Genomic DNA, 111748 nt, shown 5'->3' with positions numbered 1-111748 from the left:
CGCAACAAAAGCACTCATAAAAAACTATCTGTCGCAAAAGATGGATTGTAACAAAAGATTAGACCTTTATTATTCCATGTTATTTTTCCCAGTATACTATTTCCACATTTACTCAGAATGACATGTTTCTGCATATCATACGCTTTCATTGCTGGTTGATTTTACGCTCATTCCTCTTTTTGTTGTCAGAAAACTGTGACATGCATTTTACCTTCCATCAGGCTTATAAATAAGATTTTTATTGTATGGAATTGTAATCCAAGCGGTCTAGCACAGTGGAATGTAAGGCAGGCTGTTTTAGCGGCCATGGCCTAAAACTCTAACCCCATAAATGTTTAGTCATTTCATATCAGCAGTAACAAGAGCACAGAGCCAATTCATGCTGCTGTCCAAACACTTATTAAGCCCACTGTACTTGATACGGCTCTCAACAAGAAATCTTTCAGCGGCGGCCAGCCTCGGTGTTGACGGACACAACGCATGCCGCCCTGCAATGAAACACTTCAGCCACCAGGAGGAACTGCTGCGTGAGCGAGCTACAGCAGCAGGTGATGCTCGTCAAGAGTAACAGACTTGCAGGAGGCCAAAGGAGGTGTAACGGCTGATAAAAGAGTGAACCGTGGGAGTCCTAGTAAACAGGTGGCAGATGCAGCGGAGAGCAGCAGACGAAAGAGGAGAACAGCATAATTCGATACGAGCCTGCGGAGGGAGGGAGAGGGGAGGAGAGTAGCCAGCGACCAAGGAGAAATGGAGCAGATGCCGCATGTAGGAGGAGGGAGAGCAACCGGGTCCCTCGGTGCTGCTTCCTGGTCACTTTCCCATTCTGCCCTCTCTGCAAATGACTTATGGTGAGAGTCCAGATTACAGTACGGCATGTCCAAATAACTGTTCCCAAAGAAGCAGGAACCCCACAGAGGTCGACATAATTCACGACTTTACAGGATCACAGAGGAAGAAACTCACCAAAATTAGATTTTATTTGAAAACTGGTGCAGAAAAACCACCAAAAACACGATCTTGACACTGACTGGCAGAGAATACTTTGACCCAAGTACAGACAAAAATGGATTTGACTGAATTAAAAAAAAAACTGCATAAATAATTGAATACATTCAGGAATAAAATACATTATTTAAAATTTAAATACAATAATAAAGCACAGACAATGGTGTAAATTAAATACTGGCACTGAAGGCGCTAAACGTCTCTTAAGGGTGCAGTGATTTGCATTTCCTTCCTTATACAATAAACCATGTACGTACGCAGCAGCTTCTAATTACTGTATATATGAGCAACAGCGTAATTCAGTTTGTGGCTTTCTTTCAACATGCTGGTGCAGACTGGGGGCGTCCCGGTCTCCTCGTTCATCTGTATCGGCATTATTTAATAGCGTCGTAACAAGCAGGAGCCACAGAGCGGAATAAATTGCATGCGCTAATTAACGTTTCATTAGCCAAGCTTGGAGACGTTACTGTTATTCTCTCTCGCAATACAATCGCTGCTTCGTGCAACACGTCTACTAATGAGCTGATCCAACCGCTGCTGCCTGCGAGTGTGTGCGTGTCTTCTTCCCTGCAGAGCATATGGCTTAAGGAGGCCAGCTTAGCCTTTTACTAGTTTGTAGTCTATGCTTATATACTGTACAGCATCTCATAACACGATATTTACAGTTTATGTGCTAAAGGTGGCTTCGACTTTCTCCTTGGGATGCGGTGCAAGATGCGGTGTGGAATTGAACCGTCTGTTTATCGGACCGTTAATCATGTCGGTGCGGGTGTGGCGTAGTAGCTAAGTGGCACTTTATCCCTCCCGGCGATGGTATGCGCGTAACACGGCCCGTGCTGCCGTGTCAGCGTTCCTCACATGGCCGTGGCAAACAGAAAGACCTGGATGAGCGGCATGACCTTCAGAGTTGAAAGGTCAGCGAGGACAGCCTGCAGTGAGTTTGTCAAAGAAAACACAAATAAGAATTCTGACCTCATTCCCCATCTCACCTGTGTGAAGCACACCCTCTCCCCCGCCCCACTTCTCAACAGACAAAAAAATGCAACCATACAGGTCCGACACGCATAATAATGATGACGCAGGATCCTTGGGAACCGACAATCCTTGCTTAAGAGTACACCGTTCCCCACCCTGTCCTTTTGAGAGTCAGTGAGAGATTAAATTTAGGGAGCATATCATGTTTAGAGAGAAGGTTTACCATTTCAATGCAGGCCCCAAGGTTCTAAATATATAATATAAGGAGCAGTGTGTTATGATATCTTGTCTCTACTGGGGCAGGTGGTAAATGAGCAAGCAAATAGTGCCGGTCTCATGCATCATATTATAGTTTAACCCCAGCCTCACCCCTTGGAGGGAGGGTGGATGGAGGGAGGGGAGTCACTGTATGGTCTGCTCCTGGTTTCGGGAGCGGACGGAGCGTACAGTACAAACATGCTAAAGACCTGCATTTAGTGTAACACGAGCGACAGTGCAGGAGTCACCGCAGGCTGCACTAATTCAAAGCTGTGATGATGATTCTGCAGCTGATCTTTTGTTACAAGACCTCCAGCAATAATTGAAATTAATGACAAAATCTCCTTTTAAGTGCTGCTGGGATTTGGATGAAGAAGTTGGTGTGCTGTGCACAGGGCGGGGTAAGAGGGTTCTTAAGTGTCGGGGTTTTTACAGACATCTGCATTCAGATGACTGGGTTACTGGTACTGAATGATCATCAGAGGCTATTTACAGCCTTCCAGGAGTATGTGAGGAGGACAGGGAGAGGGACTGAAGTCAAAAGTTTCAAATGCACACACACAAGTACAAGTCAAATATAACAGACACATGTACCTCGGCTGAAGCCAGCGACGTCACTTCCATCAGGTTCTCGGCTCGGAAGGCAAACACAGCAGCTGCTAGAACTGGAATAGAAGGATGGGAGTTGGATAGGAAGAGCTAATCAGACTCAAGCATGGAGGGCATTACAATTAAAAAAAAAAAAAAAAAGACGAGACAAGCATGTTACTGTTGTTTACCTGCAACTACCTCCAGTGAATCATATCCAAGGATTCGATCCCAAAGAAGAAGCAGCTGATCGGTGGAAAGGTAGCCAGAAAAGGCCCGTACCATCCACTTAAAGGCTAGACGCAACCTAGAGACAAAAACATCTGTTTGTAAACTGATTTTATGGCTACAGTTGTGCAAATGTGTCATATTAGCAAGCAACTCGGGGTAAAATACCAGCATCTTGTACTATACTAATCGTAAGTGATTTTTAAAGGATCCCTGAATCAGTACTAAGACTGTAGTTCCAGTAATTCAACACTAGATGGGAGCAGCTGATAACTATAAGTCTTTATACCATACGAATAGGCAAACATCGAATGTTGATGGCCTAAACAGGAACAGACAAGAATACTAGACCAAAAAAAAACAACAACCAAAAAACCGGTGGCCGCCAGAGCTACCACTCAGCCTCCTGGCAGTACAATCTGTAAATGGCACAAATCTCATGGAAGTACAAGCTCTAGAAGACAATTACCAGGTCTCTGTAGAGGTTAATGAGGTGCATATGAGCCTTAGTGACTTTATTTACTATATCAATTCAAAGGAAAATGTCTACGTAAGAACCAGGAATAATAAATACTAAAATCATAATAAATAAAAACCACTAAAAACACTGTCACTTTTTGTAATGGTAAGAATTATAGGTTTTTTTGTTATATTGCCATGGAAATAACACTGAAACCCAAGTGCCTGGAGTGACTAATCAGAATAGTTATTACATATACTGTTAAAACCCCTTTCCAACTTCCCCACACCAGTATACATCATATCCTGTCAATCTGTTGGAAATACCCAGGAGTCTTTATGACTCCACCCTTTTGGCCTAGTAGGCTTTTACCTCCTCACCACCAGGCTGAGAACAAAGACTCTTTACATTAAGAAGACTGTTTAACCTTATATGTAATTACCATGAGGTCTAAATAGATATTTCATCACTCACATGTATGGTTGTGTTACACCAGAGCCATGTGTTAACGTTTCAGTAGCACTGTGATTTGGTTTCGTCCTTAATTGCAACTGTTTGTCCTTATCTGAATGTATAGAGAAAATCATCCATCCACCCATTCACCCTCCATTTGTTAAATCTACTAAACCAACATTGTCATAATAAACCTTAAAAAGCTTTTTAGATCCTGTGTTTAAATTTGCACGGATTAGATATTCTGTGGGCCAGCACAGCCAAATCTCAGACTCCTTTTTTCCATCCTAAAGTGCTGGGTTGTTTGTAAATGAAACCCTTTTTTGAAGCCATTTTTGCTGGGTGGTCATAAAATGAAAAGACGCATTACTAGTATTTTAGCTGCATACCTTAACCAATGCAAGATTTTCATTCAACTTGACCTCTGACCTTGATCTCAAGATCAATGTCATAGACATTTGAACTTACCTGAGATTTTTAGTAGATCCACTTCATTTGAAAATCCTATGTTGTTTCAGTCTTATGCTATCATGTTCACATCGCCCAGTGCCGACCCAACCAGCCGGCATGGTGACAACAATACCTCGAGCTTTTCAGGCTAAGTGGGGAAAATTAAATGTGATGCTCCATCTTTTAATGCCAGTTGTCATACTTCATAAAGCAACTATGACTGAATGCATGAAGTTTAAATACAATGATTGTGAGCGTGAATGTCATGTTAATTTGGGGATTTTAAGGATTTCTTTGCATTTATCCTTTTCCAAGGTGATTGTACAGTATATATCTTTAACGACTTAAAAAAACAAGAACTGGATGCACTCCAATTCTCACAGGGTCAATAGTACAGATATTGGCTTAAATATATACTTCATACACTCACTTAACTTTTCATAAGTGGTGCTTAAGGTTCAAGAGTATCTTAACTTGACAAGGTCTGTTAACTTCTCATGAGTAATCTTGACTGACTACAACTGGTAGTTTCTCTTTGCAATATCAAAAGGATTTATTGGACAGCACTCATTGGATTGACCAATACTCAGAACATTGGGTAAGTGCAATAACTCTATGGAGATCCAAGAAAGACAATGGTAGATTTACACAATTTGCGAAAGTCTGTTGGATTTCTAAACAACTGCGGATTCCAAGATCATCAGTTCAAACAGGTTTTTCTGAGTTCAAGTACAAGTTTTTCTGATGTGGGTCTGGAAGAAGACCAAAAGTGTAATCCTCAGATGAAGAAATTGGTGAGGATGTTCAGGAACAACCCAGGAACCACCAAAGGTCAAGCCTGCCATGAACTGGAAAATGCTGGCACACCAGCATTCCTGTCCACAGTGTGACCAGTTTTATCTCCTCGAGGACTCAGAGGGTACCCACCAAAAAAGTATGGCAAATACTGCAAATATGTGATGTCTTGTTAAACGAGCAGATATTTGAAGTTTACACAGCACCATTCTCGCATGAAAATATCTTTAAAGTTTATTTTGTGACCCAGAGTAATATTTCAAACTCTGCCACTCTGTGTTCCTCCGCCACTGCCTCGTTTGAGTTTTTTTGGACGAAATGCATTCTGGGATATTGCATTTTGTAATTTCGAGCTGATTGGAGACCAAAACAGGCAATCGGATTTTTTTGCATCCAAGTCTGTGATTGGCTGGTTTTGTGGCACAAATATAACGGTGTACAGAAAGAGTTGAACGCACACGGGCAGAAATGCTGAAAGTGCAAGCAACACATTGCGAGCAAGCGCAAATGCAAAAACTGAGCGAGAGGGGCTGCTGTTGTGTGTGTGTGTGTGTGTGTGTGTGTGTGTGTGTGGATAATAGCAAACACTGAAATACATTTTTTGCAAGCAGCAATGAATTTTGTTCACTCAAATGTAGCTTTTCTTTGCTCAAAATAAATTTCTCCTCAAAATGCAACACTTGCCCCTGCAAATTATGTTTTTACGTGCGCTCAATTGTTTTTTACGTGCGCTCAATTGTTTTTTACGTGTGCTCAGAATAGTGGCACAAAAATAACGCCATAAAAAAGAAGCTTCAAACTTGATTGAAATTTGCAGCTGGACAAGTCAGTTGCCTTCTGGAGGAAAATGTTATGCTCAGACAAGACAAAGATTGAGCTATTTAGTAAACGGACTGCTTCTCTTTCTCAAAGCACTTTAAAAAACTTGCCTTATTCACCCATTCACACAAGCACTTTTTTCAACGCTTTTTCTACATAAGTGCATCTAACATTCACACTCCGATGGATGATTTGTGGATATTGCCCAAGGATATTTGGCATGCAGACACTAGCAGCCAGGGATCAAACCACCGACATTCCAACTAGCAGATGATCTGCTCTACCCCCTGAGCTACACAAACAATTAGCCACAACAAGATGTATGTTTGACAAGAAGTATGTTTGAAAGAGTAAAGGTGAGAAGACTGCAGCAACTGTCAAGCATGGTGGTGGTAACACAATGCTTTGGGGCTGTTCTGCTGCTAGCGGTACTGGTATATTGCAAAAAGTGGATGGCATAATGAAAGAAGAGGACAGGCAACCACTAGATCGTTAAAACTAACCAATGGGACAATGATCCCAAGCACACTTTTAAACTGGTTTTGGACTGGATACAGCGGGGATTGATTGGACAGGAAGTTATTCTAAGCTAATTATTCAATAGCATTGCTAGCCGCATGTTCCTGGTGAGATACACTGGACCACAGTGTGGAGTGTGCTACTCACGGCTGCACCCCAATCTGTCGCAGGTGGTAGAAGAGCTGCGGCAGGTGGGTCTGAAGCAGCCGCTCGAACTGCAGGCACAAAGACAGTATACCCTGCAGGAGCACACGAGAAACCACATCAAGTACACACATGAAGACAGAAGAAGAGAACGTTTGGATGTTGACTTTTAGCAAACACAAAATCTTACCGAGGGGTGGGAGGAAATGGAGTGCAGTCTGAAGAAGTATCGGATGTACATTTCCCTGAATACGTTGTACAGTTTGGAAGGCTCATTGTACAAGAAACACAAAGGCGCAACTGTGGGAGAAATTCAAATACACACTCCCTGTCACATCCTGCTTATACTGTCTCACTTCTGGAAAAAGCAGCAAGAGTGCCGCTCATAATCACAAACATACTCACCATACATTGAAAAGCCATGAAAAGGAATCACACCTGTTCAAAAAAGATATGCAAGTCAGTAAATTTCTTACACATAAACATCAGTTAGGTTTTCAGCGTGACAAGCCATATTGACTTTAGACTCCAGGTAAACTTTTTTTGTCTGAATGTGTGAATAATTGTGTAAATGCTGTGCTTCTGCCCCCATACCGCCTGTGATGATATAAGATTTTCAATCTAATGTGAAGAAAAGCATTCGGTGATGATAATATTAAACTATATAGAGATGGTTTGATAAACAAATGGCGCCAATCGTCTTTATTTTCATGGATTTATAGGTTAGAGATCAGGGCAATGTGAGCCTAGCTGCCATACTAAATAAGAGTACACACCGTTGCCAGAATGTAGAACACTGACAAAGTATATAAGGAAGTTTAAACATCCAAAAGTACTTTGTATTTCACTTCAATTCCTAATAACACAAACAGTAAAAAAACACAAAAACTGATGAACACATCACTGGTAAACTCCTAAACACACTACAGTGGTCTCTCTCTATAACGCGGTTCACCATTCGCGGTCTCGCTGTTTCGCAGATTTGTTTTGATGCTTTTTTTTGTAGTACAGCGCATTGTGTTCTGTGTCCTGATTGGCTGTAGACCATTGTGACTCAATCTCATGCCGTGTCTCCTGTCCAGTACAGAATGCGTTCAGCTTGTCAAATTTAAATAAATCTTCGATCTCTAGCAGTGTGACTCTGAAGTGCTGCACTGTATGTTTGTAAGTTTTCTCCCCAACAAACACATGTCGATGAAACATTTTGCACCATCAAAGGCAGCCGCAGGTGTGTTTAGTTTCATTCTTTGTAAGACAGAAGGTTTGAACTTTGAGTGTTTAAACAAGTGAGAAAAGTGTGAACATGTTCATGCCTGTTTGAGGAAAAGTGTATAAAGTGTGTAGTGAGGGGTTTTACAGCCTTAAAACATCTATAATAACTGTAAAAAATAAAGTTGGCTACTTCGCAGATTTCACCTATCGCGGGTTATTTTTGGAACATAACTCCCACGATAAACGAGGGACCACTGTACTCAGTTTGTACAAAATATCATGGAGGAATACGCTGGAAATAGCAGATCCATGTTGCAGTGCTTAACATAATCGGCTTAGGTCTCAATCACAGGGAGGCCAAGAGACCAGTTGGCAACCATGTGGCAACTACTGGACACTAGGGAAAAATGTGTGTATTCAATAGCTATTTGTGAGTGGCTGCTGGCAGCGAAAACAATTTCATTGGCTGAATGCAGGCCTAGAGACCGGTCATGACCCATGACAACCACTGGTTGTTATGTGAAACTGTGTATTCTGCAACCAGTTGCAGAGTGGTAGCTATAGGAAAGTTAATCTCATTAGCGAAGCCATCTTACTTTTCTCTAATTTAACATGTAGATGAGCTGAGTCTGCAGTGAGGTAGTGACTTAAAGGAAGAAGTGTAATAAAATACATTTAGGCATGGCTGGGTTGTTTAGCATATTATTACATGTACATTTTGTAACATTATATCATATTTTCACTTGTAATTCTTGCTGTTATCTTTACTACAGGTATATGTTGAATTCCCGTCTTCAGTTATTACTTTTTTATTCTTCTAGTTAATCACTCCCTCAATAGATATTTGGCCCGTTACATAAAATATTGCTGAACAGAGAAATAACACTACCAGAACATGTGAAATAATATTAAAGCTCACCGTTGGGAGGATAAACAACAGCACACTCCTCATCTCCCACTTTCCCTGTGAGACAGACAAGCAATGACATTAGCTTCTAATCTTTTAGTCATTTTAACCACATGCAAGGCTTATCATGGAAATAAAAAATTGTAGCAGCTACCAAAGAGATTTTGACTTTCTTGAAAATAAAATCACCAGGATTTTAGTGAAAATACATTTAACAGTGTTTTGATTTGTTTTTCCAATAATGGCATTTATTCAAATGACCTGGAAAATACAGACTCCTGACCATACAGACATGCTCACCCCTCTGCATCCCACACTCGTCTTAGGTCAGGTTCAAAGAAATAAACACAGCTAACATGCAAAGTCATCGGTGTATGAGAACCCATGTTATACGTGTGAAGGGGCATTCCTCTGGCCTCGTGCCATGAAGAGATGCGTAACTGTGTATATTTGTCCTTAGCTAATAATCTCACCTTGGATGTATGACTTGGGAGGTGTGGCACTGTTGTATTTGAAGTGCTCCAGGACGGCCGTGTCACGGGAGAAACACAACAACACCTGGGAGGACAAACACACGGAGTCAGACACATTTTCATGAACTGACTAAAAATGATGGTATCAGATAGTGGATTTAAGGTTTGCGATGCTTAAATTTCATGAGGGATGTATATAGGATATGTTCCTAATATGTAACAGTATCCCCCGCCTGACAACCGGGGATAAAACAGACAGCAGTTAATACTCTTATCTGCTCTGTGCTGGTGATGGCCTTGAGTGGCCCTGATTCCTCTTGGGTAAGAAATCTATTAAAGCAGAACATCTGGGGTCAGGGTTTCAGGATGTGCTGAAGCAGGCAGTTACCGAGCCTTAAGTGGCTGCTTGTTTCACAAAAGGACCGTATGAGTTAGAGATCTTTCCATTACAGTCCAACTTCTGTATATTTCTGCGAACAAATTTCATTTCCTCTAGCCACTTAAGCTGAATTACATCAGCGCGGAAAAATAATCTCTAGAGAAAAGATGAAACCAGAAATTCGTACAGTTAACTTAAGACTGAAGGCGGATGAGGACTGCAGCAAATCGTGAGTTTGCTTGACCTTTGAGATTATTTGATGGGATGTCACTGTGGGACTACTTCTCAGGTCTAATTCAAATGCATTTTAGCCATCTTTAACCCTCTAATGCCAAGTCTATCACATTAGATGATATGAGTTTTGTGAGTTTTTGAGACTTCTATATAATCAACTTTCATACCCTCACCATTTCTACACACAGACAATAAAGCAGTCTTATCAATGCAGTCACATTGTATGACTAGAACAGTGCTGTGGTGGAAAGTCTTTGACTGAAGCATAAAAAAAGATCCAAACTCAAATCAAGACAGTTACATTTTTGTATTAAATGACGATTTAATGACTTTAACAATGTCACGTGAATATATGTTTATCCAAAAGACCTGATCTGGATTTTTCCAGACATATAAAGTTCTGTACAAATGTCTCGAGACAACACTCACTTCTTTATATCTTACAATGGAAAAGGGAAATAGTTGCACTGATTTACTGAACCTCCAAATATATATGGAAATACAGTATATGAAGGAAAAACAGAGTTTGGTATGACTTTATTCTTCAACACAGCCTGAACTCTGAGCTTTCTTGTTGTTTAAGTATGTCAAGTTTCTGGGGCTGTGGACCCAGCGTTTTAAGTTTTAGTTTATTTTGATGTTTATGTTTAAGTTCATTAGGTTAGCTAAGTTCATTTGTTTATTAGATTCCTTGTGTTTTCTACCCCTGTATCTAAGTTTCCCTCACCATTTATGTTTCATGCCATGTGTTGTATGTTACCAAGTTTGTGTTGCAATGTCTGAGTTCCATGCTGTTTCCTGTTTTATTGTGAAGGTCCCTGTCCTATGTGCAGTGCATCTAGTTTTGCTTCCCCTTGTCTCATTAGGTTTGATTTGTCCCATCTGTGTTCCCACCTGTTCCCCATCCCTTTGTTATCTCTCTGTGTACTTAAGTCCTCCTTTGTTTGGGGTCAGGTTGTCTGTTGTTCACGTCATGGTTCCATGTTTCAGGTATTGTTGCATCCAGGCCAAGTTTCATGTTGAGGGTTTTTTCATGCTTATTTTTAGTTCACCAAGTTTAGGTTAATGTTGGTTTTGCTTCAGTTTGCCCTTTGTTTGTACCTTTGTTACCTGCCTCATTAAACGACTGTGACAAAGTAGACTACAGGAATAGTTCTCGAGTTCTTCTTTGGAAGTTTCTGCCTTTCGTTCTGTTCTCTGTCGAGATGATGCCACACTGCTTCAATAATGTTCAGTTCCAGTCTCTGGGCAGACTAATCCAAGACTGACAGTGTTTCAATGTGTGGCTTTTTTATAATATGGCATAACATTTCTGGAAAACTCTAAACTTCTGCTTACGTAGCTGCTCAAGAGCAACAATACGTGGATTATTTCAGTGCCTAGTGAGTTTAACATTAGTCAACATTGACAGGAATACTGTAGCTTTGTTCATGTACGTATGTGTTCGTCGGTTTAGCATTAGGGAGCATGATGGGCAAACAGTCGCTGAATAAACCGGTTGCCCAGTACATGCAAGTGTTTATCAGCTGAGCACTAAAGGGAAACCGAGCAGTGAGTGCCAGTGAAGCTATTAATACAAGGTCGTATCCGCATCTGGGCTGAACAAGTAAGGCAGATAAAGATGAGCGTTGCTATTAAGTGACAATTAGCTAAAACGAGTTTTAATGTTTGGGGCAATCGGTTTCTGGGTGACGTAGAAGCTCTTATCTCACAGGAATATGGAAGACACAACAGTGACTTTGTTTAATCTGCAACAGTGTAAACAACTGAACTGTACAACAAAATAAGTGTAACAAATTGATAAGGGAGGCCACGGACAGGTTTCAAGCCTTTAACTCTGTTGATAGAAGTTAGAAACATGTCAACAGATACAAAGTTTTAACTATGCTGAAATGCTAAACAGTAACAAGTTCCAAGCAAGCACTTCATTAATATTTGAGCTCAGGTCACAACATTTTTTGAAACACAACTCCTGGTGTGGTAAGTAAACTGAGAAGAGAGCCTACCTGATAGAGGAAATCTTCAAACACAAAGTAGTAGTCGTCATTACTGGCGGTGAGCTTCACATCCTGTCGGAGAGGACGTTTTGAAATTACAGTGATCTCAGAATGACGTAACGTTACAGATTATTGATGAGCACAGTGACAATGTAACTTACCTTATAGATAAGGTTGTCCACCAGCAGGTTATGCTGTATGACTCCTGCCTTTAACTGTTCATAATGCATCACATCCTGAAACAGCAGAGAGCCAACAGGTTTAATGTCAACTTTCAGGCGGTTTCACATTCAGAATCCATAAATCGCATCGCAAATGTAACAGGAATATTCCCCCCCATTTATTATTTAAAATATACCTCACTCTCTTTAACAGATCCATCTAAGTCAAATTTATGCACCTTCTCTGTCTGTGACTACAGCAGGTTTGAACGAGGCTTCACGCAGAGGTGACGTGTTTCCGACCGCATGGTTAAAATCAAGCGCGCCTCCGGTTTGAGACAGGTTATCATAAATGAACCAAAGAAAGAGCATCTACACGATGATCGGCAGTGAACTGAGAGCAAAAACAGACGTTTCTGTGATTCTGACAGCTGAGCGAGGACACAGAAAGCACTGTGGTAATATGGACAGCGTCAGCAAAAGATAGCTCCGACAACTTCTGCTAAAATACTTCAAGTTTATATCTCCTGCTGGTATGGAGTGGAAACATGGGTCACAGCAGTTCACTTTACAGGTTAGATTCGTGGATAGTGAAATAGATCTGAATTGGACACCACTCTACAAAACTTTAAAAATAAAAGATAAAAAAATAAGAAATATCCCACTGTGTTAAATCAGGTGTAAAATGGCAAACTGTGTGATACAATAGGATCACAAAAAGAGTGCATGTTTATGACCAGCACTCAGGAAGCTGAGGATCCCTATTCAGAAGTAGGGATGCAGCCTGGCTCTTACTACAAAGTCCTGCTGTTTATAGAGTCTGTATTTACGCTGCTGAATCAAAGTGTGTTGTGTATACCGGTTTGTTTTGTTGTAAATAAATAATAAACTTTGATGTTTTATGGTGATGTCAGCCTGCTGTGGCGTCACCTCATAGAGCGTCATATTGAAAAAATAAGCTCTCTCTGTGCCCCATCATATGATATATTAATCAATAGTGTTGAGTAGTGTTAGCGCTCAAGATCAATTTTGACCTTGGTCAAATGTTTAGCCCACCTAGGTACTCATGTCCGCCAAGGCCCAATATATTGTTGTGAAGATGATCCAAAAAACACTGTGGGTAATACAAAGTTTTTACTCTGACCTTTAGGGTCGAGCTGTTATTGGCATCTACTAGGGATGCACCGATACCGGTATCGGGTATCGGCCTCGATACCACATTTTCTAAAGTACTCGTTAAAAGTCCCCCAATACCAAGGACCGATACCACGGTCTGAGACCTGCCTATGTTTGAGCGGCATGTAAGGGGTTAATCAAAGGCCCCGAGTGCCCGCCCCCAGGCCCCGGCTGCAGCTCAGAGCGGGGAGAAAGCGAGGCGAGACATATCAGCTGTGTGGAACTAAGGCGGACTGCAAATTGTGCTCAGCGAAATTGTCCAGAGGAGGCTCTAAAGGTAGCGCATTTAACACAAGTAATTTAATCAAGCACCTAAAATCCCAACACAACAACGAGTACAAAGAGTTTACCCACGCTTATTAGCACAGAGGAGCATAGCTGATGCTATAGCAGTGGGACGGAAAATAGTTGGGCATTTTAAACATTCCGCTTTAGCCTACTCCCGCCTCGAGGACATTCAGGGACAGCTCAACCAGCCAATAAAGAGACTGCAGCAGGACGTACAGACGCACTGGAACAGCACGTATTACATGCTCCAGTCCCTCATTGAGCAAAAGCAAGTGCTGGGCGTGTATGTGTCCGAGCACGAACTCCCTGACTATCTCACCGCTCACCAATGGGCTCTTATGGAGACGACTGTTGCCATCCTCGCCCCCTTTGAGGAACTAACTAAAAAAGTGAGCAGCTACGACGCACTAGCCTCTGATGTCATCCCAGCTGTGACTGTGCTAGTGAGACTTCTAAACAGAGAAACAGACGAACAAATGTAAAATTAAATTTTGTTTTTTTATAATTATTTATTCTGTAATATGTTGCATACAACATGCTTTTCATTTTAAATAAATGTTCTTAATTCCAAACTAGTCCCTTGTTTGTTTGTTTTTTGTTAAATTGTAGGACTAAAGCTGTTACCTGCAAATTTAAATCATGTTTTTATTAAGTACTCGGTATCGGTATCGACGAGTACTGAAATGCAAGTACTCGTACTCGTACTCGTTTCCAAAAAAGTAGTATCGGTGCATCCCTAGCATCTACCCTCACACAAAATTTGAAAATTATACCTTGAAAACTTTGAACGTTAGACTGCTAACAAACAGACAAAACAAACAAACTGATTGCACACTTCCTCCCTTCAGGGGAAGAACAAGGTGCTGGAAACATTGCCCAGAGATTTAAGTCCAAAGTAACATGACAGCATCACGCAGCTCACCAGCACATCCCAAAGGTGCTCTATTAAACTGAGATCTGGTGACTGTAGAGTTGCTTTTGTCTTCCTGTCAGCTCAAAGCAGTCTGTCCATTCTCCGCTGACATCCAAAGGCAGAGAACTGCCACTCACTTGATATTTTCTCTTTTTCAGACAAATTCTTCCACATCCTAGCGATGATTGTGTGGGGAAACTCCTAGAAAATCATCAGTTTCTGAAATAATCAGACCAGCTCATCATCAGGCACCAACAACCATGCAACATTTAAAATGACAGCCTTCTCCCTCATTCTGAGCCTTGGTCTGACATCAGTTCATCTCGACCACATCTGCTGCCTAAATGCATTGAGCTGTTGCCGTGTGATTGGCAGAAATTAAAGAGATTCGAGATTTACACAAGTTGAACAGGTGTGCCTATTAAAATGGCCTGTAAATGTCTATATTTCAGCATCAATGACACCTCCACAGTTGTGCATGTGTGCCATTTGCGCTAAATGCGCCGCCACACCATCGCAGATCTTGTTAACAACTGTTTACAATGCCAATGTGTACTCTTCTTCAGTTACATATAAGATTTAAATGATTTGCACTTTGCATTATTTAGTTTAATTACACCGCGTCCCAAACTTGTTTTCGAAATTAGATTGAGACTATTTAACATTTATCAAAGCAACACCCAAGTCATTTGACTGAAGAGATTACAGTCTTCATATTAGATCTACTGAAAGATAATTCTAATTCATAATATACACAATGCAGACAATTTTGCACCAGCCACATTTATCCTGTCTGTAACTAACCAACTGTGACTGTTTAATGTGTTTGCCCTTGTGGTATCCAAAGCCGTGCTAACGCTCTCCAGACCTCAGCCGGTTTGCCCACATAGCTCTCTCTAACGAATCAATCTCTTAATCACAAGCATTGTTTTTGCAACTTGCCACCAACATGAGACTCTGGATTGCAGCGTTTACACAGACCTCTGCCACACACACAGGGAGCCACACTGTTTGTGCTAACTGTGCTACACCCCCCAGCATCTGATTATGTTAACGTTTCTACAAACAGTCGCAGCGAGCCGATAAGCAGCACACCAGCGAATGCACGGATTGTCTAGTGTAGAAATTGCAGTTCAGTTGGTGTTATACATCATGTGTTGGTTTTTAGTGCACGGTATAAATGCAAGGATGCAAAGTGTTTAATCCTGGTGCCGTTCTCCAGGGAAACGAATACACCTGAGGTCCAATGGCCCCTCAGCTCCAAACCGTTAAGCGTGAATATGGATGCAGCTGAAAATTTCCCCTTGTAGTAAACATGCCCTCTGGGAATCACTGCAGCTGTGTGTGCACGGCTGCTCTACAGCAAACACAGCCAGCTGACGGTGGCCACCAGAGTGCAACTCGGCCATGTGTGTGTGCACAGTGTACTATACCTGTGGCTGGTTCGTGGCGTTAAGGATGAGGGCCCACAGGTCTGCCCGGAGCCCGGTGGGGCAGCCCTGCCTGCTGTACTGCTGTGCTGCTGCGCTATCCTCCTCCATAACCACTACACAAGAGACATGAAGACAAAACAGAGAATGGGTGCATAGCACAGCTGTTATTCACCTTAGGACCAGGCTTCCTTCACCTGGCAATTCCCCACGTAACATTCAGAAAGAGGGTTTAAAAAAAAGTTCCCAAAATGTTAAACTTCTCTCAGTAATTCATGAAGTGAAAAAAAAATATCACAAAAATCTGCTTCTGAACCCTGATGATAAAACATTTGATTATTAAGAAGTCAGTGTTTTTGTCTGGTTAACTGTGACAAATTTCTGACATTTGACAGACTAAATGACAGATGAATTCAAGAAATAATAATGGATTACATAAAAAAATTAGTCATATTCCAGAAGCGAGAATTTCAAATGATGTATTCTTCTTCTACACAGGAGTTGGATTTGTGTCGGTATTTGTAATTGCTGTAAGAGTACGTCTTAACGTTCAATGTAAATACACGAATGTTATTTGTGGCCAAGCCCAAACCATCACAACTCCACCATCGTGCTGACAGATGTTATGAGGCGTTTGTGCCGATATGCTGTCTAAATATCTGCAAGTTGGTCTCGTCTGTCCAAAGCACATTGTTCCATAAGTTTGTTTAGATGCACCTTTACAAACCTAAGCCGTGCTGATATGTTCTTTTTATAGAGAAGAGGATTTCTCCAGTTATTTGCAGCCTTGGGGCGTCCACTCCTGGGAAGCTCTCCTGCTGTCACGAATGTTTTCCACTTGTGAATAATCTTTCTCACTGCTGAATGATGGACTTCAGATTGTTTGGAAATGACTTAGTTACTGTTAAATAATGACACAGTGTAATATGTGCTGTTGTGCTGTATTTAAATTCATTCAAGTCCTCCTAAGGACCAGAAGATACGTTCTAGTCCTCATACCTAAAACCTTAGAATTAAAAGAGGGTCTACTTTCTTTTTCAATTGGCTATATAAAGGTAAAACAGTAGACTGGAGGAAGAACACATGTATGTATATGAACAACTGGAGGAGAAAAGAGTGGCAGGCCTAAAAAAACAAAACAACTAAAGCAGATGAAAAGTATCTGAAAGTCATGTCCTTAAAGAGCTTGAAGAAATCTTGAATAAAGCAAAGACCTGACATAGGACGTTCCTATTGTCCTAGCAAAAACAAATAAATGAAGGGTGGCTCACGACTGTATACAAGATATTCAAAATATTCAACATTTATTGAGAATTCTGCAAGAATCCTCGACAAGTAGCACAAAAATGAAAAGACTGAGTGTGGAGGATGTTTTTCTCCTCAAAAAAATGTATAAACATCAAAAATATTAACAAAGACATTCCCATAAATTCTGCGTAGCTTTCCAAGAAATCACTCAGGCGCATGCTGGAAACAAACTCTTGAACTTCCCCATTCTGCCCTAAATCTCTGTTGTGACAGGAGCCAAAAACACACAGCTCTTGACTTAAGGTGCTGGTCAGTCATAACATAAACGAACACGCTCCTCGTTTCCTACATTTCGTATTCGAGTGCACTTACTGCTTCGTCTGGACCACGAGGCGCAGCTTAGGCACAGAGGCGAACGGTAGATCGAGGGTCGTGGTTGTGTAAATAAACTACTGCCTGTGTTTGTAAGACTCTTGTTGGCTGATATCTGATTTGGCCGTCATACAGGTGGCGTTGTTACAGAGCAACGAGCTAACAGTTAAAGTGTTACCAATCTGAATGCTCGTGCTTCCACTCAGAGGCGGCAGTCATTCACTGACTCACACAAATACTTCCCGTTAGAGGTGGGCGCATCGATCCAATTATCGATATTGTTGATGCAACGCTGGCATTGGTACTGGATCAGTACTACTGAGATAGGATGGATACATGGTTTCCTTTAGAGACAGACGCAGGTTGTAGGCTAAAAGTATCAATATTAGTAGTGGCAGTACTAGCCCTGTATTTTCTCTTGGTATTGGATCAGTACCAAAACATACAATATCTCACAGCACTACTTCTCAGTACTCTTTCTGCATCACACTTTCTGCTTGTAACACTTGTGCCTATTTTGGGGCTTCCATAAATGGGTCACAGTTGATATAATTAGATTAGTTTTGAAAAGATCTCCATAAAAAGGCTCTTAAATACAAAAATTAGAAACAAGACTGTCTGCTCATCAAGTTTCTGTCTTATTTGGAGTTATCCTTTAGAAGTCTTAAAAAATGACGAGGTAATGACATTCCTGGTTGCCTCTGTTAGGACACTTAAGCTGCTACATATTTGTACTTAGCATAGAGGAATGTATGGGCAAAAATGGCATTCAAAGCAAATATCCTTGTTTTTTGTTGTTTTCTTAAGAGAAATTTCATGTTATATTCATTGAAAGGACATGTATTTCCTTCCTTGCCTTCCCAAAAGACAAACAAACTGGTACATTCTTGACCAATAGGATGTGGATTTACACTACATTGCCAAAAGTATTCGCTTGTCTGCCTTCACGCGCATAAATGAACTTTGAGGGTCATCCCATTCTTAGTCGATGTGGTTTAATATGATGCCGGTCCACCCATTGCAGCTTCAACTCTTCTGGGAAAACCTTTCGAAGGTTTAGGAGTGTTTATGGAAATTTTTCACCATTCTTCCAGAAGCACATTTGGAGGTCAGACACGCCTTCACTCTAATTCATCCAAAAAGGTGTTCTATTGGGTTGAGGTCAGGACTTTGTGCAGGCCGGTCAAGTTGTTCCACACCAAACTCACTTATCCATGTCTTTATGGACCTTGCTTTGTGCACTGGTGTGCAGTCATGTTGGAACAGGAAGGGACCATCCCCGACTGTTCACACAAAGTTGGGAGCGTGAACTTGTCTAAAATGACCCCTCCACCAATCGTCCATCCGATTGCCAGACAAATAAGGTTCAGTCACACCACATTGACGTTACACCACTTCATCTGACTCTTTGCATTGCACTTAGTGACGTCAGGCTTGGATGCAGCTGCTGAGCCATAGAAACCCATTCCACGAAGCTCTCTACGCAAAGTTCTTGAGCTAATCAAAGGCCGCATGAAGTTTGTTGGTCCGTCACTATTGATTCTGCAAAAGTGGGCGACCTCAGCGCACTATACACCTCAACCTAGGTGAGGTGTATAGTGCGCCTAGGTGCTTGATTTTATACACATGTGGTCATGGAAGTGTTCATTAGAACACCTGAATGCAGTCATTTTGGATGGGTGAGTAAATACTTTTGGTAATTTAGTGTACAATGAACAAAATCTCATGAAGAAAATAGAGCTCAACAAAGCATTTCCACAAAAAAAAAAAAAAGGAATAAAAACAAGAACCAAACACTGACCTTTTTTTCCGATTTGCACATACTCGTTTTCAAACAAGTCTGTACAGGAACGAGAAAGAAAGCACAGATCCATCAGTGGTGCTATCTGCTCGATTTACAAACAGACATGCTGGATTCTATTTCAAGCCTGAACACCAAAGTGTAACAATGTCGATATGTGGCCTTCACCGAGATGTTGTTTGAGAAATCCCAGACGGCCCTTGTGGCACAAGAAAGGAACAAGGACTGATATGAAGTCCCTGTGGTATATACACCATTAAAGCCCTCTGTTCATTAGGTAAACACATTTATTCTAGAGTATTCTTTCTTAATCACAACCAGAAATGTGTTTAGGTCTGGTATTAAAATGCTGCTGAGTGATAATTAAAATTGTTATGATCTAAGCTTGCCTACAAATTATGTATTTTATAGGACAAAAAGTCCTCTGAAAGTTTTTAAAACTAATGAGCCTCTGATTCTGCCAAACGGCTGACACAGCGCTGTAACAGGGAGCTTCTTTTCTTGATGGTTAGATGAAAACAATGATGGCACTCTCACATATGTATGCCATAAACTTACAAAACTCTACAACCACCAGCATGTTATCGTTACAGTTTGAACATGTCTTTTAGGGCATGATAACTACCAAGCTAAGTATCTGCTATCAGCCTTCTCATCCTTCTCCTTCCAAGAAAGGAGTAATACCTGGATGGATGAGTGCGTGGTCATCAATCCCCATCTGTCCACTGGTCAGGTTCAGCTCTGAGTAGGCCTCTCTCTGAGAGTTTAACACAACAGACACAAAACGCATGAATAAATGTACAATCTATTCTTCTTTCAGTTCAAAGAATACACTTCTACCTCAACACAATGCAAGACGTTTTTATTAATAAACACAAAACGTTAAAGAAAAAGAAATATATTAAGAGACATTATTAAGACACCCATGACTTCTTCATATTTTGCTTATAAGGCATGAGTGACGAGTTATGAAAATAAGTGATAAACAACACAGCTATTAGTCAGGATTTAATAGCTTGAACAGCAGCCAGGGAGTTTCACTGCTGCATAATGACAAAAAGCTATTTCCCCTTGTTCAGAGTTTGCTCTGGGCACCACTACCACTGAGCTACGAGGCCTCTCTGGGCGATACTGCTGTAGAATATCAGGGATATTCAGGTTGAGAAACAGCTAATAAGCCTTTAAACTGGCAGCCAGAGACTTAGGAATTGGAGTGATGTTAGCTATCCTTTGAATAAGCTGCTGGTGTCTGATCCCACTCACAAGGACAAGTTTTTCCAAATCCCTATGACCCACAAACATGTGAAGTGAAGTGGGGAGGAACACAGATCCCTACCAGGTGTGGGATGTCCCTGACATTGAGAGGAACCTGGATGAGTCCCCAGTGACTCCTGACGCTGATGTCCTCGCTGCTATCGTGGTTGGGGTTCCGCAAACCGATTAGGACCTGTTTAGACAGCATTTATGTAACATAATGGAGTTCAATCCTGATAATAGCAGTAAAAAAACAAGGCGAGGAATGTGCTTACTTCCAGAAAGTCTTTCGGAGCATAGACAGGCCTGAAGCGACTCAAATCTGCAGCGATATAAACACGTAAACAATCTTTACAATGTGTTATGTAACAGCAGTCAAAAAAGCCATTTCTTTGCGAACTTAATTTATCAACTTCAACTTAAACACACATCTATGCAAATTAAAGGCCAGCTCTAAGTGGAACTTCTGTCCACCGTCTTCATAGCACGGCAGTAAGTTCCAGTCCCGTGTCATCCTCAGAACAAGGCCACATTAAGGCTTTCGACGAGAGGAAGGGGTGCTGCTGGTTATCTCCCTACCAGGAGTCTGGACAGCTTCTAGATTCACGATCCAAAATGTTTACAGCCGAAGGACGGCACATCCTAAATGTTATTATACACCACTGAGCACTGATAGCACTGTTAGGACACGAGATTAGGGTGTTCTTTGTAAACGCGGTGGCCTGAAGTCAAAGTGGTACGTATCTTCTGACAACAATAAAAACTCTTTTTAAACAACAAAAATGAATTCATAGCACAGGCTCAGTCATCTATGGGGAGGCTTGGCAGCACAATTCCAGCGTGTGCTCTGCAAAAAGCTACATTGTGCGCTATGCAGATGTTACAGAGCCCGAGTGCCTTAGAAAGCCTTGGCTGCATTAGCGCGGCTTAGGAAGCAAACACGGAAGTAGCAGATCTGGTTTTGAGATGTGCTAAGCTGGCGATAAATACAGCAGCGCCTGAACGCATCAACACTAATCTATCATAAAAGGCAGATTGCTCGAGGCCAAATCTCCTGGGTAGTGTCTTGAGACCTGGTTCATCTGTGCCCATCTCGTTCCATTTGTTGGTGAGCTCCTTCTGCTCCGCCGCGTGCCTCTGTGGAGCAGGCGGAAAGACAAGATTTCAACAAACAAATGCCGCACATCCCGTCTTAAAAATGTCACATCAGTATTGCGTTCGAAATAATAAGTCATAAATACAATCGTGCCTGTGCAGAAGCAAGCAGTAAAACTGATAAACAGACTCCAAACAACACAGTCTGGATATCGTCAGTTAAAAAAGCTGCTCGGGTTTAGCCGCAGCTCATAGCTCAGTTGGCTCAGGGTTAAAATGATGCAGGGTTTTTAATTTGTTCTATTTGCAACATCTCTAGAGAAGATGTTGCAAAATAAAAACAAAAAACCCTACAAACTAAAATCTATAAACTTGGCTGTGATTGTCAATGTTTTAGTTACCATGTGAGCCAGAGGCACTCCAAGCTCTGTGCTCATGCTGTTCAGGCTTTTGAGGACACGCTTCTCCCAGCTGGCCTGTGTAAGAGACACACACATGCGCACACCTTAGTGATTTAAAAGTGAATTTGGCAGACAAAAATGATAGGAGTCAGGGAGAAGCAGAGAAAGTGAGGAAATAAAAGCAGACGGGCCGACCTGGGCCTTGCGCATGTAGACCAGCGGCTCTTTGAGATGCTCCGGGGGAGCCGGGGGATGCCTCGGGGGCAGCTGGCTGGAATGAGCAAATGCAAGTAAGACAACGTTGCCGACTGACACACAAATAACACCACTGTGTTTTTTCACAAAACACTTACAGCTTTGGGGAAAATGAAGCCGGTCGTGGCACAAAGAGCATCTTATTTTGAAAAGAAACACAGCTGAAAGGAGGAAACTGTCAAACAAAAGGGAAATCTTACTTTTTTTCCCCTTTACAAAAAGCAGGCAGTCAGTCTCCATTAGAGCCCACAAATGGACACCAGATGAGTCAGAAGACATCTCCAAATGCACAACCCCCCCCCCCAGCTAAGCCTGCTTAGGGCATGCCGAATGATTCAAGGTCTCAGAGCGTTAAACAACGTTCACCCCAATCTAAACACCTATAAGAGCACATAGCGCCAGAAGAAGGAGCCATTAGTCACTGTTATATGTCACCCTCTCAAAGCAACGTATTAAGTCCTTGTTTCAGACTGAGCCTAAGGAGAGACAGTCCGGTGCTCTTCGAGATAAGTGAGTGCAGCACACGTTTCCAAGCTTTTTACGGAAGAGACAAAAAGGCCTCCAGCCAAACGGAGATTTCAGATAAAAAGAGTGCATAAATGTGGATAACAGTGGAGGGATTGTTAGTCTTTAACGTTCAGGGAACAATGGCTTTTTAGCTACAATTTCAGTGTTTAAAACCAAACATTTTTTTAAAGGTAAACCAATAACACTAAGAGGGAAAGGCAGAGGAGCCAAACTTGTGCAGGAGAGAGCAACATTTCTACCAAATTTAAAAAAAAACCCTGCATTAATCACCTTTAAATAGATAGTAGTGTACCAGCTTTTATATATTGTGTTATTATATTGTGCGTGTTGGATTTATGTGTAAACAAGGTGTAGAATGAGATGAATCTATAACATTAACGCAGTCTGATGTTGGGTTACGTAACCAGTCTCTTCCATGAAGCCGTGCCCGTGTTGTTGTGCACGCTCTGAGTCACTGCACGCTCCTGACCCCGTTCTCCCTCTGCTTCTGCAAGTAAACCTGGCTCCACTCACTCACACGTCTTCATTATTTCCAACTTATTTGGAAACTTTCTTTAAAAAAAGAAAAGAAAAAAGCAGCGACTTTCTGCACAAACCTTTGTCATGGTGCTGGACTTTATTGAGTTTCCTACTTGTTTCGATTTTGATCATTTCCCCACTGTCTCTTGGATTCTCTTTTTTCTTCACGACTTCTCTCATCTTTCGTGTAACTGCTTCCTGTTGTGTTTTGGTAATTGTTTGTCCTTGTGCGTCTTTCTCTGCCTTGACTTCTTGAGTTTGTCTTCCCTCTGACTCCCCGATGGTGTTTTGTCTTCATCTGCCTGACATCCTTCCTTTGTGACTGTCAGCCTCACCTTAATTTGATCCAACCTTGTCTCCTTCTATAATCAGCTCTCTGTTTACATTAAGTCTTATATAGATCATCTCTATCCCCCTAATGTGTTTCAAAGACTTCAAAGACTTTACCCGACTATTCTCGAAAACATTTGCTACTCTTCACAAAAGAAGGTTGCCATCAATTTGCACCTTGACCAGATGCGTTTTGTAGTCATCAACAAGCTTCAGGTATAATTCTGGCGGATATTTGATCGCTCTTCTTGGCACAACTGGTAGATTTCCTTTAAATTTCTTGGTTTCTTGGCTTTTAAGCGTAGTCCACAGATTTTCAGCAGTGTTGAGGTCAGATTTTTGGGAAGGCCATTCCAGCTATTTAACATTAGCTTGCTTTGTCCGCTCCAAAGCCATGTGTTCTTAGGATCTTGCCCTGTTGGAAGACCCAGTTGTGTCCAGGTTTCAACCACGTTGTTGATTTCAGGTGAAGTTGGAGAATTTGGAGGTAGTCCTACTTTCTCATTATTCCATCCACTCTGTGATGGCAAAAACTTTTCCCCAGAAAGTATGTGGCCTGTCCACGCATGTAGCTGCTAATTTCAGTTGAACTTGAAGGTGAGCTCTAAGAGACTTTCCCAGCTTGTCTAAATCTACAATTCTCCTCCTCAAATCTTCACTGAGTTCCTTGGACTTTCCCAGTGTTCTGCGTATTGTTCAATCCATCGAATGGTGTCAAATAAATCCTTTTTGTGCTAGAAAGAGAAGTGACCGGTTGTAGTCGATCACAATCACTGGTTGACTACAATGATCAACCAGTGATCATTCGTTAATAGGCCTTGGGTTTGTCAAGTTAAAAGACACTGTAGAACCTTTAAGAGCACTTTTTAAAAGATTAAGTGAGTGTATGTATATATTTGTATATATTTGAGCCTGCAGGTATACTTTGACCCTGTGTGGATTTATGGAAGCCCGTTTCCACCAGTAAAAAAAACAAAAAAAATATTCATAACTCGAAATTTTGACATATTAACTCGAAATTGCGATTTATTAACTCAAAATCTGGAGTTAGCGCTGCCAATCAGTAATCTACATCATTTTCTTGTTACCTGGAAGGATCTAGCGTAGAGGAATGCGCACTCAAAACCAGATCGAACATATTGGCACTTTCAAGAGTACGTTTGCTGATAGTAACGCCATGTGATGTAGTTAATAACACAAGGATTTCATCATTTGTGAAGCCACGCTGAAAATAATCAGCAATTTGTGCATACATGACTGGCTGTAATACTGGTGACTTAGCTGCAGCATTTGTAGCTGAGGGCTTCAGCTTCCGGGTAACAAAGAAATTACGTTATTCACGTAGATTACTGATTGGCAGCGCAAACTCGAAATTTTGACTTATTAACTCAAAATTTTGAGAAAATTAAGTCAAAATTTTGATAAAGATAACTCGAAATTTTGAGTTATGGATACTTTTTTGTGCCAGAAACGGGCTTCCATAGTAGATTAGATCAAATTAAAAATTAATTCAAACTTGTACACCCACTTTTTGTTTTAAAGTGTTCTAAGATGTATGCTGTACAATCATACCAACCTGGAAAAGAACAGTTCAAAGAACAGTCATTGAAACCCAAAATTTCCATGAGATTAATTCCCATGATTAGTGGATGTTAACTTCTAACCACCACTGTACTTTCCATTAGAAGTTAGCAACACCTTTACAAGATATTGGGATATTCGGTGTACTACATTTTTAAACAGGGAGATCGTTTTTGGCGCCATCAAGCCAAAAGATACAAAGACAGGATTTCTGGTCTAGGTTGCCCAGCTCTTCTGAAGCAGTTTCCCAGTGCTAGCATCTCCTTCACTGGAGGTACACGTAATCAATCATATAATCAAGAATAAAGAAACATGCCCTACTGCATTGTGGGGTGTTTGTCAAGCAGCCATATACACAGATATCACAAGAAATTTTACCCAAAGATGCCAATAAATCAAATTTAGCAATCATGATGAATAAAATGATTTGTATTTGATGGCTTTTCACTCTGTAGATATACAGAGTGATTGTGTCCTGACTCCTGACTACATTCATGTGTCTTTACAGCATCCTCTGTGTGCCTGATAATGATGATGATGAAGACAGACTTTCATATGTCGCATATTTGCTGTCATATGCAGATACCAAAGTTTAACTATAGAATCTGGGGAAACTTTATTTTTGTTTGTTCCTACTTTTCTGTCAAGGAAAATGAATCTTCCATAGAAAAAGCAATAACCCCTTTGAAGTCTACCAGCAACCATCAGTAGGCTGATATTAGCCAGCAATACACAGCAGTGACTCAGCAGATCGAGCTGTGCATCTTTAGTTTGCTAGGAGACAAAACAAATTAAAATTTCCACTATATCTAATAAGCTAATCATGAGCAGAGGTTTACAAATTTTCCATCCCTAATGTGTAAGCATTCAGTTTCCATCTAAACTGAAATGCACAGAGATCCTCACAGAGGCTATTAGTACATGTAAATGTTTATTTTGACAGCCTAACATTATTTAATTTATGAATGCAGAGATTTTTCCTGGCTCACAACGAGCCTTTGACAGGTGACTACACACATAAGCATGACTGGCCCGCATGGAGGACGCTCTATCTGATATTTACACTTACACATCTGCTCTTTTCTGGAGGCATTTTGTTTGTTTGTTTGTTTGAAATCCCCAATTTAGAAAAAAACCCGATAAAATAGTTCTGGTTTTTTTTTTTATTATATACAAGAAAAAACTGTTTACTTTAATGCATTTTTCTCTGTTTTGCCTATTTGATTTTTTTTAACAGTTTTATGCTCGAGCAAATTAAACACATTTCAAAATATCTATTTTAAAATGTATTATGGGCATCAGTTTAGCTCACTGGTTGAGTAGGTGACCATTTTACTATCATCCTGGGAAAATTCATCTCGGGAAAAAGCTCAAATTTGATACAAAAAAATTTCGAAATAAATGCGAATGTTAGACATGGATGAATGCTTGAAGCCATGATGAGTTTTTATAGAGTGATACCAAACGCAAGCATGGCACAAAACTAGCTTTGAATCATTTTGAGGCTGAGAAACCCCAAACACAATGACTGTCATGCTTGAGTAAATTCAACCCCACTGTGTGTGTGTGTGTGTGTGTGTGTGTGTGTGCAGTGCTTCGTCATACATGGACAGCTTTACACCAAATGTCACTTACATGTGCAGCTCTCTGTACACTGCATTCTGCAGCTTTCTTTCCCAGCCTGGAAAACATTGGAATTTGTTATTATATGTTATAATATTATTATCACTAAACAGACAAGAGACAACAGCTTAATTATGACTTTGTGAGAAGAGATTTCTTGCAGCTTGCTACCTGATGTTTTGAGAAAACTGCGGACGTCCTCTTTTAGAGACTCCAGTTTTACGTCAGGCTGGTGTAAACACTCCTGAAAACAATGGGGACATGGGGAAATCAATGCTTCACATTCTTAGACATGATGTGGCCTGGATGCTGTGGTTTTAGCTAAAGGTGAGCTAGAAGCAGAAGCACCGTGTCGTTAGCCACATGCTAGCTCACTCACTTTGGCTTGCCTCTCTATCTGAGAGTGTAAATGGCTTCCTCTGAGCCGCTGGATGATCTGAGCGATGGTCAGAGACAGCTCGATGCCCTCGTCCATCCTCCTTCTGGTCAAAGCCCGTTCAGTTATGCGTCTGAAGCCGAGCGGCTCGCTTCACTGCGGCTAAACTGTCAGCATCCAGCAGCCGCCCCCTGCAGAGGTTACTTAGCAACTGAGGACGGGCTGCGTGTCCGCAGGGGAAACAAGAACCACACACTTTAGTTCCGACCTCCTTTTTTCCCATCCAAATGTCAAAATTTCTAGTTAATATCTCCATATTTTGGCTTGATAACTCGAAACTAATGTTTTTATTGTACTATCAAAAATATAGATTTAAGTACAGAGAGAGAAATGTAAGATATTATCCAGATATCGAGCTTCTAAACACAAACAAACCTTAGAAGAGCGCCACCTCTAATGATTAAATGTAATAATAATAATAATAATAATAATAATAATAGTAGTAGTAGTGAGGCAGAATATTTTTTGCCACGTAGATATAAACATGTCCAGTTTGTCCAGTCACCTCCTCTTCCTCTTCACTACTGCTTCAAAAGTATCTGGTTTGCAGCCAATCAGAGCCATCCTTCCTGATCACTTTATTCAATCAGCTCGTGTCACCAACTCTAATGCTGTTCCCTCAGCAGACCACAGCAAAGTACACTGCACTCACCACAACCGAGTGATAGAAAATCTCTGCGGCTGACCTTTGTGCATCTTTGTCATGGATGCCATTGACCTGTGGTATACCAGGTACTTGTATCATAAATACACAGTCATCATAACTGAGTAAGTCTAAGGTGTTTATCAAGTGTGAAGCACTATTTTGCATGGATACTTGTTATAGCCTTACTGAGAAGTGGTAAAGCTAATATAAGTGAAAACTAGTTCTTCTTGATTGTGGTTATTTAATTGTCTGGAAAACAAAACAAAACAAAAAGAAACATTAAAAATTCATGGGTTTAAAATGTAGTCTTATTCAGGTTGGGACTTGTCAAGCTGACTTTGACTGAATCACGTCAGCAGTTCTTCACAGGAACACACCCCAATAAAACCCCCTGAGGCCCAAACAGGAATTCACACAAACTATGCCTTGTGTGTGAGCAAAGTGTTTACACTGCGTGAGGTTCTGAAATCTCACTGATGACAAAAGATTTCTAAAATATATTTTTTTTAAATTAAAAGACAAACACTTTTTAAAATAATGAGAATAAAACTGAAACTGAAAACAAAAAAAAACAAACAAAAGTAAAATAAAATAAAATAAAACTTTGCAGGTTAGGATTTCTATACATTACCAAACATGAAATAAAGCCATTATAAAGCTTCTCACACAGTGATACGTCATGTATTACCATCACACTACAGATGATTTACACGTGTTTGAGTTTGTAATAAACGAGCATCTCTGTCCAGACTAAGCAAACCTGCTCAGCATGAGATGTTTTTGAATGCGCTCCATTAATAAACTGCCGAGGCTCATGATTCTGGAGGATAACTGGAAATGACCCAAATGATATAACTGCATCTGTTTAACTGGAGGTGAAATAGAAAAAAAAAATCTTCATGTTATTTGCTGTGGTCTCACATCTGGCCAGATGCACCTGAGATAGCCTATTAGTTCTCTGCTCTTCACTTCCTTTGTTTGTTTGTTTTTTTTTTGCAGGTGCTGCTGTAACCAGACTAAACGGGGTTTGTGTCGAAGCGGCTTTAAATAATAACAGATTACAGCAGAAACCCACCCAAAACACCACCAACTGCTTCTGAGAACCGTGAACAGCTTTCTCTCTCTCTCTCTCTCTCTCTCTCTCTCTCTCTCTCTCTCTCGCTATTAAGAATTTCATCAAACAACTCCCAAGACTATAATTATGACTTGTCTCTTCTTGTGTGAGGGAGTGAAACAATAGTCAGTGTGACTGACTTCTAAATATTGGAGCTGGCGATAACGACAGCCTGCTCCTCCACCCGTCAGAACAACTCAAACTAGAGTAAAAGGTAAAAGAGCTCCTCCAGTCCTGCAGTTCCACGGTGAAATTCGGGCGGGGGGGGCGTGGGATATATGGATAGCCGACGGCAGGTGAAGGACTGCAATTCGGTACATTTGAATTTTTGACGTTTTGGCTTCAACCTTCCTCCAAATGAGCCGGACTATAATCTATCAGCCCTTCTTATCTCTCCCTCTCTCTCTATCAGTGCCATGGTTTGACACGTGGTGATTTAAAGAAAAGGAGGAGGAGGGGGGGGGGGGGTCCAAAGAGGCGGGCTGAGCTTTCAAGAGCGAGACCCTTCCACATGCTGTCAGGAGTTGGAAATGTGGAGCACCAGAGGAGCCCAGCACGCTACGCCGAGAGCGCACGGGAACTTGTAGAGAGCAGTCCTGCTCTTATTATTGTCATCCCCTCTACTTTTTATTTCTCGTTAAATAAGGTAATAATAATAATAAAATCACTATGGATGCTTAGTATTTCTCCGTGCAAATACCCTGGAGCATTTTTCTTTTCTCGAAGGAACATTCCGGTTGATGTTCATATGACTGATTTCTACTCGAGGCTATAGGAGAAACTGCGAAATGGAGACGTTTACAATCCACGACATGCTGATAAACTCAACGGACCTCAACAGGATTTTGTGCAGTTTTGGGATCAAGAATATTTCCGAGTGCGAGAGCGAGCAAGACATCTTACCAGAACCCAAAGGTACAGCGACTTTATCCGCCAGCAAAATGCCGAGGGACATCTTGTGCAATTTTAGACCACTCCATTCAAAAGTCCGATGTTCCTTTTTTTTTTTTTAAATGTATTTATTTAGTTGCTCAAACCGCGTTTATTCTACTCGGGCTTGTACCGTAAGAGCGACTGCTTTGGGCATTTTTCGTGCGTCAGTGCGCATTACGCATATGGCTCAGGTCCTTCTCAAAGCTAATGTAGTCCGCTGTATGTGAGTAGTGACACATAATGCTGTCACTGCTCACTGAGTCCGCATATGTCAAATGAACTGAACTATCTTTGTGCACTTTGAGGACTTAAATAGAGACCAAAGACGCATCAGTGGCGACGTTGTTGAGGCTAAAACCCCCAAAATGAATACAAATCCTGAAGATATTCCAGGTCTCTCTGTGGTTACAGCCTAAATGCATATGAGTGGCTATTTTATAAACATTATGGGGGGTTTTAGCATACGGGCTGTGCATTCATTTAAATAAATATAGAAACTGGTATCTGTGTGCGTGTAAACTCGTACTGTGCCCCACTTCCACAGACATCAACCAGACAGTGCGGATCGCCCTCTACAGCCTCATCTTCCTCCTCAGCGTGCTGGGGAACAGCCTCATCATCGCCGTCCTGGTCAGGAACCGGCGCATGAGGACCGTCACCAACCTGTTCCTACTGTCTCTGGCCGTCAGCGACCTGATGGTGTCCCTAGTCTGCATCCCCTTCACCCTTATCCCCAACCTCATGAGGGACTTCATCTTCGGCAACGGCACATGCAAGCTGGTGATGTATTTCATGGGTACGTGTCCTCCGCGATTCTTCATATTAATCGACAGCCCAAGTTGTTTATTGTTGTGATTGTTAAAACATGACTATTTTAGTTGATTTAATCAGTTAAAATATGTCCAAATGCGTCTGAATGAACTAAATAAAGTTTCACACCAGTGCACATCTGTCCTCCAGTTCAAGGCTTCCTAACATGCCACACAAACATGACCCAGTTCCCCAGCTCTGTGAGTTATTATCGTGTTTTGAATTGTGTTGGTAATGGAATCATACAGATGCTAATTAAAGTAATCTGAGGGCATGTCCAGAGCCCGGTTCATTTCCCTGTATTTTCAAATCCTCCCGGAGCTTTAATGAGAGTCAGCTAAAAACAGCGTGGCTCAGAGATGTTCAGACACGCTGAACACGAGAGTGGAGCTTTTTTTATGAGTTTGTCAGTATAAATATAAAAATAGATAAAATCAGGGTGTATTATAAGATGAATTCAGAAAAGGCGGAATTTGCGTTCATGCATGCACCACACCAGCAGGTTTCTGGGATATCATCGATAGTTAAAGCTGTGCAATAACGAGCAGTAATTTTGGTATCGGTCAGATATCAAGTAAATGCAATTAAATGCAAGGGCACGATACCAACACCGATACTGAAACTTTTACACTAGGAAGGCAGCTCAGATTACAAATTTTTGTAGACGTTTTAATGGCCATTAAAAAAACTTTCATTTCTACCTTCCACAATAATCAGTTAACACAACAAAACACTCATTTCAGCTTTTCATGGATTTTGAAACTGGATTTTTTTGAGACCTGAAATTGAAATCTACCCAACAGCTTCTATTGTTTAAATGTGCTATAGGCTATAAATAAAATACACATGACAGTCAACAAAAAAGGTTCAGACATTTTCCACAGTGCATGTTTGAGGTGTAATTTTATTCAACACAGCTCAGAGTAAAGATGCAAAGTATCGATCCGATAGCGGTGGTATCGATACTATCGATATTTGGATCGTTCCACACACATCTATTGCAAGTTCTTAAACCAATCATGGTGAGGTGCAAAAAATAATTGCAACTTTGCATAATCACATGGCTTCTTTTTTTTTTCAATGAGGGGGAGAAAAATAAATAAATCGTTTCTAATTAAACGCATCCAACCGGCCAACACGAGTCTGAAAGGATCAGTGACATCAAATGTAACATTCATCCAGCCCCTCTGGACTGCACAGCCTCAATTTATACCACTGAGGCTGCACAGCTGAAGACCATGATGCATCTGCTTCCAGTAATTTAGCTCATCACCATCACCAGACATTAGGTCTCTGTTATGGAGACTTGAGGTCTCTGTTATGGAGGATGGATTTCCAAACCGGAAACAAGGGTCTAAAGATAGAGAGGGCTGCGCGTTGCACAGAGTACGAAGCCCCACAGGTAGATCTGTGGTTTGTGGTGCCGAATGGCGTCAGTGAGTGTTTGGGGGTTTCCTGTTTCTTGTTTGTTTGTTTTACAGTCAAAAAGTTTTATCATTTCCATGCAGTTAGCAGCAGATGCCACAATCTATGGAAGATTTAAACATTTTTCAAAAGTCACAATCAAAATATTTTCAAGTACTTTCAACAAAAAGCAACATAAATCTTTTTTCTTTGGAGTTTTTTGCTTTTTAAGACTCGCTGCCTCAGTTTGTCCTTCTGTGTCACTTCCTTTCAGAGTTTCATTTATCTTTATTCGGGCATTTGAAAACTTCCATACTGACAGCTTCAAAGGAGATGGGAGTCAGTCCCATCAGACATGTGAATCACATTTTCTCGCTGCGAGCTCTGTAATAAGGTGCATTCATTACCGATGTTGTATCTACTGCTAATATTTCATTTTCATTAAATTACACGTCCGCAAGGAAATGTGAGTTTCATTTTTCATTTAGCTCATTCCTCAAAATCACAAAGCTCTCCCGGGATTGTTGCATCATCTGTCTGTTTGTGTGTCCTCTCGGATTGCACAAAGCAGCTATTTCAAGTGAGTTTGTGCATCCTGTTGTTGTTTCTGAGCGCGCCACTGCTGCCGCGCTGACAGGCAGCGCAGGATGTGCTCTGTCGCAGCTCAGCAGTTAAATTTAATGTGGTGGAGCATTAACGTGTGCAGCGACATTACTGTAAAGTCAGTGACATGTTGTGAGGATGATTTGTGGGAGATGCAGCACACAGGGGGAGGAGAGAAAGATGACGATTAACACTTATTAATAGACGATTAGTGTTGCGGTGGCATCTTTCTAAAAAAATGCAAAGCAGGTCTGTGGATGAAGTGAGAATTGGTAGTCAAAGGATTACAGATGCCTAAACTTCAGTTCTTACTTCACACGTATTTGTTTCATTTCGACAGAACTGGGTTCAACCAGAGGAGTCGCCCCCTGCTGGCTAAAAAGAGAGCAGGTTTAAGACCCTTGGGAGCCACACTCCTCTGCTCTCTGTTTCACTATCTGGTCTTTCTCTGCTCACCTCTGTGTGTCCTGGCAAAGCAGACACAAGGCAGAGGAGACAAGCAAAGAGAAGAGAGACGTAAACATAATAAGACCAAAGTGTAAATTATCATACGAGTCATTTTGAGGCCATTTTTTAAATGTACAATTTTCTAAATTTGCAGATTTAATAAATATAGATGAATGTGGGGTAAAGCTGTCCTTTTTTATTAAGTTTACTTTTTTTATGCTAAGCTAGGTCTTTTGGTTGTAATTTCGTTGTAAAGAGTGAATGCACTTGTTGTGGTTTTATATGTGGTGGTAAAGCCAAACAAGTTCCGATGACTATTCTGTAAAACACACAAACACAGAGTTGCTTTAATTCTTCACGGCACAGATTAATCAAGCTGCTGATATGACAGCGTCACGCAGCTGCTGCTGGTTTGTCTGATATTCCTTTTAAAACAAATGTAACACATTAGAAAAAAATGCAGTGTTCTACATTAGTCTGTAATGATGATGTAATGAATGAAGTTTCAGCCAATCAGAACTGTGTGGATTTTCTGACCTCTGCAGGTGTCTCTGTGAGCGTCTCCACCTTTAACCTGGTGGCCATCTCCCTGGAGCGCTACAGTGCCATTTGCAACCCCCTCACCTCCAGGGTGTGGCAGACAAAATCCCACGCTGCCAAGGTCATCACTGCCACCTGGTTGGGGTCTTTTATACTGATGCTGCCCTACCCCATTTTTAGCACCCTCAAGCCCTTCACCCGCCTCAACAACAGCACTGGGCACATGTGCCGCCTGGTGTGGCCCAACGACATCATCCAGCAGTCCTGGTGAGCTGAAACTCCCCCCCCCAAAAAAAGTGCTAAACTGTCCTTCTGAGGCATCTTCACGCTTGGATGTACTCGGCCTGAGAGGTAGCAAAAAATATCTCTTTGCTAATTTCAGATGGGCACTTTATTGATTTTCTCAGCTTGGTGCTGCTGGCGAGAGACATCTTTTTGGGAAGATGTTTATGCGAGACACAGATTTGACTCTTCAAAGTAAAAGTTTTCATTTTTCAGTTGCTGCTAATGTTGTTAATCAGTCAAGACAAATGCTGCACGGGAAGATTTAAAATTTAAATGCTCAACAATTAAGCAATTAAATGTATAAAATAGTGTAGAAGTGACTGATGAGGGGGTTCTGGTATTCACTAAGTACAAACAGTAAGAGAAACCACACATTTGAGGTATGTGTGAAGCTCATGGATTCTCTCACCCCACCCGAAATATCTTTCTTTCCAGGTATGTGTCCCTATTGTTGCTGCTCTTCCTTATCCCTGGGATCGTAATGATGACAGCCTATGGACTCATCTCAATAGAGCTCTACCGGGGCATCAAGTTTGAGATGTCCAACAGGAAAGTTGGCAGAGGTATGGTACCTGAGCACAGAAAGTAACAAAAGTTTTTAAAATGTGGTTATTTTGAATGTTAACAGTTAAAAGCAAAGATCGATTAATATGAATTGTATCTTCTCTACTTTAACATTGGGGCACTCTAGCTAAAGTTTCTGAAAACATGGGCTATTTGGGGGGGACTGCTTCACTTGCTCACTGATGGAATTGGCGGCTTTGAACTTCTTTTTTATGGTAGCGATAAATCCGTTTATTATTATCTTCCCTTGCAGACAGACAGTCCAGCACTAGCAGCATTAAGCCAGGTGACAGCGATGGCTGTTACCTGCAGCCATCCAAAAAGAAGAGTTTGACGATGAACACCGGTAGCTCCATGATGGGCCGCGTGTGTGGCAGCGGCAGCTCCACGTCCAACCTGATGGCTAAGAAACGCGTTATCCGAATGCTGCTGGTCATTGTGTTTCTTTTCTTCCTGTGCTGGACCCCGGTCTTCGTGGTCAATGCATGGCAAGCTTTCGACCGGCGTTCGGCCTACCGTCTCACCGGCGCGCCGATCTCCTTCATCCACCTGCTCTCCTACACTTCGGCCTGCGTCAATCCCATCATTTACTGTTTCATGAACAAGCGCTTCCGCCAGGGTATGCTGGCTACCTTCTCCTGCTGCAGCTGTTTCAGGAGGGGTGGTGGAGGCAGTAGCGGCTTGACGAGGTCAGCTGGAAGCAGACTAACCCAAGGGGAAGCGGGCAGACCGCGAGAAGGGCCCAAGAGCCCTGAGCAGAATGGTCACACGTCGCCAAGTGGAAGCAGCACACGCTTCACCTACACAGGCATCCGTGCATCAGCCTGGAGTGAGCTGACTTAAGTCGGATTGATCCGTCTGTGCACCAAGTGTACTGGCCCAAGTGCAAGCATAAGATGGAGAGCTGTGGTTTGTTGTTTTTGCGAAAAGCTGTCACAGTGCTTTCGAGACTAAGCAAACATGTTGCTTTAGCGCCACTATTTTAATGTGACAAGTAGGCAGAGACTGTGGAGCAGATGTGGTGTGCCGTCCGTAAAGTCACAGCTGTGACTTTATCATAAATGTTTCCATAAAGCTTGCAGAGTGGCCAAGTGATGCCTGTTCATACTTGCTTTTAGGGCCCACAAGCTTGTCGGAAAAGTGCAAAGTTCTGATGAAGCAGAGAATCAGTTTTCATTTTACTTGCTTTTGTTTTATACACGCTAGAAACTGCTTCTGAACTGTACAGTAACCAAACAGTATTTACACATGCTTCATTTGATCCACGTGCATTACGTGGGCAGCTTTTCACATAACACGCAGTGCCAAAGAGAGGTCAATTTTTATCATTTTAAATGGGTTAATTGATGCACTGAAAGTTCAATAAAGTTTTACTTTTATTTTTTTAATAGCTGATCTAAAGATTTGATGACGTTAATCCCAATAAATTACAATGGTGAAAAATGACCTTTTAAGCCAACATGACCTTTAAGCATAAATAAATAAATAAAAACCCAACTATCTTTTATAAAATGACAAATGAGAAACTAAACAAATGCGCTTTAGCTTTCATTTATAAATGACAACCACTGATTTCCAGTTATTTTGTAATGTATCCAAATGTGCTTTCTAAAGCTTTTAATATGTGTTATTCTTTGTATTATTAGAATCATTAAAGTTGTTGCGTAACAGCAAGTTTTTAAACATAAGTAAAGGCCGACTTAAAGAAAACATTTAACCTGGATATCAAGTGGCTAGCTTAGCAATTAGCAATGTTATTAATGGAAAGAAAAGTAAAGTAAAGCTATTAATGGCGGGAAACCTAGAAAACACTATTGGTGGGAAATGTAAATGGCAAGAAAAACTGAAATAAAGCTCTTAATGGTGGGAAGAGCATTAAAAAGGCTATTTAGGGCGGGAAAGTGGAATAAAGCTTTGAAGGAAAAGGCGGGAAAATGCTTTTAATGGCAGATAAAAGATACTCTATAAATACTCGTGAAGAATCCTACTATTACTGGCTCTAAAGGTCACTAATATTTTGCTGCTTTTATATGTAATTCACATGTACAAATACAAATGCAATATTTGTTTTGCAATTATGCTATTTGTGTTAAGCTATTTCAATGCAAACTAGTGCGATGATTTCTGCATAGCTAGCCTGTTACGGGAAATGACATAACAATTTAACATGCAATTCCAGATTTTATATATACATAAAAAAAAGTTCAAGCTACAAGTATAGTTTGAAGATTAGAGGGTTGTATAACGAGTTAGCAAGATGCTTTTTGTTTTTTTGTTTAGTCTGACTATATTTCCATGACAACTTATAACCTTGTCTGGGACAGGTTATGTTCAGAGCTTTAATTTAAAACTGGCTGGGAGCGTCATGTTCTTTTTTTTTTTTACAGTCCATTAGTGTGACAGATTCTCTGCTGAAGGAATGTATTTTATTTATGTAACCTTTAAAGCTTATTGTCACTAAAGTCCAACTGTACTGTTACAGCTGCACAAATTGTACCTTCCCACTGGAATTTACAAGTATTCATATTCAAATGATGTGAAAAATGTATAATTTTTTACTTGTTCCTAATTTGCTACCAAAATTCCCTCTATTAGTGAGACTTTAGCAATTACACCACAGATTGAAATTCAAACTTATCTAATCAGTTTTACAAAGCCAAGAATACCTAATCAATCAATAAAATTAAATTTACTTTGAGCTGGTGATTACCATGTCGGCTTTATTAGGCAGAATCTGAGCCAAAGACACTGAGTAACCTTTAATGTTTAAGTGTTGCCAGTTTAAAATTTCTGAGCGCTAAATGAGCTAACGCAAAGATGCTTAGCTCATTTAGCTTGATGTTTAGCTCGATGCTTGTGACAAGCACCTCTAGAAATATTGAGAAAAAACAAACCCCTTATTTGCATTTGGTTATAAGATGCATTTCAATGAATCAAACAAGTGGATAGCGGAGACACGTTGCTGTTAACACCTATTATGCATCTTCGAGGTGTTCAGCTAACCACTTCAGTTCATTTTCTTACTAGCTCCACAAGTCCCACTAGAGCAGGGGTGGACAATTCATTTTCCCAAGGGGCCACATAACAAACTGGGCCCTCCACAACAGTCCCAGTTTGTTATGTAGCCCCTTGGGAAAATGAATTGCCCATCCTTGCTCAAGAAGGTCAAAGCACTAGACAAGCGCCAGTCTGGATGAAATTGAAATGTTTTTCAATGAACAATATGCTTGTATGGGGTTTTCCGGCAATTGATATCAGCCAGGACAAGGTCAGTTGCTACCACCACATCCTGCATCAATGACGTCCTCGCTGGGCACAGACCAGGAAACATTAACTATTACACCACAAAAAGCACGTTGCCTAATGTGTCCCGGACCACCAAGGCAATGGGTCTGAGTGATCACATCTCTGTGGTTGTTTACGCGTGTATATAACGCTGTCCGCTTGTGACCCGATTGCCCAAGATGCATTTCAAACCAAGTGTAAACAGGCTCGAAATGAGCTATAATATCGATATTTAGGAATTTTAAGCACCTAGCTGTGTAAACTTGTGCTTGAAAACAACATTTTATGTGTCGTCTGATCCCCACGCTGCAGATCAGCCATAACTCAATCGCTCGCTGCACAAACTGCTCTGCTGCTGTCCTTGACCCACCTCGTGGGCACGCAGGGGCCTTATCTTTTTCTGGGACTCAAAACACCTGCAACTCCTCTTCAAAGGGCCAATTCCTGGTATTATCCATCCAATTTCCAGTTAAATGTTAAATATAGCAGCACTGATGTAGCAACTTTTTCACTGTAAATATAGCCCTAATGTTCCACTGTAAATTATTACTTTAAAGTGCAATGGCTGCGTGTTTCGTTCAATATCGAGGTAATGGGTTCAGACCTGAATGTACAAAAGTGAGTCAAGTGATTTTTATTGCTTTGTAATATACACCTGAGTTTGGCTTTGGTGGAAGATGTTGTGATCTCCTGCAAATCTGCGATCCATCGACCATATAAAGTCAGTGCGTGCGCACACTTCAGCAGAGCGATTCAGAGCTTTTAACAGCTTTAAAGACAGAGGACTTAAAGGAAAGACGATCCACTGGGAGTTCGTCAGATAAGAGCTCCATTTGGGCTTGGTAAATGCCCAAACCTCCCCACCTGCAGTCACCTTGCAGCCACCAGATGTTGAAGCGTCATTGGACGCTGTTGTTTACACACCAAATAAATAAATAAATAAATGTCAATAATGGGTTATTTCTTCTCTTCAGCTACAATCATGATTCAAGCTAAAAATAATCAAAGAATCATCATAAAAACACACAAAGTGAGATTTTACATCACTTTTTTTTTTATTTCTCATTTTTATGCCAATATTGCAAGTTTTTTTCTCATTTTTTTTTCTTCTTTTAATGACATACAGATTTGAGCAATGATCTGGAGCTGCAATATGTACAAAAAACAAACTAACGTTATGTTATAAAAAACAAAAAAAAAAGAACCGTCCCCTTTGTTTTTGACGTTATTGCTAAATGTTACAAACGGCACAGGTTTCTACCATCAGCAACCCTTTGAGCACTGAGTATACTACCACAATGACACCTCTGCTTACCATTTTTACTAGAATAATACACAGATACAGTGAGAGAAGTGGAAGATAGTGGAGGGGTGTGAGGAAGAAGAGGAGGAGGAAATGATAAATAAAAGGTGATCTGCAAGCTAAGCGCAACAGGCTGCGTGTTAAAAAGGTGGGAAAAGAAGAAAATAAAGGCGAGGAAAATGTGAGTGAGGATGAAACGTGTGAGAGAAATAGAAAAGTTAGCGCTCTGTAGTGCAAACAGCCGAATAAGTCTTGAGGAGAAGTAAGGCTGAGTGCGACAGAGAAAGGGCTCCACACTCCTTTTTTTTTTTAAACTTTTTTTTTTTTTTAAACACACAAACAAAAGTCTGTTTAAAGCTGCCTCTCACTCTGCCCTGTTTTTGTTTAGCAGTGCATGAAAACTACATTATAAAAGACATTTGGCATATTAGAGGATACATACATTGTTCAGAGCTCATTATTTAAAAAAAACAAAAAAACAAAAAACAGCTGCTTTTGGAGGTGTAAAAAAAAAGAAAAAAAAAAGACCAGACACATGCACACAATGTGAAAAAGATCTGCAAAACAGACAATGAGATGGTGGTTTGTTGCTTTTTTTCCTCGTGAAAAAGCTTTATCGAAAGTTAAAGAAGGCATGTAACATTTTTCTTTTTTTTTAAAAATCACCCCTCTAATCTGGTTACGCGTATCCTCCCTTTGTCCCTTAAAACTCCAGATGTTTTAAGAGAGAGAAAAAAAACAAAACAAAACTGTAAACCAGCTCGGATTGTCAAGGCGACACATTTTCAGAGAAAAGCGTGCATCACCCCCTTATTTGTGTGTGTTAGTTTACAACAAAAGTGGCGAAGCTGCTCTGTAGCCAAAGGGGAGGAAGGAGGAGGATGGGTGGTCAGCCTAAAGCGGCGGAGGCGATGCAGACGCTGAATTTAGAGCTCGAAGACAAAGAAGTTAAAAATCTACAGTTCAGATTTCGTGACCTCCATCCTGCAGAATAAAGGGCTTTGGGGCGGGGAGGGCTGGACCTGCAGCTCGACATGCTGCAGAAGAAGAAGCGCCAAATGTTGGGTTTTTGATGCTACGCGGCGGCAGCTGCAGCACCTTCTACGACTTCCTCCACGTTTCCAGGACAAACAGGAAGCGGCCAGACTCAGGCAGCACGGCCAATAATGCACTTTTCTAGGTTTTTTTTCCCGTTTTTAATTCTTTTTTTGTGTGTGGACATAAGACAAGGGGAAACTTTGTACCAATAATTTAAAAAATATCAATATTACAATATAAAACATTTAACATTAACGACACACAGGTGGGCAAGAACGGCAAAATGGGGGAAGAAGGGGGAGGGGCATAATTTAAACTTTTCTCTTATTAATATTTTTATTTTTTTATTTTATTTTATTTTTTACATGGAAGCGTGTGTGGGGGGGGGGCAAATGAGTCTGTGTGTTCCTGTTTCGAGGGCGCGAATAAGAAAAACTGAAATACTTCATTAAGCACGCATTCAAGTCACAGTATTGTTCTTTGTATACAGTTGTACTGTAATACTGCGATCACAAGTATTGCCTTTGAATGTTTTATCCACATTTATCAGACGTTTAGATCCCGGTGGAAGACATTTAAAAAAAAAAAAAAAAAAACACCAATAAAAGTTGTTTTTTCCTTTTTCTCGGAGAGGACGCGGAGCGAGTCTGACTCAATACACCGATTACAGCGACTGTATATGAAACACGCACGCACACATACACATATATATTTGCTGGCTGGTGAACTAGTGCTCAGGCGGACAAAACCCGAAACGAAAACAAAAACTGATGAGATGACCTGTACAATATTGCTGTTATGTTTTGGAAATGCACATTTTCAGTAATACACTTTTAGAAGGCCTTTATAACTCCTACAGGTCTCGCCATCGAACATGAATGAGTGCAACTACTCGGACAGTGAGTTCACAATGTACACACGCTTGCTCGGCCAACATATTAAACCACAGGACTTTTTTTCTTTAAAGAAAAATAACATTGAGAAAAACCAAAGAAGAAGAAGGCTGAAAAAGAGCTTACAGTGCTCGTGAGACGTTGTACCAAAAAGTGAGAAGGTGCCGGGCACCAGTGTGAGAGTTTAAAAAAAAAAAGTGGGTTATTGTACTTGTACACTGGGAATGAAGGCTCCCTTCAGAAGGCTGCTCTGCACGGGGAAGGTGGTTGGAGAGCCGCGGCGATGAGCTCCAAACAGCAGAGAAGCGAGGCGTCGGCTTGCTTTTGTGCTATGCACAGGTTCTCCCAAGGTGAGTAAACAGCATATAAGAAAACTGAAGTGTTTTTCCTTCTTCTATTTGAAGTTTTCAGTAAGGCCACATCAAATTGAAAGTGTCTTTTCCCCCCCCCTCTGTTGTTTTTTGTGTTTTTGGAGATAAATGCCACCAGAACTACAGCACAGACTGGAAGACACCTTTGCTAGGTGCAAGTTTCGAGACACTACATTATTGGATACGTTAGCAGTGACAGATAAAGGATATTATCAGATATGTGACTGGCTTACCTGTATACACAGTAAGAATATACAGTACTAAGGCTATCCTTTGAAGTCGAAGACTACGCTCGGTACATTAGTTTGAAAGCGGCAGACGGATTTGCTCTCGCAGAAGACCGCTTTCGTGTTCTGCAGATGTTGCTATGGCTCCGTGTGACATGTACTGATGTGTATACTTTCCAGGAGACACAGCGCACACAGAGTATTGCAGGCAAGGCAGAGGCGTTGCTTAAAGCTTTTCTTTTTTTTTTTTTTTTTTCTTAAAGACTTCATTAAAAACCAATGATAAAAATAGGCCCTCTGAGGTTTGTCCCCTTTCAAAAGCAAAAAAACAGAACAAAACAAACAAAAAGATCTTTGCTTATGTAAAATCTTAAAAAAAAAATAAAATAAAATAAAAACCCAACCCAAGACTTCAGACTTTTCCCCAAAAAGAAGAAGCAAGTATATCAAAATGAAACCCAAAAAAAGGCGTTTGAAGTAAGGTCACAATAACATACAGGTTGGGATTTTGGACCTCGAAGGGGAGAAAAAATAAAAAATAAAAATAAAAACAAAGCCCAAGCTCAGAGGAAGAATAGAAACTATTTGGTAACAAAAGTGTACTATATGTTTAATACAAAAAAAGGTATGGAGAAAAATGTACCTTTACTAAAGCTTATACAAGATCCTTGGTCCATAAAAACTATGTTATCGTCACGTTTTATGTGTGTCCCTCTGCATCCTTGCACTCCCTCCAACAACAACACATCCAAACCACCCCCGCCCCCACCCCTGGTAAGGGTTTCAGACGTGAATGTGAGAAACAAAAAGGAATAATTACAAAAAAATTAAAACGGAGCGGGGAGGATAAAGGGGAGGTGGGATGCACACGGTGGATGTACTGTTGTTGTGGTTTCCGTCCTCACAGCTGTAGAAAGGTGCTGGTGCTCTGAGCCTGCAGGAATTCACTCATTCCCAACACCAGAACTGGACAGGCAGGTCCCTAAAGTAACCACAGGAGAAGAGAGTGGGGGGGCTGGGGTGGGGAGGCGTGTCAAGGAGCACTTTATATACGTTTATTCCCATCAGCTGACAACGTTGTGATGTCACTCCTTCAGATTTCCCTCTGCGTAGGGCTCCTCTGTCCCACCGATTCTTTTGTTTTGTTTTCCTTTGCAGCTTCTTTGTATCCAAAATGAACGCAGCACTTTTAGAGTCAGTTTTGTTTATTTCCTATAGTCTTCATATACCTCAGGGTATATTTGCTCTCAAGGCATGTATGAGTGCCCCCCCCATGTGTGCGTTAGGAGACCACGGCTGCGGCGGTGGAGGAAGAAGACGTGACTCCTGCGTTGGAAGTGCTGTTGGAGCCGTAGACGCTGGAGCCGGCCTCCTGGCTGCTGTTGCTGAGCAGGCCCGAGTTGCTGGCCCGCAGGATGGCGCCGGCGGCGCTGCAGTGTGGCCTCGGTCCCGGCTCTGGCGTGTAGGTGAAGGTCAGTGTGGTGGAGTAGATGATGCCGTCGTTCCTCACCAAAGTGACGGGCACCTGGACGGGCTGCCGCACCCAGCGCCAGCCCTCGCGGAAGGCGGAGATGTCGGGCACCACGCACAGCATGCTCTCGGCACACCTGCAGGGAGACACGATGATGGAGTCACACTGCAGGAAAGACTCCGTCTGGAGTTAGGGTGGAGCTTCTATTCGTTTTTACTTTGACTTTATAAGGATTAGACCAAATCAGTGAGTCACAAGGAGCTCACGCTTCAGTAAATCAGCTCTCTGTGGATTTTGGAAAATTGGGTTTTTACATATAAGAAACATAACACTGAAAATCAACTCGTAAAACCATTTTGGGATTCCTGGTTAATTCAGCAAACATGACCGAACCATAACAAACCCATTACTGCCATAAAGCAGTGCTGTTTACAGATTCTCCAGCTCACACATGGCATAATGTACAGTGAGTAATATATCAGCTGACAAATTCCCTGCTGCCCAACGTTATCGCCTATAAGTCTAAATATATACCCAAGCAGTGCGGGGACCTCGGTATATGTTTAGACACATCCACAGAGTGCATGGGTTGGAGGCTCGGTAGACCTGCACTGACTTAGGTAGGTGGTCACTTTGATGTTCCTGTACTGCGTGTGTGGCAACGATAAACACATGTAGATCAGTCGCTCGGAGAAACTCAACATGACAGGATAAGTTAAGAAAGGGGGATTTTACAAGGTATGTGTGGTATATTGTCTAATAAATACATACAGCTAACACAAAATGGGCAAATTATATTAACTAATCTGAAGTTGCCACTAATAAGTATTAAGAGCAAGAGAGTAAACACTTTGTTCTTTAACTGAATACGTCATTTATGCTCATATTAAACATTGGTCATGTTTAATATGAGCCTTACTCTCAAAACATGAAGACAGTGTATTTACAAGAAATTCCTTGTTCCCACAGCTCTGAGTTAAATAAGCAGAGGAAAAGAGATGGATGGCTCTTTCTCTCTGATGATCAGACTGCTCTAAAACCTCAGCTGTTTTTTTCCTACTATAGGGGCTTTGTATGACATCAGTGAAATGGGATACTCCTAATGTGTCCATCTCAGGTACACAGCTAAAAGGTAAATGGTAAAAGGATTGGTTCATTTCTACTCCGAGCACTCAAATGGCTTTACACTTTTACACTTGCCTCATTCACCCTCACACACTTTCTATGTAAGTGCTTTCTTCTGAGAAGAACTTGGAGATAGTATCTCGCGGAAGGCTCCTTGAAGCATAGAGGAGCAGACGGGGATTGAACCACCAATGATTAGTACGCGACCTGCTCCACCACCTGAGCCACAACTCTGTCTATGAGCACAAAAGTCCCGCCCACCTGCTGTGGTTTACAGGGGGCAGCCAATCAAAAGACAACTGGCTTAAAGGGAAGGACAGTGGCTTGTTTTACAATGAGCGGCTGCACCAAGGTCAGGAAAAGAACAGGTGAGGATTATTTCAAACTTTGAATCATGCAAAGCAACTCTAGTGAAGTCCATAAATAAAGGTGGAAATTAGCAAACCAAAACTATCAGTAACTACAGTGCATATTACCTCTTCAGATTACTCATAATGGACAACAATCTTGGGATAAAAAAGAAAAAAGCTAGCCACGGTGGTTTCTTTTCCCCCCTTCACTTAACCTGGTAACCTAGAACATGTTCAAAAAGCAGCAGAAAGCTGAGACACAAAGCACATCCCAGTGAATCCCAACAAAGCCCCACCTGTACATGGTCTCAGCCTCAACGTCTCCGAACCAGACCCGCAGATTTGGAGTGAAGTTCTGTCCCGTCAGCTCCAGCATGGCGACATCCCCGCCGCCGTTTAGCTGCAGACAAACAAGATAAACAAACCTGGGATGTAGTGCAGGTGAAATGTCCTGTTAAAGGGGGGAATTTAAAAAAATCTAAACTGTCTCTTTTGTATACCTGTAAGCTCTCCACCACAGGCACCGGGGTGACAGGCGAGTGGACGGGGCCCATGCCCTCGTAGAAGGTGTATTCGGCCTTGTCTGTGCTGATGATTGTCCAGGAGGCGCCGTCGTTGATCATCTCCTTGTTTGGTTCCTTTGGGCATGGAGTGGCCTGGGGGGGGGAGACCCAAGACAACTTGACCAAAACATCTACCCACAGGAAAATAAGCCAGGCACAGAAGAAGAAATGAACTCAAATTCAATGTCAAGTCAGGCTGCCTGGAGCCTTTTTCAGAACGCTACAGCAATCATCCTCAGTCATCGGTGAATAGTATGATTGACTTAATCTGAGGGTGACACGACCGCGACCCTGAAATGATGCGTAGAGATGTAAGAGTGACACTGACTTGAAACTGGATGATCCTTTCTTGGGAAAGGCACAGGTACATGCGCTCTGTGTCCTTCAGGTAGAAGGCACACTTGTGGAGCTGGGAGACGGGGTCATCGGCGTCCAGCAGCGCCGTCTGCTTGTCCACCTTCCGGATGATCTGAAAGGACATGAGAGGGGAACAGATTAGCCAACTGCACGATGGGAAAAAGGAATCGGGCAGGCTGAGCGTTGCAGAAAATTAAGTGCAAAAAACCAGAAAGAAACTGAATTACGGAAAAAATGACAGTGATCTGGAAGCAAGGGGGAATGAAATGCAGGACTGCATGAGCAGGGAGATTAAGGAGGAGGGGGACAGGACACACAAGCAGAAAAGACAGAAGAAAAGAAAACAATGTCACGAGAAGTTCAGTCAAAACATGAGTAATACGGTACAAACATCAGGCTGCTGCTTTCAGAAAAACTCAGTATTAAAAAGGCTTTCTGCTATTTCACGGTCAGCATTTGCCAAGTTTTACCATGGATACGTCACAAAGGTAGGTTTAAATTTTATTAACTTAAACGGAAAAGAGGGGTCACTGCGTTTGGTGCCGCTAACCTCTATGACCGCGGCCCTTTTAAGGAGTTATAAAACTCTCGGGAGTGATCTTTGACATCAATCTAACTTTTGATAAACAAATTAATGATGTTGTTGGAACGAGCTTCTTTCATCTCCAGTCACCTGCAAAGGGGAAGCTTTTCCTCTGGTTCAGAGACTTTGAGACTGAGCTATCCATGCCTCGATTTCATCTCGATTCGATCAAAGTAACGCTCTGTATTTGGACGTCAGTCTGTCACCGCTTTAGCCAACAGCAGCTGGTCCAAAACGCTGCAGCACGGTCATTAGTTGGCACGTGCTAGTGATACCACGTATTGGCTGTCAGTCAGTTTTAAGATTTCATTAGTAGCTTTTAAGGTCCCTCTAGAGCAGGGAAATCTGCTGAACAAATGCTCCTGTCTCGAGGTCCAGATTAAAACACAGAGGTGACCCTTAATTTGTCATATTTTAATAATAATCGAACATCTTTTGTAGTAGTCAGTTTATTCTAAGTGTGTTTGGAGCATAACGTGCCATCTTCAATATGCACGATGCGACGTGCCGCAGTGTTGCATGACTCATCACTGAAGAATGTGATTAATGGTTTCAAATACTGTTGTTTGGACAGTTTTTGATATGGTCTATTAAACAGCTCTCACATTTATTCGATATCAACGTGTTTCTCTTAGTCTTAGACTAGTTGGTTGGTCCAGTTCACGTTCATCTGACTCAATACCTTAAGTATGTTAACCGGGAAAGGCTGGATTCGTCCATCCTTGCATTACAGTTTCATATTGTGTCATTGTTGTGAAACAGTGATTGTTACCAGTCTGGGCAGGGCCATGCCGGTGACGGAGCAGACCAGCTTGACCGTCTGGCCGTAGTGGATATAACCGTCTCTCACAGTGAACTCCTCTCCTTCTGACTCCTCATCGTCCACTGCAAACACCAAGCACAGGAACAGGCAGTCAATGCTGCAACCAGCTGCCCACACGCACACGCTTTGGTTTATACACTAAAGCCAACATTCAATCTATCAATCAGCCCGTCACGTTCTTTGTCTGCGATGAATCACGTGTGTAATTACTACAACAAAGAACAAAGCTACGACTACAATGAACAGTGAGAGGGTGACATGTAGACAAGGCTGTCAAACTGCATCGCTGTTCTCGTCAATGATCAGAAGCTTGTGTAACAGATATGAAACCTGATGGAGACTCACACAGGTGGATGTAGAAAGCGCCCCACTGTTGGGAGCTGGCGTGAAAGTTGCCACCCTCCACGTGTAGATACCGCGTGCTGACTGTTTGGGAGCGCAGTCGGTTGAACAGTGCCACCTTGGTCCCCGATGCAATGCACACTGTGGGCGGAGACGAAAGCGTGGAGACACGGCCGGTTACATAACGCACCAAAAACAAGTTGCTTTCAGGTCGGCGCGATAACAGAGAGATAAGACGTCTGCCAGCTGGCAGGACGTGTCCTGTGTGTAGCACAGGTGTGCCACATGTGACATAACTGGGTTACTGGACACTCCATTTTCACTACACTGCCCTCTGGTGGTTAGAAATAGTATTGATCGACTAACCGATTAGCTCAAAACACTTTGTTTTTAAAAAAATTACATTAAATCATAAAATTCTGAGCATATTTTAAAAAGTAATGAACAAACTAAGGCTATAAAATATGCAAGAATAAAACAAGTAGAAAAATGAAGTTAGAAGACAAATTCAAATATCATTTACATTTCAGAATATTCAGTGCAAGATGGAAACAATGCAAATTAGCAGTTTAATTTAGGCTTTGATCAAGGTTTTAAGCTTTTTCTCAATATCCTCACAATGGCTGTAAGAAAACCCCCACATGTGCCTTCTTATTGGCTCCCTAAAGAAGAAAAGAAATCAAACCTTATTCACTGTTAAATGTTTTGGTGCAGGAATTGGGGAGACACCCATTGGTGCTTAAATACTATGTCTTCTACGTGCCGCCTCCTCCTGTTTAACGTTCATCCAAGGTTTTAACCTCTGTTCTTGCCTTCACTTCTAGTCTTTTGTATCAAAGCAGTCTTTCTGCTTGGACTCTGGTTGGATTGTGGTTTCATTTACGCTCTTACTTCGTCTAAACACCCCCCCTACACACGCGTGTTAGTAAAGGCATCTTCACTCCAGCTGATCCATACTTTTACAGGGTAAGCGAATCTTAGAAGAGATACAACCAATCCAATGTTTTCCAGCTGCAGTGAGAATCAAAGTACTTTTCCCTGAGCTGCTAATGAAGCTCTGCTGACTCTGTGGTAAATCCAATCAAGTCTTCACAATAAAAGCATCCTGCCCTGAGTGTGAAGCAGCAACAGCGGGACGTTTTCAGTTTACATCGGCAGTAACTTACAACACCGACAGGCCTGAAAACGAACCATAAAATAAACCGCAAAAGTGCCGAGAGCCTCACAGAGAGAGCCACTTTACAAACAGACGTCAGGGTACGAGGCCGGCACGTCCGGGCCGTGGTCTGTACCGAATATCTTGAATGATTTTGCGGCTCGAGCCAACCAGAAGAGAGACCCGTGAAACGCTCTAGCTGGCTATGCAGTAAATCATGTTAAGCGCATGTTAATATGTTTAAGGCTGTTGTCAGGGTTTAAATTTACAGCTCTGGCAGACTGAGCTACACACTGATTTGACATGAAGAGTGAATCTAAAAGGTAAACACTCACAGCGAACCTCTAAACTTATCACAAATGACTCACAGTCAGCATTTTTGAGGGACTGCTTCTTTTTGGAGGGCTTGGAGATGACTTTGATCCTCTTGCTGAGGAAGACGCCGATGTCCGCGCTGTTGCCGTAGAACATCTTGACAGACAACATGAAGTGCTTTCTCTTGTCAGAGTCGGATATGTACAAGGTTTTGGCTGTGCAATAATTCTGAATGAGGAGGCAGAAAAAGAAAGACATAAACAATCAGATTCATTTCTGTTCATGCATATTAAACATATTAAGCACTACAGGAGAAAAACAAGCTCCAAATGTGCTGAAGGCATGTGACAGACTTCCTGTTTCTGTACTGCAGGGTGCCTGGAGGCTATACCGCACGGCTATGGCAGCTTCTGCTGAGTAACTCCATGTTCCTGTGCCAAGGTAAGTGACAGAGTGACAGTATGTGTGTGGGTGGGTGCGTGTTGTACCTTTCCCTCTAAGTTGAGCTGTTGCATTTCTTGGTCGCTGTTGCCGATGCCGATGAAGGCGCAAGGCTGCGACTCCTGGTCGGAGCAGCCGTCTCGCTCCATCTGGTCCTTCTTTTTCTTCCAGCCGCTGCCCATCAGGTACACACAGGGAGGAGGGCAGAAGAACCTGGAACACACGACACACGTGCAGCTATAAACGCCAGCATCTAAATCTTTAGAGGTGATGAAATAAATTTGTTTTTGTGGTGATTTTTTGAGACAGAGATTTGTTGAGAGTTGCCAAAAAACCTGAAGCACCAAAGCTCTTCTTTAAATGTTTCTGCCTTTTACTCTCGTCTCTGTGCAGATGATCCCACACTGCTTCAATAATGTTGAGGTTGAGCTCAGGGGAAGCAAATCCATGTCGGAAGGTGCTTCACTTTGCATTTTTCTACCCATGTATGCTTTTACTGCACTGGCAGTGTGTTTGGGATCACTGTCATGCTGAAAAATGAAGCTGCTGCCAATCAGATGCTTTCCAGATGATTTTACACGGTGGATCAAAATCTGACGGTACTTTTCTCGGTTCATAATTCTAATCTTAACAAGATCTCCGACACCACTGACTGAAATGCAGCCCAGACAATGACACAGCCTCCACTGTGTCTTACAGCTGTAAACACTCAGGTTGTACATCTTTCCTGAACTCTGCACAATATACACGATGACTGGAACCCAAAAAAAAAAAAAGATCCAACCAGATGTGCTGTCACTGAGTTTTAGTCGAGTTCTTGGGTATTCTGGCACACCTCAGCCTTTCATCCCGTTTCCCTTCCTTATGAACGGTTTCTTGACACTTCCACTGAGTCCATGTCTGATGAGGCTTTAATGAAGAGCCACATGCATCTCTCAGGTCCTGTTTCTGGCAATGCCGGATCTCCCCCCCCCCCCCCCCCCCATTTCTGAGTCTCATGACTTTCAGATACTGTTCATCTGCTGCAGGTGGTTTTTAGATCTGTTGCTTCTTTTGTCCTGAACTTGTCCAGTTTCCTCAATTTTAACTCTGGCTCGTTCCTTGATTTGGGGGCGTTTTTAGGCTGGAAGGAGTCATAGCTCAATGTTAAGTGGCTTAACAAGCAGATGATAGGTGTAAATATGGGGAAATAAAAGAGAGAAGAGGAGGAATAAGAGAAGGAACAGAAAAGACCTGAATGTGCACTTCCTAATTTGAACCAGAAGAGGGCACTCTTGCACCAAGCTCCAGCTGGAGTCCAACTTGGGTCAACAAGCTGTTGTGTACAGCTACAGTAAAACATCTAAAGGCTGTCACACTTCATTCTGCAGATGTTACCGTGATCGGTCCAGAACCTAAATGATTTGTCAAGAAACGAGAAGCAGCATTTTGAATCAAATCTAACTTTCCTTCCCCCATTTTTAAAAAGGTCCCTCATTTTACTTCTCTTCTCCTTTCAAACGCACGTTACTACTGTGAAAACAAGAACTGCCTTGAAATAACTCGCAAGTTCAGCTTTGTTAAAAGAGAAATCCACTCATTACAGAACGAGCACACACTTCAAATAAATTCATGTGCGTCAGTGTGGAACTGGAAAGCGACCTATTTCGCAACACCAGTGTCTGTCTCTGTGGGTGTTTGTCTACTTTCACCTCCTATAAAAAAGCTCAGACAGCGAGAGAGGCAGCTTAGAAAGAGGGAGACGGCACATTAACATTCTCAGTGCGTCCACTTTTGGGGTTTTTTTCCTGGGGCGCTCTCTTGTTAAGGCACAAAAAAGGAGGAATTAAGCGGTCTGACGCAAAACATGAACGCAGCCTTTTGCAGGCCAGGAGGATGTTTAAACAAATACCTGCAGCTACATCCGAACACGGCCTTTGGGAGTTGCTTATCACCTGAAAAAGTTCAACCTCAATGCACAAAAGAGCAGCATTAAATATGTGTGACAGATGTGTTTGAATGTTTCTCTTCGCTGTCACTTTAACTGGATGAGATGGCTTAAAAAGTCCTCAGAAGAATTCGTCTCAACCTCTTTTCCTATCTCTCTCCCTCGCTCCGTCTTCTGTTGCGCTCCAACTCTCAGAGGTGTCTGGGAGTTGGCGCGCAACAGCCGATTTACCAAGAGATAGGCCCCGATGAGATCGCAAGCAGCGCTGCACCTTGGCCAAGAAACCGAGTGGTGGTGGTGGGGGGGGGGAGGATAGGGGGGCTCAGGAGAGTTGCAAAATGAGCATGAGGTGTGGAGGAGCGCTATAAAAAAAGCGGTGAGTGCATAGTTACAGGAAGGGCCCGAGGAAGATGAGCTAAGAGGAACAGATCCAAAAAAGGAAAAAAAAAGCATGTGTTACGATGGCGAGCTATCACCCTGCGTTTAACCAGCAGCATCAGGTACGGCATGAAAATGACAACATTAGGTTGTCACACGTGCGCTCGCCCGTGAAAGCTCACACCGAAAGGCTTCACGGTGCTGCGAGACGCCGCCTCCTCCTCTTCCTCTTTTATTCTCGTAGCTCTCAGTCGCAGCTCCTTCTTCTTCCGGCTCTCTGTGGTTTTTAACGTGGCCTCGTGGAAAAGGTCGCCTCTCGCTTCCTTTTTTGACCTCCACAGATATCAGAGGTCAGAGGGGTCAACACAGCCTCTCAGCACAGAGGCACCGTGCTGAGGAATGTGCTTTCGCCCGACCCCTCTTGACTAATGTACACTACCTGTGTTTGCCACAATAGTTGAATATAGATTAGAGGATAGTATAAATGCCTCTGGGCCACAGGTGTCTGCAACCAGTGGGGACGGCTAAAGGGTCAAACAAACAAAAATATCCAAATTTCCTTTAAAAAAAACAAAAAAAACAAACAAACTAAAATTTAAAAACTTTTTTTTTTTGTTGCTTTTTTTAACTAGATGTTAAACTGTGTCCGTTCTTTGAATTATTGTGATGCAAACAGATAAATAAGTGCTTGTAGCACGTTTATAAATAATCAAACTTCTGAGGAAAAATAAACTGCGTTTACAAGAACTGTCGGCTGATCGCAATCTAAGCAGCATTATCGCCACGGGCTGAAGACGAGAAGCCGCCAGCATCACTAAGGAAGTAAATTTAGCCAGCTGGCTACCAGAGATGGGCAGTAACGTATTAAAAGTAACTGTAATCTGATTACTTTTTCCAAGTATCGCGTAAAGGATTACTTTGAAAAAAAAGGTAATAAGATTGCTGTTACTTTCCCGTAAGCAAACTGCATTACTAAACAATGACTTTGTTTGTGAGAGTGTCTCACGACAATGACATACAAGTGTGCGACATCGAAGTGTGCAGATCAACAATGCATAACATGGAGTGTGGGAGAGAGTACGACCATGCAGCAGGCTGAAAGGTCTATTGCTTTATAACATATTCAGGTTGTGTGTCATGTTTTTTTTTTTAAGTAACTTAATCCACTAATTACTATTTTTAAGTAACTTGGCCAACACTGCTGACCACCCAGATCTCACCCACAGGCGTGTGTGGCTGTGCCCAGCGTATTTTTCTCACATCTTTTTGAGACGCGTCTGCAGACAGTGAAGCTGGAAATTTGAAAAGTCTGTTTGTTTGTGTGGTGAGTCGCACAATCTCAGAGTGTTGTTTATGATTTTAAGTTTGTAAGAAGGGGTTAAACATTCAGCAGACTGATGAGCTTTTAAAAAGGGCTGATCAGAGCGATTTACAGTCGTCATTTTCTTCTTTGAAACCAAACAAAACCACCGAGCTGACAACTTAAAAACAGAAACCAATGAGAGACTGGATGATCGCAAATACACTCCATGGTGAAATCCATACAATGGCAGTGATGACAATAATGAGCATTTCTGGTCACGTGAAGGGCTATCCAGCGATCATCAGTTATTTAGTGAGACGTTCTCAAGGAGGCAGACCACTAAAATATTCAAATAAAACAAAAATCCTCCCCCACAAAGTCCTACGCGTCTAAACAACTGCAGACTCCAGGATAAAATGTAGCAGGGGCCGCTAAAGAATCAATTGTGTGATGTGTTACTGTGAGGGTGAAACACTGACCGGCATTAATAGATTTGCTTTAGATTCAAGACCAAAATCTTTTAAGGATTCCCAAAACCTGAAAAAAAACATTAGACAAGAAGCTCCCATTTCATACTGAACTCACCTTTTCTCATTGCCATAGGATTTCTGTGCAACTTTTGCGTGTAGGATCATGACAGTTTGGTCTCCTCGCTCCTTCAGGTAATTCCTCATCGCTTCTCTGCAGGAAGAGAAAAAAGAAGAGAGATAAATTAAACCAGCTATGTTCTAATCTGAAAGAGGAAGTGACGTGAGTGCAACTTCACAGAAGACTTAAGAGGAGGCCACCCTCCTTGTGCATACATGCACTTGCAGCGACCTCTGAAAAGCCAGAGCCTCCACAATATGCTTGCAGAGAAGCTGAGCTCTCCCTGGGTCCATCCGAGGTTTAAGGGGGGAGCAAGAAAACACCAGAGCCAAAAAAACAAAAACAGAGCTGAGCTCATCACCAAAGATTCCTCATGTCGTGTCAAAAATGTTGCAAGGGTCGAGCTCCGATTACTTCTGTCAACTCTGCCAAAACTTCTCACCTCCCGCTACACCCTCACCCCCCCCTTCACAGGAGCGAGCCGAAAGCTTGCTCGACTGAGAGGCGCGGAGGTGAAAGATTGGGCTTAGACGCACAATTAAAGCACGTCATGCGCATGGAGAGCAACACACTTTGACCCGATCGCTACACACGCACAGATGTCAGTGACACCTGACACGCCAGGGGATCCCACTCAAACACGCACACACACGGCTTTTCACTCTAGCACGTTATACTAGGCCGCACACTCGGCTTAGACATGCCCTTTGTTATGATAAGCAAGGGGCCTCCTCAGTGTGTGTGCGGGACACAGGGGCAATCGGGGGAGTGGGCGATACAGAAGAAGAGGAGAAAGCATGATGAGGCAATTATTTTTCTGATTATTTCAGTCTCACTGCAACACTAAAAATCTGTTTTTTTCTAAATTACTGATCGCCAGCAGCTATAAATGAGACTAATAGAGGTACGATCCTGGAATTCCACACAGCCTGACATCATTTAAACACCACATGGAGAAAATGATATCAAGCCGGGGTGGACGGGGGAGTGCGTACGACTCCAGTTCGACTCGGTGGAAAACAGTGGTTTCGTTAAAACGTTGGACTTCTCCCCACGGATGCATTTAGAATGTGATTACGTTATTAAAGGACGTAACCCTTCTCTGGGAAGTGAATCGCTGGTGTCACACACACACACTCTAATCCCGCCGGGTGGAGTGGAGGGGGACTCCTGTGCTCAAAGCTCTGATTGATTATGGAGAGAAAACACAGTCCAGGCCTGCTGATGTCAGACCCTGCAGGGCACATGTCACACCTCTGATACGGCCTGTGACCTACTGCTCCCACAGGCAGGATGACACACACACACACACACACACACACACACACACACAGGATTAGGGCAGTTACCACTTAAAGCAGGGGTCCCCAATCCCAGTCCACGAGGGCAGGTGTCCTGCAGGTTTTAGATGTGTCCTTGATCCATCACAGCTGATTTACATGGATAAATTACCTTCTCAACATGTCTTGAAGTTCTCCAGAGGCCTGGTAATGAACTAATCATGTGATTCAGGTGTGTTGACCCAGGGTGAGATCTACAACCTGCAGGGACACCGGACCCCTGACTTAGAGGAAGCTTCTAAAAGATGGTTTGCATCTTATGCATGTCCTAAAGACCCTAAATAAAAACATTTAGATCAAGCCAAAAAAAGATAAAGATATACAATTTGGAGCGACAAGTAAAATACATGAACAGTTTCAGTTTGGCAATCATGTGGCCCCCTAACAGCGGGATCTTAGCTTGTCTGCCTAGAGACTGCTCTGCAACAGTCTGCCAAACACCAGTGATGGAAGAAGAGTGTATTCACAGACCAGATGGTGAAAATCTCCGTGCGATTGTGTTGACTGATAGCAGACTGCCACAGTTGGCCGTAGTTTCCAACTACTCAGAGCTGTAGCCTTACTGCTGTAGTCAGTACATTTCAAAAGATACAACTTTTACTCTGAGGATGGACTTTACATTTCTGCAGGTTTTTAGTTTATACTACCGCTCAGTGACTTCATATGCTTACATGTAAACTACAGGCTGCTGTGGCGATCTGCGAGGGACCAACGCAGTCACAAGATTTTTGGTGCATTCGCCCCATTTGTCATTTCACCCAGTGACAGCCAGCAGCCTCCAGGAGCCACTCCCCCACCAATCGGTGACCAGAGGACGCATCGTGTCCAATATGGCAGACACCTCGAGCAAAGTACACATGAGAAACTTCTATAACACAGGAACACAGCCTCTCTAATGGCATCTGACATTAAACTAAACCTATCAGTTTTGCATAACCTTTAAAACATCCAACAGTGTTAGCTTCAAGCACCTAAATAAATCAGAGAACATCTTTAAATGATGCTTTACCCCCATTTTCAGCTGTGTTTTTTTTAAATCTTGGACTCACTAATGGAGAAGCTTTATATAAGTCACACTTAAAATAATCTATGTTTATCTTTAATAATGGTCTGGGTGCACACCCAGGCAGTTTTATCTGCCATCCCCCTCCTGCTAAACCAGCTTTCTTCTGATTGGCTGCACCTTGCAAACAGAAAACAATAGGTATAGGACCATGTAAGTGACATCATCTCTCACTGATCTCATACGGAGTCATGAGTAGAGAAAACAAAACACAAATCCTTGTCTTTGGGCTTACAAAGATCATCTATGCATGTGCTGACCTCCTTATAAGAGCAGCACGACTATAACGGTCCACTCAGACCATGCATTCGGTGCCATACTTAATGAGATCTTTGGGCTCCGTCACTCATTTTGAAGCTCATGTTGTCAACACTTTGGAATCAGTTCTTGTGCTCCTGACAAAAGGAAATAAAACACCAAATTAAAAAAAAGAAACGTGATATCAGCCAGCCTCAGATTCAGGGTCACGCTCATAAAAAAGGGAAGCAGTTTGATCAAATATTTAAATACAATGGCACGTAGTTACTGCACGACCACAAAATGTAATGCTAGTGTTTGTTAAGTGTCGTGCGACAGCCTCGGCTTGTGGTTGACACTGTTTCAGCGCTCACCAAACCCTTCCAGACCACTGTGGCTGAGTTGGGGAGAGACCATTCCCCATCAAGACACAAATGCTTTGGCACGATCGCGCTTTGACTCACAGCGGCTCTTTATGCATGCCGATTTTCACTTCAGAGCGCCTCCAAACAACCACTGAATAGATAACAAAGATGCACCACATGTGGCAGCAATCATGTGAAACTGAATATCCTATGATCAGATGGAAAAAAGAAAAAAGCAACAACACAAAAGTCCCCAACACTGGGTCCATCGATCCAAACTTGTGCTGTGTAGCCAAGTTTTGTTCAAACCCGCAGAATTTTATATGAAAATCTAGCGGGGAACAAGAGCTTTATAAAGATACCAAATATGTCTCGAAGGATTTCGGGGGAGACGAGTATAAAATGATGCAAAAGACATAAAAAAAGATGACAGATGACTATCACGAGGCAGTGAACCAGAAACATCAGGACTTTACGCGGGAGCTGTGTATCAGAGGGGGAAAACCCTAAAAATGGATTAAAGCAGTATTTGTGCATTTGTTCTCTATATTGCACTGTTACGCTGTGCATTATTATTCAGTCTTCAGTAATGTGTCAACAGGGTTTTTCCTGTCACCCCACCCAAAACGTTTGGGCTTCCCCCCCTGAAGGAATACGGGTGTAATAAAAAAAAAAATTTTTTTCTTCTTACTGAAGCATAAAACAGACAATTCAGTATGATATTTACTGCCTAACATACATTTTGTTCCAAACAGAGGTGCCAGAAATATATATTTTTTCTTTTATACACAAACAGTTATGCCCATGTGTGTATTAATAATAAAGACAATGGAAACGGGACATGCTTCCAAAATCTTTTTCGTGCTAGAAAATGCAGGTGGCAGCAGGAGAGTAACGAGATTCCCGTCTCTTAAATGACTCTTATTCGTACGTCTCGCATCGATATCGACAAAGACGCGGCTTTGATCTAACACATTCACCCTAACACGACAGGGCCGTCTTGAGTAATCATCTGTAGCTTATACAGAGTGAAACACGAGCGCACGCACGCCACACAGACTGAGCGCTGGAGACGGAAGGAGAAGTGAGAGAGACTGTGACCAGAATCAGCTCTACTTCCTGTGCAAGACTAGCACGCAGCAGATGCACGAAATTCCAGTGCAAATCAAAATACGAGTAAGACCAAATTTCAAAACATTACACTGTGTTCATTTGTATTTGAGGGATTAAAAAACAAAACTGGGGGTAAAAATAAATAAATAAATAATAAATCAGCCCTTCATTCATGCAGAGACAGGAAACGAGGGTCACTTCATTTAAACCGAGTACGCCCACATGTAATAAAACCAATAACCACAGATAAGAGTCTACATCACACACTCACACAGAAAAGTAACAGCATCTGAGCTGCAGGTTTAATTTCTGACGAGCTTTATTTAGGTCCAAAAAATGTGCTAAAAAGGCAGTCTGTGACAGCGAGTGAAAAGAAGGAGGGAGGTCAGAAATAAAACGTGAGGGGAGGAGATCGGGCAAAAGAAAAATCGGAACATACGAAACAAAAGACGAGACGCTTGAGAGGTGAGACAAAAATGTGCCAGACAGATTTATAAAAAGAGGCATATCTTTAACAGCAGGCGATGTGTGTGTGTGTGTGTGTGTGTGTGTGTGTGTGTGTGTGTGTGTGTGTGTGTGTGTGTGAGGTTAAGTCAGGCTACAGATGCAGCAGAGCAGACAGGCATCTGCCCCGTACATCTGCCACAGCGTCTTCAGCCGAGCAGCACTGTCATAGGACCCCCTGTGAACACACTCAAACACATGCACACGAAGAGCAGAGGGGCGGGGCCCCATTAATACACACATGCGCGGTGAAACAGCTCAATTAAGATGATCAGACAGTAATTAGTTTGCACCTTGTGCATCACAAAAGGTAGATTACACACAATTGTAGTGTGGGGCTTTGGGTTAAAGCATTAACAATCAGCCACTTTAGCCTCCTTTTACAAGGCTAGGAGACGTGGCCTTCACACACACACCCCTCACTGTTTGATGTCTGACCTCCGGATGAGCCGTGTAAGCTCACGTGCACACACACACACACACACACACACACACACACACACACACACATGGAAAATTGCTGACAACTGTGGGATATTGCTACAGCTTGCACTCATCTCAGCTCTGATCATTTGCTACACGGTAAACAGAGTAAATCCTCCGCTTTGACATTTCTGCATCAACGACAAAACGTGAGAAAATTAAAATACGCAAACAGAATCCGAATTAAAACAGCACTGGTGTCGTTGCTTAAGTAGCGTCACCGATCACTCAGGAGAATATTGCAGTGGTAAATGGTAAATGGCCTGTATTTATATAGCGCTTTTACTAGTCCCTAAGGACCCCAAAGCGCTTTACATATCCAGTCATCCACCCATTCACACACTGGTGATGGCAAGCTACATTGTAGCCACAGCCACCCTGGGGCGCACTGACAGAGGCGAGGCTGCCGGACACTGGCGCCACCAGGCCCTCTGACCACCACCAGTAGGTGGTGAAGTGTCTTGCCCAAGGACACAACGACCGAGACTGTCCAAGCCGGGGCTCGAACCGGCAACCTTCCGATTACAAGGCGAACTCCCAACTCTTGAGCCACGATCGCCCATATATGATATGGCAGGTGTAATCTGATCCTAAAACATACAATCAAACAGCCAGATCAACCCACTGTGACCAGAGAAGTGAAATAAATAAATACCTGCTTTCTCTTCTAGTTGTAGCTGTGATTAACAGTTTGAAATGGCTCATTTATGCTATTGACAATACAGTTCCTGCAGATATGCTGGTATCAGCATTTATAACTGATGAATGGCAAAAATGTTAGGGAAACTGCTTTTGTTTTTGTGTGTCTGAAAGAAAATAAACATATTGGCCCATATCTTGAATTGTTAAAATCACCAAATATCAAAATCAGTATTGGTTTTAAAGTCCTTTAAGTCAAACTCTACGTGCCCATTAGACTGTAATCCCTTATGACTAATTTCCAAATTTTTATATTAGCAAATTTATACTTTTTAGACTGAATGTGTAAATTGATCCATTTTCTGTTGCTTTGCTTGTTATTTAAAAAAAACCAAACAAACAGTAAATTAGTTGCCAGTAAACTTGGCAACCCAGCCTGTATTCTCATGTTGAGTCCGTTTGTGTAAATTTGTGCAAGCGGATGTGTCTGAACCCTAGAAGTGTTTGTTCCAGTCGAGTAGCCTCCCTGACAGTGTGAACCTCTAGGACCTGGAGGTTCGGCTGCCATAAAAAGCTCCTGCGGGATGCTGCAAAATTTTAGAGCAGCACCCAAAGAAAACCTGCGGACGCGAAGACTCTACGGCAGATTGACAGGCCAACAAAGACCATAACCATAGTCACATGAACTAAACGAGCTCTGTTGTGCCTTTCGGCTGTTTGTTAAAGAGTGTTTTGTGTCGGTCATATTTCTGGCCATCAAAAACCATCAGACGAATCGAAGGGCCAGTGCGAGCCAGCGGACTGGCAGCACATGAATAAAGAGGGGGACACATCAAAAGGTGCAGGGGCCCCTTTTTCCAAAACCACGCTCGGCTGTTCCAAGCAACACGCAACCCCCTCATTTTCCCCGCTGAGTGCCACGCGCAAAAGCCGAGTGACACTGACACACACACACACACACACACACACACACACACACACACACACACACACTCTTTGTTATTCAGAACAGCAAACACCAATAAGCAAACAAGTGCGTGCGCGCACACACACAATCCCTAAAAAGCAACCCACATCATCCATCAACGGTCTGGATTCACCCAAATGTTACTCCAAGTAACTTGGAGCAAACTTAAGACGAACTCAATAATCAAAAACTTGCAGTACGGCTCGTCAAAAAAGCTACACACAGTAAGACGAGTACAGCGCAGAGAGCGCACATTCGGACCGTGAGGCCTCAGAAAGGGTTATTTATTGCTTCTCTAGCATGTTTCTCCACAAACAACGGCAAAAATAGCACGGTTCATTTCAACACACGCACATTAAAACAGTCCCAAAGGAGGCGAGTCTGCAGAGATCTAAGTAATGAGCGATCAATAGCAGAACAAAAATGAGGTAATACAGCAAAGCTGGGGTCAACAGAAAGCAGCTGTGCAGGACTCCACAGTAAAGCTGCACATGTCGTACGCTATTGTATCAACAACAACATTGCAGCGGTTGTTATAGACGCATTTCTCCGCTTCTGGAAATCACAGCCTGAAATGAGCTCCTCGCTGCCTCAACAGATTTTATGTGGCAAACCTGCTGGTGAATATAAAATTATTAAAACGCTTGTAAAAATTAGGCGTGGAAATCGTAGTTAAAAACAAAAAAATTCCTGTTAAAGAAAAAAGCGAGGTATTTATTATTCACATGGTGTCAGTTGGGGATGTGCCGGTGGACAATGTCGAGAATCGTTCATGTTAATAGTGACAGTTTGTCAACTAAGGAGGTTTTTTAACTAACATCCCCACCGATGCATCAAGTTGACACTGTCACATGATGAGTTTCATTTTAAACTGTTTCTGCAACGCCACAGTTACACATGTGCCCTCAATGTACAAAACAGACGGGTATGGGCGTGCACCAGCGCGTGTACAAAGTTCATGCTTGGACTTCTGCACGCTTTGAAGGTAATGTGCGTGTGTCGTGTGTGTGTGTGTGGGTGTAGTGGCTACACGGACCAATCATAATCATGATCTAACAAGAGAAAACAGGCTAAAGAAAGAAAAGAAAAAAAACTGGATAAATAAGCAGAACTAACAGTCTAAGTAAAAAAGAAAAGAGAAATAAATCACTTAATAACTTTAGAGCCTTGCAGCTGATATCCACCCACTAATGTAATCACCCAACACTAGGTTTGGGTGAAGTGATTTGAAGTAGCTTTAAGCTTATGTTTTTAAGAAAAAAGGGGAGGGGCGTGGAGTTAAACGACAGGGTGGGAAAAAAACTGTGTAGTTTTTGATGTTTTTTATTGCAAAGGTTTCTTTTTTATTGGTAATCCCAGAGTGGTATTAGTAAGCCACATATTAGGGTTACTTCAGAGGGTCTCTATACTTTCATTCTTTTGAGAATGTGTCCAAAATAGTAATAATCAAAACAAAATCAAATCTAGAAAACAAACAAACAAAAAAAGGTAGCAAATACCTTGGGGAGGGGCGGGTCCGTAGAATAGGTGTTCACAAGAACACAACGGCATACATAAACAAAGGAACACACAAAACCCAGCACTATGACAAGAAAACAAGCTCTAAAGGGACCACGAGTGCGTGTGCACACTCACCTTGTTAGGCGCTGTGGCTGAGGGCGCTCCCCGAACTTCCTGCAAAGACACAAAGTGAGAAGAAAACATGAGTGGGTTGGTTATCAACCACGAACACACGCACAGTAAACAGTGCATGGCAAAAAAAACAAAAAAAACAGCACATGTACAAACGCACATAAAAAGCAGCGTGGCCTTGGCAGCGTGTAATGGCAGCGTGTTCAAACAGAGTCTGTGCCAAACGTCGCGCCGCTTGTTTGCCGTGAAAACACGACTTAAAGCGAATGAATTTTGTTCAAACTAATTGCCGTCGTGTTGAGACACGTTGAACATCAATGGGAAAAAACCCCCACTGGGTTCAGATCAGCTAATCGGTATATTTAGTATTACTACTGAATTTCAGAAACTCAAGTTCAGCAGCTGAACAAACGACGGTTCTTCAATAGCCGACGCACTCAAACAGGTGTGAAGGGTTTGAGATTACAGAGATTTTAAATGGTGCTCAGAGAAGCCCTAACCATATTTATCTGTGTGACTATAAGCTATAATCTTAAAACAACACATTAATTTAGCCTTGCTATCAATAGGATCTTCACAACACACACCCCAAAGACAAAAAAAAACAAAAGAAAAAAAACCCAACACACACACACACACACACACACAATAATACAAAAGCAGATTTCTGGCTTTGTGTTTGCAAATCTAAATTGTAAAACCTGAACAAGAACATTGACTTGATGAATTTTTTGGCAGTGCCTCCAATGCACTGGTGCTGAAGGCATATTGCAGCGATTTAAAAATTACAAACCACGGGGACAGAAATTCTCATTTTTAAATACTGGTACTGCAGCAATTTAATTACTTCATTGGTATTTCTGAATTAACAGCAAAAGCGTGAATTTCAACAAGAAAACTGATCTTTTTAATTTCTCCTGTGAATGCAAATTATTCTAAAGTATTCAGAGTGTGCAAAAATACAGATCGAAAAGCATTTTAGCTGAACCCACTGACATTCTGCCTGCAATTTTGTAAAGAAAGACCGCTCCGTGGCACGGCACTCCTCAGGTTAAAAAGGTCTCCGTTATACTGACGGTTCAATGATTCTTCAGGGAAACGATACAAATAAGCAGAGAAGGTAAACGTGCTTAGTTAATGTGAGTCAGCCGAGGACCATAATGAAACAAGAGCTGGACTGACTCGTTTGGTTGATTGATTGATGATTTCCCCTCCCTCCATGTATGGAGTCATTACTCTATTACACACCAACTCAAAACATCCGTAATAAGAAAAGAGAAACAGAACAAACATGGAGGAAGTGCTTAACCCTCTGATTTAAAAGCATGAAAGAATATCAAACCTCTACTACAACTGCTACATCTACCTTTGTCTGACAGTGAGCAAAATTCAGTTCAGTCCTTTGTTATTAAAATGTTTTTGTGCTCCACATTTACATTATCCTGTCCTGTTGCAGGTTCTATGTGGATAAACTCTGAAAGCAGAGCAGGGCCTGCTGTGGGTAGCAGCCGTGTAAGACGCTGTGGTTGCAGTTCAGTCAGCAGGTCCTCTGATAGAATAACAGGAGAAGCAAATAAATGGCGCTTTGAGGACCCAGCAGGGGCTGGTTGGTAGGCAGCAGCTAAACTCGCTAATTAAAACGCATACAGTTCATCATAAATAAACTAAGGGCACAGTCCAAGCTTTTAAGGTGTGTGTGCCTAAAACAATGTCCATTAACAGAAGACAGCATGGTGACCAGAGAAGGAAGAATTTGTGAATTGTATATTTATTCTCGAGCAGAGGTGATTTTGCAAACATTCGTCATGATACAAAAGCCTGAATTTAACTCAAACTGTTGGGTGAATCATGACTGGGATGGATAGATCGTTTATTCTACCCAAACGGAACAAAGTGACGTGAGTTTGTGCTGAGAGGGCTGCTCTGCACAGTTTAAACCCAAACGCAACAAAAGAAGAAGATTACAGGATCAGTCAGGTAACCATTTTTCGCCCTCGGCTTAAGGTTCATGACCCGACTTTAAAGTCCTCAAATTTCCGTGACTATGAAGACGTCACACGCTACCAATCACTAAAGTTTCTGCCCCAAATGTTGAAAGCTGACTTGAAGTCAAATTCAGTGTGCTGGAAAACTGATGAATCAATATACTGTCACTGAGTCATACTCAAACTCTTAGTAATAGATGTAGCAAGGAAACTACCGCAAACAACCACATGTACGACGATGGGGTGTAAAGTTACAACATATCTCAGCTGAGTGTGACGGTTTTATGGTCAACTTATTTCTTTTATGCTTGTAAAGCAACACGTCGAGCCTTTTACACGCAATACAGAGAAACTGTTTCACTATTCTCCTCAGGACTGAAAAAAAGAAACAAATCTGCAAGGAACAAAATCTCTTTAGGGTAATAAGTCACTGCTAACCAATGAAAACATGTAAAAAAGGGGAACAAATGATGTGGTTTTGTGACAGGCTGTATCTGAAGACACAATTTAAAAAGACTTCTTTGCCAAGTTGTAGACACAACACTGGTTTGTCTGTCGAGTTCGGTGCGCTTCTCTAATTAAACTCTGATTAAACAGGTCAGAGTTAAGTATGTTAACATTACACTACTGGTTGGAATTAGTCAGCTATAAGGACTGGACTGAAAAAGCAGCCAAGATCCAAAGAAAAGCTTTGACAGATGTAGAGAAAGCCTAGGGGTATCGCTCAAAAACATGCTTTAGAAAAAAGGAAGGAAAGGGAAAAGGAAAAAAAGGGGCCCAAGACTTTTGCACAGTACGGTAGAAACAGTCGGCATGGATACGTGTGCTTGATTGCACCTACACCTTACAACCTCAGTGGGAGCACAAAGAAAAGCCATTTGTCTGAGACTGACCATTACGACTCGGATCCTGTGTACTCGGGTTGGATGAAGCCTCTAAACGATCGTAATAAGGGTTTGGATGTGAAGCAGCGTGAAATCGTCAAAATTACAAGCGCTAAATCAAAAAATAGTGGGTGGCAAAAAAATAAAGTAAAAAAATACAATTAAGTAAGAATCCAACATTCAGACCACCTTCTGTTTTACAAGAGCGGGTGTCGGTGGTCAGGAAATTACACTTTTTTTGTTTTCTTCCACACAAAAGGCTCCAATATTCTCTGAACAGTTTCTCAAATGAAAAACGCTGCACACTCTTTATAATGTGTGGCTTAATTACCAGCGAATCAAGTGATCTCAACGGAGGCCGGTTAGCTCGACAGTTATACTGTAATAGAGCGGTTTGGAAGCATCAGAGTTTTGTGCACAGCTCGGTGAAATAAGAGCTTGAAAACAGTGTCGGTTTTCTATTTATTGACTCAAGGCTGAAGTTTTATTTAAATTTAAACCCCAAGAATCAGAATCTGCAAAATAAATTTCACACAGACCAAGGACCCATCGTTAAAATATCCCATTTTGTCGGACATTAACCCAAAAAGAAAGAATCGGTTCACCGTCACACACGAGAATGAGTCTGAAAGGCAAATGGTTGGTCAAACCTTCAAACATACACATACCTGCTATCACAAAACTGGCTGGGTTTAAGGGCTTATGTCTGCAGATCTACATATTAAGTTATTAAAAGGTGGTTATATAAAAGTGCCCAGTGCCTCTACGAAGAAATTTATTTATTTATTTATTTATTTTAAAGTTGATTAGGATTTTCATTCTCGTGTAGGATGTGGTAGCTTTGCATGCTGCCTGTAAGTATGTCACTACATCGTAGATAGCATCAGTAAACACAGAGATACTGTGTCACTCAACTGGTTAGGGGTTTTAGCATGCAAACCTTGGGCGCAACTTTTAGAAAAGTAGTCTTGATGCCACAAAAAGATGGATAAAAATAGCACGAAAAAACAAAACAAAAAAAAGGCAAGGGGAAGAGGGGATGAAGGCCAGGAGAACGGGAGAGAAACTGAAAGCATGATCTGTGCCAGAGACAGACGGAGCGAGTGGAGGTGGAATAATTATAAAGGAGGGCAATCAATAAGGTTCCCACAGTGAAACACTGATGCCTCAACAAGCTAATGGATTCCAGACGGCTCTCTGTTCTCTCCCCCTGCTTCCAAACCTCACCCGAACCACTGAAAGCAGGGACCGAGCGAGGAAGGAACAATACGGGGAAAGTGTAGGGGAGATTACAGGAGAGGCGAGCAACACCGAGAGGATGGTGCATAGAGGAAACAGGGTGAGGAGATCAAATTTAAGGATTTAGAGGTGGATGGAAGAAGAAAATAAAGACTGCTTCCTTTCTTTTCTATGTCTACACTTAGTTTTTTTTGTGTGTGTGTATTGAATTCACTACTATCAAATGAAAGTAAAGCCTGCAAAATTGATTATAGACAGAATTTACAATACGCACTGATCTCTAATCTGGCACATTCTGATTCTTCATTGGGGTTATATGCAAACATTGCGGATGGCAAGACTGATTTTACTGCAAAGTAGAGCACAGAGATCAAGGCGGTCAATTGTTAAAGAGTTAGCAAGTTCTGTGAAAAACCACAGTCCACATTTCCATTCACCTCCACAGACTCGAGACACAAAACACCAACAAGAAAAGACCTAGCACAGGAAACCACAAAAGGTAGAGCTGCAATGGCAAAAGAAAGGCATGCTGACTGTTGCAGCTGCAGTTTTCGGGTAGGCTTGCCTACAGTCAGATGTCTCGTTGCGTGCCAAAGTTCATCAAAGTTCAGTTCGCGCTTTGGTGACTCAAGGGTAGCACAAAAAGCAACCTGAACCCCATCAAAAGCGAATCCTCGGAGTGCACGGAGATGAGATTTTTAGCTACACTTGAGCCTTTCTTGAATAGTTTTCATTCACTTATTAATGTTGCATGCTTCACTGCGTTCATCACTCCTGTTCAGCTGATGCCTCACTTTGCGCCAGCATTTTAATGCACTTTGCATCTCCTTGGGGTGCTAGACAACAACTTACTAAACATAAAAATATGTCTCATCTTTTCCTTTGGACTTCATGACCTAAGGAATGAGTAAGAATTTTGTCTGATTTCTTCCTCCGCCTCTAACACTTTCCTATGAACATGACGAGACACAGGGTTTCATAAGCAGTTTAAATGGGACATTTGAAAGTTGAGTTACTGCTAAATAGCCAGCCGCAACAGGTAGGTTGGTAGCCTTAGAAGAAGAAAACAAGAAAAGAATAAAACCTCATTAAGCCGTCACTGAAGGTGGATGCGGTGGAGGAGATACAGTTAACCAGGAAGAAGTGAGGTCATACTAGCAAATGCTTGTTAGGGCAAAAACGATGAAGGAAAGTTGACAACCAACCAACAAAGATTTTGTGACCCGGGGCTGTCTTTTAGTCATTGCTGCTCCAGCAGGAAAACCCCCACCCTGAAATTGGGTTTTTAGGAAGTGACGAAAGCGCAACTCTGTAAGAGACAGGGCTGCATGTGATTCATAACTCAAGACAATCTGAGAATTTCAAAGCAACAGTGCAAAAAAAGTCTGTTTTGGCTTTATCATGTATCTGTTGTAACCCCTTTAAATGTGCTGCAAACTCAAACCCATGTTTTGTTATGTCACCTTTCCTTCCACATGTGGCTCTCCTTTCTAAATTTGTCTTAAAACTCACTTATTAAAGCCAAACTTTTATCCTCCTCAATCATTTGGTTCCCACTTGCTGCAAGCACCAATATTTTCCCTGTTTCCTCCCCTTTTTCAGTCTTTTACATGTGTGTTTATAAACCCTGTAATGGCCCTTTGTATTGTGGCCATATCCTATTAGGAACCTGATAGGCCCATTAAAATGCTAAGCCAACTTGCTAGTAGCTTACCTTGGCATGGTTAGTTATGGGTTAGTGTGCCAAGGGCAGTGAATAGATATGAGCAGGGACAGTGAGTCTATTTACAAGTGTGCAGTGCACGGCTATGCCCTTACTCTGGAGTTCCAATGGAAAGCATGAGTGATGTCTCTGTCAGCTTACAAAGGTGTACTATTGGTGCCTTTTGAGTCTTGGTCTGTATGTATATGTAATTCAGTAATAATCAATTAAAGATAAGTACAATAAGAGAATGTTTTTAATTCCATATTTTGAAAAGACAGACAGAGGATGAGCGATAATCATGCTAAGCAGGCATGGAGTTAGTCAGGACACAAAATCTGAAAATGTTATGGGACTTGGGTTTTCAGTTTAGTATTGTAGGAAGAAGAAAGTGGTTTCCAATTTGTTTGCCACAGACTTTGTGAAATCAGCTACGTTCTATAGGCTAAATTTTGCAGTAGCTAAGGTTATCCAAATGCTCAAGCGAACATAATATAACTAACTTTATACCTCACAGTAACGATAGCAGGCTACACAGCAACCACCCTAACATTTCGGTCCGTCTTCTCATAAATCTATGAAATTAATATTTTAAATAAAATTAATTTAGGATTACATGCAGGTTTTTGTGGGTACTGAGAAGTGTGCAACCCTACTGTCACAGACTTCTAAATTTCAGGTATTGTGACACGTCTGTGAGGCAATTCTGGTCATTTATTTGCCAACGTTTTTGAGAGACAAATGAATTTTCAAGAAAGCAAATGCCCACCGCTTCCTATTTTTGGTTCTCCAAACTTGAGAATTTGATGGTGTTTGTGGGTTTTTTATTCTTTTTGGTTAACTCAAACTCTTTCGGACTTTTTTTAAACAAAGACAATCTAAACACACTTCATCATACTGTCAGAATTTCTTACAGTCTAAATCCTTCTAAGTGGAAAGTAAAGACAGATGAGTCAAAGATGATGTATATTAACCACAGCCCTGATTTCAAAATTGTAGCATAGACTTGACACTGATATTTTTAGAAGGGAAAAAAAAAAAGATTTTTGTAATCAAGTTTTAAGGGCAGTTTGTTTTCAGATTTGGAATTTTATGGTGTTATCACTGGGAGAAAAATCACAAACAAAAAGGTCCACCCCACACTTCTTCCTCTTAATTTGCTGCACTCTCCTCCCACCCCCACCCCCTCTGTATATATTAAATAATGCACAGCCACATTTTAACTACAACTGCATGCACAGTTGATGTGTAGTTTACCACAATTGTGGGTTTTTTCTCAAGATAAAGGCCGACTTAATACAACCGCACATTCTCAGTATCAAAAATACACCGAGTCTGACATCAGCATTTCTTTTCTATTGCATTTTCTACTACCAGACTACCAGAAGCATCTCGCTTTGCGCCGTCTGTTGGCTTCACTGGCTTGTGAGTGACAGAATGAGGGTCCTGACAGCACAGCAGATAGCTACCGGCTGAAAGTTTTTGACAGAGAAAAATCTGAGGAGCACAAAGTTAGAGGAGTGCTCCCTTCTGTCATGTCACCTGTTTGTTTGCCTGAACCAACGCATGCATTAATCTAGGATGCTTAAGGGAACGTGACAGAATAGTTTGGGTATTTCCGTTCTTATGCAGCTTTGCAAACCAAAGACTGTCAAGCTTCACCTTTCCAGTGATGGATTAGGTTCACCAAACGAATTGTTCTTAATAGTGTTTGGAGCAAAACCGTACCGAAAGGAAGAAAGGAAAAAAAAAATGAAAAAAGGTTTTTCCCCAATACTGCCAATATCATTTGTTTATATTACTAATTCCCAAAAGCACCTCTTTGTGATTCAGGCTGACTGGGAGTGCACACAGATGGCCACAAATATTCACAAACTGACACCAGACTGACACTTTAATTTCTCAGAGGGTGAACACAGGAGCAGAGACAAGGTGGCAGACCGTATTCTTGTGGTAGCTTATTAAAACCCAGAACCTCTAACCAGCAGCAGACACGACTTAAGACGCAGAGTGAAACTCCTCGCTAAACCTCCCCTCGGGCCTCCTCCGCACAACATATGCACACAAGTCATAGCGACCATCGCTAAGACAAAAGCATGCACGTTTGTCAAATGTAGACAAGAGACAGCTGACGTCAAGACATGAAACTTAAAAATCTGATTGAATCAAGTATTTGAGTCACTTTATTCGATGCAAATCGAAATGCTACAAGAACAGAAAACCATTCATCCACTCCCATCAAATGACTCTCTAATGCAACTTTAGAGCCAATAAGTTAAATTGATTCATCAAACACCATAATTGCTGGTTGCAGCTTCTCTGAAATAAAAAAAAATATATTAAACCTCCCCCCAGTCTGCAGCTGGCATCAACATTTTAATTGGGGGGTGCTTTTCTTGATGAATTATTACTCTGAACAACACATCTGTAATTCCTCTCGAATAAAATTAACCTCTGGGTGGAGCGTGGTGGGGAAACGGGGCGGTTGTCTCCCATCCTTCTCTGACAGGTAGCATGACATATGAGGTATTTGTGACAGAGAGGGTTGGCAGTTACTATGAATAGAGGACCACCACCCGCCTCCGCGTGCTAGCACGCGAGCGCACGTTAACACACATCGACACATGCACACGCAACGGGGGGCTGATTGAGAGAGTGTGAACTCCGCCTGCCGTTCAGACGGGGATGTGTTTGACAGCTGTGACTGACAGTCCAAACAGTGCTGAGGAAGGAACGAAAAAAAAGAAACACGTCAACACCCGAAGGCTCAGAAGAGACACGAAATGCACACCCCGACACGGCCTCGGTGTGTGCTCGACTGAAAACGCACATCCAAAAACACATACATGCTTTTTGCTCTGTTGCTCAGGCATGTATCTGATACGACAAATCAAGCAAGAGGAAAGTTGCATTTTCTGTTCCTCAAACTTCTCCAGTCCTTGGAAACACATGTAGTAAGAAGACTCCATTTTTATAGCAATTTCAAGTCCTGATTCTAAAAAGGAGACATTTTTTAGACTATATGCCCTTCAACGAGTGATATTTGCAGGCCGCATAAACTGTTATGTAAATTTTTTGCTGTTCGTTGACATTTCAGACCTGCTTGTTTTCAAGCATCCCTAGAAGGAAGTGACAAAGTTCAGCAGAAGAAGAAGTGGCTGCTTTCAGCAGAGAAGTACTGCAACACCAGACGAAGGTGGTGCATCTTATCAAGCCGAGCGGCGTCACGTTATATATACACAAGAGCTAAAAAAATTTCTCACATAATACTGATGGAGAGTGATATCTGTGGTCAGGAAAAGGCACTTAGAGCAGCTTTTCTAGATAACATGATTAGAAGTGTTGCAACACGCACACAAAAAGCACCAGATATAAAACAAAATCCAAATCATCCAAGGCAGATGATTTGTAGATTTAGCTCCCTGCCCTCACAACATGTTTTTTTTTTGTGGCATTTTAAGGAGGTGAAGCTCATGTAACTATAAATATAATGAATATATACAGTCTTAATTGCAATTGCAACATGAAATCATAGTGGCGAAGGAAAAAAAAAAAAAACTCCTTCAAAGGAAACCCAGCACTACTGAAAAGTTAAGCCTGCTGACGACAGGTCCTGTTGCTGTTTTCTGAACCAACGTTGACAAAAACGGCGCAGAAAGCGTCGGCGCTGATGACGACAACATCAGTTGCAGGATATTTTCTTACATTTCCTTACCACAAGGTCACTGGTTAGATGAGTAAGAAGCAGATATAAAATGACTGTGCAGGTGACACTGCTAGATTATAAAGAAGCCTTAGCAATCTGCAACTCATATGCCCTTCAAATGAATGCATTTACTGTAGCTGATGCTCCTTTTCAAAACAATCAACAGTGACGGGGGTTTCTGTGCTGCTCCAGCTTACGCGGCTGCTAATGAAGACACAGCATGTCTCGTAAAATCTCCAAAGTTTACAATACAAATCACTCCGCCGTCATTTAAACTTCAGCTCCGATGCTGTGGAAATGATGACATCTCTAGTTGAGAACTTCCATATTTTGTCTACATTTCAGAGAGAAACATGCACAGAGACAAGCGCGCACATCTGCCTTCTGTAGACCCACTCGCTTCCCCGGGGACCGAAACACAACATACAGACGCCAGACGCCATCATTCATGTGATCGAGGTCAAAGGTTAAGGTGTAGCCTCTGGGGTCAACTAGAAGGCAGGGTGTTGGTGCGCTGGTGCGTGTGGACGTGGCCTGATCCACATTATACTACCAAACAATGACGGGTCTGCCCTCAAACTGCTCTCCACCTTCCAAGCAGAAGCACGAGGCTTCCCCTGTTAACTGCAGACCGCAACATAATTAAAAAGGTGTTCCAATCACTATTTTTTTTCCAGACATTTCATTAAAAGCAATTTCTTATGACTAAGTCACCCTGTACTTACCAAGTACGCATTTCAATCCGCACCTAATTAAGCTGCTTTTCACACATCCGCCACACTTGTGGCCGAGTACACTCTGATAGAGGCCATGTGTGAATATGAAACCACATGTCTGAATCTATGTATGTACTTGCATTTACACCTTTTAGCCGCTGAACACAGAGCACACCCGACAGTAGCATGAAGGAGACAGGAGGGATAAGATGAGGGATTAGGCCTATAAAAAAAAAAAAAAAAAAAAGGTGCCTGGTTTCCCAGCCTGAGGGCTGATAGCAGATATCACAACTCCATGGAGTGGCTGTACACCTCATTTTCAACACCTTGCCACCTCACAGCTTGCACTGGCCTTTGTAGCCACGGGCCCTCTGAGTGACACCAAATATATGAACCCTGCTCGAAACGAGGCTAAAAACATGGTCCACAGTTGGATGCAACTCCTTTTCTCTTTCTTACAACATTTGTTAAGCAGAAATCTGCAAACAACCAGAGCATGAGTCTACAGACTATGTAGAAAAAGAACTATGGATTCCACTTTAGGGCTGCAGCTAACGATTAGTTTAGTAATCCAGCAATCTATAGATTATACCACCAATTAATCGGTTAAGAAATACTTTTGTCTTATTAGTGAGAAATAAAGAGGAAAAAAAATTACCTTTACTTTGTCTTCCTGGAAAGCTTTCTGACAATAATAGGAGGCAAAATGAGTTTTGACAGTGTTTTATCTCCTGGACGAGGCAGATTTGGTGTGTGTTCGTGTTTAAGAGTTTTTGTGCATGTGTGTCTGCATGTTTAAGTGTGCTACTGAACAAATGTGTTTGTGTCTGTAAGCATTTAAAGAGGGATGTGGTGGCTGCAATAAAGAGAAGCAAGCATATCAGCATTCTAAAGTTTGCCCTGTGCTTTGATGCAAAGTTTCCGCGCTGCTGAAAACAAGACGTTATGATGGTGTGGGCGTTAATTAATAATCATTTAATGTCCAACCTAACAACCCTCAGGTCAGTGCCTCAGAGTTTTACTGGCCCACGTACATTTTACTGGCTTGTGAACAAAAGCTTCTCCTTTTTATAGAAGCAGTTTAGTTAACACAATATTTTATATTATTGCACCTTCAATCTGAAAAATATTATGAAAGTCTCGAAATTAATATGGTCTAGTAGACCCCATGTCCCCCTTTAGACTCACCCCTGTTTGCTGCAGGTATCTTCCATATAAAACAGAACAGCTGTCAGACAAGTTAACAGCTCATCTGCATATTTTAAATTAACCACTGGAGGCTTACTGCAGATTTTTCCCTGCATAAAACAAATGGCGGAGGATGGAGTAGCTACAATCTTTGCTTTTCTTCATGACAGAGTTACTGACCAGGTGGTTTAACTGTGATTATAGAAACAGCTCTGCATCAAAGCAAAGCATGTGTGTTGAGGATCTTTTATAAATCTAATGATTCAAATTAATCAAATCGTCGCAGCCCTATTCTACTTACATGATTCATTCTTTGTAGATTCTCCTGTTGCTTTGATTATCGGTGCAGGACAACACAGGTTCTCATCATCAGTGCAACTGCACACTCATGTAAGCCTGAACACATTGGAGAAACTGTGGTAGAAAGGCATGCATGTGACTGTGGTGTGCCACAAGTTTGTTGTCATCATTTTGCAATGTGCAACAGTCAGAAAAACATGCCTGCATTGATGCAAGAACTGATAAGCTTGGAGAAAGTTGATTTTAACTGATTTTAAGGGCTCCTCCATGGGGGGGAAAATATTCTTTGTGTGCAAAGTTGGTCCTAATACCTTTTATAAAATAAAAATAAATAAATAAATAAAATAAAAAAGGTCAAACACAAGCTAAAAGCTGGAATGGAAAAAGAGCAAGACGGGCGGCATCAGCAGTTTTATAAACAGATTCAGTGAACGGCTTGCAGATACTTTCACTTCTTTAATTTTTTTCATGATGCTTCAATTCCAACATTCACGTGGTTTAAATATTTGTTCCTGAAATACAGCAAGATACTATATACTTCAATGAAATGAAAATACAACTGTTCTCTGAAAAGTGTTACTAGATGTAGCTGGTCTTCAGGGTTTTCCCCTCTCAAAAATTGTGTTTAAAAATTGATAAAAAAAAAAAAAATGATAAAACGATATTAATCATGACTAAAATTAATATTAAATGAAGATGCATTTGCAACTAGAGCAGGGCGATATGGCCAAAAATATTTATCACGATATATATTTGAAAATTTGCGATAACGATATAACCGACGATATAATTGATGCGAGACAAAATACAACTCCACAACATTACTAGCGCAAAAAGACAACCTTCCATTTATTTTCACTTAAACAAGAAGCTGGTTTTTATGTACATTAAAGCTTTATAAAAATGTAACAGTGCAAATGCAAATTCCTTGCTGAAAGTTTAACCAAAAGGCATTTCCAGTAGAAATGGGCTGACATATCCTGAGCATAACCATGTATAATATCCACTGAAGTTAAAAAGAGGTGCTTTGCAACATTAAACTGCAGTGTGCAGTACGTATTTTTCGGACCATAAGGTGCACGGGATTATAAGGCACATTAAGCGAAACAAAGCAGTCAGATAAATCAAACTTTATTAAACTCATTCTTCTTGCTTCCTCCACTTCTGTACCATTGATTCATTAATGTTGAATTCTCTGGCAGCTGCTCTATTCCCATTTTGTTGCAGTATATTAATGACTAACCTCGTATTGTGGATGGATTATCTCAGTTGTTCTCCTGACTGAAGTTTGGTCCGTTTACAGTATCCTGCCATGCGATTGCATTTGTCTCTAACCATGAAGAACCTTCACGTTAACTTTTATAAGTGGAAAAGTGTTAGTGTTCGTCCTCCAGCTTCACTGTTTATGTTATGCTAACATAGCTGTGTCGCTAGCGATCACGTAGCACATCATTATATACCAGCTAGCCCAACTTCAGTAACCCTACAAACGTCACTGCTGTTTAGTTTCCTGTCTTCATTTATGTTGGAAGTGATAGCAGAGCTGTACGTTTGATTTTTTTCAGAAATCTCTCCGTCAGAACATGCTATATCATGCTTAGGTAACTAGCGAAACTAGCGAGCTAACTTCCGCTAGCTTCTTGCTAACGTCTAACTCCGTTAAATGTAATAACTTTTGTTTTCATGGATGCCTGGAAGTTAAACTTTATAGTTACACCTGGTAAAGCAGCAATGCTGATCGTTTTATTAAAGATGAAAGAATTTAGACAGTTTTTAACTCTAAGTGATGCTGCAGTGTTGTTTGACCTGAAGCATACGGAGTTTAGGACCCAGATTACTCCCAGATTTAAGAGCATCTTAGTCCGACAAATATGACAATAACAACGGCCGCTTGCATGTTCTGCAAAAAAATGTGCTTTGTTGTGTATCTGATGGACAAACACCAAACCAGTTCCACATCACTGAAGTTGCACCATTTTTACAAACCAATTCTGGTTCATTTGTTTCACTCAACAATCGGCCATGTGCGTATGAAAACAAAGGCACTGCGCATGCGCGTTTTACTCCCATTCTATCGCGATATTTCATTTTCCTATCGTTGCCTAACATTATACCGGTATTACCGTGAACGGTATAATATGGCCCAGCCCTATTTGCAACAGTATCGATACAAATGGTACCTTCTTTGCCGCCTCCAGACAGACGCACATTTCCTCCCCCTCAATAACAGCTGAAGTAGGTAACATTCATAACACTGAACAACACTTCAGGAGGAATTTCAAAAGCTTTCAAGCTTCAGTTTCCACAACATTTAAGCATTAAACACTCACCATAAATGTTAACCTGCTAGCTGGCACACATGAGAACTTTAGCCCTCAAACTATAAGCAATTACCCAATAGCTACATTTACCAATAGACCCTAGGGCTGCCACAAACGATTATTTTGATAGTCGACTAGTCACCGATTATTTTTGCGATTAGTCGACTAATCAGATCATCATCCATTGGACATAAAACGTATAGCTTATTGCACCAGCAGCATCTGCTCTTATATAACTATCATTAGCTTACAGCTTTAACTGTTTAAGGTCTGTGCTAACTAAAAATAAAGACAAGATGATAGTTTATTAAACTTCACCGAAACAATCTGCAAATTTCATTAAAATTTAATAAACTCCTTGCTATCTAAAATATAACGGGACACCGGAGTATATTCTCGAGCATCTCACACTTCTGATAATCAGTTGTCTGCTTGAGGTTTATTCAGCTGTGAAAAACTTTAATCTCAGCCAAACCGATTTACTCAGGAATAAATAAAATACTAAAAAAAAGCCAAACAATAACATTTTGAAGTTATCTAAGTGACTCATATATATTTAACCTGAGTAGCGAAAGACGGCGGGGGGTTTGAAAACGATTTGCCGGGAGTCCGGTGTTCTCACGGGCTCTAGTGAGCCTTGCCCCCGGCTAGCTATCGAGCTAGTGGGTATATATATTTTTTTAGTAAATATATTTTACTAATTATTTATTAAATAAATAATAAATAATGATTTATTTATTTACATGTAATGCAATTAAATAAATAATTCATAAAATGAAAGAAACCTCTAAATCTAATTTTAAAAATACTTATTTTGTTAAATCTCCAGGGTTAAAATTTTCCCTGTGGTACTGAACATGGTATTGAGTATTTTCCTGGGTGTCCGTATCAAGTTTAAAATACCAGTATTGTGACAACTCAAAGTATTGATGGCAGGGCTCGCAAAATTTTAAAATCCCTGGTAGCCCTTCGGGCAGGCACTCTTTAGTTTTTGGTAGCCCGAAATAAATTTGAGTAGCCCGAATAAAAAAAGATTATTTTTATTGTATAATATTGTAAAGGAAACAAAACATCAATCAAAAAATTGTTAAAACACAAATTACAACAACTGTGTAAACATTACAATCAACTCAAATATCTGGTTCTAATTAAACAGAATTTTCTGTGAACTTGTTAGAACTGTGTAGAACATGAATTAGTCTGTGTCAGATCCTGAATCTGAAATTTCCACTGAAGTCTCGGATGAGAAAATGCCACTCGACGTTGAGGGCATAGCATCTCCTTCATCAGCTTTCTCTTCCTGTGCATTGCCCTCCATTTCACTGCTCTTTGTTCTTGTCGGGGTTTTATGATCCAGGTGTCTTGAACCTTTTCCAGAAAACATCCAGAAACGAATCGACTTGTCAGGGCAAAAAGATTCAACTGTTTCCCCATTAATGGAGAGTTGCATGCAGTCATTCAGTGTTTTAGGGTGTAGAGAGGTACGATGTGTTGTCTTCACTCGGTTCATGCAAGAAAATCCTCTCTCACAGATGGCTGTCGATGGACTAAGTGTCAGCATTAATTTCACCAGCAACAAGATATGAGAGAGATGTTCTGGATTCTCAGAGAGGAGATCTCTGTACAAGCAATCTACTTTGCGACCCCGGCGTTCTGCAAGCCACACTTTTAGATCCATCCATTCTTGTGGAATTTTCTCTTTCTCTTCTGCATCTAGCAAACAGGCAAAATGTGTGACAAGATAATCCACCTCTTCATCCCCATAATTTGCTAGTTCTTCTCTGGGGTAGGGAAGAGTGGAAGGGTCAAAAACCTTGAAACAAGAGAGAGGCTTTTCGTGGAGATTTTTAAATCTGTTGTCCATGTACTTGACTGTGTTGTCAATAATCTTCTGGATCTCTGCACCAAAGGTGTCTTTGTCTGTTCCCTCACCTCTTCTAGCAGGTCGCTGACTTTTTGTTAGCCGAGTTCCACAGTAGCAAATGCTACCATCCTGGTTCGCTGTGAACTTTGTGTCCAAGGTTTTCTGATATTCTCCTGGTTTTGTTTTTAGGCTGAGTAAGCGTGATGTTGTGCTCTCAACTAACTGATTTGTTCGTGTGATGTTTAGGTTATCATGCTGAAAATCAGTAGAGCACTTGGATAAGATGGTACTGTAGTCCAACATGAAATGCAGGAAGCGAACAAATTTCTCAGTCTTCATCTCCTGCACCACCCCCTTAGCCTTGGCTGCATCCTCGGCTTTGACATCACTTCCTTCTGCCATGTTCTCCATATGAACAACAGTGGGAGTGTAATTTTTTTCCACAGCCTTTAGACATCTCAGCCGGCTTGGAAGCCACCGTGTGCTCTTCAGCCCACTGAAATGTGCCAGCCTCTCATTTAGCAGTTCACTTATTTCTGTCAGCTCTCTTCGCTTCTTTGGGGAATAGTAGTACATCTTAAAGATGGTTTTCAGTGTATCTTCAAATTTCACCAGGTACTCACAGACTTTCACGCTATCCAGCACGGCTAGCTCTAGTTTATGTGCCACACAGTGGATTGTTATGATGTGGGGTATCCTCTGTTTCAGTCTCCCAGCTACTCCTGTTTTCTCACCCATCATCACTGCAGCACCATCAAAATTTGCACACACTACTTTCTTTTTCCATGTGTCCTCTCTGATACCCATGGTGTTCACTGCTTCATCAATAGCCTCTAAAATACCTGCAGCATTTGCACTCTTGACTGGCTGACATTTGATCATGTATGTGGCTATGTCACCATTATCCCTCACATACCTGACGTGAACCAACTCCTGTTCTATTATACCAGTGTCTGTACTGCCATCTGCAAGAATGGATAAGAACCTGCTTTCTTGAATTTCCTTTTCAATCTGGTCTCTTGAAGTTTGTGCTATTGCTCCAATAAACTCTCTGCAAGCATGGTCATTGAGGTAAGTGGAACCAAGATCTAGGCCATTTGCTTTCTGAAGTTTGCAAAGACTGCTAAATTTTGCCAGTGGTAGTTCACTCTTTGCAACATAGTACGCAGTTCTAAACAGCTTTTTCAGGACTTCTTGTTGTGCTTGGTTTATTTTTAGTATGGTTTTTGCAATTGGTGTTTGTTCTGGGACAGATGCTGCAGACTGAGCACCAATGCATTTCTTGTGATGCAGAGATTTCTCATGAGTTCTGATGGGGTCTTTCCTAAAATTACTGGTCCCAGTAACAAAGGCGCTTGTCGACTCAGCAATAGAGGGAAACTCACGACACACCCGGCAGAACATCATGTTATTTACCTTGTCATATTCCAGCCACAGAAATTCTTTTGTCCATGAATCCAAAAAACTGCGCTTTCTTTTTGCCTCGTAATCTGATTTATGATAACTTTTCCGCTTTGTGGTAGGTCTTTCTTTGCCTGTCCCTTCTTCATCCTGACCTGTCTTTTTTGGCTCAGCAGAACTAAAATACCTGCGTAAATCCATCTGTCTTTACACATGCCAGAGATTTTTTTTTAAATTCTCTGCGCAGTCAACCTCTAGCACATTTAAGCTTGCTGCGGGAGATTTCACGTGTCACGTTTGAAGAGTAAGCTAGTGAGTGATGTTGTGTCCTGTCTGACTATACCATATTGCACCACTAGAGGGTGGTGTCGTGAAATAAGAGGAAAGTGCAGTCGGGAAATTGTAGAGTTAGAATATAGTTAAGACGGCTATCTGATAACTCGATATGTCTCCCTGTTACCTCTACGATGTAAAGTTATGTGCTGCATTCATTAAAGAGCACTGTTCTTTGATGAGGACTCAGCTAATTACTCAGCTACATTTGCGAAAGAAAGTTTACTTCCTATGATAGCCCGACGGGCAGGGCTGAGATAGATTTTGGTAGCCCGACTGGAAATATCACTAGCCCCGGGACGTCGGGCTAGCGATTTTGCGAGCCCTGGATGGGGTACACTAGGGGTGTAAAGGTAATAAGATTTATTTTTCATTATGTCTTTTGTTTTGTTTTTTAAAGTTTAATAATTTTTATATTTCAGCGCATTTTCAATTTATGCAACTGAAAAAAGTAATCATGGGGGGGAAAAAAATCCTGTTATCCTCTTACTGCTACAGTCAAGCGTCAACAATAAGCTGTTGACTCCCTGCCACCATGCTGTAGGTGCTAGATACCGCATGGCATATTGCCAAAATGTTACAGGTGACGCTCCTCCTCTTTAACTTGCTCTGGGACTCAAACTGAAACATTTTTTACCACACACACTTCTGCCATCATGCGATTCTGACATCTAAGGTGCTGCCAATACAAATCAGGCATAAACACGGTCGATTTGGATTTGATCTCATCTGATTAGTGCCAAAAAACTTTCCAAAAGAGGAAAAAAAAAAAAAAAAAAAAAAAGTAAAGCATCAGTCATACTGAATGGAGCCTTTGTTGTGAACACACACCTGTGTCAGTCTAGCAGAGCAGGTCGTGCGTTCATCCGTTGAGGTGGAAAAGGTGTTTGAGTTCATGCGTGAGGGCAGAAGGAAACTAGCAATAAGACTGGTCAATCTGGCCAAAACCATCCATCATATCAGGATCTTCTGACGTAGAACTGAGTTGGAATCTGAATCCCAATTCTCTCATTAGATTTTAGTTGAACTCATGTAATCACCTAATTACTTGAGCACATAAACTGGTCTTCAGTTGAAATGCCAAATTATTTATTTATTAATTTCCCCAAGACCTGCATTAGTCAACACCTGCCAACTACTGCACTGACACATGCCAGACACAATAACTAAAGAAATTATGGGCTACAGTTACCAAGCTAGACTACTAAAAGAACTATAAAAGACTTGTGAGGAGTTCAAACATGCTCTGAAGTTAGTAAACGTAGTGAAGCCCAGCCAAAAAATAAATAAATCAGCACCATCTGAAAGACAAGAACAGGCTGAGACTGAGAAACTGTGCTCCTTGTTACCTATAAACGACACGCTTTCAAAACTTCAAGACCAGACAGAGACGAAAAATGGTTGGAAACAACAAGTCTCACCAAGCAAGTGGATGTGGAGAGGTGTGGAGGGAACTAAAGTTAAGGGAGAAATGTGGAAATTCATACCTGCCGGCTACATTAGTCCTGGGAGCCTATTTAAAAAAAATACCTGCATGTTGATGTCACAAACAGTGTTGCACAGTTATAACACTAATCAAGCATTAAAATCAGTCTTTTGCCTTCACTACACTGTTTTATTCTGTCTGTGGCCCATAACATGGATATAACACACATGCATATATTCAATCATTGAATAAAAAACAACAACAACAAAACTGTTGCTGTGATGGCAGCCGAGACGAAGCACTAAACTCATATTTCACATAATGCCAGAAGATTTGGTTTAAAACAAATAAATACCAAACTGTCCAAGGATGCCCTTCCTGACACACCACACGGCAGATATTCTGCTTCACTCTCATTCTCACTACTGGAAATACTCCATCTGTTTTGGGAGAGGGAGCTGGCTGGGTATGCAGCACGAATAATGTTTTCCTTGCAGTCGACAGCAGACGTTTTCACACTCGTGCAAAACAGCATCTCAGGCATTGCTTCATCAAATTCTGTACACACTCTTCAGCTAATCTATTGTCTTTGAACAGACTGGCACAATGTGAAGGTGATAGAGGTTGTGTGGAAAACCCCCAAAAGGAAAAAATTACTCAAACTGCTACTTCATCAACAAAGAAGATTAAAGTGTGATCAAAAACCACAAAAGAAATAAAGAAAGAAAAACCTTTATGTTGCGTGAGCAGTTGCATGCAGACCTGACTAAGTTATCTGACTGCTGATGAGCTGTCCGACCCTCGAGGCTGACTTACTGCAGATGGCAGAAGTCTGGTAGCTGCCCTGAGACGCCCCGCTGGGGGCAGAATCAAGGGCAGGGCTCAGTAGTGTGTGTGTTTGTGCGTGTGTGTTTGTGTGTGCATTTGGGTGGATCACATCAGCCTGCACTTGCAAGTGCTTGCATGCACATATACACACACACACAAGGCACCAGCTCCATCTGTCTCTGACATGGGAGAGCTTAATGACAGAGGCAGAAAAGCCAAAGAAAAGGCCTTCTCGTCGTGTCTCTCGTTTCCTCCCTCCCTTCATTTTTCCTCCCTTCCATCTCTCTCCTTCTTGACCGCACTCTCCAACATCAATGCTCCATATGGAGCTTTCTGGACAGGCTTTTTTTTTTTTTAAAAAACTCCTCTTGGCCTGGCACACAATCAATAAGACATCCAGACGTACACTTACTTGCACACCAACTGTACAGCTTTAACGAGGGTAATCTGGCACAGGCGCTGGAACATACTGAGAAAATACATACTCCATTACATTACTGCATATATAATAAAGGCCTGAAAACAAAGTAATGAAGTTTCCAGCGAGTGCTGTGGAGCCAACCAGTACTCAAACTTACAAAAAAACCTTAAAGCTCATTCTATCTTAAGTGAAGTCTCCTTGGTCTCCTCTATACTGCCTGCCACCTGCCTTCACCCAGTCCTCAGATAACCATGCGTCCTAAACCGAGGACACTTCTGCCCAGTCACAGTGGATCTAACAAGTAATTCATTTGCCTTGGTTTAAAAAGTCAACAGGAAAAACAGTGCTACAGAGCAGAAGGTTAAATATCCTAGGTCAGATTGCATTAAGGAAATAGCAGGATTTTTTGCATGAAAGGTTGTTCAACCACCCAGCAGCTGTTACTCTATCAACACAGCCCTATCCATCCATTGTACAGACAAACAGTTCAGTGTATGTGCAGTTCCTGCTACGCTGTTGCAGGGGGTGGGAGAAAAATTCCACTTCCAGCATGATGACAAAGTCATATAAGCTATACCAGAGTATGAGCACTGAATCATGGGAAACCACCTTCATGCACAACAGTGATGCCTATAAGGAAACATAAATGAACAGCAATAGTTCAGGTAGTAGAGCAGGGCATCAACTAATCAGGAGGTTTGTTCCCGTCCTCACGCCTTGGGAAATATACTGAAGCCCAAGTTGTGAAGGATGGATAGAAAACACTTAGGCATGGAGGTCTTGTATGAATGGGTGACTGAGACAAGTGGTATAAAGTGTGTCTGAGTGAAAAGCACTACATAAGAACCAGTGAATTTACAGTCTTGAACTTGAGGTAAAAACAGATATTGATTGATTTTATTGGTCTTTTATTGGACTTATTTTTTGCTTCTTAACCAAACCATCTGCCTTTCAAGTAAATTTAAATGAACAGCAGCAGGGTAGAGAAATACAGTTTGTTAATACTTAGTTAACAGTTCTTAAAAAACAAGCTAGGAAATGCATACTGTGCTAGCACCAATCCGAACCTGCAGCTAACTTGGCTAGTGTAAGTGCTGTGTTCAGTCTCAAGACTTGCTCGAAGAAGCAGGGCCAGATTTTGGCATTTTAAGCAATTAGTGTGCTCTTTAAAATTGCCAAATAAGCACTGATCTCTAGTCCTACCCTCAATGATGACTGCCTTAATGAAAATCCTTGCACTAAACAATTAAATCTATGAGGCATGTGACAGAACACTGTCCCACTGTTTCCAAACCAAAAAAATTTTTTTTTTAAAAAAATGGCCCAATTAAGACAAAATCTTAAAATTATGAAGCTCACCGAGCTCTGCAGGAACACTTTTCAACAGCGTGTGAAAGAGCGAGACAGGAGCTGAGACACTGAGGCAAACTGAAGGTTGCTTGTTAAGATCAGTGTGAGTACAGGGCAGGTGTGGAGTAGGAACAAGAGTGTAGCTGGTAAAGGTAAAGAGAACTGATGCACATTTTAAGGCCAAAAGTCATCAGTGATCTCTATTCAGGAAGAACGACTGGGCAGGAAACACTAAAGTCAAAAGCTGTGAAGCACTGCAAAGATGTCGAACAGAGCGTAAAAGGATGTCAGGCCAATGTGTAAATGAAATTCAACACTTAACTGTGCATCTTCACCTGCAGCTCAGTAAAAATGTTGCTGTCAGTGTGCAGCAAAACAAAAGAGCAGATAACATCTTTGGATTACATGAACACTTTGTTCTTGCACGATCCTAATAAGAGTGCGATCATTTCGACATGATTTTTTCCCCCCACTGTCCAGGTCTGTGTGGCTGTTATTAAAACAGTTTCTCAAAACACAAGAAAAATAGAAGGGAAAGCTTATGCCAACGCAAGCACCCAATCATGTCACACTTAAACCACACAAGTTTTTAGGTTTAAACAAATGGTGGAGAATAGAAATAGCACATATACATGTGCACAGCCACATCAGAAAGGAAAAAACAACAAAAATAAATAAAATAGGCCAAACGCAAAGATGTAGAGGAAAATGATCTTACAGAATTAGACACTGATAGCAAAAAAAGAAGAAGAAAAAAATCCACAGAAGTGACAAGTGTGACTACAGCCTAGAGAAACCACAAAGAGCGGCTGGGGTTTGGGGTTGAAACAGGTCATGTGCTTCGGGGAGACTGTCAGGAATGAGAAGAGAGGGGACGAGGCAAGGGACACTTGAACCCTGAATGAACCACCCTTTCCCGCTCCCTTCTCCCCCTCTGCTGAGCTGATGACTCACTGCTGGAACGAATGGGAACCCAGGGAGGAGGTATAGTGAGGAGTGGAGATCAGCTGCAGCAGTACTAATGTATGTGCAGGTAGCTGATCTGGTCAAGGACGTTAACCACACTGGCTGCTGTGAGAACGAAACTTGATGCAGTTTATATGTGTGAACTGTCAGAGACTCGGCTCCTTTTGTTTTTTTTAAAAAGCATGTACTTGCACTTGTGCTTGAACGTGCTGGACGGAACAAACAAACCGGCTTATACTCAAGGTTAAAAGTTCAGCTCTTTTAATTTTAATCTCCTAGGACCTGGTGTCCACATATGTGGACATCACATTTTGGGTCGTTTAGACCAAAATACTAAATTTTGCTCTACAAGGGCTTGATATCCACTTACGAGGACATTATACTGCTACTGTTCTATTGAAATTTTAGACAAATATCCTCATGTGGCTCTTATTTGTCTTAGAAACAAAAATCAGGTAAAAAAAATAAATTCATCGGGTACCAATATGCCCAAATATCAAAGAGAAATTAAAAATGCATGCCATGGAAGAGTTTAGGTCTTAGGAGGTTAAAGGTAAGACATGATGGCTAATAACCTCAGCCATTAGCCAAATGTGTTAACTACTACACCAGGATACACCTGGGTGTTTCTTTCTGTAGTGTAGTGCAGCGGCGTTAAAGATAAGATAAGCCACCTTCTAGACATCTTCAGAAATAAGTGCATAGATTTTGAACTTTTAACTGTATTCTCATAAGTTTTAAAGCTTATCCAATTGATAAAGACCCCAATAAGATCAAAGTGGGAGGTATGTGCACCGCGATCTAAAATGAGTTTGCCATCCCTGGTATAGTGGTTTACACATTCACCTAACACACCAAAGACTGGGAGGAGGCACAATCAACCTTTACGTACACAAAACAATTAGGTAACCAAGACAATATATGCTTCAAAATATTTCAGAATACCTCTTGAATCTTTCAAAAATTCCTGAAAACATCACAAATGTTTCCATTTTGGATGCATTATTTATTTTATTCCACAAAGCCCAGGGCACATTCATCAACTAGAGAGGAGATTTCTGCAGATGCTTGCCGTCACAGGTGTCCCATTTCACAACTACAGCAGCCTGTTACCTACATACTGAATTTCAATATCATTCATCTTAACCAGACACCGATCGCACAGAACAAACTTAATATTTTTGCATTTCACCCTGAAGCGTGAAGCCGACTCGAATGCTACTTGTTTTTTTTTTTTCCTCTGAGCGTGCACCCTTTCCCTGTCGCCTCGCCATAAAACAGGTCGAGTGGCCTTGTTACTAAAACATTTGCAAAAACATCTCAAGCTTGGCTTGCACTACAGCGAGGCTTTGTGTAGGAACACCGCGGTGTTAAACTGCACACACAAACTGCATGTAATGCAAACATTTAACATGAAGCTCAAACACTGCCACAAAATGACCAGTTAGCATCACTGAAGGCAAAAGATGAATTACAAATCAAACCTGCTGAATCATTCTCATTGGATGAATTAGTTGTTGTTGTTGTAAAGATTGTTAGCTTCCTACAAAACTACACGTTTTCTATAAATGTCTTTTTTCGTCCAGTCAACACCTTAAGCTATTTGGTTTTTTCGTTGTAAGCTGATTTGAATGAGTAATCTGTGATCAAAAACTGGACTGTATCTCTTCAGCGTACATGTCTGCCTTTTAAATTGGGACGGTCCAAAATTAAGCTCAGTTTATGGGCATTTATCAGCTCAGGCAAACTAACCACTGTCTTCTTGCCCTGCCCTTGCCTCAAAAACCACCCAAAGGACTTTACTGCGCTGCAACAAGAGGAAAAAATAGAATTCCTGGCAGAACCAGAGACCGAGGGAGAGCGAGACATGACCTTTAGCTCACAGGCTGTGAGATGATCCGCTGCAAACTGAACAAAACGAAGAAACCTCAGTGTGCTTGTGTGTACGTTAGCAGTACAGCAATGACTTTGTCAGCTCCAGTCTGCAGTCTGGTTTCGCTGCTGCTGTCGTGTTGGGGAAAGGGGACGTTGTTCCTGCTACTTGTTCCTCTTCAAAACATAACATCTTCCCAAAATAGGCAGCGCTGTCATTAAAAGCATGTGACACAAGAATCTAAGCCAGCCGCACACACAAACACACACTGGACAAAAATTATTTACTTTTACGACTTTCTGATTTAAAAAAATATTAACAGTGTGGAATTCATTAGTTGCTGATAGAGAGTGGTTCATAATGAAGCAGAGTCTGGTTTATTTAAGAGCAGCTGGTGTTCAAGTTGGGCTCATTGAGGCTCAATTCCAAAGAATCCAGTAGTGATAAGTTGGGGAAACTTTGCTGGTGACTTTTTAAATAAATCCGTAGATTTTAAAAGAAAAAATATATAAACAAGTTAGCTTCCTTCCATGAGCTCATGGGAAACCTCACATACTTTCTTCAGCAGTGCTTCCATTATGATGGCAACGGTGGAGGACTTGAAACTACAGCCACAAGTGCAAGATGATCGTCCACAACATGAACCAGACCAAAAAAAGCATTGTTTCCTAAACCACAATCAATAGACCGATCCAGAATACGATACACATGTCCATTACTTCATTGTGATTCCAAGCAAAGGCCAAAACCTCCTGACGTCAACAGCCACAGGAATGCCACCAGGCAGATTCTTCAGTAAAACTCTCCAGCAGCCTCAGTCAAACAATCGGACAATGCAAACAACATTTGGAGATAACAGTTTGTCTTTCCTGGAATCCCAGATCCCCAGTCTCTGTTATTTTCCTGACACTTGATTACTTGCACTGTTTGCTCCCTCGCTCTCTCCTTTGCAGAGAGGGGGGGTGCAGACAGCTCATCTCTCCAGGCCTGCCATCACTTCCCTGGTTGTTTCTCCAAAGGCCGGTTTGCAGAAATAGTCTGGTTGAAAAAACACAAAAACGTACTAGGGATGCTCCTGGAGATCGATATACTAATTTATTAAAATTGGAGAAAATATAACCTTCTCTAAACTTGCATGTTAGAGAAAGAGTAAAAAAAAAACACACCCGAAAACAGTCACAGTGGAGCACAGTCTAACGGATGAGGTTAAACTTCGTTCATAAATAAATAATGAGTGTCTTTAAGCGATATCAAAACGATCACAAGCTTCAGTGATCCAACCTTATTTTTACATGTCGCTTTCAAAATACATCTCACTCCACACACACATCAAATTTATCTGTCGAATGTAACACATTCATCATGTGCGTCAAAGCCCTGAACTTTTCTAGGACTTATCAGATACATGTGCATGTGAGAGCACAAATTCCCATCGCTATCAGATTGGATATCAGCCAGCCTAAAACCTTCCAGCCACCAAGTCCAAAGCATGTGTGAGTTTGGATCGTACAATGTGCAAACAGTGTAGCCAATATTTCGTAGCACTGCTAGCAACTGAGCCATCCAAGTAGCTCCCTTAGCTGCATATGGTTTTATTCCCACTAGCACCTATTCGACCACTCGGTTTTTAGGGCTTCCCATTAGGTGGTAGGGAGTGACTTCGACTCCTTCACACAACTCAAACCCAGCAATGAGGGACATGGCTACACATCCCATCACTGGCTCTCTTCTTTTAGCCACCCTTTTTTTTTTGTAAACAGTCTGACAAAAAGCTATAGACCAAGTAGCAGGTATACCATCACCTCCATGTCCTCTGCTGATGTGTTGCGTTTGTGTCGTGTACAAATGACGTCACAGACTTTCAGGCTGCCTTGCTATAACGACTTGACCCACATCAAGGTGGTACTCAAATGTAATGGAAAACAAACTGAAACAGAGCCAAGCTGAGGACGAGGCTATAGACTATTATAGCAATGTTGCAGACCCTTTCCACACCAAATCAAACCCATTACACCCACATCATATCCAAGCATCAGAGAATTGTCTTTTCAGACAAACTACAATCACTAACCTAGCTCATGCATGCAGTCAGCTTACTGTAACCTATTCACACACGCAAAAGAACCAAGAACGACAAAATAAAAACAAAACAAAACAAAAAACAAGCAAGAAAGCAAACGACACAGATGTTATGGCTTTACATAATTTGTTTCAGTTGCTTATGTTCACCAATTACAGCAGTCTCAATCGTACACCTCTCTCTCTCGCTCAAACATTGGGAGTGGCATGTCAGAAGTCTTGCACAGCGAGACCCGCACCTCCGCCTACACCACAGAGCTAATGAAGCCCTGCTAAGGCACCAGCATCGTTGGGTGTATTAACCTTTCAAGTGGAAATCTGGGTTAAAATTCTGTGCCGCTATCGAGGACACAGAGCCACCGGTAGTGTAGTGCTGCTTATCCCCCCCCACACACACACTTATTCTTTTTCACATGCAAATGTCATAATTTTGTTTAAAATCAATATTCAATTCATACAATCAAATTTACAGTGTTCACTGGCAGCCTGTTACACATTACTCCAGTCAAGTGTTTATATGAGCCAACCTACATTCTGCTGCCAGGTTGGACAACAACATTTAATCATCTCATCCAACGGTCGGACAAACCTATAACAAACACGTGTTGCAAGTCGTGCAATGAAATGACTTGCAAAAAATAAGCACAAAGAGCATGATTAGCTCATGGTACACACAAACTTCATCACTGACAGTACAAAAACAAAAACAGATGCATCCCTGAACATAAACCGATGTTGGTCTGTTAAATTGCTTGTTCAAAAACAGACTTGCGAGCATCAATCAAAGCCAAAAAGCAGTGTTTGTATCCAGCACAGGCACGAGTCAGATACCGCTGTGTGGCTATCAGCGGACCTTGCATCATAAACCCAAGAATAAACCAACATTTGTTTGTAGAAGGTTTACTACAGGCTGATTTGCTGCTTGCCACTCCCTTCTTATCTAATACAGAAATAGTGGCAGTTGCTTACAGCTGTGGGAGGCGGCTTCACTGGGGGCTTTCCCAACACGGGAGATCCTGTGTATATTTCTACCCTTCCTCTGAATGGATGAAGCAGCCGAGTGCGGTCATCTGAGAACAGAAAGCGCTAACAACAATGCTTCTGAGCCCCACAAACTACATATGATAGTCAAAGGCCAATTACCTGAGTCAACAGAATAAAGAAAATAAATCTCTCTAGTAATTGTCCTGAAATCTAGAGCAGCATATCACGACTGCCCTGTTGCTTTTATCTCCTTTTATGGAAGAAAAACAAAAGGGCAGAGAGAAGCAAATACACAATCGTTACAGCCTTCAGTCTAATATTTTTTCCTCACGAGTTCAGCTGCTCCTGCTTAGGAAGTGGGCAATGGTTTGCTCACTGAACCAGAGAGAACGCAAACAGGAGTCAGACAGGGGGAATCAGCTCGTGTTTTCTGAATGAAACATCCTGAATGTGGACGGACGGCGGGGGCAAAAAGTGCTGACACAGTAGAAACCACCATTCCCTTGGCATGGCTGTAATCACAACAAACAGCAAAGGAACAAGGGGCAGGGAAAGGCAAACTCCGGGTCTGAGGAAACTCTCCTGGAAGTGAGAAAGAAGCGCTCCAAAACCAGAATCGGCAGAGTATGTACCGCCGCTTGTCGTGTTCGCCTTGTCTTAGCTTTTTGGTTCTCTTGCCAGCTTTAGCTAAGACATGAAGCAGAGGCCAAGAACAACAACAACACTACCAATAAGAGCTGGGCCTCTATCAAATATGAGGGCAGGGATGTTTTCAAAACTTACATCAGAACGATCTGTTTCATCCTTGCTGAACCAAACAGCAGCGAGATTTTTGGGAAATGCCAGAGATTTAAAAAAAAAAAGAAAGAAAGAAAAAAAAGCTCAGACTAATGTACGCCTTCTACAAGTAAATAAATCCCCCTCGTGCTGTGGTTTTGCATGAAGCATCCAACTCTGTTATCAGGCTTTTTTTTCCCTTCCAGCCATGCACCCATGTTAAAAAAGGTCATTAAAACACATACAGCCACTTAGAATAAGCAGAAGTGGAGGGGGTGTTATGCTGGTATGTCTAGTTTGCGCACACTTATGCTCGTGGCTGAGGACCAAGAACGAAGACGGCTGACTTGGCAGCGATCCAGGCCAAATTACGAAAAAATGTGCATTTCTATCCCCCTGGGTGTCTCCTGTGGTTGCTCCCCCGAGACAGACGCACACAAACAGCCTGAATAGGGAAACAAGAGAATGAAGACACTGAGTCAAGCAGGGCGTGTGGGGCTTTTAAGCAACCCGCGGTCCTTCGAAACAAACAAGCCAAATCTGAACTCTCAAAGAAACTATAGGCTTCGGGGAATATTTCAATCATGTGAAGTAATGGATATGTATGAACTTCCAAAACAATAGGCTACTGTGCACAAGAAATAAATCCTCCCCTAAAGATGTCTGGCTGTGGCACATTTGCTTTGGTGCTTTTGCTTGTGACTTCTGTGCAGCTTCACGCCCCCCTCCCCTGGCTCGTAACCCCCAAATGCCACACACTTTGAAGATTTTCACAGCTCTGGGTGGATAGGAGGCAGCTGCGGAGGCTGTAGGATCCTGAGGTGGCTTACAGATCAGGTAGCTCTCTCCAGTGTTAACCTATCTAGGAGCGCTCTGCCTTTGAGTGTGTGTGTGCACACGCAGGTGGACATGGGGCTGCTGCTGCTGCCTTGAGGGGTGTGTGCATGAGTGTGGGGTAGAAGTGTGGAGCAGGGAGGGAGGGGGGTGATTCGGCATGTCTTTTAACTCTAGCCTGAGCCTTTGCCACCATAAAGGTCAGCGCTTCGACATCTGCTGCTCTCTCTGAATCTGTCCTTTTATGAAAGGAAGCAGGGAAGAGGAGAGGACTCTGGGGAGTGGATGCACATGCACACACACAGATCAACTTTAATGTCTAGGTACACCCTTCAAACGTGCACATTAAACTGGATGAACACAGACCCGGAGCTCAAAGCACACGCTCATCCAAACAAATACAAGAACACAAGTTTGCGCCTCAAAGACAGGCTCAGTACTATCATTACACCAGCACAGAGACGCTTGGCTTTTGGCCTGAAAGACTCCTCTCTCTCTTTTTTTTTTCTTTTTTTTTTTTTTGGCAGGGGGACAGACGAGGAGTGTGGGGGGGTGAGCTAAATGGAATCTCGTCCCCCTGGGGCACACAGCAAAGGCAGAGCAGTGTTGAAATAAGTGATTCATGCTTTTATCATCCCAGGTGAACAGTGCTGCTCTTTCAGCCATCACAATCAGTTTCTCTGGCGGGGGGGAATTACGAAAGCAACGCCATATATGGCCATGGTTGTGTTTCTTTTTGTCTTCTAATACATAATAATACATAAAAAAGGAAGGCTCGAGAGTTGTTGTTTTTTTGGGGGGGTAGCTAATTTGTGTTGTGGTTGCAACATATGAGTGTGTTAAATCAGGGGAGAAGATTGTGTGCACTGTTAATTGTGTCCCCCCCACAAAAAAAACAAACCAAAAACGAAACAGAATCCGCATGTATGCATTTTCGTTTGGCCTCATTTTACATATTTAGTTAGAAATTTACATCATACATTTTTTTGTTAGCTCAAAATGGGCTTTGGGGGCACTCATGACACAAGTCAGCATATACAGTCAAGGCTGATGGTCTGTGTTTTCTGTGAGTGTAGAAGTCTGCGCATTTTTGTGGCAATTCTGACCATAAATAAAAACCTTCAGCAAATTAAACCTCACAAACAAACAAACAAAAAAAGCCCACGATTTTTCTTTGGTGGAAGGCCAAAAAAAAAAAAAAAAAAAAAAAAAAAAAACCTTGAAGGGTGCCAATTTGTTTTTTTTTTTACATGCACAGGAAAAACCATGTTCACAGACAAAATGATGAACTGATGTATTGATTGATTTAATCAACAAATTAGTCAACAATGAAAACAACCATTAGCTTAGCAAATCAATGTATAACCTAGTTAATGTGCAGTTAACGTGAATTAACATAAAGAAAACCCGATCAAGGTGCTCCACAAACTATTCATGTTTTAATGCTGCATGTTTAGCTTAGAAAGCAGATCAAGGGGAACTAAGGAAAAGGACATGTTGCAGGGAACTTCATCAATGGACCTCTTTATTATCAGGAATCGAATAGGCTGTAAATAACACGAATTCAAGCTGACCGCAGCTCCTCATCTTTGTCTAAGAGGAAATTACAAACTGTTCTCGGACATTTTTCAAGCCTGCCTGAGATCTGATAGATAAATTGTGAATAATTTATCATGTGTTTTCTAATGTATCTGATAATAACCAGAGCTATAGAGACATGCACTGAAAGCCCGACACAGATGCTTGTTTTCTGGCACATACATTTGGCCCGCCCCCTAACAACTCAGCATCCACCTTTAGAGACTACGATAGCAAAGTCAAACAAATCTTTGTCTGCAGCCTTTGTACAACACAGCAGAGGAGCTGTGATACTATTAACAACTGTGTGGTTACAGAGCCCCTCCCAGTTTAAAACCAGAACCACACAAACCATATACTAGGGCAACAGGGTGTGTTTAGGCTCATTGGTGCCCCTCTGACCGTTACAATGAACAAGGTCTGCCACTAGCTGGGGGGAAAAAAAAAAAAAAAAAAAAAAAAAAGGCCTTATGGCACTTTAATTTTCTGTTGAACCTCTCACGCACCCACCCCATCCTTCTCGCACACACTGACTCCCTCCCCTCCCACTAGCAGAAAAACACACACACGAATCTGGAGCTATCATCTGGACAGGTGGCCAGCCACCCAGACCTGACCCGCCTGCCCTCTTGCGTGCTCCCTCCCTCTGCCCCCGCCCCAACTAAAATCAGTTCACTTCTGCTGGAAAACCCCAAATGAACATACACAGCAGCAGCACCCCCCCACCACCACCACCACACACACACACACCTCCAGCAAGCCCTGCACCATGTCTGTCACCCACTGTGCCTAGTCTGTGGGGATTACTGCCTGCACAGTGCAGCAGCCAACCAGACCCACAAAAAAAGGTTGTGTCTAGCTAATGTGAAGCCAAATAATTTTAATCAGGATTTATTCTAAAGCCTGACCAGAGTAGAAAAGCCAATCGGCTCAGTTATACACAGCACCACCTGGTCTACAGCCCATTTACATTGAATTAACACGGTCACACAGTACTGATGAGTGATGACAAAACAAGCAGCGACATTCAGATCAATGAATGTTTGAAAATGTTAAGCAAGTCACATTTCCTATTAAAAGTATGGAGATGCTGCAATTATTCAATCCTCGCCAACTATACCCAGTCACAAATTTCAAGGTGGAAATACAAAACATTAGATTTGACTGTTACACACAATGCTTTATGACTTTACGAAGATGGGCGTCTAATATTTAGGGATGTCGGTGTAGATTAGCAAAAAGTCGCAGCTGTCACACAGATATGATAAATAAGACAAACGAGACGGATCACTCGGGTTAACTGGAGAAAAATGGACATTTTTCTTCAGCGATGATGGGGTTAAAAAACACATGGCCGTGAGCTGTGCATTTTGTCCTTAGATGCACTCCACATTTGAGAACTAGGTTTTCATAAGAGCCACGTCGCAGTTTATGTAGTAAATACAACAGTGCTACACTTCTTGGAGAGAGCTGAAGTCATAAAAGTACATGCTATACACTGTGTGTGTATATGCATGTGTGGGGGGTAGCTTCAATATTGACGGCTAACACGCCGTATTAAGCGAAAACCACGGCGCCAACAGTGTTTTAAAAACGATGCTAAACGGACAGTTTGGCCACAAAACCGCAACGTGTTTCAGTCAGACACCGCTAGCTAGCGTCCACTATCGGACAGCTAGCCGCATTAAGTCGTGAGTCCCGATTCGTAAGCGTGCTGCCCCGGCTAGCTGGATGTTGAGCACGTTTCGAAAACAAATACAGGGCGAGGAATTAAAACGAGAGCTCTCAGCGTGAGCCCAGTCGGTAGGGTTCAAACGAAACGGCGATATCGACGTCAAATTACTCCCGCAAACATGTCTAGCTGTTTAGCCTGGCAGCTAACAGTTCGCCGTTGTCTGGGAGAAAAGGACCACCGGGGGTGAAGTATCGCTTAGCAGAGGGGCTAGCTCACAAAACACTGCAGCAACAGTCAGCTCAAGCAAGTAACTGGTCAAAGAGGGGGAAAAACACTCGCACGCAAAGACACTGACACAAAGAAACGCCTTCTGGCTACTAAACCATCGGCCAGAGGACGTGCAGTGTGCTCGATGATACAACGCGTGGGTTAAAAGTGAGCTATTTCATGGCAATAAGTTATATTCTTATCAACTCCGCTCCCCACCGCCCCGAATCTCAGACTCACCCTGTCACAACAGGCGCCATCTTCCACAAACTCTCACCAAAACTCCAATACTCGCGATATCCCCTTCTCTCCCACAGCCCAACAATCCGCCGAGACAACAGGAGCAGGACTGGAGGTGTAGGGACGAGGGAGTCGGAGAGAAAAGGGGGTGGGTGAGTAAGACGGAGAGAAAAAAAGGGGAGGCGGCGGGTAACAGCAACACATACACACTCTCTCTCTCACACACACGCGCACACACACACTCACTGAAAGAGAGAGAGTGAGCGAAAAGGGCAGACGCCACAACAACAGGCGTGGGAAACTTCCGAATTCACGCGAGAATTGGAAAACTCTCACAATAGGCGAGCACAGAGGGAGCGTCCCCTATCGCGAGATATGCGTGAAATCGAGTACTTGTTTATCTTGTGGCGCTGAAATACTATTCCCACGTGTTCACCGGGTAATAAATTACAGCACCGATTGGTTTGAGAGGGGGAAAAACGATAGTGGTGAGGAAAGCCTTGATTTTTGTTTTCCCAGGCTCACGCGCATTTTGTTGTAGGCATCCTGTCTCCATGTGGAGTCCCTGCGTTTACAGCTGTGTGCAATTACAAGCCAAATTGTCATCCATATATGCTCCCCAGCTGACTGCAGACAGCAAACCTGCAAGGGTACCCTGACTTTAAATGAGAGTAGAAATTAATGGAGGGTTTCTACGCCCTAAATATACAATTCCCTTGGGTAACATTACAGTCCCTGTTTAGAATGTGGAAACAATGGTGTGAACACATGCGAATGGACCATGCAGAGAAGATTAGTGCATTGCTATCACACTGGGCAGTCCCATGACCACCCTCCACACCAAACCTCAGCCCAAAGTACAAGGGAGGCTATTATTTAGAATGATCATGCTTGCAAATGTGGCATAAGCTTTATTAGCCCCCGCCCCCCCCTTTTTTTTTTTTCTTGTCTGCTTCTGCCCCTACTCCACCCCGTCCACCCCTCCCTCAAGTGCATTTCCAACAGTTTGTGTGTTATACCATCCCCACAACAAACAGCTCAAGCCATTCTTGTTTATCTGGGAGGGGGTCTAAGAGCCATAAACCTTCATGTAGGTCCCCATCCCCATGTGTGTTTGTGCCCATACAGCCTTCATTTAAACCTGTTTGGGATTTTTGTTCAGCTAACAAGTGACTTCTGGTGGGAATTTTTCCAACTTCAAAGAGGAAAAGAAGGCTTCTGAGACCACACCGATGGCAAGTCAATGCTTTCGTTTGTTAGATGTTGTGTGAGTGATCTGCCTCTGGCTGTTTTGTGTGGAAAAAGTGGTTCTTGGGCGAATGAAGAAGATCAAAAAGAAAAAAAAATAGACAAACACCAAAGGGATATTTGGGAGATTTGCTGTTATGTGTAAATGCACACAATATTTTTAAGGAAAATAGTTTAAGCTTAAAGCTTTTTCTTAACCTTGTAATGTCAAGTGTATATTTTTCAATACACTTTTTTGTCAATTTTTGAGGCTTTTTGAATTGTCAGTATGACCCCCCCAACCCCAACCCCACACACACACACACACACACACACACACACACACACACACACACAAAATCTGAATGTTGCAAATATGATATATATTAAAACTCATATATCCAAATTAATATTTAATTTCTTTTTTTTAATTAATCAAAAAGGTCAATAAATAATCCATCTGGCAATTGTTTGTTAAGGTATTAAAATATATGGGTAATGACAGATGGGTAATTTAATATATTGGGAAATATGTTCATCTTTTTATATTTGAGTTTTTACAGTTAGTTGTTTTTTATTGATTAAAATATCAACTTAACATTAGTTTTTGTGGGATATTTAAGTTGTTTTGAAATGAAGACGTGCTCGTAAGGGTCTAACCCTTTCACTCCTTTGATTTTTTCCTCGTATCTTTTCTTTGACTTTTCATCAAGTCTGTCTTTGTACGGACCGGCATTGTTCTACTTCGTTTTGTACATAAATTTTTTGGGGGGGCAAAGAAAAAGCAAGAAGGTATTGGAACCGGAGAATGAACGTTTTGCGGTGCTGCAAATGCTTGCGTTTGATGCATTGCTTGGATTGTTTTGCCACGAGTACCCGGCGTGCAATGCGCGAAAGTCACGTGGTCTGTCAATCTCTATTGCAAACAAGTGCATTTCCTCAAATGGCCACTTGAGGCAGGCTTCAAATGTGAGTTCAACGTTAAGGTGTCAGACGTTGCAGGAGACATAAACATGTCTGTATAGAATCTCAGTCATCCAGGTCATGGTAGTCTAAGCAGTTTGGAAAGAAAGTGAATGGATTCATCCATCCATGTCCTCCATCCAGTTCAGGGTTGCCAGACTCCTGAAGTCTGGCAACCAAAAGTCATGAAGTGAGAGGCGGGATACACCCTGGATAGGCCGCCAGTCTGTTGCAGGGCTAAAACGTTGATTATGCTCTATTGTTGACACAGACATGGACATCCACTTCCACTCAAACCATTGCACTCCACGTTTAATGATGAACCTTGCATCACTCTAACCCAAGCGACAGTAGTGGATTCATGGTGTGGAAAATATAATCAAAGTTTAACACTTGAGTCCAGGAGGCAGAGCTTGGTATAGTGCTGCTACTCCTCCACATTAGAGGGTCTTCCAGGCATATCCCAGTGGGTGGAGGCCCTGGGGTCATGCTGGATAGATGATGTGGCTTGGGAATGCCTCGGAGAGCCCCCGGAAGAGGGAGATCTGAGTGTCTCTACTTAAACTGCTACCATATTACTACCTACAGCTACTATAGCATATCTTTAGAGTGTAGATGTAGTTCTCCCGGTACTTCTGGCTCAGGACGGTTCAGGAAAACTATGCAAACTCCACACAGAGAGGCTCCAGACAGCTGGTTTATTCAGTCCCAGGACTGTCTCACTGTAGGGCAACAGTGCTAACCACCAAATCTCAGCGCTACCTTTATAGCTCACCTTAATTTTATTAAGACTTGACATTGCTAGTCAAATCTTAATAAAATTTAAGACTTGACTGACAGCATCTGCCTCTGCAGTGGTGATTTTTGAAGTATTTTTTATGGTAATTACCTGACAAATAATACATATTGCTGTGCACTTAATTTTACTGAAAGACCACCCAAGACCTTTTATATATCAGTGATATGTTATTTCTGCCTGCTGATTAGCAGATATCTGTATTTTTTATGTGAATGCACACTTCTGACCATGCTAGGCTGTCTGGCTCCACTATGATGTCCAAATGCTAAAACTGAGGCTTCAGAGTCAGTGGGTGATGCGGTGTTGGCTACCACCATCTTTTATATACAGTCTGTCAGTAAAAGGCCACTGTGACATCACGAAACAGGTTGTTGATAGGACACTAAATTGGTGACATTGGCGATTTAAAGTCCTCAGTACCTGCATTATATAAGTCTCTTAGACAGTCTTTATTCTGCGCTAAGCTAACTGGCTGCTGGCTCCAGCTGCAAAGGCAGCACAGGAACATGAGCGTGGTATCTTTTCAATGAACTGTTAAAGCAAACAGTTTCCAAAATATCAAACTATTCCGCTCGCTGTGAGATATGATACGAATCAAGAAGAAATCAAAAAAGTGTGAGCGCATGAAATAGCAGTTTTTGCTCACCTCCGTCCGTGACAGATAACCTATCAGTGTCAGTGCGCAGCACCACCAAACAGATTCTCTGTGTAAAGTAGCAGATGTGATATCCCCCAGCGTACACTGTATAAATCTACCCATTTCATATCTTTCAAATGCATAATTCATTTTTACGGAGCTTCACTGTTCTGCCAGAGAGAAAGAGAAAAAAAGGAGGGCGAGTTAAAGAGTTGCATAGAGTGTGCCTGGCCTGCAGCCCGCTCTATGAAGACGCAGAGACCTCAGAGACGAGGACCTCATCCTGCCCTCAACCATTTTTCCTTTCCTTCTTTTTTTTTTATAGCCATCCGAGAACCTCCAGTTACACTCAGAGCTGAATGGGGAAGCATAAAGTTTCCTCAAATGTTTTACAGCTGAACACAGTAAAAGGAAAAAAAGCTTAAAAAAAAAAAAAAAGAGCAACTACAGTTTTCAGAGAAAATAAGAGTCAAATAGAAAAAGAGAAGAAGCTACTTCACTTTTACATTTTAGTGCTATTAGCAATTCCAAAACTTCGAAGTCTGATCTTTGACCTTTCCTGGTTCTCTTTAAACGTAACTCGATTTAAAAGGCCACTTGCAAACACAATTTTAAGGCTTTTTCCTGTCATATACATGTTTCTCTCCTGCTCCAAGCTTTGGATTCTTGATCATTTTTCTTCATCATTTCAACTTCCTCCTTCCCCTCCATGTCCCGTTCTCTCATTAGGAGTGAAAAACCATTTATTTTACCAGAGCCAGGGCCAATTCAGGCAATCATGACTAAGCCGTAAGCCTCGGGTCTATAAATCCCCGCACTTGACTGCTTTAAGCTTGTGGCTCAGAATGAAAGACAGATTGAGATAGAGGGCGAGAGAAATCCTAGTCCCCAGCGGAAACGCCACTAACTCGTACATCATCCCATCAGCGCCGCAGTCTGAACGGTTTGGGCTGAAGGGTGGTGTTGCACCAATCGACAGTAAAGTCTCACAATTCCCCTTCCTTTGAGTACTGAGTTGAAATTGCAAAATTAACGCGTTATTGTTCTGTGAGTTTGGCCAATTTTCACATCCAGCTTATCCCGCTAAGCTGAAGGCCCTAGTAACACTTCTAAGAAAAAAAAGAAGAAGCCATAAAAGAGGGAAATGATTGTCATCAGCAGATGTGACGAGTCGAACAAAGCGCGAGAGAGAAAGTGAACCAATTAGGGAAGTGCAGATCAAGCTTCCTGATGAGCAACTCTTCGACTTACTCATTACAGCCGGGGTGGTGAAACTTCCTGACACGCTACAGCACAGTAGAAGTGCAAAGCAGCGACAGACAGAGGAAGGTGGGCCGAGAGACACTGGGTCAGATGTAAGACACGCGAGCTGATGGATGCGGACATGAAGGATGGACTCGGTTGCAGGAAAAGTCCACTTACTGCTGTAAACAAACTCATCAGTGCGTTATCGCAAGAATAAAAATTACAAACTGATCAACTCTGGCTCGTGTGAGTCTGAGTTCACGGCAGAAAAGGGCTTCCCTGTCTATTCGTCCATCCGTCAGGTCCATCTGTCTCGCTGCCGAGGCCTCGTGGGAAAAGCCTGGGGCGGACGAGGGCAGACAGTTTGACAAATGGGAAGGACGATGTGTCCGAGTAAGGGGCGCGCCTTCTCTCCCCCTCTCGCCCTTCCATTCAAAGCCTCCTCACTTTTATCACATGACTGTCATTACAATTAGGTCAGTGCCCAACTGCTTTTTGCAGAGAACGACAGGGTGATAAGTTTGCAGACTGCCAAGGGAGCTGAAGGGCCTGTTTTGCAAGCCCGCTCTTCTGAAAGAAAGAGGCGAATGGGAGGCATGAGGAAAGAGACGTTTCCCCTTTCCTGGACTCTGAACGGTTCACGGCGAGTTCAAGCTGCCAAACGTATGTGGGGCGAGAACTGCACAGGCACGCTATCTGGCAGCTCTGACACTTCCTTAACCCACAGCTTGGATATCACATAGGAAAAAAAAAGAGAAAAGAAATGTTATATGATTGACTTACACCGCTGCTTTAAGAAACACAATCCAGGGCTTATGGGTTTAATAAGAGCCTTTATGATCTATTGTTTGTCTGATAACTGATCACATTCCCAATTTATAATGAAGAGCGATCACAGAAATCCACAGCGTGTATTCATTAATTATCCTCTCGCACATGCTGTAATAGAGCTAGATTACAGACTTTCACAAGCACGACACGATCACAAAGACCCATAAATCCATTAGTGCGATGGTTATCAGTAAAAATAGCGCATTCGCTCCGTTACCTGAGGAGTTACATCACCGTTGCAGCCATGGCACTTTGATGATCATCTTGTTGTGGGTCACGCACAGCGGATTTCATTCTTGTTTTCACCAGAGGGAAGGCTTTCTCATAAAAAGTTATGTGAGCCTCGCTCTGGGCCGGCTTGGCTTTGTTTCTTGTCGCCATCTTTTTAAATCAGCATTTGCCTCGGGGTATTGTGCTTTGATTAAAAAAGCAGAGCTGACTGTGAGCTCTGAAAACATGCCGAATGCATTATGTTATGGAAAGTCAAGACTGTCCGGTGGAAAACGTGACAATGTCAGAGGGGAATATTCGGAATATTGATGCATGCCAATGGGTTTAATCAAAGCAGCCAAACATAAATTTTGCCCTTTTCTGTATATGAAACACATTTTATAATGACATATTATTGCTACTCAGAATAATGCTGAAGGAGTTCTGCAGCAACCTAAATAAGACATAATGGGAACGGTCAGGCTACTGTAGGCTACGTTCAACAGAAAATGTAGCTCATTCATCATGTCGAGTTATTTGTTCATATGCCTAAGGAAGGAAAAAGGTTTTTTAAATCACCTGCAAGTTCTTTTCACTTTTACACACCTTTAAAGTGTTCCTCAAGCATAAAAGGATCCTAAGTATGCGTACTAATAAAAGAAAGTTGTTCCGATCTCACACGTTTGTCTGAAAATAGCATTTAGTTAGCTTCATTTAGCTAAAAGGCTAACATTAATGGTGATAATAACTAGTCTGCCTCATTCAAACAGTGAAAAAGTCCATCAACCAAAAGCTTAGTACGAAAATAAGGGTGGCTATGTAACAACCAGTCTAATTAGCATTGAACACATTTTTAATCTGTATTTTAAATACAGCTTAGCAGTCGTTCTCATCTCTGTCTTTGCCACAACAGATTGTTACACTTTCCGCATCATCATTCAAGAACAAGATTTCAAGATACTTAAACTCCCCCACTTAAGGCAGATCACTCTGGGGACATTCAGCCTTTTTTGTCACTGATTCGAGGCGCTGATTCTCATTCCTGCTGCTTCACTGTGGGCTGCAAGCTGCACCAATGTGAGCCCCCTCGTGTCTCATTCGCCCAGTCACGCTTTCTATCGGATAGAAAAATTGGAGGAAACCTGATCTTTCCCGAATAGTAGCATCTAGTATCTTGCCCAAGGATATTTTGGCAGATGGACTGGAAGAGCTGGGGATCAATCCATCAGCCTCCTTATTGGTAGACCCACTCTATGTAACTGAGTGTAAAGACCTTGGTCTTTTAGGAACCATCAAATGAATAATTTATGGTGGTGTGGGCATATGACTAGGATGCTTGCTGTGCACATCCTAGGTGAGGTGTTTTAGGGATGTCCTACTAGGAGGAGGTGCCAGACGAGCCCCAGGATATGCTGGACAGATTGCATTTCTTGGTTGGCTTGGGGAGTGCCTTGATGACTCCATGGAAGAGTTGATGAAAGTGCCTGGGGAGAGGTTGGTGTAAGGTCTCTGCTGAGACTGCTGTGGCCACAGCAAATGGATGGATGGATGGATGCATGTTCAATCCATGCAAGAACTGAAATGTAATAATGTTGCATTGTCAGCATACCCAGTATATATTTGGCCTGGGTTATTTTACATTCTGATGTATCCCAATAAGAAGTGAACCACCTTCATAAAACCCACAGGTATACCTGAAACTGCCTCACTAAGCCTCTAATCGGGCTAATCCTCAGACTACAGGTAATGCAGAATTATTAGGCAAACGAGTATTTTGTCCACATCATCCTCTTCATGCATGTTGTCTTACTCCAAGCTGTATAGGCTCGAAAGCCTACTACCAATTAAGCATATTAGGTGATGTGCATCTCTGTAATGAGAAGGGGTGTGGTCTAATGACATCAACACCCTATATCAGGTGTGCATAATTATTAGGCAACGTCCTTTCCTTTGGCAAAATGGATCAAAAGAAGGACTTGACAGGCTCAGAAAAGTCAAAAATAGTGAGATATCTTGCAGAGGGATGCAGCAGTCTCAAAATTGCAAAGCTTCTGAAGCGTGATCATCGAACAATCAAGCGTTTCATTCAAAATAGTCAACAGGGTCACAAGAAGCGTGTGGAAAAACCAAGGCACAAAATAACTGCCCATGAACTGAGAAAAGTCAAGCGTGCAGCTGCCAAGATGCCACTTGCCACCAGTTTGGCCATATTTCAGAACTGCAACATCACTGGAGTGCCCAAAAGCACAAGGTGTGCAATACTCAGAGACATGGCCAAGGTAAGAAAGGTTGAAAGACGACCACCACTGAACAAGACACACAAGCTGAAACGTCAAGACTGGGCCAAGAAATATCTCAAGACTGGTTTTTCTAAGGTTTTATGGACTGATGAAATGAGAGTGAGTCTTGATGGGCCAGATGGATGGGCCCGTGGCTGGATTGGTAAAGGGCAGAGAGCTCCAGTCTGACTCAGACGCCAGCAAGGTGGAGGTGGAGTACTGGTTTAGGCTGGTATCATTAAAGATGAGCTTGTGGGCCTTTTCGGGTTGAGGATGGAGTCAAGCTCAACTCCCAGTCCTACTGCCAGTTTCTGGAAGACACCTTCTTCAAGCAGTGGTACAGGAAGAAGTCTGCATCCTTCAAGAAAAACATGATTTTCATGCAGGACAATGCTCCATCACACGCGTCCAAGTACTCCACAGCATGGCTGGCAAGAAAGGGTATAAAAGAAGCAAAACTAATGACATGGCCTCCTTGTTCACCTGATCTGAACCCCATTGAGAACCTGTGGTCCATCATCAAATGTGAGATTTACAAGGAGGGAAAACAGTACACCTCTCTGAACAGTGTCTGGGAGGCTGTGGTTGCTGCTGCACGCAATGTTGATGGTGAACAGATCAAAACACTGACAGAATCCATGGATGGCAGAAAGAAAGGTGGCTATATTGGTCGCTGATTTGTTTTTGTTTTGTTTTTGAATGTCAGAAATGTATATTTGTGAATATGGAGATGTTATATTGGTTTCACTGGTAAAAATTAATAATTGAAATGGGTATATATTTGTTTTTTGTTAAGTTGCCTAATAATTATGCACAGTAATAGTCACCTGCACACACAGATATCCCCCTAAAATAGCTAAAACTAAAAACAAACTAAAAACTACTTCCAAAAACATTCAGCTTTGATATTAATGAGTTTTTTGGGTTCATTGAGAACATGGTTGTTGTTCAATAATAAAATTATTCCTCACAAATACAACTTGCCTAATAATTCTGCACTCCCTGTATTTCTTGAGAAGCTTTGCATTTACTGAGTGTCTACCTGGCCTCTCCTCCCTTTTCCAGTCTTCATGCTAAGCTAAGCTAACTGACTGGTTCACCTCTACTGAGAAGATTGAAACATCATCATATATTATAATTCAGCAAGCTGGAAAAATGGTAAACTATAGCAGGAAAAGCTAATCAGTGACAGGAATATACTTGTCCTGTGTGGATAAAATGACAGGCTAGCTGCTTCCCCTACTTCTGGTCATGCTAAGCTCAGCTAACCATATCCAATTTCCATCTCTTTGGGATAAATATTTACCCTATCATATCATTCTTGGAAATAAAGATAGTAAGCTGACATTTTAGTTGCTCTTTTAGGGATTAGAAGCACAAGATCCTACAAAGTCAGCCAAGCAGGCTTCCTAAAGGTTGCCGGTTCCAGCTCTCAGTCTAGCTAAGGGACTGTTAGTGAGGAAAGTAAATGTGTACTGCAATCCAGCCCCTCAACAACTACCGCTGAGACTCCCATAAGCCGTTTTATTAAGCATAAATCCTTGTTTCTCAAGAGGAGCTGTTAAGTAAAGAGACGACAGCCAGGAACCCAAAAGTGTGTGTAATAATATCGTGTGTGTGTTGTAATAAGTCATAAAACTTTCAATGAATGACTCACAAACAAAATAGGAGTCAGAAATCTCAAATAGCTCAACTTAATTGTTTCAAACGTCAGGATGTTCGTCATAAACATCCAAACAACACCTTCTTTGGCGATTTAGCTGCGATGCAAAGCTTCTATGGATGTGAGCGATGGCCGCGTTCCACCTCAGAAAATCTGAATCGATGCGTGCAGCCCCGAAACGAATCTCTTCTTGACCCCCTCGCGTGGATCAAAAGCATGATTTATGGAAGATGTAAGGAGTATATGCTGCAAAAATTCTCTAACTTCAACACGAGCTACTTTGTTTGTTGTCAGGATGTGGTTGAAACACCATCTTCTGAGCCTACGGATCGAGTATCACGGTCGGCTAGGCCGGAAGCCAGTGACGTTCTTTGCCAGAAAAAGAGCCGAAACGTCTCCAAAATGCAAACCCTTAAGAGACTAATCAGGAACAGGGTCAAAAATGTCATAACAATAGACGCTTCCAACAAAAGTAAGGCTTTCCACTTTGTGAAAAACCTCCCGGGATATATTCACATTCAGTAAACTAGGACCGTGACTCGTTTAGCTTGGCCTGCCGCCCTCGTCAGTTAAGACTTCTAAGGCCAAAGCGTGGTGAAGGCTCATAGCAGAAGCAGCCCGATAATGTTACAATACACAATGTTAATGTTTCTTTAACAAGAGCAAGTGACAGGTGGTATTATATCATGACAAAAAGATTGATAGACAGTTATTAGTGGGCACAAAGTACTCTTGCTCAGCTCAGCCCAAACCTCAAAGAAGTGCATTTTTTGTTTGTTGAGGACATCTCAAATGGATTGTTTCTGCAAGACGAAAAATATCAGTTGCTCCAGTGATTCTTAAACCAATATCCGTGTACGTTTGCTCCCAGCTTCCTCTTCCTCGTGCACTCGTGAACTTGTAAAACATGATATATTGTATATTTACATGACTTAAAAAAGTCTGGGCTAGTATTGCAATTGTTTAGTAGATCGTGTTTAGACAGACAGCTTTACTTTGTTAACTGCAGCATATTTGGCTGGTGGGGGTTTTGGAGGGAACAAACTTCAGCCAAGTGAACCTCTCAAACCTTGACCTTTGCCTCCTTGACGCCCACACTCTCTCTCTCTTCTTCTCTGTCTCCACACGAACGCTTGCACAAATGTATTCGCACATCACAAAACATTTTGCAGCGCCTGCCTTGTCCGCAAAAATTAAGCTGGAAAAAAAAAATCTCTGACACACAAAGAGGAAGAGGTGATACAGTCGGTGCAAGCTGCACACACGCCCACACATGGAGCATCCAAACGCGCACACTCACAAACAATCTCTGGCCAAGTGGCTGCACCGCTGGGGCCGTGACCCTGTGCTCCTTTCTCCCTCCCTCCTCCATCTCCCAGCTATCCGTCTGGGGGCTGATAGAGAGAATGGAGGCAGGGGTCGGAGAGGAGCTGAGGGGCAGGAAGAGGACTGGTGATTAGGAACGGAGGGGGGGATGATCATACCCCTGACCCTCTGTCCAATTCCAGGCAGCCACCCTGCTGCTCCAGGAGAGAAGAGAGAGAAAGACCCTGCAAATATTTGTGATCGTTCCACACCCACACACTAGATAGTGAACATCCGCATTCTGAAAGACAGCACGGCATGGGTGTGGATTTTAGCCAACCTAGTGGCACGGCTCCATGGAAGGCAATGCCGGTCAGTCGGTCTGTAAGTCAAGCAGATTTAGACTCTGTTTTAACAACTGCTGCATGGACTAGCATCAAGTTCAATGCCTTCAAATCTATTAAAATTCCAGCAACACCAGCTGCCCTTTGTGTTTAGTGCGAATGAGCTAAATTTAGCATGCTCACACTAAACCAAAAAGGGTGTTATCATTTTCACAATAAACAGTCAACATGATGACTTCAGTGCTAAGTCTTGTTTTTGGTTTAGAGGTAATGAGACCTGCTATGATGGTTTGGAGATGGTGGTACTCACTGATTTCTAAGACCGAATCATGCAGACATGGAAACTGGTCACTGACCCCCTGATAGTCACTGGTCTCTATGGAAAAGTGATTATTCGGCAACCCGCTGATGAGAAATTAAATTGCAAAGAGGCAAAAACCTCCTTACGATTGCTTTGGTTACCAGTAGTTTGCATGGAAGATTCTGCCTTGTCTGCAAACGCTCACCAACTGCTCGCCAAGCAATAGTGAAACTAATAAAAACGTGACACAAACTGGAAACAGAGTAAAAACTGCTGCAAATGACATTTTTAAAAAGGCTCAACTTTTACCTTCAAGGCAAATATTAACGGTCGTCGTTGCAACAAGGACCCTTTTTTATCACAGATTTCACCAAGTGACAGACAGCAACTTCCAGCACTACTGTGGCAGAGGCTCCGCTGCAGGGAAGGGGTGGTGCAGCGGACTCGAGGGGCAGTGCGAGTCAGTGCCGGGAAGGCTGGCAGGGCAGCTGTGTTGAATTTAGTAATCACGATCTTTCCCATTTCAGTGACGGCAGGACCTGAGCGGAGGGAAGACAACTGGGAAGCTGTCTGGCTGGAGTCGGAAACATCAAATAAAGACTGTTTACAGTAAATACACACTTTACAAGCATGCTGCACCTGGCGAGCCGTGACTGGGGTTTACAACTACTCAGCAACCAGCTGGGGAACGGTCCAAGATAACACCTTTGACCAAAAGAGGGGTGAAACCTTTTTTATGTGTACAGCACGACAAAACAAAGCAGATAAGGTCTGATAAGACAGCCTCGCGCTTGGAGCAATGTGCGTGTTTGCAATACATAATAAAATTGCTAATCCCCATTTTGGCCCCGTGAAGGCCACTTGGTGCAGCACCTGCAAGTAGATTTTCACTGCGAAAAATGTTTTTATGCACCAGTAAATCAAGATTCTCATAAATCCATCACACGGCAGTCATAAATCACCACTTCTCCCATCTGCAGGGCAATTTGATACCAACACTTTCAGATGTATTCACTTTGGGATGCATCTTTGAAAAGCTTTCAGTGGCCTCAGCATAAATGGAAGACCAAAAGTGATCTTCTGCCTTTTTATATGGCGTGACTGAATGACGGCGAGCGATTGGGCTGAGCCAGCGACACTGTACATTAGCGAGCGAGGCCGGATATTAGAACAAGCGAGCGAGGGAACAGTAGTAGTAGTGTGAACAGACGGGTGAGGAAATGGGGTGGCAGGCATTCAGTGGGGGAGCTTTAGAAACGCAGGTGCCTTAATTGTCCTCCAATAAAGCCTCGGCGAGTGGGCAAACCTGTGAATGAGTGTCTGTTAAAAAGAGGGATGAATGAGGCGCACGTGAATAAATGAATGAGTGAATGAATGAGCAAACGAGTGCCTGGAAGAGTAAGCACTCTGTGGGGAAGCTGGAGAAGATTGTGGATGATGGGTGGGTGGAGGGGGGAGGAGGAAGAGACGAGTGATGTGTTGGAGGTAAAAAAAAAAAAAAAGATCCAGAAGGAGAACAGGGTGGAGGGGACATTTAAGGAAGAGGAGGGGGGCAAGCAAAAAGAAATGGTGAAGCAGATATTCAAACAGATATGTGTGTGTGTGTGTGTGTGTGTGTGTGTGTGTGTGGGAGGGGGGGCAAAAATCAGGATGGAAGTGGGGGGGGGGGGGAGTTTTAGTCAGGCCTGTCTCAGACAATGTGACATGGCACACGCTATTAATTCTGGCTCAGCGGAGAGACCCTGCCTCGCCATCTGCTCGGGGTCAGGGGCGTTCGCTGGGGTCGGCGTCACATCCACCCCCACTGCCCCTCGCCAACCCCCCCACCTACTCACAGTCAGACACACACACACACATCCACAGACACAAAATCAAACCCCACCCCACCCTTGCCGTCCTCGCCTGACAGACACCCGGCCAGGCCCGCGTGCATTTCCATAAAACAATTGCAAGCCAACCTGCTCCCGTGTCGGGTGGGTGGGGTTAAGAGGGGAGTGGAACGCTGGCTAGCGCTCCTTAACAATGGCCTGTCAGATGAAAAGGCCCTTGCTGAACTTGATATACATTACAAAAGAGCCACACCACGGTAGTCCCCGGGCTCAGCCTCGCCAACCTGCGGTTGAATTTGAGCTTGGCGTTCATTCGTTTGTTTGCCCTTTGCGCCCCTCCACCCACCACCACCACCCTCATTACCTCTCCCTTCGCAACCACACCCCCTTCCTCTGAAGCCCACAGAAAATTACATACACAGCCTGCATGTGCGCGTGGCAGGCTGGCGCTGCGTGGAGGTAGCGGTGGTGGTGAGGTGCTTTGCATTCATTTTACTGTAAGGACAAAGCCAAGTCCGTAACATATGTCTGGTGGCAGTTATTAGTCAATTAATCAGTTGGCCTAAATAGACTATATGTGACTACAGCTCTCAGAAAGACATTTTAGAGTGAGCATAACAAATTATAGTCCTTTAAACAGCAGTTTAAAGTAAAATTTAAATATATGAAGTAATAAGAAGACTGTTTTTACCTGCTGTCACGGGAGTTCCCATTCACCAACAAAGCCATCAAATACGAGAGCGTGCAGAACTACTAGACTTTGGGATCCTAATTGTGTTGGTGCTTAAAGTTGGGTTTGGGGTTTAACAAGAGAAGATCAGATGGCGACGAAGCTCTAGCACCTCATCTCCTAATAAATTTCTTCTAACCTAACCTCACATCTATCCAGCAGCCTCTGATGCTTTTATCTCAAACAAAAGAAAACTTCCTGATTTCTTTGACCTCCTCAGGGTGTGTGAGTGTTCATCAGCCAATGCATGTAGATAGTGAGGAGTTTAAAACCCTCCTGCCACCCCCCAAAGCTAAATCCTTTAATCTGCTCTCGGACACGTCTGGAGGGCAAAACAAACAAATAGGATCCCCCTCCTCCTTTCCTCCACTACTAAGTTCAAACACACACACGCACACACAGATCCCCTTTAGAGCGCCCTGCCACCCACCCCCCCATCACCGAACATGACATCACTGCTTGGAGAGGGTGACATTAACCCTCTCAAGGTTAATGAAGTGAGGTTGTGACTGCAAGGTTGGTGATTCAAATCACGTTGGCGGGCGTCTTGGAGAAATCCTCAAGCTTTACCAAAATCGAATATGGTCCCACTTGACTTCCTTTGTGAAGCCTGCAACAGAATCAAGTATGGGCTGACGCCAACGGGCTGGAAGAATATGCTTCGATGTATGTGGTTTTTATATGTAGTAGCTGTTAGCGTTAAAAGGCTAAAAACAGGTAGCAGTTAACCTTTTTTTGATCGCAGCATCTTTAAATATTCTGTTCAGATGGTCACGCTGCAGTTTCCTGGTTTAGATGGATGTTAAGATAAATTTGACAATATACCTAATTTGTCTGTACACTCCACTATATATACATATATGTATATATAGCCACAACATTTGTTGGTGAACTCTAAAACCACTGCAAATGGCTGTCGAAAGATGAGACTTTTATATTTTTCTATGGTCCAAACTGGTTTAGCCACACAAAAAGAAAGACATGGGAAAGGGAAAGATTCTGGCCTGTATTTAAAGAAGCATGTTAGGGTTACACCGATGTATGGTGCTCAGTTTTCATAACGAGCACTGACTGTTGGTTTGAGACAAGAAACAAACAGTGGTCTCTTGTGTCAAAGTCCAATGTTTTGTTGATTCATCCATTCGCTCAGAACTCCTTCCACTGTGCACTCTACTGGTCTATGATATTGCATCTTATTCATCCCTCAGGCTAAATCTGTAAAGCTGTTCCTCCGTGGGTAGCTTTGGACTGCCCGTCTGCTTGCAGACAGCATATATTGTCAGTTGGGGGCTGTGTCCAAAGTATCTGGTACAACCGCTGTGTGGGTTACTCTTGCTTACTGGTCCATCAACAAGCTGCTGAGAATACCAAAGTTATAATGTACAAAAAGCCCCAAGTGAAACCGAGTGTTAAAAACAATGAAAAGTGTCCACTACAGCCACTTTGTGAGGTTATTTCAGTATTCCAGCCAACTTGGCAGCATTCAACTAACACAGCGTCAACAACATCAAGCAGTTGGGATTTTAGAGGACTACACAGGAGCATGTTTGAACCCCCCACCCACCCAGTAAGCAAATACCTCTACAAAGGGACACAACTCCTGAAACACGCTGGTTCACAAACACCTGGCAGCCTGATGACTGTTAATTGTGATTTGTTGCTGTTTAAATTAAATTAAATTTATATGAAATTGAACAGGAAAAATGTGCATTACTCACCCATTCAGCGAGTGGCTTCTTGTTCTCTCAGCACGTTTGCATGAAAGACTCAGATTTGCGTGAAATATTACAGACCACCGAACTGTGGTGAAACTTGGAAAATTGCAACGTAAACCAGAAACCGAGAATGTTCACCTTCAAACTAAAAGTTGTGCCTAAACCGGAAACCACAATGTTTCAAAAGGTTGACTTTGAAGGTTAACCGGCTCCATTTACGGTTTGTGTCGCGCTTTTCACAGTTTTGCAACTGCTGGGTGAGGCGTTGGCGTTTTTTTTGCAAACTGCCTCTTTACCACTGCAACCAACACATTTTGAAAGGCTGCGTTTTGTAGTAGCTGAAAAGTGTTTGCAGGTAAGTCAACATCTTCCTTACAAACGGGGCAACTCTGGATATCTGCTAGCGACCAGCTAGCAGCACCATTCATTTTTAATGCTTTGCTTACTTCATTCTCAGGCACCCTGACCTCCTTGCTGAGTATGAGTAATTTTACCTAGCAACCTCCAGCAACCACTTGCCAACTAGTTGGGGACTACACCCTAGGGAACTGTGGTTGCCTGGGGAGTAGGGGTGGGAATCACTGACCAGTCTCTAGGCCTACATGACCATGGCTTTAGCGATTGATTTCACTCTGATTTCCGGCAAGCAGCCGCCGGCTAATTAGGTAAAATACTCATACTCTCTAGGTCTTAGTGAGCGGGGCCCTAGATGGCTCATCTGCACACGTGATAAACCAGTATGAGTGTCAGATGCATTGATTTTCTTGTCAGATATTAAATCATTTATTGGTTCCTTTATTGACAACTCACATACAGTCATTGATAGATGGACTGTAGTGTGGTCTAACCCCTTATGCAGCCCAGTTTTACCCTTTCGCAATTTAATCCTTACATTTCT

The 111748-nt window shown here is 42.2% G+C and overlaps 3 protein-coding genes across 6 annotated transcripts; 1 reads left to right on the top strand and 2 right to left on the bottom strand.

Annotated features, from left to right (window-relative positions):
- Window positions 1–954: 954 nt before the first annotated feature.
- tbc1d19 (TBC1 domain family, member 19) lies at window positions 955–27466 on the bottom strand. 2 transcript variants are annotated; one of them, XM_085266816.1, is made up of 21 exons: window positions 27251–27466; window positions 27043–27115; window positions 26884–26929; window positions 22231–22306; window positions 22036–22110; window positions 21613–21676; window positions 20815–20861; window positions 20622–20732; window positions 19970–20042; window positions 19286–19324; window positions 15868–15980; window positions 12058–12132; window positions 11906–11968; window positions 9287–9371; window positions 8826–8870; window positions 7100–7132; window positions 6885–6994; window positions 6698–6789; window positions 3018–3133; window positions 2833–2903; window positions 955–1934 (listed from the first exon to the last, which is right to left on the bottom strand). In XM_085266816.1, exons 1-21 carry the CDS (start codon window positions 27344–27346, stop codon window positions 1860–1862), a joined length of 1578 nt encoding a protein of 525 aa, XP_085122942.1. In that variant the 5' UTR covers window positions 27347–27466; the 3' UTR covers window positions 955–1859. The 2 variants fall into 2 exon arrangements, with proteins under 2 accessions (XP_085122942.1, XP_085122943.1); XM_085266817.1 differs by lacking the exon at window positions 19286–19324.
- A 2105-nt stretch (window positions 27467–29571) lies between these two features.
- Window positions 29572–38891, top strand: cckar (cholecystokinin A receptor). Of its 3 annotated transcripts, none has more exons than XM_085266812.1 (6): window positions 29572–29713; window positions 29843–29982; window positions 30545–30796; window positions 33810–34071; window positions 34525–34652; window positions 34907–38891. In XM_085266812.1, exons 2-6 carry the CDS (start codon window positions 29856–29858, stop codon window positions 35494–35496), a joined length of 1359 nt encoding a protein of 452 aa, XP_085122938.1. In that variant the 5' UTR covers window positions 29572–29713; window positions 29843–29855; the 3' UTR covers window positions 35497–38891. The 3 variants fall into 3 exon arrangements, with proteins under 3 accessions (XP_085122938.1, XP_085122937.1, XP_085122936.1); XM_085266811.1 differs by having other exon boundaries at window positions 29836–29982; XM_085266810.1 differs by having other exon boundaries at window positions 29794–29982.
- A 78-nt stretch (window positions 38892–38969) lies between these two features.
- rbpjb (recombination signal binding protein for immunoglobulin kappa J region b) lies at window positions 38970–94959 on the bottom strand. Its single transcript, XM_085266813.1, has 11 exons — window positions 94773–94959; window positions 61839–61877; window positions 53490–53585; window positions 49344–49509; window positions 48909–49083; window positions 47388–47525; window positions 46992–47104; window positions 45608–45748; window positions 45217–45372; window positions 45013–45116; window positions 38970–43377 (listed from the first exon to the last, which is right to left on the bottom strand). The coding sequence occupies exons 1-11, from the start codon at window positions 94790–94792 to the stop codon at window positions 43053–43055; spliced, it is 1473 nt and encodes a 490-aa protein (XP_085122939.1). The 5' UTR covers window positions 94793–94959; the 3' UTR covers window positions 38970–43052.
- Between the last annotated feature and the right edge of the window lie 16789 nt (window positions 94960–111748).

This window comes from Mchenga conophoros, linkage group LG3 (assembly GCF_057382185.1).
Source record: "Mchenga conophoros isolate Kocher_MC1m ecotype Shallow Benthic linkage group LG3, M_conophoros_male_GT1.1, whole genome shotgun sequence".
NCBI lineage: Eukaryota > Metazoa > Chordata > Actinopteri > Cichliformes > Cichlidae > Mchenga > Mchenga conophoros.
The sequence above is the reverse complement of the archived record's forward strand: the minus strand, read 5'-3'. Positions and strand labels throughout refer to the sequence as shown.

Excerpts from the sequence above, each read along its gene's own strand:
- tbc1d19 (XM_085266816.1), bottom strand. The coding sequence starts at position 27,346 with ATGGACGAGGGCATCGAGCTGTCTCTGACCATCGCTCAGATCATCCAG. Across the intron at positions 11,969-12,057 it reads TGGACAACCTTATCTATAAG|GATGTGAAGCTCACCGCCAG; the intron begins GTAAGTTACATT and ends CCTCTCCGACAG. Across the intron at positions 3,134-6,697 it reads CGACAGATTGGGGTGCAGCC|GTTGCGTCTAGCCTTTAAGT; the intron begins GTGAGTAGCACA and ends TTTTGTCTCTAG.
- cckar (XM_085266812.1), top strand. The coding sequence starts at position 29,856 with ATGGAGACGTTTACAATCCACGACATGCTGATAAACTCAACGGACCTC. Across the intron at positions 29,983-30,544 it reads CATCTTACCAGAACCCAAAG|ACATCAACCAGACAGTGCGG; the intron begins GTACAGCGACTT and ends CCACTTCCACAG. Across the intron at positions 30,797-33,809 it reads GCTGGTGATGTATTTCATGG|GTGTCTCTGTGAGCGTCTCC; the intron begins GTACGTGTCCTC and ends TGACCTCTGCAG.
- rbpjb (XM_085266813.1), bottom strand. The coding sequence starts at position 94,792 with ATGGCGCCTGTTGTGACAGG. Across the intron at positions 61,878-94,772 it reads ATGGCGCCTGTTGTGACAGG|GAAGTTCGGGGAGCGCCCTC; the intron begins GTGAGTCTGAGA and ends GTGTCTTTGCAG. Across the intron at positions 47,526-48,908 it reads GTCCCTCAAAAATGCTGACT|TGTGCATTGCATCGGGGACC; the intron begins GTGAGTCATTTG and ends CTCCGCCCACAG.